The sequence below is a fragment of the Pipistrellus hanaki genome (assembly GCF_964339955.1).
Source record: "Pipistrellus hanaki genome assembly, chromosome: 9".
Lineage (NCBI taxonomy): Eukaryota > Metazoa > Chordata > Mammalia > Chiroptera > Vespertilionidae > Pipistrellus > Pipistrellus hanaki.
The window spans coordinates 65,519,736-65,648,351 of NC_140511.1; the positions used below are offsets into that span (position 1 = coordinate 65,519,736).

At 36.1% G+C, this 128,616-nt stretch overlaps 12 protein-coding genes and 3 pseudogenes across 15 annotated transcripts in view; 5 read left to right on the forward strand and 10 right to left on the reverse strand.

Moving 5' to 3' along the window:
* LOC311627584 (olfactory receptor 5G9-like) overlaps window positions 1-247 on the forward strand; it is a gene marked incomplete at both ends in the record, with an annotated part of 939 nt that extends 692 nt beyond the window's left edge. The window contains one exon of the mRNA XM_084894089.1: window positions 1-247. This exon is cut by the window's left edge and continues 692 nt beyond it. Within this exon, the coding sequence (XP_084750215.1) occupies window positions 1-247 (247 nt within the window).
* A 12,219-nt stretch (window positions 248-12,466) lies between these two features.
* On the forward strand, window positions 12,467-13,394 carry LOC311628069 (olfactory receptor 5AP2-like; the record flags this gene model as incomplete). The annotated part of the gene is given in 2 exon segments (XM_084894946.1): window positions 12,467-12,837; window positions 12,839-13,394. Coding segments are annotated over 2 exon segments (927 nt in total).
* Window positions 13,395-22,599: 9,205 nt separating this feature from the next.
* On the forward strand, window positions 22,600-23,538 carry LOC311627585 (olfactory receptor 5W2-like; the record flags this gene model as incomplete). The annotated part of the gene is made up of 1 exon (XM_084894090.1): window positions 22,600-23,538. One exon carries the CDS (start codon window positions 22,600-22,602, stop codon window positions 23,536-23,538), a length of 939 nt encoding a protein of 312 aa, XP_084750216.1.
* Window positions 23,539-25,451: 1,913 nt separating this feature from the next.
* Window positions 25,452-26,387, reverse strand: LOC311628061 (olfactory receptor 5I1-like; the record flags this gene model as incomplete). The annotated part of the gene is made up of 1 exon (XM_084894938.1): window positions 25,452-26,387. One exon carries the CDS (start codon window positions 26,385-26,387, stop codon window positions 25,452-25,454), a length of 936 nt encoding a protein of 311 aa, XP_084751064.1.
* Window positions 26,388-33,443: 7,056 nt separating this feature from the next.
* On the reverse strand, window positions 33,444-34,379 carry LOC311628060 (olfactory receptor 5L1-like; the record flags this gene model as incomplete). The annotated part of the gene is made up of 1 exon (XM_084894937.1): window positions 33,444-34,379. The coding sequence occupies one exon, from the start codon at window positions 34,377-34,379 to the stop codon at window positions 33,444-33,446; it is 936 nt and encodes a 311-aa protein (XP_084751063.1).
* Window positions 34,380-40,423: 6,044 nt separating this feature from the next.
* Window positions 40,424-41,374, reverse strand: LOC311627586 (olfactory receptor 5L1-like; the record flags this gene model as incomplete). The annotated part of the gene is made up of 1 exon (XM_084894091.1): window positions 40,424-41,374. One exon carries the CDS (start codon window positions 41,372-41,374, stop codon window positions 40,424-40,426), a length of 951 nt encoding a protein of 316 aa, XP_084750217.1.
* A 5,341-nt stretch (window positions 41,375-46,715) lies between these two features.
* LOC311628083 (olfactory receptor 5L1-like) lies at window positions 46,716-47,556 on the reverse strand (annotated as a pseudogene). Its single transcript has one exon. The product of its transcript is annotated as an olfactory receptor 5L1-like (transcript).
* Window positions 47,557-53,578: 6,022 nt separating this feature from the next.
* On the reverse strand, window positions 53,579-54,529 carry LOC311628029 (olfactory receptor 5L1-like; the record flags this gene model as incomplete). The annotated part of the gene is made up of 1 exon (XM_084894903.1): window positions 53,579-54,529. The coding sequence occupies one exon, from the start codon at window positions 54,527-54,529 to the stop codon at window positions 53,579-53,581; it is 951 nt and encodes a 316-aa protein (XP_084751029.1).
* Window positions 54,530-61,807: 7,278 nt separating this feature from the next.
* Window positions 61,808-62,648, reverse strand: LOC311628082 (olfactory receptor 5L1-like; annotated as a pseudogene). Its single transcript has one exon. The product of its transcript is annotated as an olfactory receptor 5L1-like (transcript).
* A 5,726-nt stretch (window positions 62,649-68,374) lies between these two features.
* Window positions 68,375-69,313, reverse strand: OR5D18 (olfactory receptor family 5 subfamily D member 18; the record flags this gene model as incomplete). Its single annotated transcript, XM_084894927.1, has 1 exon — window positions 68,375-69,313. The coding sequence occupies one exon, from the start codon at window positions 69,311-69,313 to the stop codon at window positions 68,375-68,377; it is 939 nt and encodes a 312-aa protein (XP_084751053.1).
* Window positions 69,314-76,112: 6,799 nt separating this feature from the next.
* Window positions 76,113-82,485, reverse strand: LOC311627587 (olfactory receptor 5D14-like; the record flags this gene model as incomplete). The annotated part of the gene is made up of 2 exons (XM_084894092.1): window positions 76,113-77,053; window positions 81,546-82,485. 2 exons carry the CDS (start codon window positions 82,483-82,485, stop codon window positions 76,113-76,115), a joined length of 1,881 nt encoding a protein of 626 aa, XP_084750218.1.
* A 4,913-nt stretch (window positions 82,486-87,398) lies between these two features.
* LOC311627588 (uncharacterized protein) lies at window positions 87,399-97,168 on the reverse strand (the record flags this gene model as incomplete). The annotated part of the gene is made up of 4 exons (XM_084894093.1): window positions 87,399-88,362; window positions 92,346-92,352; window positions 93,933-94,870; window positions 97,140-97,168. The coding sequence occupies 4 exons, from the start codon at window positions 97,166-97,168 to the stop codon at window positions 87,399-87,401; spliced, it is 1,938 nt and encodes a 645-aa protein (XP_084750219.1).
* Window positions 97,169-110,057: 12,889 nt separating this feature from the next.
* LOC311627589 (olfactory receptor 4P4-like) lies at window positions 110,058-110,996 on the reverse strand (the record flags this gene model as incomplete). The annotated part of the gene is made up of 1 exon (XM_084894094.1): window positions 110,058-110,996. One exon carries the CDS (start codon window positions 110,994-110,996, stop codon window positions 110,058-110,060), a length of 939 nt encoding a protein of 312 aa, XP_084750220.1.
* A 776-nt stretch (window positions 110,997-111,772) lies between these two features.
* Window positions 111,773-114,497, forward strand: LOC311627590 (interferon-inducible double-stranded RNA-dependent protein kinase activator A-like; annotated as a pseudogene). Its single transcript has 4 exons — window positions 111,773-111,778; window positions 113,289-113,653; window positions 113,794-113,991; window positions 114,360-114,497. The product of its transcript is annotated as an interferon-inducible double-stranded RNA-dependent protein kinase activator A-like (transcript).
* Window positions 114,498-122,684: 8,187 nt separating this feature from the next.
* Window positions 122,685-123,620, forward strand: LOC311628056 (olfactory receptor 4S2; the record flags this gene model as incomplete). The annotated part of the gene is made up of 1 exon (XM_084894933.1): window positions 122,685-123,620. The coding sequence occupies one exon, from the start codon at window positions 122,685-122,687 to the stop codon at window positions 123,618-123,620; it is 936 nt and encodes a 311-aa protein (XP_084751059.1).
* Window positions 123,621-128,616: the final 4,996 nt, after the last annotated feature.

Sequence of the window (128,616 nt, forward strand, 5' to 3'; positions counted from 1 at the left end):
AGAGGGCAAACGCAAAGCCTTCTCTACCTGTGCCTCTCATTTAACCACTGTGGGGATATTTTTTGGTACACTCTTTTTCATGTATTTCAGACCCAATTCCAGTTCCTCTACTGACACGGACAAGGTAGCTTCTGTTTTTTACACAGTTGTCATCCCCATGTTAAACCCACTGATCTACAGCTTAAGGAATAAGGATGTGAAAGGTGCCCTGAGGAAAGCAGTTGGCACTAAGTTATGTTCTAGATGAAAGCGTGTTCACCCAAAATTCTTATTTAGAGATGTTGAGAGCTCAAGTTATTTGACAGTGTCCTATAGACTCACCAGTACAATTCTGCCTATTTCTTTATCTATCTTTGTGTCTAAATTAAGTGTAAGTTACAGTGATTACCAATCTTAATCACTTCTTATTTAGGAAGAATATTAATAGGTTTACTCTACTGTTTTTGCAACAAGGGTCTTTTTATACCGCTCTCTCAATTCATGAGGTATCTCCCAGAGAAATATGTGCATAGTCTCATCTCTCTCCATGCCGATTAAATTTATTCTCCATAAAGCTCCATTTTTTCCCCAAAAACAATGAGTTTAATAAACTTGCTCAATCACGAGTGAGTTTTAGTAGTTTAAGTTAGGTGTTTAGTGTGTGTGTGTTGGGGGGGTTATCTTCTTCCTATGTCCTGGCATCATACTATAAATTTTACATCATAACACTTAGAAGTAATAAGTAGTAAATAAATTAATAATATAAATTTAAAAATTTTGCCCTAACCTGACTTGTTCACCATAATTTCTACTTTGCAATTTACAATGCTCGTTTTCAGCATGCTATTCAAAAACTTTCATTGCAACAATGTTTACAAATAGCCAAATTTGGAAGCAGCCCAAGTTTCCATCAGTAGGTGAGTAGATAAAAAAGCTGTGGTGCATTTACACAACGTAATACTACTCAGCCACAAACACACACACACACACACACACACACACACACACATACACCCTCACACACACACACAAACACACACAGGAAAGAAGATAATGTTGCCTTTTTAAACAGCATAGATGGACCTGGAGATTATTGTGCTAAGTGAAAAAGCCAATCAGAGAAAGGCAAATATCACATAATTTCACTTATATGTGGAATATAGTAAACCAACTAAGTGGAAACAGACTCATAAACACAAAACAAACAGCTGTCAAGGGGGATGAAGTTGGGGGTGGATGAGGAGGATGAGCAATTAAGCAAAGAAAAGAAGGAAAGACTCATGGACAGGAACTACAATATGGTGATTACCAGAGGATTGGGGTGAAGGGTGTAGGAGAGGATAAAAGAAGGATAAATGGGATGGAAGGAGACTTGACTTGGGGTGGTAAACACACAATACAATATATAGCAGATGTATTATAGAACTGCATACCTGAGACCTATATTTTATTAACCAATGTCAACCCAATAAATTTTTAAAAAAATGATTAAAGGAATGCATCTGTGTCCCCTGGAAGACTGATATAAAACAGAGCCTTTGGCACTAAATGGTTTGGCTCAGTGGATAGAGTATCAGCCCCTGGACTGAAAGGTCACATACATGGGTCAAGGGCACATACTTTGGCTGCAGGCTCCAGCCCTCGCCATGATCTCTGGTGTGAGTGTGGGAGGCAATCAACTGATGTGTCTCTCTCTCATAGTTGTTTCTCTTTGTCTCTCCTCCTCCCTTCCACTCTCTCTACAAATCAATGGGAAATATCCTCAAAATATAAAAATATATATTTTTAATTATTAACAATTTTATTAACAAAAAATAAAAATAAATAAAAGGAGCTTTTATCATTGAAGAAGAAAAAGAACTTTGTTTTATTTTATTCTAGTATGTTCATCTTCTCAAAATTCACCTGTACTTCTTCCTTTGGCCTAAGGTGAGTATGTATCAGATAAGGGATTATTTTATGTAAAAAACTTTCAGAATCCATTAATTCTGTTCATTCTGTATCAAGAATTGGCAGTTCTAGGTTTTAGATTATTTTAATTATTTTAATTGATTTTAGAGGGGGGTGAAGGAAGAAAGAGAGAGAGAGACCCATGTGAAAGCGATACATCAATCGGTTGCCTCCCATATGTGCCCTGACTAGGCGTGGAATCCTCAGTCTAGGTGTGTACCCTGACCAAGAATTGAACCTGTCACCATCTGGTACATGGGAGGACACTCCAACCAACTGAGCCACTTGGACAGGGCAGCAGTTCTAGATTTATATTGCACTTATTATTATTCACACCTTTCCCTTCTTGCCCTCACTCTGGAGAACGGATAAAGCTCTTGACAATTATACAGAAACTGCATGAAAGCAGTGGGTGGTAAAGGATTTTGACCTACTCTAATGGCTACTAGAAAATAAAAATTTATCTCACCTTACATTTTCATAGACTATACCAATGATCGGCAAACTCATTAGTCAACAGAGTCAAATATCAATAGTACAACAATGGAAATTTCTTTTGAGAGCCAAATTTTTTAAACTTAAATTATATATGTAGGTACATTGTTATTAACTTAATTAGGGTACTCCTAAGCTGGCCTTTGCTAAAAGCTTCAGGGGCCAAAGATCCACATGTGGCTCAAGAGCCGCAGTTTGCTGACCACTGGAATATACTAATTAATTAACAAAATAAAATGCCCACGGTTATTAACAAAATTTGTTAAGAAAACTGAAATGCCCTAGGTTATTAACAATAATTTATGTTCAATGAAATAAAACAAAGAACAAAATAATATTTACATTAGTATTCCACTTTCAATGAGTTAAAATGATTCTCTGGGTATCTGTGAAATAAACTGAAACTGTATTCTAAACACAATTCAATAGTTGTCATTGCTTTATGGTTGGATATTAAGCAATGCTAAAATCTATTTTAATAGCTCAAGGTAATTGTACATGGTGTTTGTACTATTATTGATTAGTTATTAATCCAGTTATGAAAACCATTATACAACTTCAGGTTTTCAGAGTATTCATTTATTTTTTCAGTTTTCCATTATGTAAGAAATATGGAGGTTCTATCTGCTTTCTGGAGAGTTATAGGTTATGCAAGGTTTTTCATTTAGGTCCTTGATCTTAGTATAATGTAAAAGCATACTTAATTTAATATACTTTAAAAAAACATAAGAATAAATTATACATTAAAACATGCTATTTTAAGCTGGTTATTTTACTTGCCTTATTTATTGAACACAGTTTTAAGACCAAAAAAAAATTTTACTATGTCTTAAGTATTTCCTTTAATAATCTCAAACATTTTATTTTTCACAGACTATATCACATATCAGAACCTCTTAATCACTGTTCAAATCTTTAGCCAACTTAATGTACTTTATTAAAAATATTAAATATGTTTATTTCTACAAAAATTAAACCAGTTCGCCAACTCTCCGAGAGGCCTGATGAGCTGCACTAACTCCAGGGCAGCACGGGCTTGAGCTGCTTTGAACTGGGCCTGATTTTATGTATATAATATGTATAACACATATATATATACATAGGCATATGCACCTATATATATATATATATGTGTGTGTGTGTATGTATATATGTATAACTTCTAATAACCCTAATCTTCTAATCATCAGAGCATGTAGAGTTATTGTGCTTCTAAAGCAAAACCCCTAAAATCATGAAACATACTGTGTAGGATTTGTGGGAGAGGTAGAAGAGGGTCAAGGAGAGATAAATGTTGATGGGAGGAGACTTGACTTGGGGTGATAAACAAACACAACACAATATACAGATGATGTGTTATAGAAGTGTATACCTGAAATCTGTATCATTTAATTAAGCAATGTCACCCCAATAAATTCAATTTAAAAATTAACGTAAAGATCTCATCATCATGCCATTAAAAACTATCTTTGACTGATTCCTGTGCAAACTTCCTACTTATAAAAAAAAGTCTTTATTGTTGAGAATATTACAGATGTCTCTCACTTTACCTTAATTACCCCCCTCCACCTAGCTTGCACCCCTCCCCCCCCCAGGTCTTCACTGCACCATTATCTGAATCCATGAGTTATGCATATATGCATATAAATTCTTTGGTTAATCTCATCCCAACCCCCTGATCCTCTTCCATCTGAGATTCATCATTCTGTTCCATACTTCCACATTTTTTTACTATATTTTATTTGTCAGTTTATTTTGTTCAATAGATTCCATAGATAAATGAGATCTTGTGAAATTTGTCCTTCTCTGACTGGCTTACTTAACTCAAAATAATAATATAAAGATCCATCCAGGCTGTCTCAAAGGGTAGAATACCTATTTTCCAGCTAATGAAAAGAAAATAGGATTCCACCAAGTCTCCTATCTACCTATTCCAGGACTTCTGTGAGGGTAAAATGAAATGAGGCATGGGAAAATGCTTCACAGACATTTGGTTAAAGTTTGATATGTTTGCACCTGGCTATAAAGTCATGTTCCTGGGCTGAAGAAACTGCATGGAGGCTAGTCATCACCAGGGAGAGGAAGCTGGGCGTTGCTATGTGATGTCATTACCTGGCGCCCACAGCGTCCATTTCTGGGCGGGGCTGGGCTGTGGGCCACATTTTACGCCATGGGATCTTGGTAGCATCAGCTGTGATTTAGTGGGCTGTTGCTCTGGGATGGTGGCAGGGCCTGTGTCCCACTTGAGGGAAGCTGAGTGTTGCTTTGTCAGCACCAGGTCTGTGGTGCCGGTTCTCTGTAAATGACCAGTGCAGTTGGACACTTAGCATATTAGCCTTTTATATCTATATAGATACTATTATGAACATGGAGTTACCAATATCTTCTCAAGTTAGTGTTGTTTTTTCCCAGTCATGTACCCACTCTTTTAAAATAAGCATTACTATTTATATGAAACTATAAGAAAAACTGGGATAGGGACCAAAAAACTTAACTAAATCTTCATGTTCTCATGATATATGCGATTTTATGTAAGTTTTTATATTTCCTAGGTTTTGACTTTCTTATCTCAGAAGTATATTTAGATAAATTAATGTATCATTCTATATTCAAAATAGTATTTCAAAAGACACCAACATTAGAGAGAAAAAGTAAGAGTAGCAACAGGTTCACTAGTACCATAACATAGCATTTTCTTATGTTTATCTGAGGGCAATTACTTAGGTGGTTTGAGATTTGCCTTAGCTATCTCTCCCGCAGAAGTACATTTGGTGCTTTGGTATTGGGATCACCACACACACAAAGGCAATACTTTATGAAAAGACATTAACACTGGTCACTGAGAACAATTTTTCAAAACTTGATTATACATTAATTTCACTGAATTTTACCTGAGATTATTCTACCATTCGAAGCTAGGGGTAACTCCATAACAACACACAAGGAAAACAAGTGAGCTAAAGTAACAGCAAACCTATGTCCCTGTTTACTCCAGGTGGGTTTCAATGGAAATATGAAATTTCCTGAACTACTGGAATGCACAAATCTACACGCATTATACATCTTATCTTTCTTCTTGTTTAAATAAGTTTTGCCTTTACAGGTCTCTAGCGATTAAGTTGCCTCTGATGATATTCAAGATGTATAACTAATGTATGTGGTTATTATACATTTTATAAATGACTAAAATTCTGTATTTCTTTTCCAGTCAACTTGTGTGTATGAAATATCAGACAATAAAACTCATTATTATATCTGTCACTTATTCTTGAAAGTCCATGTGTTCTGCACCCTGGAGCAGACTGAGATGTTGCTATAATCAAGCTCAGTCAGGAGGTAGAACTGGGCCCTCCTGCATTTAGAGCTGGATGCAAATTACTAATAATTTTCCCTTTATCTACTGGAAAACATGTTATAAAATCAAAGGTATGTATGAAATATTATACAAACTTAAAATTTCTTTCATCTATCAATTTCAAGTGCACATATGAATAGGTAAAGTGGAATACAAGAGACAGCAAGCATGGTTTGTGAAGGAGGCCAAATATTTTTTGCTTGTTTGTTTTTAATCTTTTACATACTCTTTAAAATCTTTATTTTTTAATTTAAATTCTTTATTGTATATACGTACGTCTCCGTTTTCCCCCATTGAACTCTCCCCTACGTTATGCTAATTGAAATTAGCCAGTGGGGAAAATATAAAATCTTCATTTTTAAGCGATCTAATTGTTTACAAAGATGTGCAATATATAAATGAGTTTATACCAAGAGATTGGACACCTGCATATTGATTACTAGACTATTATTCAGATTTTCCTTAGCTTTTTTTCATCTACCTTCAACTTCATTTGTATCTACACTCACAGAACAGAAGAGGACATGTTTTATATTATATGAAAGATAACAGATTTGGGTAAAATAAAACGGTGGGACATAAAAGTTATTGGGCTGGGAAAAAGCAACATTTTTAAAGCTGAGGGAAGCAAATTTCAGAGATATTCAGGGAAAATATGGATCCACAATAAATATATAAAACACATTTTAAGCCTAGCAAAATGAGATGGGACATGGTTCAGAAATATAAAAGTACTAAATACATGTATAAGAAAAAATTTGAAAGCTGCTCCAACTCATAATAAATAAATGCAAGTCCCTTTTCTGCCTTATTCACAATATTTCAACTTTGCTATTTATAATATTCAGCTCCCGCATGACATTTTAAAACATATGTTGAATAATGAATGACTGTTCCCTACAAAATTGTTGCATTTGAGCCTTGGTATATTCATCCCTCGAAAAAAAACTTTTTTATTTTATTTATTTGTTTTATTTTAGAGCTTTTGTTAATTTTTTAAAAAGCACACTATGTTTTATTTTATTCTAGTACATCATCTTACAGTGATTCATCTCTACTGCTTCGTTTGGCCTGAGCTGAGTATCAGGGGCAGGGATCATATCATGTCAAGAACTTCTCAGATCCTCTGTTTCTCTTCACTCTGCCCCAAATGTACCAGCAGACACCCCCAGGATCAGCAGCTCTAGATTTGCATTGCACTTCATAGTTTTCCCATCAGCCTGTGAATTTCCCTTCTTTCCCTCACTCTGGTGAACAGATATGGTCCTGCTGACAACTCTACAGAAGCTGCATAAACGAAGGTTGGGGGTGAAAGGAACAGGACATTCTCTAATGTCATAGGGAGAAAAGATCCATCTCTCTGGAGGTGTGCACAACATTGTATTAGTTAAAATTATAGAAATAAAACTAAAACACCCAATATATAAGCTTTAAGTTGTAAATAAAATGTATTAATAAAAGTATGTATTTAAAATAAAAAAGAACAAAGTAGTATTCACATTTGTATTCAATTTGCAACAATTTCTATTTGCTTTCTTATCACCAGAGTTGGGAATTTCAAGCCCAGAAAGTTGTATAAGTAAAACTTGTTACTTCTTCAGTCTCCCAACCCTAAACCCCTTTGTCTTGTTAATTCCCCAATTTTTTCACTCTTTTGCTGTTTTCCTGTCTAAAAGGTATATAAACTGTGTCCTTTGGTCATCTCTTTGAGTCTCACAATTGGTATGGGTCTCCTCTACATGCAAAATTCAATTTGTCTTTCTCCTGTTCATTTGTCTTATGACAATTTCCTATTGAGCCAGTGGTATATTCATGCCTCAAAAACAAACAAACAAACAAACAAACAAAAAACCTTTTATTTTATGTATTAAAAAAACAAAACAAAAAACTTTGCAATGAAGGCAGCTGATGTGTACTTGTGGGAAGGAACCCAACAATGACTAATGAAAATGGCAACATGTGAGATGACCATATTTCTAAATGAGAAGTGAAAGAGATGTTTCAGAGGTTGAAGAAAAAGGCTAAACAATGAAAATGAGATGAAAATCTAATTTCATTAGATATCTGATTTCACTGGAGGAGAACTTAGAACCATGGAGGCCAAGAAGCACAGCATTGAAATAAAGTCTGGTAAATGTCTGACACTGACCAATTTAGTCAAAAGAGTGAAGAATTAAAGTTGAGCCTTTGCTAAAGTTGTTGCAGCATTCACAGGAGAAAACTCAGAAGCGAAATCTAATTAATCATGTTCTCACAGCACAGAAGAGTGAAGGCAGAGTCTTCAGAGATTTGTCCCAACAGTCACTAGGTAGAAATAAAATGCAATCTGCCTATTGTTGGTGTACCAGAGATAAGAACAGAAAGACCTGCTCATTTCAGGTAGGTTTCTAAATGGCTTAATGTAAAGAATATAGGGCAAAGGAAAGCCTTACTTTTGGAAAAATGAAGAATCCAGATTTGGGAATTTGGTTAATGATTAATTTTATATCTGCTTACTCAGTCAAATAAATTTTTCATTCTGATGGCATATAATGATAATTCTTTGTTAGACCTGTGTGAATTTGTCTAACCACATTTATCATTAAATATCTGATTTACATTTTAATAAATGTTGATAAGTAAACTATTACTTTTTCGCACTCTACAATAGCATGTCATAAATGCAAGAAGTTTCATCAAAAGGTTTTTGGAACCTTGAGGATAGTCTGCTGGAAATGGCTAAGGGCGTTTTCCCACATCTAAAGATTTGTACCAATCTGACAATGGATTCTGTATACTAAACCTTGCCTTTGATAAGTACATCTACTTTTGCTTTAGGACAATTTGTGTTAATAAAAAGCAAGGGGTCCAGAGAGACAGGAGATCTTTGTTTCTTTAGTTAAGTCTTCTCTGGACCTCCAAAATGCCTTCCAAAATTATGTTTCATCTCTAGAATCTTTAATAATTTACAGCAGCCCTTCTCCAAATTCCTGAACCCCTTGCAGATGCTAAGAAAGACCCCCAGCATCACTGTACATATGAATTTAAGGTTTGCTCTTGTGTTTTGCAAATAATAATAGAGGTAATACATTTAAAAATATCAATGTTAATCCATATCATAGTTTATAAGTCTAGAAAAAATAAAAATTAGACCACTCACTACCCACATTCAAATTTTCATATATCAGCAGACACACATAAACATAGTGATTTTCATAGAAAAAAAAAGACAGAATCCTATATATCTCAAGAACATTTATTTTTCCTGTACTTATTTTTATTTAAATGGGAAAGGTCACTTTTAAATAAAGGATAGGTAAACTTCCACCTTTTATTTTGTTTTCACTTCTTTTTATCACATCTCTTTAGCCTGACAATGGCTTTGTTCTTTTGTCAAAGGTCAGTCATACAAATGGGTTCTAGTGCTTTTACAAACCAGGGAATATGAGTGATAGAATAATTCTGCTAAATATGTTTCAGGTTTCATTAAACAATAAGATGCAACTCACCAAAACAGCAGCATAAGAAGTTTCATTTAGGTGGGCAAAGGGGGGCGGGGAGTGAATGGAGATATCTGCAATATTGTCAACAATAATATAAAGTAATAAAGAAAAAGAAACACAATTTTTGTCATTTACTTATATATACAGTATCATTGTCAGTGATAAAATCAGTCTTTTCTTTAGTGAAAACACAAAACTATCTATCATATTGGCCACGTATTAAAGCTTTTGACTGTCTCTGAAATGTTGATGTTCTTTTATTAGTTCAGAGTTTAATGCAGGGCTGTTTTCATTCTGAAAATTCCTTTGCTTTAAAGAAAAAAAAAACACACAAAAAAAACATGATTATATTTCATACACAATTTTGGTACAACCAAAAATAAAACACCACAGTAAAATAATAACAAAAAAATGGTATTTTTATCTGCAATGACTAACAAATGGTTAACATATTTAGTTTTAAACAAGCTCTTAGAAACCAGTAACAGAGAGACTATACTCCAAGGAAACTGGAAAAAAAGGAAATGAAATAACACAAATGATGATCAAGGATTAAGCATTTATGATGATTGTGCTAAATAGTGACAGAATAATTTATCTGCAATATCACACTATCACAGAATAAAAACACTGACATCTGATGTTTTTCAATTTTGAATAGTGTTGTACAGTTTTAACTCTCATAACTGAACACTGGGAGACAGATTGATGAGGAGTATCTACAATTAGGGAGAAAGCTATTTTTTATCAAAATATAAATTTTTAATATCCTTTGCCTTGGCAATTCTTATTCATTGAAACTACTTGAGCAAATTCAAAGTGAGTTACATAAAAACATGTTTAATACAGAGAAAATATATGGCCAGTATATGCACTCTAAAACACTACCTACCTATCAATTTATTAACACAAAGGATTTGCATGAAATCCAATAGTAGATGGAGTGTATAGAGTACAGAAGAAAAAAAGTATATGACTTCAAAAAGTATAGATAAATAAATGTGTGTGTGTGTGTGTGTGTGTGTGTATACATTTAAGTGGTTTTATAAAAGAAAGAAGTATCTGCTATGAGATTATAGACAATTGCAGGAATTCATTTTTTTATTTTAAATCTTTAGCAATTTATTTTATACAATATGGTTTCAAGATATGGTTTGAAATTAGTAAAGCACACCATATTCACAGAATGTTCAATTAAATTATTATTTTTTATGTTGTTAGAACACTACATTGCTTATAGTACAGAGGTATTTTTGGCCACCTACAGTGCCTTCTTTTCCTGTTTCATGCAACAGGGACGCTGAACTAAACCTGATTTCCTTGTTATCACTGTCATGCACTTATATGATAATTGTCATCTCTCAGGATCAGATGACCATTTTCTGGAAGAAAGACTTTATAACTAGGCAGTTGTTCACTTAGTATTAGGCTTAAGGACACCAGTGATATCAGGAAAGCCATGTAGATACAGATATATTTTATTTATTTAATGTAAACACATGCATGTAGATATAATCACATGAAATGTCAGCATGTTTGGGAGGCTGTAGCTCATTTTTAATTATTTTAAAATTCTAACTTCTATTTTTGTAGATTTTCTGAAATAGATTTACTTCTACATGGATGACATTTCTTGATAATGTATCTAGAGAACTTGAGACCAAGATTTTGGAATCTTGCACATTGATCAATAGACCCTTATTTAGATTTTTTTTTCTCACATCATATACCCTCAATTCTATTTTATATTCTCACAAAACTTAAGGAGGTCACACATGATATTACTAGAGGCCCACTGCATGAATTTGTGCATAGGTGGGATCCCTCAGCCTGGCCAGCAATCAGGGCCAATCGGGGCACTCCAGATCTCACCCACTCCAGATCAGGACAATAGGGGCCAGCAGTTCAGGGAGGAACCAAGGAAGGTCTTCAGGGCATTTGTGGCACTCTTGTCCATTCTGGATTGGCGAGATCCCAGCAGCAAGCTAACCTACCCATCAGAGCCATCAGAGCCATCAGAGCCATCAGAGCGTCTGCCTCCTGGTGATCAGTGTGCATCATGGCAACTGGTCGAGTGGTCAACCAAAGGGTCAACCAATCCATCAGACACTTAGCATGTTATGCTTTAATTAGATAGCATAATTAATTGTGTAAAATATGGCAGTGGGACATAGAATTCCATTGGCCTCCCAAAAACCACAAACACACCAAAGGGAGGCCAATTTGGAGATCTTCCCATGAAATAAAAGTCAATGAAAACAATAAAACAAAATTATAATTTCCAGGGAATTGGCATGAGGTATAAGTTAGATATTAATCTTCCTAAAATAATGGGATTGTACACCAGTGAGTATTTTTAAATGTCTTAGAGATCTGATCTATTGGTGAATAATAGATTATGTGGATTTCAGTAAATTAGAGTTGAAAGGTTCACAAAGTGGTCCATACTCTTTTTCTTTTTTCTAGGTCACCTGTGCTGATAGTATCCAAAAACTTTTCATCATTTCCCCTGAGCAAGCAGCTGCTGTCAGAAGAGGCATGGTTAGCACTGGCATATTTCTGGTAGTGAGCCCTAACATAACATTGTCAGGGACCCTACCAAACTACTCCAGCAACCACACTCACTGCTCCACTGGGTCCTGGATCACAGACTATTTCTACCCCTTATTTGGTAAGGCTGGATAGGATCTGAGGGGCTGATGGGGTATTGGGAAAATGTTATATCTAGGAAACGTAATTACTCTGCCTGTTTCACAATTGGATTAATGAAGAAATAATTTAAAAGTACATTTATTACCTGAACCTCTCACTAACTACACTTCTCTATTAAGGATAGAATAGTCCTACAACACTAAAAAGAAAAACAATCTTGTCAGAATATGTGGGCTACTGGACCAAATAATTTTAAGAACTATTGCCTATACAGAACATTGAGGACATCAATAGTATAACATGAGATAGAAGTAGTAAAATTATAAGTATTACATAGGTTGGTGTGCAAATGACATGAGTGATTTTTAATAAAAGTGCCCTAAAAACCCTATACAGTGCTATCCAAATGTAGGCAATATTATTAGCATAATTGCTTCAACAATTTGTAATAAATTGGGTATATTTCTTTTTCTAATTACCAAAAACTAGTAATACGATGATAACCCCACTTCCACTTCCTTCTTTAACACCTGGGATTTTCAGATTTTCAGTGATGGCTGCTAAGAACTGCACTGTGTTTACTGACTTCATCCTCTTAGGACTTTCTGGCAGACAGGATGTGCAGCAGGGACTCTTTGTGCTCTTCCTGCTGGTTTATGGCATCACCGTGATCGCCAATCTAGGGATGATCCTGCTGATCAACATGGACCCCAGGTTCCACACGCCCATGTATTATTTCCTGAGCAACCTGTCTTTCTGTGACGTCTGCTACTCCTCCACTGTCACTCCCAAGATGTTGTTTGATTTCTTATCTGAGCTAAAGAGGATTCCATATAATGTATGTGTTGTTCAGATGTTTATTTTTGGGTTCTTTGCAGCTGCGGAATGTGTCATGTTGTCTGTCATGGCATATGACCGTTACGTAGCCACTGCTTTATACAACTACCATGTCCAGGAGTGTTTGCTTCCAGCTAGTGGCCACTGCCTACATTGCAGGTTTGATGGATATGACGATCTTCACCTATTGCACAACTCTGTTGTCATTCTGCAATTCCAACATCATCAATCACTTCTTCTGTGACTTCCCACCCTTACTCGCCCTCTCCTCCTCAGATACAACCATCATTGAGATAGCATTGACCATTTCCTGTGGCTGTGTTGTGGGATCCAGCATCGTCACTGTCCTCCTCTCCTACAGCTACATCCTAACTACCATCCTTAGAATGAACTCAGCAGAGGGCAGACGCAAAGCCTTCTCTACCTGTGCCTCCCACCTTACTGCTGTGGGGATATTTTTTGGTACACTCTTTTTCATGTATTTCAGACCCAGTTCCAGTTCCTCCACTGACACGGACAAGGTAGCTTCTGTTTTCTACACAGTTGTCATCCCCATGTTAAACCCACTGATCTACAGCTTAAGGAATAAGGATGTGAAAGGTGCCCTGAGGAAAGCAGCTGGCATTAAGTTATGTCCTGGTTGAAAGTGTGTTCACCCAAAGAGTTTTTATTTAGAGATGTTGAGAGCTCACATTCTGATACTCTTAACAAGTGTTCTGTGTAGTCTTGCCAGTACAATTCTGGATATTTTTTTTTACCTCTTTTTTCCTAAATTTAGGATACAGTGATTATTAATCTTATTCTATTCAAACTAAGGAAGAGTAGTAATATGTTTGCTCTACTGTTTAAAGAGGGTCTTTTTATGCCACTTTCTCTATTCATGCATATGTCCCAGAGAGATATGCATATAATAGCATCTACCTTCATGTCAATTAAATTTATTCCACCTAAAGCTCCATTTTTTCAATACAATGGATTTAATAGAAAAGAGTTTTAGTGTTTTGAATTAGATGTTATTGTTTTGGGGAGGTTTTTATCTTCTTCCTATCTGCTGGCATCTTACTATATATATATATTTTCCATCATAACACTTAGAAATAATGAGCAGTAAATAAATAAGACTAAATTTAAATTCTCCTGAGCTAACTCAATGTTCTATAAATTCAAGGTTCTTGACTGTCTTATTTCGAATTATTTCTACTTGGCTATTCGCAATGCTTATTTTCAGGATGCCATTCAAAAACATTCAGTGCAGCAATATTTACAAGATTTACAAGATTTGGAAGCAGCCCAAGTTCCTATCAGTAGATGACTGGATAAAAAAGCTGTGTTGCATGTATACAATGGAATAGTACTCTACCACACAAAAAGAAAGCAGACTTACCTTTTGCAACAGCATGGTTAGACCTGGAAATTATTATGCTGAAGTGAAATAAGCCAATCAGAGAAAGTCATGTACCATATGATTTCACTTATATGTGGAATCTAGTGAACAAAATAAAGTAACAAAATGAAGACATTCTCGTGGACACAGAGAACAGACTGACAGCTATCAGAGGGAGGGAGTTAGGGGCTAGATGAGAAAGGTGAGAGATCAAGCAAAGAAACAAAAGAAAGACTTCTAGATACAGACGACAATATGGTGATTGTCGAATCAGAGGGAAGGGTTTGGAGGGGGTAGGAGAAGGTAAAGGGAGGATAAATGGGATGGAAAGAGCCTTGACATCGGTTGGTAAATACACAATACAACATAATGATGATGCATTGTAGAATTGTGTACCTGGAACCTGTATAATATTGTCAACCCAATAAATTCAATAAAAAAATTGCTGAGTGAATGAATGTGTGTCCCCTGCAAGACTGATATAAAAAGGAGCTTTTGGCCCTAGCTTGTTTGGTTCAGTGGATAGAGCATAGGCGCTCACACTGAGGAGTCCTAGGTTCGATTCCAGTCAAAGGCATGTACCAAGGTGTCAGGCTCTGGTGTATGTGGGAGGCAATCAACTGATGTGTCTCTCTCACTGCAATGTTTCGCTTTCTGTATCTTTCCCCCTCCCTTCCACTCTCTCTAAAAATCAATGGGAAAATATCCTTAGGTGAGAATGAACAAAACAATAAATAAATAAATAAATAAATAAATAAATAAATAAAGCTTTTTTTCAATGAAAAGAAAAAACACATACTGTTCTTATTAATTTTATTCTAGTATGTTCATCTTCATAAAATCCCACTATACTTCTTGTTTTGGTCTAAACTGAGTAAGTATCAGATATAGGGATCATTTGATGAAGAGAACTTTTTGCATCCATTAATTCTGATCATTCTGTCCCAAAGATTAGCAGCTCTAGATTTAATATTTTTTTAAATTGATTTTAGAGAAAGGGAAAAGAAGAGAGAGAGAGAGGAGAGAGACGTGAGAGACATCAAGTTGTTGCCTCCCATACACGTTCTCGAGATGGAATCCTCAACCTATGTATGTGCCCTGACCAGAAATTGGACCTGTCACCATCTGGTACATGGGAGGACACTCCAACCAACTGAGCCACTTGGACAGGGCAGCAGTTCTACAATGACTTATACTGCACTTGTTATTCTTCACATCAGACTGTGTCTTTCCCTTCTTGCCCTCACTCTTGAGAACAGATATAGGCTTTTGACAACTGTACAGAAATTGCATGAATTATGTTGGGGATAAAGTACCTTGACCTTCTCTAATGGCTACTAAAAAAAAAAAGAACTTTATTTCTCTTTACATGTTCATAGCATTATACTAGTTAATTTTTTACAAAGGTAATGAAATGCAAGAATTATTGACAAAATTTGTTTAAAAACTTAAATTCCCAGAGTTAACAATAATTTATGTTAAAGGGGGGGAGAAAAACACAGACAACAAAATAGTATTTACATTAGAATTCCATTTGCAATGAGTTAAATTGGTTCTATGTGCATCTTGTGAAATAAACTGAAACTGTATCCTAACACAATTTCAATAGTTATCATTGCTAAATGGTTGGATATTAAGCAATGCTAAAATCTATTTTAATAACTTAAGGTAACTATAGATGCTGTTTGTACTGCTATAAATTAGCAATTAATCCAGTTATGAAAAACATTATACAATTTCAAGGATTTTGCAGTATTCATTTATTTCTCAGGTTTCTATTACATGTAAAAAGCATGGAGGTTCTCTTTTCTTCTTTCTAGAGGACAGGGTTACAGATTACACAAGGTTTTTCACTGAAGTCCTCTACCTTTATATACGTACTAGAGGCCCAGTGCATGAAATTTGTGCATGGGGGCAGAAGGGTTCCCCTCAACTGAGCCTGCACCCTCTCCAATCTGGGATCCCACTCACAATCATGGACCGTTAGCTCCTAATCACTCACAGGCCTGCCTGCCTGGTTACCTCTAACTGCCATCCCTGTCAGCCTGATTTACCCCTTACTGCCTCTGTGTGCTGTCCTGGTAGCCCCTAACTGCCCCCCTCTGCTGACCTGGTTGAACCCAACTGCACCCGGCCAGCCTAGTCACCCCTCATTGCCCTCCCTGCCAGCCTAATTGCCCCCAACTGCCCCCACTGCCATCTGAGTTGCCCCGCATAGCCCTCCCACCACCCTGGTTGCCCCACACAGCCTGCTGGTTCCATAGTTTAGTCATCCCTCAGGCCAGCCCTGGGCAGTTGAGCAGCCACCATCTGAGGCTTTCCTGTACCTCAGGCTGGCCCTTGGTGGCTGGGGGCTGAGGGGACTGTGGGAATCTGGAGGCAGGTGCACGGAATAGCCAGACCCACCTGGGCGTAGGCCCGGCTGTGCCACGTACCTGCTGCCCTGGCAGGGCTGAGGGGTCTGGCAGCCACCATCTTTGAGGGTGTGGCAGTCAGTTAGCATATTCCCTCCTTATTGGCTGTAGGCACCACCATCTTTGTAAGGGCGTGATGGTCAACTAGCATATTCCCTCTTTATTAGATAGAATATATAGGGATATATATATATATATATATATATATATATATATATATATGGTTTCAGAATAACAAATACAATTTACTGTCAGATTATTTACAACTGCAGGATTTCATCATTAATTTTTAAATCAAGAAGTTTCTTGTACACAATATACTTTCAAGACATAGGGTAATTGTGAACTTAATAAAGCATACGACTTTCATAGAATATTTTATTAAATGGTAGCCTATATTTACTAAAATACCGACTTGTTTATAGGACAGAGACATATTTAGCAACCCACAGTTCCTACATTTCCTGTTTCCTGCATCAGGAAGCTTCATTAAACCTCATTTTCATTGGTAGTATTGTCATGCACTGAACTTATATGATAATGGTCACTCCCTCAAGAACAGACAATCATTCTCTGGAAGAAGCTTATAAGTTGACAGTTAGCTATGCACTATTATGTTTGGAGGCAACAGTGATATAAAGAAAAGGAATATTTTTCACAATTGTTTGTGTCTGATATCTTAAATTATTTTGTAAATCTTCATCACCACCCCATAGTTAAAGAAAGCTATTCTGTTAGAACATAAATCCTTTGAGGAGAAATTTACATTCCCCGATTTTCAGGAATATATTACTACCCATGTAATGCATTTAATGGGAATTGGGAGTAAGACTACCTATCTGGAGGGGCTTCCCTGTTTTCAAAGATAGAATTTGGATTCTGCCTCAATGGAGTGCATCCTGCGGAAATTGACATCCCTGGAGAGGGAGTACCTGGGGGAAATATAAGTATGGAAGGGAATCAGAAGAAGATGTTCAAGAATGACTCTGCCTCCTCCAAATACTGTACATACCAGGGAAGCAGAGCATGGTAGTAAAACTCTCAACTACTATAAATATAGCATTTTCTTATGTTTGTCTGCTGGTACATTGCTAGCCATTGCTTAGGTGATTTGAGATTTGCCTTAGCAATATCTCCCAGAGGAGTACATTTGGTGTTTCAGCATGGGGATCATCACACATGCAAGAGCAATACATTGTGAAAAGACATTAAAACTAGTCTCTAAGAGCAATTTTACAAAATTAAAAATATATTAATTTCACTGAATTGTGCCGAGATTATTCAACCTTTAGAAGCTAGGAGTAACTACATAACAACACACAAGAAAAACAAGTGAGAGAAAAATAACGGCAAACCTATGTTCCTGTGCACTCCAGGTGAGGTTTCAGAAGAAACATGAAATTTCCTGAGCGATTGGCTTGCACAAACTCTATATGCCTTACACATCTTATGTTTCTTGTTGTTTAAACAAATTCTGCCTTTACAGATCTCTGGCAATTAAGTGAACTCTGGTAATATTCAAGATGTACAGCTAATGTAATGATGATTATACATTATGTAAATGATTCAAACTCAAACTAAAGTGTTACTCAACAAACGGACAATGCGAACATAATCCCCAAGGGCTGCCCAGCTGTACAACATAAAGAAACACGCCATAGTTTTCACATCAGCCTGTGGATTTCCCTTTTTCCCCTCATACTGGTAAACAGATATGGTCCTGCTGACGACTCTACAGAAGCTACTTAAGTAAAGGTTGGGGGTGAAAGGAATAGGACGTTCTCTAATGTCACTGGAGGAAAGGACTCCATCTCCCTAGAGGTGTTCACAGCATTGTATTAGTTAAAATTATAGAAAAAACTAAAATGCCAAACTTATAAAGTTTAAATTGTAAGGGACATTTACTAATGAAAGTATATATTTGAAATAAAAGAGAGCAAAGTAGTATTCACATTAGTATTCAATTTGTAACAATTTCTATTTGCTTTCTTATCACCAGAGTTGGGAATTTCAAGCCCAGAAGGCTACATAAACAAAACTTGTTACTTCTTCAGTCTCCCAACCCTAAACCCCTTTGTCTTGTCAATTCCTTGATTTTTTTCACACATTTGTTGTTCTCCTGTCTGAAAGATATATAAACTGTGGCTTTGGTCACCTCTTTAAGTCTCACATTTGGTATGGGTCTCCTCTACACATAAAATTCAATTTGTCTTTCTCCTGTTCATTTGTGTTATGACAATTTCCAATTAGGCCAGTCAAAGAAAACAGAAGAGAAGAAGGAAAACGTTTCCCACCCCTACACAGGCAAAAATAAACATTTGCAATTAAGGCAGCTGATGTGTACTTGTGGGAAGGAATATGACAATGACTAGTGAAAATGGCAATATGTGAGACGACCATATTTCTAAGTGAGAAGTGAAGGAGATGTTTCAGAGGTGGAAGAAAAAGGCTAAACAATGAAAACCTAATTTCATGAGACATCTGATTTCTCTGGAGGAGAATGTAGACCATGGAGGTCAAGAAGCACAGCATTGAAATAAAGTCTGGTAAATGTCTGACACTGACCAATTTAGTCAAGAGAGTGAAGAATTAAAGTTGAGCCTTTGCTAAAGTTGTTGCAGCATTCACAGGGGGAAACACAGAAGTGGAATCTAATTAATCATGTTCTCACAGCACAGAAGTGTGAAGGCAGAGTCTTCAGAGATTTGTCCCAACAGTTACGAGGTAGAAATAAAATGCAATCTGCCTATTGTTGGTGTACCAGAGATAAGGACAGAAAGACCTGCTCATTTCAGGTAGGTTTCTGTACCTGTTTTCATTTAAATGGGAAAGGCAGCTTAAAATAAAAAGATATGTCAATTTCCACACTTTATTTTGTTTTCACTTCTTTCTATCACATTTCTTTATCTTGAAAAGAGATTTGTCCTTTTGGCAAAGATCAGTCATACAACTAGGGAAGGTGAGGGATAGAATAGATCTGCAAAACATGTTTTGGGCTTCAGTAAACACTAAGATGCCACACACCAAAACAGAAGCATAAAAAGTTTCATTTAGGTGAGCAAAGGTTTGGGGGATGGAGACATCTGTATTACTGTCAACAATAAAAATAAACTAAAATATAATTATAAAATAATTTTTTTTCCATTTACTAACATACAGAAGCATTGTCAATGATGAAATCAAGTTTTTTCTTTAGTGAAAATACACAAAACTATCTATCATATTGGATGTCTTTAGTGTTAAAGCTCAAAGACTATCTCTGAAATTTTTAGTCAGTGTTTAATGTAAGGATCTTTCCATCCTGAAAAATTTTACAAGTATATAACTTCAATATATATATATACATATATATATATGTATATATGTATGTATATATATTCACATATTTAGTGTCTAAAAAATATATACACAAGCTCTTTGAATCATTGTTTACTACAATGAGTTAAATCTGAAAAGAAAAAAGAAACATTAATCCAGCTATCAGCTGTTAAAGTATGTATAGATTTTGGGGGGTACCTTGTATATATAACTTTATAAGGTTTTATAAAAATAAGGATTATGGACTATCAGATGGCAAATAACTGCAGGATTTCAATATTAATTTTAAAACTTTAGTAGCTTATTTTATAGTTTGGAGATAGGCTTGTGAAATTAGTAAGGCATACTACATTCAGAAAATATTTTAAATAAATAATTATTTTTTATTTTCCTAAAACACTACTTTGCTTATAGTATAGATATATTTGTAAAACATGCAGTGCCTTTCTTTCGTGTTTCGTGTAACAGGGAGACTTAACTACACCTGGTTTCCTTGATAGCACTGTCATGCATTTATGACACTGGCCATCTTTCAGGATCAGACAACCATTTTCTGGAAGAAAGACTTTGTAACTAGACAATTGTTCACTTAGTATTATGTTAAGGGGCACCAGTCATACCAGGAAAGTCATGTCCATACAGATTTTTAAAATTTATTTAATTTAAATACATGTGCTTAGCTATTAGTACAATAAAATGTAAGCATGGATTGGGGAGGTGGTAGATCATTTTTATTATTTTTAAGTTGTAACCTTTCCTTTTGTATATTTTATCAAGTATATTCATTTTTACATGAGGGACATTTTTAACATGATTTTATTGATTTCAGAGAGTGGAAGAAAAGGGGAGAGGGAGAAACATCAATGATGAGAGACATTCATTGATTGTCAGCCTCCTGCATGTCCCCACCAGGGATGGAGCTCGCTACCTGGGCATGTGTTCCGACCAGGTATCAATTCCTGACTTTCTGGTTTGTGGGTCAATGCTCAACCCTGGAGCCACTTCAGCTGGGTATAAAATATTTTTTGCTGATCTGTGTGTGTAGAGAAGTTTAGGCTAAGACCGTGATTGGCAAACTGCGGCTCGCGAGCCACATGCAGCTCTTTGGCCCCTTGGGTGTGGCTCTTCCACAAAGTACCATGGCCTGGGTGAGTCTATTTTGAAGAAGTGGCATTAGAAGAAGTTTAATTTTTAAAAATTTGGCTCTCAAAAGAAATTTCAATCGTTGTACTGACATTTGGCTCTATTGACTAATGAATTTGCCAACCACTGGGCTAAAGTTTTGGAAGGCTGAACATTAGTCACTAGATTATTATGTTCATATTCTTTTTTTTTTTCTTCCATCTATTCTCACCTCTACTCTCTTTCTATTCCCACAGAACTGAGATGGTCACAATAATATTATATACAGCAATTGATTGGGTAAAATACAACAGTGGGACATAGAATTCCATTGGCCTCCCAAAGACAACCAACACCATTGAAGAGAAGGAGAATTTGGAGATGTTCATGTTAAATAGAGATCAATGAAAACAGTATTACAATTTTGAGGGACGTGGAATGGGGATATAGTTTAGACATGAATCTTTCAGGGGTAATGGGACTGTGCACCAGTGAGTATTTTTAAAAAATATATTTTATTGATTTTTCACAGAGAGGAAGAGAGAGGGATAGAGAGCTAGAAACATCAATGAGAGAGAGTCATCGATCAGCTGCCTCTTGCACACCCCCCACCGGGGATGTGCCCGCAACCAAGGCACATGCCCTTGCCCGGAATCGAACCCGGGACCCTTCAGTCCACAGGCCGACGCTCTATCCACTGAGCCAAACTGGACCCGGCACAGTGAGTATTTTTAAATATGTCTTACAGACATGACCTGTTTGTGATTAGATAATGTGGATTATGATTAGAATTGAAGGGTTTACACAATAATCTGCACTCTCTTTGTTTCCTCTCAGTCATATATGTGAGCAGTGTCACAAAAACTTTTCATCATTTCCTCTGAGCTACAGCTGCTGTCAGAAGAGGCATGGTTAGTACTGGCTGTGAATCCTAACATAACATAATATTCTCAGGGACCAAAACTACTCCAGCAAGCACCAACCTCACTGCTCCACTGGGTCCTGGATCACAGACCATTTCTATTCCTTGGTTAAGGGTGAATAGGACCTGAGAAGTTGATGTGGTATTAGGTGAACGTTATATCTAGGAACCTATAATCACTCTGCCTGTTTCACAATTGGATTAAGGAAGAAATAAAAATGAAATACACTCATTACCTGAACATCCCACTAACTATACTTCTCTATTACAGGATAGAATAGGTTCTACAACATTAAAAAGAAAAACAATCTTGTCAGAATTTGTGGGTTATCTGGACCAAATAATTTTAAGAAATATTGCCTATACAGAACATTGAGGACATCAATTTCTTAAGATAGAAATAGTAAAAATTATCATAAGTTCTACATAGGTTGGTGTGAAAATAACGATTGACTTTGAATGAAAGTGCACTGCAAACTCTAGAAAGGGCTATACAAATGTAGACAATATTATTAGCATAATCACTTTATCAATTTACACTTCTTGGATATATCAAGGAGAGTCATTTTACCTAAAGCATACTTAGAAAAATGTTTATCTCTTTTTCTAGTTACTGAAAAAATAGTTGTATGATGTCAACCTCACTTCCACTTCCTTCTTTAACACAAAGGGGTTTCCAGACCTGAGTGATGGCTGCTGAGAACTGCACTGTGTTTACTGACTTCATCCTCTTAGGACTTTCTGGCAGACAGGCTGTGCAGCAGGTGCTCTTTGTGCTCTTCCTGCTGGTTTATGGCATCACCGTGATCGCCAATCTAGGGATGATCCTGCTGATCAACATGGACCCCAGGCTCCACACGCCCATGTATTATTTCCTGAGCAACCTATCTTTCTGTGACATCTGCTACTCCTCCACTGTCACTCCCAAGATGCTTGTTGATTTCTTATCTGAGCAAAAAAATATTCCATATAATTTATGTGCCATTCAGATGTATTTTTTTGGTGCTTTTGCAGATGTGGAATGTCTCATGTTGGCTGTCATGGCATATGACCGTTACATAGCCATTTGTAATCCACTTCTTTATACAACTGCCATGTCCAGAAGCATCTGCACCCAGCTTGTGACTATTGCTTACATCACAGGCTTGGTGGATTCGTCCATCCACACCTGTTGCACATTTCGATTATCATTCTGCAATTCCAACATCATCAATCACTTTTTCTGTGATATCCCACCCTTACTAGCTCTGTCCTCCTCAGATACAACCATTAACGAGATAGTTATGTTCACTTTCATTGGCTGTGTTGTGGGGTTCAGTATCGTCACTGTCCTCCTCTCCTACAGCTACATCCTAACTACCATCCTTAGAATGAACTCAGCAGAGGGCAGACACAAAGCCTTCTCTACCTGTGCCTCCCACCTAACCGCTGTGGCAGTATTTTTTGGTACACTCTTGTTCATGTATTTCCGACCCAGCACGAGTTACTCCATGGACACAGACAAAGTGGCTTCTGTTTTCTACACAGTTGTCATCCCCATGTTAAACCCACTAATCTATAGCTTAAGGAATAAGGATGTGAAAGGTGCCTTGAAAAAAGCAGTTGGCACTAAGTTATGTTCTGAGTGAAAGCATGTTTACCCAAAGGGATTTATTGAAAGATTCTGAGTACGAAGCTTCAAGTACTGAGACATAGGTTCCTGTAGTCTCCAGTACAAACTTCTGGATGTTTCCCATTTCTTACCTTTGCGCCTGAATTTCAAGTGAGGTGTATTAATTATTGCTTTTAGCTTTTCCTCCCAACTCAGGGCAAGTAATAATAGGTTCATTTCACTTCATCTTTTGCAAAGAGAATCTTTTACTTACATTCTCTGTTCATGAGTATGTCCCAGTGAGATATCATGCAAATAACAACTACTTCTCTCTTGTCATTCAACATGTTTTCCTTAAGATTCCTTATATATGGGGTTAATAAACTTGCTCAGTCAGAGGGAGGTTAAATGGCTTAAATTAGGTTTAGCACATAGGAAGTTTTGTCTCCTTCCTATGTACTAGGTACATCACCCTATAAATATTCTATCCTAACACTTAAAGGGATAAAAAATAGTAAGTAAATAAAAATAAATCAGAAATCTCTATATTCAAAGTTCCATAAAGGCACAACCCTTGCCTGCTTTGTTCACCATCATTTCTCCTTTGCTATTAATAATGCCCAGTTCCAGGACAGTTTTCAAAAGACTTGGTTAATATTAATGTGTAAGCTGAAATATGATGCAAAAATAAATTCTCTTATTCAATTTTATTCTGATATCTTCATCTTAGATGAAATCTATCTGAACTTCTTATCTTTTGGTGTTGAGTGTGATAAGAAATAGGGGGGAATTATTTGATGTAAAAATATTCTTGGATCCTCTATTTCTCATCATCCTGGCCCAGTTATATCAATAGACAAACCCCAAATCAGCAGCTCTAGATTTTTATTATACCTCACAGTCTTCATATCAGCCTGTGGATTTCCCTTCTTGCCTCATTCTGGAGAACAGACATGATGCTATGGACAACTGTACAGAAACTGCTTACATGGAAGTTGGGGATAAAGGACTGGGCCTTTTCCAAAGGCCAATGGACAAAAGGACTTCATTTCCCTTGTGTTCATAGCATTACACTAGTTAAAATAAATAGAAAAAGCAAGATTCCCAACTTATACAGTTTAAATTAAAAGATAAGATTTATTAACTTAATTATGGTTCAATGAAATAAAAACAAATAACAAGATAGTATTTATATTGATATTCCATTTGTACTTATTTATATTTATTTTCTGTATATCTGTAAAATAAACAATAACTGTATTTTAAACAAACTATTGATGAGTAGGTAAATATTAGTTAATTCTATAATATATTCTAAAAAATAGGTTTGTTACATATGTTGTTAGCTCATGATCAATTAAGAATTTATTGTTATGAAAAACAACACAATTTCCGATTCTCAAGAGTATTTATTTTAATTTAAGTGGCTGTCAAAAAAGAAACATGAAATAATGGGTTATTTAAATCCTCTTCCATAATTTTATATATACCTGTATTGAATAACATGAGCTATTATGTATTTCAAAATATCATGAGAATGAAACAACACAATAAAAATATTCAGTTTTCAGCAAGCTACTAGTCTTACATTACTCTTTGAACAGAGATTTAAGATAAATAAAAATATTTCAAATAAGTCTTTTAAATACTTTCTGAAGATTTTAATTGCCTTTACAGATGGTTAAGATACCAGGTTTTGGGGTTTGTTTTTTTATTTATATTCATTGTATGAAAATGATAATGATAGGAGAAGGTATAAGATAAAAACTAGACTTTGAAGTAAAGTTGACATGAGTTTATATCTGAGTTCATCATGCTCTATTCTGTGACTGAGGCTTTCTAACTCACAGATTTAGGGAACATCCATGTTAAACTAACTTCTAATAGTTTAGAACCAAATATAAAATATAGACAGTGTTGAAAACTTATCAGGCCCATTTTCATCCTTCCTTAAAGAGAAAGAATTTTTGAGCTAATCACTTTCCTAAAGGCATTCTTTACATCTTTGTTCCTTAAACTATAGATTAAGGGGTTCAACATAGGTATAATCAATGTATAGAACACAGAGGTCACTTTGTCAGTATCCAGTGAATGACCAGTGCTAGGTCGCAAATAAATAAAGATGAGGGTCCCATGGTAAATAGTGACCACAGTCAGATGGGAAGCACAAGTGGAGAACCCTTTTCTTCTTCCCTCGGCAGAACCTGCTTTAAGAATAGCTGCTATGATGCAGACATAAGAGAGAAGAACCGTTAGAAGACAGATAGCTTCCACCAAACTAGCAAAGACTACCAGGACAATGTCATGCTTGTAAGTGTCAGTGCAGGACAAAGAAAAGAGTGGGGAAATATCACAAAAAAAGTGGTTGATTTCTTTGGAGCAAAAAGACAGGTGGAAAGTATTAGTGGTGTGAATAACTGAGCTCATGGTGCCCCCCAAAAATGCTCCAATCACAAGCTGACAGCAGATCTTCTTAGACATAATCACAGTATATAGCAGAGGGTTGCAGATTGCTATATACCGGTCATAAGCCATGGCAGCCAAGAGGAAAGATTCTGTGTCGACCAAAGAGCAGAAAAAATATAACTGTGCAGCACAGCCATTGTAAGAAATGGTCTTCTTGTTGGAAACCAAGTCTACAAGTAATTTGGGGGCAATGACAGAAGAGTAGCATGCATCTATGAAGGACAGCATGCAGAGGAAAAAGTACATAGGGGTGTGCAAATGGGAACTGGTTGTGATTAACAAAACCATCCCAAGGTTCCCTGTCAGGGTAACAGAGTAGATGGAAAAAAACACAGCAAAAAGAACATTCTGCAGTTCCGGATGGTCACTAAATCCCAAGAGAAAGAACTCAGTCATCACAGTGCCATTCTCCAACTCCATTCTCTGAACTTCTGAACTTGAGGCAGAGCAATGATGGCAATAGTAATGATAAGTTCAACACTGATGAAAAATAGGGAAAAAATGGTCAAAATAAATAAAAGAGTAATTTTAGATCTATTGGGCATCCTGGCAACTCCTAGGCATTTCTACAGTAAATGTAGTATAATGCATAGATTTTCCTTTTTTTATTAAACTGATTAAGTTCACTTCTTTTTTTTCCATTAAATTTATTGGTGTGACATTGGTTAATAAAATTAAAGCTACTATTTCCCACATTAAATGGCACCACCATCAAACCAGCTGTAGAACTCTAAACCTGGGCTTCATTCTTTATTTTCTTCAACTCCCTCATCTTCCACCAATGTCAAGTAATACTAGTTAACCACTTTATTATATAGCAAACTCTGAATAAATAGCCTCTATTCCTATTTGTCTTGTTTTTATTTCCACAACAGATAAAGCATATTGTTTAATGTGAAGCCTTATGTAGGTAAAGGTATTTCTCATCTTGATACCTGGCTTCGCCTCTAAGGAACGAAGTAACTCCTTGGAGTTGTTTGAAATCCACTGGTAACAGAAAGAAGATTCTGAATTAGTTATAAAAGTTGCTCTGACTCCTACCTCTTTCACCTACTGGTTGTGAAACCTTAGGCCAATTAATCACTGAGTTTCAGTTTCATAACCTATAATAGGAGAACAACAGTACCTTTCTTATCAAATTATGTGTTAAATTCTCTTCTCCAGCCTCCATATCCTCAGCACCTGATTTCTCTGCTCTACGTTGGCAACATAGCAATACTAAGTCCATTCAGACATTTTATTTTATCTGGAATCTGGGCAATGGAAAATAGCTAGAGAAATCCCCATGCTTACAAATCCATTAAATTCAATCCAGGCAATATGATAATGATATCCAGAAATGTTTCTATATTGTCTGTAGTAAAAAATTGTAAAAAATGTTGAAAAGTCTTTCCTACCTACCTTTCTGAGTTATCTCTGCTTTTCCTTGTCTTTTCTCTAGTTTCCAAATCTGTAAGTTGTAGGTAATTGATAGCAATTCGTAATACTTGACTATAGACATACATATTTTGTCCAGTGTGGATAATTGATTTCCCTCCCCCACTGTATAAAAAGCTAATTTTGTATTTATTTGTAGAATACTTAATCTATAATTCTTTGAATTATCTTTTAAACCAATAAATTAAGTAAAATATTTGACAAATATTCATTTTATACTTGTATAAAATTCACCACATTTAGTTATATTTATGTGTGTGTATATATATGATTTATATTACATGTATTTATATATAATTGTTCTTTAACATTTCATATTATACACATTTGTTTCCCTCATATAATAATTATTCCAAACCTTCATATTTCTCTTTAGGTCTCATTCTATGACCTTTTTCTCACTACCAGAAAATGATTTCTATTTTGTGGAGAAAATATAGAATACCAAATAAGTTTATCCTCAACTATCCCATCTTATAATTGTATAAGCATTTGAATTCATCAGTAATTCCCTGTCTCCCTCCTTTCCTTTTCTGGGAAAATTTTGTCCCTCCTCTCTAGTTAATATATCCAACTTTGCACCACTGAATTATGACTGTTTATATCAATTAAGATACTTATTAATTATTGCTCTTAATCTTTACTATTATTATTAATAATCTTTCTCTCAAAAAATGTCAGCACATAGCAGCATTTAAGTCAATTTCATCCTCAAAAATGTTTCCCTGTACTTACTGTACTTTTATTTGTTTTCCTTTATTCACTTCAATGTTTCATTATATGCATCTGCTTTGGTTTCCACTTTCTGACTTTAGCTTATTAAGTGAGGTAGGATTTTTGTCTGAATATAGCAAATTTATTTTGGTCCACACCCAAATTACATCCTAATGTTAAATCTAATATTTTTCAATGTATAATAAACTTTATTTCTCTATTCTCTGTGATCACTTTGATGTCTCCTTTCTTCATTAAATCCCTTCCGATAATACTGAACATTGTTTTAGGAATATCACATGCACTTTTTTTGGTTGTTAGTCTATCGTTTTTGTTGAAAATACCTTGATGATTTAAAAGCTGTGTTATCCCAGGAGTTTTTCCTCAAAAAATCAGTTTCCTTTGTGTAAAGTGACTATAAGAAGATAAGCACCTAAAATCTCATAAAGTTCTTACATCCTAGGTTTAAGGTAAGAACACTTACCAGGTCATCTTTTTCACTCACCTATTACACTGTTGTCAGTATCAGTTCAGTTTTTATTGAAAAAATTGTGTGACTTAAAGATTAAAAATTGGCCATTGCCAAATTTGTTATAATCCATTTGGGTAGGCCTTCTGTGCTCATAGAAGAAAGTTGTGCCTCCCTTAGGAAGGCTATGGTTCCCTTAGATAATGCAACACCTTTTATACTTTGCTTTGAAGCTTTGAAATTAAGCTTTCTGAGCTCACATCAAATCCCAGAAACACACACTCTGATATCCAAATCCCAGTGGAAAAATTTATGTGAGCAATTAGTTCTACTGAGGAGCTGATTAAACAAAAATGAGATGATGTAATGTGTTTTTCTACACCTTGAGAGTGTCTCCAAAAATATTGGATCTCAAAATAGTAAACTGTTATACATAAAATTGGATTATGATATTTGCTATCTAGTTTGATTTAACCAGCTTAAGCCAATTTATGAAACAACAGAATATGCTATATGATAAGATGGTGAAAAAACTCAATAGCTAGCCATGAACACCTCACCAAATCCCATTTTGCTGGGAAAGAAATAAAAATGTATCTATCAGGTCGCTGAGATTTAGAGATCTTGAAAGTCAACATGTAAATTAAAAAACAATTATAAACAAAGTTAATGATTCTGGCATGTGTTATCTGTGCATCATGTGGAAATGGAATTCTGCCTATCCAAGGCCAGAATACACCCTAGAGTCTTCACTCAATAAATACATGTGCTCTGTGAATATGTTGTGTCAGGCAGTGTTCTACAGAGAAAAGAAGGATAATTTCAATGGAATAATCTCAGAAGAAAGAAATTCTTCTTTCCCAAAAATTCCTGGAAAACCCCACACTTAAATCACTAGTTCCCTAGTGTCCACTCAGAAAGCAATCACTGGGTCTTCAATGGCTAGCCATGAACACTTTACCAAATCCCATTGATGCAAAAACAAAGACTCACCAAGAATATGAGAAGCTGGGTGCCCATCAGAAAACTGAAATGCAATTAGTAAGGGGATGATAAATACTCTATCAATTCCTATAGTTTGCAAATAAGGGAGTAACCAGTTTATATATATAGTAAAGTAAAATCGCTTAAAGAAATGGAAAATTTTTATGTGCTTGCTTTTCAGACATGTCTGAGAAGCACTCAGTGTTTCTCGGTTATTCCTAGACAACTGGGAGTGTTACCCATAAAGAAACTTTGGGCAGAAAATAGAAATCTGACATTCCAAGATTTTGTGAAGCTGAATATAATGTGACTTCTTTTTTGCTAATAAAACAAAACAATCAGCTTTTAGGTACCAAAAGCATGCTTACATATTCAAAAGATATGGAGACCGATCATTATCCACGCTAAAGTAAGAATAACTCTGTGTCCCTAAAGCCCTACAATCAAAGATCTCTGAAAAAAAGACATGATAAATTCTGGAGAGAGATCAAATTAGTAACTGGCTAAAATTTGAGGGCCTGAGGAGTGGTAAATGGTTCTTAAATACAGAGAAGTTCAATACTGAAGGTTCTTCTGAGAGATCAAAGCTCAAGCATATTGATACACTCTAGGTTAGTAAATCCAGATCAGGATTTGCTCTCTAGGGGAGATTTAACAATATCTAGAGACATTTTTGCTTGTCACAAATGTGACGAAGGATGGATCAAGTATCTAATGCGTAGGGGCCACGGATGCTGTTAAATACCCCTAATGCACAGGAAAAACCCTATAGAACAGAATTGTCTGGCCCTAAATGTTACAAGTAGTAAGGTTGAAAAACCCTATTCTAATTAGAAAACCAAAGATAAACTATTTTCTCCTTTCATCTTAAAATGCAATTCTCATAGGTGATATGGGAAATCTCACTCCACTGAAAGTATTTGAGTGCTGTCTGGTGTTTCTCAGTGGTTAGAGTGTTGGCCCGCCAACCGAAGGGTCATGGGTTTGATTTCAGTCAAAGGTATTATCTGGGATGCAAGTTCCCTGCCCCCCTTGGGGCATGTGTGGGAGACAAACCAATTGATGTGGCTATCTCACATTGATGTTTCTCTCTTCTGTCCTCCTTCCCACCTCCCTTTTACTCCCTCTTATATATATATATATATATATATATATATATATATATATATATATATATATATATATCCTTTAGTGAGGATTAACAAAAAATAAAATGGTATTCAAAAACCAATACAGAACCATGACATTTTTTATCATTAAGTAGAACAAATCTTCACTCTTTTAGTACTTACTTAAACCCTGAGTAGCAGTCTTTGCCAGTAATAATGGAATATTTTAAATAACCCTTGCTCTCAAAATGTCCTTATTAAGAAACATTCATAAGAGTGTATTTTATGAGCCAGGTCCTTGCATTATGTTATACTTAAGTTCAACAATAACTCTTTGATTCTGACAGGTTATCCCCAGTTTATATTTGAGAGACCAAGATTAAATAAATTTGAGCATCTTCCTCAAAGACACTCATCAAGATCTAAATTGGCCCCCAGGTGTGTAATCTCAGGTCAAGTTCTCTTATTTATTATATTGCATTGAATAAGGGACCTTAATAAATACATGATCAATAACAAATACCAAAGGACATGTTAAGAAATAATAAAACAAATGAAACATTTTAGAAACATAGAAAAGGTAAATTATGATTTAGCCTTAAACAGATGGGTGTGGTAAGCTTTAAAATATACTCTCATATATTTCAGGTTCTAATCCCTAGAACCTGAAAGTGCCACCTCACTAAAAAAAAACGTTGTTTAGAAATGTGATTAGGTTAATGACACTGAGATGAGGAGGTTATTCTGCATTATAGAGTGCTCTCTAGATGCCATCACAGATGTCCTTAGAATATAAAAGCCAAAGGTTGTTTCATACACACACACACACATACACACACACACTCTTTCATGAGAAGATGTACCAAAACTGGAACATAGTATGATTTGAAGATGCTAGCCTTAAATATTAAAAATGATATGGTCACGGGGACTCTTTCCCTGTTCCCACATTGGAGTCTGTGCTGTGAGAATCTATTTCCCCATGTAGGAGTCTGTACTTGTTCTTCATTAAATATTTACCTTTGCTATACCACCCCTCAAAAAAGATATGGTTCATAAGTCAAGGATGTCTGCAGCCACCAGAAGCTGAAAGAGATAAAGGTTGCCCTCTAGCCCCAGAAAGAGTGCTGTTAGTCTTCTGATCCTTGATTTTGACCCAATGATATTGATTTCAAATTTATGAACTCCAGAACCACAAAAGAAGTAAGATCTATTATTTAATCAAATTTGCAGTAATTTTGTTCATTAGCCTTAGGAAACTAATACAATAGGTTTAGAATATAATAGATTTAGAAAGTATAGTGAATGCTTAAAATAATTTGAACCAAAGTGAATTTTTAAAAAATTAACAAAGATATAGAAACTTTAAAAAGGTATGGAATCAAAAGCATGATCTACTTGCTTAATCCAATTTTAAAGTAAGGGAGAGAACAAAAGGTAAAAGTAAAAACTAGCAAAAACAGTTGATAATGTATTAATCAGTTATACCATCTATTATGGTAAGAACTAAGATACAGCATTTAATTTTTATGAAAATGTTATTATATTAGAGTGTTATTATCTCTATTTTGCAAAAAAAAAGTTTTAAAAGTTTTAAAATTATAATCTTACAATAAAAAGGGTACTAAAAAAGAAAATAATTATAAATTACTGAAAACTAATACCCCAAATACATACAAACATATAGGAAATTCACTATAAATTTTCATGAGAAAACATAATATGAGACAAATGTATACTGATGTCTTGTTAAAAAATGAAGTCAGTTTAATAAAAATAGCTGTATTCATTAAGGATGATAAAGACATGTATTTATGTGCATTTTGCTAGAAATATATTGATATATATTTGAATATATTCAAAACAAAAAATTCATGTTAACAATAGCACATCCAAAACCCATTCAAAGCAACTAGATATTGGAGAATAGCAGCAAAGGTATCAGATACAGCTGAACTAGCCAATAAAAATAATAAGATATAGCTATAAACTGAAAGCAACAAATGAACAAATAAAAAAAATTAACAAAAACTAGTAGACAGCCAGATGACATGGTGGTTACCAAAGGGAGAGATGTGTGGTGTATTAAATGGTAAAGAGGGTCAAATATATGGTGATGGACAAGACTTAACTTAGGGTAGTGGGCAAAAGGATAATGTATCAGAATTGTACACTTGAAACCTATATAATTTTTTAAAAATATATTTTATTGATTTCAAAGAGGAGGGGAGAGGGAGACAGAGAGATAGAAACATCAATACTGAAAAAGAATAATTGACTGGCTGCCTCCTGCACACCCTCCACTGGAGATCAAGCCAGCAACCCAGGCATGTGCCCTTAACTGGAATCAAACCCTAGGGCGAAACCTATATAATTTTTATTAACCAACTAGAAGCCCAATGCACAAAATTTGTACAAGGGGGCTCATCCCTCACATCCCTGGCTGCCTCAGCTGGCCCTCACAGCCCCTCTCAGCCCCAGCCAGCCCTTGCAGCTCCAGCTTTGTCCAGAAGGTCATCCAGACAGTCATTCTGCTGTTTGGTCTAATTAGCATATTAGCTCCTTATTATATAGGATGTCACATCAATAAATTTCAATGAATTAATTGATCAAAAAATAATTACAGGCAAAAATGTTATTAAAATGTGGCTTTAATAAGACAGAAGCATGGATAGATCTCTAGGATATAAAATCCCTCCTTTTGCTTTTCTTTAATATCCACCCCAATAAGATCTCTTTAAACATCTCTGATGAAACCCTGAATTAGCTAAGAAAAGAGCTCCTCAAAACTTTCTTGAAAGCTTCTTTCACATCCTTGTTCCTCAAGCTGTAGATCAGGGGGTTCAGCATGGGAATCACTACAGTGTAGAACACTGACGCCACTTTGTCTGTATCCACACTGTTGCCAGAACTGGGCCGGCAATAAGAGAAAAGGAGTGTTCCCTGTAAGACAACAATGGCTGTGAGGTGGGAGGCACAGGTGGAAAAGGCTTTGTGTCTTCCCTCTGCAGAGCGCATCCTGAGGATGGTGATGAGAATAAACAAGTAGGAGATAAGGATGATGACAATGGTGATGATCTCATTGAAAGTAGCTACAATGTATAGGAGCAGTTCATTCATAAAGACATCAGTGCACGCAAGAGATAAGAGAGGGGGCAGATCACAAAAGAAATGATTAATCTCATTTGATTTGAAGGATGGGATCTCAAGAGCTAAACACAAGTGAATCAGAGAACACACAGTTCCAATGAGGTAGCAGCAAGACACCAGCTTCATGCAGACATTCTGGGACATGGTGACCATGTAGAGCAGTGGGTTACAGATGGCCACAAAGCGGTCATAGGCCATCACGGCCAGCAGGAAGACCTCAGTGATTCCATAAACACAAAATAAATAAAACTGCACCATGCATCCCAGGAAGGAGATGGTTTTATCCTTGTTTACCATGTTGAACAGCATCTTTGGAACGATGATTGTGGAGTAGCAAAAGTCCACAAAGGACAGGTGGCTCAGGAAAAAGTACATGGGAGTGTGAAGGCGAGAGCTGACCTGAATCAGCGCGATCATGCCCAGGTTGCCCAGAACCGTGACTCCATAGATCAGAAGGAACAGCAGGGAGAGAAAGATTCTCAGCTCAGGGACATCAGATAATCCAAGAAGAATGAACTCTGTCACAGTGGTGCAGTTCCCCTGCCCCATTTCCACATCTGTCAGGTTTAGAAAGCCAAATGATACGTTTTGTGTGTCTTCTGAAATAGAAATAATAAAGAAAACACAGATGTATGTTTAATTAATAAAAATATCACATTATTAGGATTAGGGTTAGTATAAAAATATAAAAAAAATAAAAATAAGAATATCACATTGATGTAAAACAGTGAAGAAAAATATCACATTTATGTCAAACTGTATATTTGAAATGCAATTATCAAATAATCATAAATGTTTGGTGTGTCAGATTTCACTTACCAAATTTAAAATATTAGCAGAAACCTTTATGATTCCCAACTGTTGTCTACCCTAAGAAATTGAGTTAATGAATTAACTTAGGTGTTTGATAGACTACATAGATCCAGGGATATACTTTGAAGCCACATGAGATCAAATCCCATTCCCTAAAAAAAAGTGTTGTAAATTCTGTTCAAGTAAGATAACAGTTATTGTGATTTTATATAACATACACTAATATTTTTGGTCAATTTATCGGTAGCAAAAGGTTTCATCAGGTGAGGTTTTGTACTATTTTTTTGTTGAGAAATCTGACAAATCCCTTTGAGATTAGTGGCTCAGGACTACTCCTGAAATTGGAAATTATGCAAAATGAAAAAAAAAGAGATTAAAATATATACTGAAAGTCATCATCATTTTTACTTGTCAATTTAACAAAGTGACTTAATTACATATAATGATAGAAATCAATATAAATATCCACTCAGAAAAGTATAACTATCAATTGATTTCTGGAAATCAACTAGGCAATATATATCCTTAACTCTGACAATAATAAAAGCTACATGATATATTGATGATTTTATTTTTAGTATGGAATTATAATACATGTACAATTATTAAAAACTATATCCAAAACTACATTGTAGCATTGTTTGTTATATTCACAACTACAGGCCCACCACATTAAATGGTGCGTGGGTAGAGTAACTAGGTCTAGCCTACAATCAGGTCCATCTTCTGCCCACTTGCCAGTCCCTAGTTCCACCCCATTGCCACTGCCAGCCAGCTGCTTTCCCTTGCCAGCCCCAGGTCCAGCCCCACTGCCACTGCCAGCCACCCCGTTCCCCTCGCTGGCCCCCCATCTCATAACGACTGGTCGAATGGTCATTCCGGTCATTACACTTATGATCACTGGCCTTTTATTATATAGGATGGGAAAAATTATTGTCAAAATAGAGCAATTGTTAATCTACAGTATATTGTATCTCAGGCTAAAAGTTATCAAGTTATTTGAATTGACCATGTGAAGATGGTTATTTAAAAATAACACCTAAAAATAAATAAATAACAGCCTAATTAACTTAGTGTATATATATATAGATAGATAGATTCAAATAAAATACATATGTTGAAGTATGAATACCTATGGTAGAATTATCATGTTATCACTTTGATTTGGCTACAACTTTAAAAGATATTTTACCCACACATAGACAGAGGTAAGTGAAAACTTCCCTAAATTCTCTGTAAATTAGGGGAAAGCATTACATTGTATATTTTATAAGTTTAGTTTACCTTTCAGACCTGTCCCTAAAGAAAAGTCATATGGAAGGTAAGAAATTTTATTCTCTACTTTCCTTCTGAGAGGAGTATACCCTTGGTGTCATGCATATATATGTAAAAAAAAAAAATTCAGTAAAGAGATTCTGGATTGAAAACATAACTTGTTTCATACTTTCTCCATATCTTGAACTAATTTTAAAGAAGTGAAAGCAAATTACCTTGCTAAAAGCAGGGTTTTCTCATTACATCACACACACACACACACACACACACACACACACACACACACACACCTGAATTATTTACATACTCCAGAGTTAAAATAGGAAAATCAACTTGGAAACTCTTCTTCCTAATGTTCTACACTGATAATAAGAAACTAGTTTATGGTAAACACAAAACAAATCTAAAAGAATTCACCTTATTTACTGAGCAGAGATAGTCTACACATTCTGATTCACTATGACTAACAAAGGAACACACTAATTCAACTCTTATGTTTAGGGTGACCATTAGGGAGCTTCTTTATGAAATCTTGATTCCATGAGAGTAATTGTTGTGTAGAAAGGTAAAAAGAGAATGAAAAAAAGGCGGGAGAGAGAGAGAGAGAGAGAGAGAGAGAGAGAGAGAGAGAGAGAGAGAGAGAGAGAGAGAGAGAGAGAGAGAGAGAGAGAGAGAGAGAGAGAGAGAGAGAGAGAGAGAGAGAGAGGGAGAATACCATTTGTTTCCTCTCTATTCTTTCACATGAATCATCAATGTTTGGTGTTCCAGATGAAATTGTTCTAATCTCACTATCAATGGTCTCTCAATACTAAAAGACAAACAAACATTTGAATCAGTAAGTGCACAGGAATAAGATCTGTGAAATCATTCTCTAAGTAGAAGCCAGATGAGTTAAATTTATCCTTCATATTTGTTTGCTGGGAAAATATATTCATTTCCACTATCAAGTAACCAGAGCTTACCTAGCTCTAGCTAACAAACCTGAGTGACAGACAGTTCCTCTATGTTGCTGGAGATGTTAGGATAAATGTAATACCCTATTAGAGACTTATATGTAATTTTAACAGTTAGAGACTGCTACTGTAATTTTAACCCCTGAGAAATGGATTCCTTTAGTTCTAATTACATCATTAGTCATTTATGTTATAAAAATAAATTAAAAGTCAACTAGTACTCCATGTGGTATGAGATTCATAATTAATCTCTAAGGACTATCATCAGGAACTTTTGTAAATGCCCTAATTTGTGAAATAATTGCTTGAAACTAAACAAGTCTCCTTCCAGATTTCATGGTGCTATATGATATTCCATCCTAGTGTCACATGTGTGGGTCACAGATCACATTGCCATAATAGAGTCACAGGAATGTCTCTCATTAATTCCATCTTTCTTATAATATTACAAAATCACCAAAATTCCAACAAGGTACAGAGATTAAGCCACAGAGATTCCCTTCTAATGTTAGGATGGAGATAACCTACTGCTCAGAAAACCATTACTAGTACTAGCTCACTTTTTTTGAGCTATTGTTATATAACATATTGCATAATGATCCCCAGTTAATCACTCCTCCCTGACTCACTACCCCCACCTTCTCTATGAAATACTTGTAGTCTGTCCCATGCTTCTATGTCTCTGGATCTATTTTGTTCACCAGTTCGTTTTGTTCATTAGATTCCACATATGAGTGAGATCCTGTGGTACATATCTTTCTCTGACTGGCTTATTTCACTTAGCATAATACTTTTCATGATACTGCAAGCTATTGCAAATGATAAGAGTTCTTTCTTTTTTACAGATGCATAGTATTCCATTGTATAAGTGTACCAAAGCGTTTTTTAACCACCCATCCCTGATGGTCATTTGGCTAGATCTCCAGTGTGGGGCATGCAATGTGGTCTGCAGGAGGGCAGACTAGATCTCTCTCATCATTGATGTCTCTCTCTCTCTCTCTCTCTCTCTCTCTCTCTCTCTCTCTCTCTCTCTCTCTCTCTCTCCTTTTCTCTTCCTCTCTAAAATCAATAAAAATATATTGAAAAATAATGTCAGCATAATGTTGAGAGGTTATCACTATTGTTCAATGATTAAAACTGAGGAATGAAGCTGGAACAGGTTTGGCTCAGTGGATAGAGCGTCAGTCTGTGGAATGGAAGGTCCCAGATTCCATTTCGGTCAAGGGCATGTACCTTGGTTGCGGGCACATCCCCAGTAAGGGTTGTGCAGGAGGTAGCCGATCAATGATTCTCTCTCATTGATGTTTCTAACTCTCTATCCCTCTCTCTTCCTCTCTGTAAAAAATCAATAATATATATATATATATATATATATATATATATATATATATATATTTTTTTTTTTTTTTAAAGATTGTTGCTAGAGTGTTGAGTTTGACACATGAATAGTAGCAAATTTCTCAGAGGAAATTAATGTGGCTAATGGAAATAAATGAATATTCTAGAAAAACTGATTGTACTGTACAAAAAGCTGTTTCTAAAGTGTTAAAAATTTTTATTGGCAGAGCACTCATGGTAAAATGCAAAACATGTTATGAACCTAAAGCAGTCATAGTGTAGAGCAAGTAATTAAAATGTAAAAGCTATCAAGACTACATTATAAAATTTCCAAAAGTTTCCTATTATTTAAATTTAAAAAGGGAGTGATAGTAGAAGAATATCATGTAAGGAAAAATATCCTGAGAATAATTTAATCTAAAAAATTTGTGCTTTAGAAAATTAACCTTCATTCAAAACGCTAACAGCAAGATACCCATGAAAATACACATGGTGTCAAAACAAGCCACAGGAAAATTATTTGGGGAGTTGGGGGGGGGGGAATGAAAAAGAATTCCAAGTCAAATTTATAGAAAATATCCCTTTATTAACTTTTGGTTGAGAATATGTTTGTATATTTTCAGAAAACAACTCCGAGACCATCTGGAATCCTGTAACAGAAAGAAATAGACAGAAGCGCTCCAGCCATGAAGACAGAATAGACACAATTCAGAGATGGAAGATGCTGATGACGCCTCACCATACCAGCAGACAGCAGCTGCGTACTGCTGAAGGATGCCCAGGGCCAAACAAGAGACTGTCGGACCTGCATCATCACCATTTGTCCACCAACCAGATCTGAAATATCATGGCTGACATATACACATAAGGAACTATTTGACATTGAAATTGGGACTCAAAAGAACTGTTGGCCCAGAAATGAACTTACTACAGACTGATTCATTTGCCTCTCAGCATAACCATTATGGCTTGTCACAGTTTAGGTTCTTACAAGGGTATTTCTGGGATCACATGATCTCACACATCTAGAGGAAATAATGAACAACATAAACTGATGAACAAAAACAGACCCAGAGAAAGAGAAGCAGCGATCAGACTCTCAAACCTCAGAGGGTGGGGGTAAGGGGAAGAGATCTAACAAAGGTCTTGTGTGCATGCATATAGTACTAGCCAGTGGCCATGGACAATAGGGGGTGGGGGCATATGTAGAAGGGGTTTGGGATGGGAATGGGGGGATGAGGACAATTATATGATACCATAATCAATAAAAAAAAAAGATGGCATATGATTCAACAGAAGAACAAAGACAGAAACAGAGAACTAATTAAGTGCCATAAATTTTCTTAAGTGCTTTGGACATGGCATGTAACTTAATTTCCCCAGATATTCTGAGAAATACTTGTTATTACTGTTTCTATTTTTTAAATATTAGTCTCTGAATTCCAAAGATATTAGACACTACAATGATAAACAACAAAAATATAAAAAAGGAAGCAAGCAGTGAACAGCAAACAGAATAGACACACATAGGGAATCTCACTCTGTGCATAAACTGGCAAAGGTGATTCTTCCTTGGAAAACGAGAGGAGTTCCATTTTGAAATGGATCATACTTTTAATCATAGGTCAGAAACTCTGTCTCTCAAGAGTTTTCCATTAATATCATGAAGGTTTTATATCAAACAAAATATGTGTGTCTTAACAGTCCAATACCAGAAACATTTTAAACATTTTATTTTTTAAAAAAACTTTATCATTGAAAGTATTACATATGTCCCTTTTTTCCCCCTCTTGATCTCTTCTAGCCAGTTCCATGCCCCCCTCTCCAGGTTTTCACTACCTATTGTCTGTTTCCCTGGGTGATTTATATCTGCATACAATTTCTTCGGTTGATCTCTTCCCATCCACCCTCCCCCACCTTCCCTCTGAGATTCCACAGTCTATTCCAGCACAATACCCTCCAGGTCCCTTCAGGCTGAATCAAAGGGAAAGAGATCCATCTTTTTTTATAGATGGAATTTATAGCTTGAATAAAAGCAAAGATCAAATTTTGAAATGTGTTCAAACAGACCCTAGTCAATTTCAGAGACATAGAAAATTGAATGTGAAAGACTCACTCATAAAAACCTGCCCCCTGGCGGTTCCCTCCACTCTATAACACAGCAGCCAACCAATTCACCCCTACACAGCCTCCATTATAGGACCATGAATTCTACTACAAAAATATTTTCCCGGAAAATATTTTGGAGCGCACCAGTTTTCTGAGAGCTTCTTTCACATCCTTGTTCCTCAAGCTGTAGATCAGGGGGTTCAGCATGGGAATCACTACGGTGTAAAACACTGACGCCACTTTCTCAGTATCCACACTGTTGCCAGAACTGGGCCGGCAATAAGAAAAAAGGAGTGTTCCCTGTAAGACAATGATGGTTGTGAGGTGGGAGGCACAGGTGGAAAAGGCTTTGTGTCTTCCCTCTGCAGAGCGCATCCTGAGGATGGTGATGAGAATAAACAAGTAGGAGGTGAAGATGATGACAATGGTGACGATCTCATTGAAAGTGGCTACAATGTATAGGAGCAGTTCATTCATAGAGACATCAGTACAGGCAAGAGCTAAGAGAGGGGGCAGATCACAAAAGAAATGGTTTATCACATTTGATCTAAAGGATGGGATCTCAAGAGCTAAACACAAGTGAATCAGAGAACACACTGTCCCACAGAGGTAGCAACAAGTCACCAGCTCCACACAGAGACAACGGGACATGGTGACCATGTAGAGCAGTGGGTTACAGATGGCCACAAAGCGATCATAGGCCATCACGGCCAGCAGGAAGACCTCAGTGATTGCATAAACACAAAATAAATAAAATTGCACCATGCACCCCAGGAAGGAGATGGTTTTATCCTTGTTGAGCATATTGAACAACATCTTGGGAACAATGATTGTGGAGTAGCAAAAGTCCACAAAGGACAGGTGGCTCAGGAAAAAGTACATGGGAGTGTGAAGTCCAGAGCTGACCTGAATCAGCGCGATCATGCCCAGGTTGCCCAGAACCGTGACTCCATAGATCAGAAGGAACAGTAGGGAGAGAAAGATTCTCAGCTCAGGGACATCAGATAATCCAAGAAGAATGAACTCTGTCACAGTGGTGCAGTTCCCCTGCCCCATTTCCACATCTGTCAGGTTTAGAAAACCAAATGATAAGTTTTGTGTGTCTTCTGAAATAGAAATAATAAAGAAAGCACACATTTATATTGAAGAAAAATACAAAACGATGTCAAACACAATGCATTTGAAATAGAACTGTCAAATAATTCAAAATGTTCAGGGTCAGGAGATATCCCTCAGATTGAAAGTATCAGCAGACACCTGTGTGGTTCCCTACTGTTATCTACCACAAGACATTGAGTTAATGAATTAACTCTGCTGTTTCTATGGTCTTTGAAATAGATCCAATGATAAACTTTGAAAAAAACATTAATCAACTTCTGTTACCCCAAAATGTAATTAATTCTGTTCCAGTAAGATTACAGCTACTATGATCTTAAGTAATTTACACTAACATTTTTAGGTCAGTCTTTCAGTAGCACAAGGTTTTAGCAGGTGAGGTCCTGTACAGTTTCCTTGTTGGGAAATGTGACAAATCTCTGACATTAGTGGCTCATCTGTACCCTAAATTTTTAGTCATGCAAAATGAAAGAAGAGACATTTAAAATATGTACTGAAACCCATCATCATTTTCACTTGTCAATTTAACAAAGTGACTTAATTAATTATAATGGTAGTAATCAATATCAATAATGACTCAGAAAAATATAACTTCTTGTATACATTTTTCTGGAAAGCAATTAGGCAACATATATCCTTATTTATGACAATAATAAAAGCTACATAATATATTTATGAGAGATTTTATTTTTACTATGATATTGTAAGACATCTCTAATTCCATTTACAAGTTATAAAAACTATACTTAAAACTACACTGTGGCATTATAATATTCACAATGTGGAAAAATAATTATCAAAATAGAACAATTTTTTAAACTATATTATATCAGAAAGTTATGTTATAGTATTTAAAATATTGTGGAGATGGTTATTCTTATAAAAAATAAACTAGTATGCTTGGTGTATATATGTAGATTTAAATAAAATGTATATATTGAGGTCTGAATATATATATATACATATATATATAAATAATTGACAGATGCTATTACTTTGATTTAGCTACAAGCCCTAAAAGATAAATCTTTTACCCACATTGAGAAAGAGGTAAGTGAAAACTTTCCACAATTCTCTCTAATAATTGGTTGGGAAAGTAGTTACTTTGTATGCTTTATAAGGTCCCATTTTCCCTTCAAACCTCTCCTTAAAGAAAAGTCATATGTGAAAATGATGGATCTTATTCTCTGCTGTGAGTATACCCATGAGTTCATACACATATCTGTAATGAAAACTGAGTGAAGAGATACTGGACTGAAAATGTAACCTGGTATTTTCTCCATATCTTAAACTAAAGAAGTGAAAACATAAGACCTTGCAGAAGTCACAGTTTTCTCATTACTTGACCTCCCCAAAAACCTGAATTATAACCCACTTCAGAATTCAAACAGAAAAGTCATCTTGGAAACACTTCTTCCTAATGTTTCAGGCTGATAATAAGAAACTAGTTTATGGTAAACACAAAACAAATCTAAAAGAATTCATTTCATTTACTGAGCAGGCATATTTTACATGTTCTTTTTTCCCAAATCAGGGGACACATAAATTCAACCCTCAGATTTAGAGTGACAATTAGGAAGCTCTCAATTCCATGACAGAAATTGTTGTGGAGAAAGACAAAAATGAGACAGAGAGAAAGTGAGGGGCGGGGGAGAATACCGTTTGTTTTCTCTGTATTCTTTCACATACATCATCAATGTTTGGTGTTCCAGATTAAATTATTCTAATTTCACATCAATGGTCTATCAATACTAAAAGACAAACAAACATTTGAATCAGTAAGTGCACCGGAATAAGATCTGTGAAATCATTCTCTAAGTAGAAGCCAGATGAGTTAAACTCATCCTACATATTTGTTTGCTGGGAAAATACATTCATTTCTACTATGAAGTAACCAGAGCCTACCTAGCTCTAGCTAACAAACCTGAGTGACAGATAGTTCTTCCGTGTTGCTGGAGATGTTGGGATAAATGTAATACCCTGTTAGAGACTTATATGTAATTTGAACAGTTAGAGACTGCTACTGTAATTTTAACCCCTGAGGAATGGTTCCCTATAGTTCCAATTCCATCATTAGTTATTTATGTTATAAAAATAAATTAAAATTCAACTAGTACTTCATGTGGTATCAGACACATAAATAATTAATCTCTAAGGAATATCATCAGGAACTTTTGTATATGCCGTAATTTGTGAAACAATTGTTTGAAACTAAACAAGTCTCCTTCCAGTTTTCATGGTGCTGTATGATATTCCATCCTAGTGTCACATGTGTGGGTCACAGATCACATTGCCATAATGAAGTCACAGGAATGTTTCTCGTTAATTTTAATCCCCGTTTCTTAAAATATTACAAGCTCTCCTAAATTCCATCAAGGTACAAAGACTAAAGCCACACAAATTTTAGGAAGGAGATAACCTCCTGGTCAGAAAATTATTAATAGCCACTTCTTGGGTTCTTGTTATATGTTAGAACCTATTGCATATGGGTTCCCCCGTTAATCACTCCTGCCTTCCCTATGAAATACATGAGCCTGTCCCAAGCTTCTATTTCTCCGGATCTATTTTGTTCATCAGTTCATTTTGTTCATTAGATTCCACATATGAATGAGGCCATGTGGTACATATCTTTCTCTGACTGGCTTATTTCGCTTATCATAATACTCTCCAGGTCCCTCCATGCCATTGCTAATGGTAAGAATTAGGGTTAGGGTTATGGTTAGGGTTAGGGTTTCTTTTTTACAGATGCATAGTATTACGTTGTATAAATGTACCACAGTCATTTTTAACCACTCATCCCCTGTTGGCCATTTCACTAGATCCCCAGTGTGGGGCATGCAGTGTGGGGCATGCAGGAAGGTGGGCTAGATCTCTCTCATCATTGATGTTTCTCTCTCTCTCTCCCTTTCCCTTTCTCTCTGAAATCAATAAAAATATATTTAAAATTAATAATTTCAGCCTAATGTTAAGAGGTTATCACTATTGTTCAATGATTAAATCTGAAGAATAAAAAAGTTTAAATTACTAGTCAAATTTTAAAATTCATGGTCAAGTCACAAATCTTTTTTTTATAAAATCAAACTTATTGTTTTTCTAACATTATGATAGACTAGAGGTTCTGTGCAAGGGATTTGTGCACTGGTGAGGGGTGTGGCCTGCAGGGATTGGCCCGCTGTGAGAGTGCTGCTCATCCTGGTCAGCTGAGTAGTTATGGACCCACCCTCTGAGCAGCTGTTCCCACTGCAGGAGTAGCTGCTCATCCTGGTCAGCCAAGTGGTGCTTCCACTGCAGGAGCACACTGACCACCAGGGGGCAGCTCCTGGGTTGAGCATTTACCCCCCTGGTGGTCAGTGCATGTCATAGAGACCAGTCTTTCCATCCTTTAGTCTATTTGCGAAGTAGGCTTTTATTATATAAGATACTAGAGGCCCAGTGCATGAATTCATACACAGGTGGTGTTCCTTGGCCTGGCCACCAATCGGGGCCCAGCAGGTAAGGGGTTGGGGCCCCTGGAGGTTAGCGGGTGGTTGGGGGTAAGGGACTGCAGGAGGTACATAAGATCAGGCACTATTCTATGCACTTTACTTTCATTGTCTTTTTGAATCCTTACATCATGAAATAGTATCATTATGATTATTACCATCCTCATTTTGTAGGTGGAAAAAACTAAGGCTTGAAAAGGAGCATGACTTTGCCTATGCTCACTGTGTCAATCAGTGCTGGATGCGTGCCATTCTGATTTTTTGTTCGTAAAGATCGCTTAGGCATATATATATATATATATATATATATATATATATATATAGAGAGAGAGAGAGAGAGAGAGAGAGAGAGAGAGAGAGAGAGAAGCTTCATTGACTAAGTAAAGATAATGTAGAAATTGACATAAACATACTAAAAGAATAAATTATCAGCAGTGCATATAAATCAGGATTGAGTGAAAAATTATAGTTTAGACCCATAAAGGAAGGATAAACAGAGGTCATTTATTTCACCAACAGTAAAAATAAAGAGCATAAAGTCTGATGTCCACCTCTAAGTCACAGTAAATGTTTGATCCACAAATTGTAAAATAAGCATGATGATAAGTCAAAAACAAAGTGATTAAAAAGGCCAAGGTCAGAAATGCTGCCCCTCATGACCATAGTTATTAAATGCATGTCTACATTTTATATATATATAAACAGTTAGAGACTGCTACTGTAATTTTGTATATGCCGTACAAATTTTGTATATGTATATACACATACACGTGCACACTGAGACAGATAGAGCAATAGAGATAGAAACAGGGAACTAATTAAGTGCCATAAATTGTTCTATGTGCTTTACACATAACATATAACTTAATTTCCCCAACATTTCTGAGGAATAATTATTGTTTCTATTTTTAAAATATTACTCTCTGAAGTTCCAAAGACATTAGACACTGCAATGACAAACAACAAAAATAATGAGGGAAGTAAGCAGTGAACAGCAAACAGAATAGACACATATGTGGGGATCTCACTCTGTGCATAAACTGACAAAGGTGATTCTTCCTTGGAAAATAAGAGGAGTTCCATTTTCAAATGAATCATACTTGCCATAATAGGTCAGAAACTCTATTTCTCAAGAGTTTTCCATTAATCTTATGCAGCTTTTACAGCAAGCAAAATGTGTGTATCTTAGCAGTCCAATACCCAAAAATATTTAAAACATTTTATTTCTTAAAATCTTTAATGTTGAAAGTATTACATGTTTCCTCTTTTCCCCCTTGATCTCTTCTAACCAGTTCCAGCCCACCTCCCTAGGTTTTCACCACCCTGTTGTCTGTTTTCCTGAGTGATTTATATCTGCATACAATTTCTTTGGTTGATCTCTTCCCACCCATCCTCCCCCACCTTCCCTCTGAGATTCCAGTCTATTCCAGTACAAGATTCTCTAGGTCCATCCAGGCTGGTTCAAAAGATAAGAGATCCATCTTTATTTTTAGATTAAATAAAAGCAAAGACCAAAGCTGCAAATTTTGAAATGTATTCCATCAGATCCCGGTCAATTGAGGAAATAAATAAAATTGAATGTAAAAGACACATGTAAAGACCTGACCCCCGGCTGTTCTCTCTACTCTATAACACAGCAGCCAACCAATTCACCCCACAATAGCCTCTATAATGGGACCCTGGGTCCTACTAAGAAACTATTCTCCAGGAAAACATTTTGGAGCTCACCACTTTTCTGAGAGCTTCTTTCACATCCTTGTTCCTCACACTATAGATCAGGGGGTTCAGCATGGGAATCACTACTGTGTAGAACACTGTGGCCACCTTGTCAGTATCCGCACTGGTGCCAGAACTAGGCCAGCAATAAGTGAAAAGGATTGTTCCCTGAAAGATACTGATGGCTGTGAGGTGGGAGGCACAGGTGGAAAAGGCTTTGTGCCTTCCCTCTGCAGAGCGCATCCTGAGGATGGTGATGAGAATAAACAAGTAGGAGGTGAGGATGATCACTATGGTGACGATCTCAATGCAAGTGACCACAATGAACACCATGAGTTCATTTATAGAGACATCATAGCAGGCAAGGTTCAAGATTGGGGGTAGGTCACAAAAGAAGTGGTTAATCACATTAGATTTGAAAGATGGGATCTCAAGAGCTAAACACAAGTGAATCAGAGAACACACAGTTCCAATGAGGTAGCAGCAAGACACCAGCTCCACGCAGAGATTCCGGGACATGGTGACCATGTAGAGCAGTGGGTTACAGATGGCCACAAAGCGGTCATAGGCCATCACGGCCAGCAGGAAGAACTCAGTGATTCCATAAGCACAAAATAAATAAAACTGCACCATGCACCCCAGGAAGGAGATGGTTTTATCCTTGTTTACCATGTTGAACAGCATCTTTGGAACGATGATTGTGGAGTAGCAAAAGTCCACAAAGGACAGGTGGCTCAGGAAAAAGTACATGGGAGTGTGAAGTCGAGAGCTTACCTGAATCAGTGCGATCATTCCCAAGTTGGCCAAAACCGTGACTCCATAGATCAGAAGGAACAGCAGGGAGAGAAAGACTCTCAGCTCAGGGACATCAGATAATCCAAGAAGAATGAACTCAGTCACAGTGGTGCAGTTCCCCTGCCCCATTTTCACCATCTGTCAGGTTTAGAAAACAAATAATAAGGTTTTTTTTATTGTTTTTTTAAATAATCTTTATTGTTGAAAATATTAATGCTATCTCCTTTTTTCCCTCCATTAACTCCCTCCACCTCTCTCCAACCCCTTTACCTCATTGTCATATTAGCTTAAGAAAAATATCACATTGATGTCAAACACAGTGAATAAAAATATCATATCAATGTCAGACACAGCATATTTGAAATATAATTAGTAGATAATTCTACATGTTCAGTGTGACAGCATATCTCCCTAATCAAATCTAAGGTATCAGCAAAAACCTGTATGATTCCCAATAGTTATCTACCACAAGAAATTGAGGTGATGAATTTACTTATGTGTTTGATGGACCATGACATAGATTCAATAATATACTTTGAAGCCACATGAGACCAACTCCTGTTTCTTGAAAAACATAATAATTTCTGTTTAAATAAGATTGCAGCTATCGTGACCCTACATAATATACTCTAATTTTTAAGGTGAGCTTGTCAGCAGCATAAGGTTTTAGCAGGTGAGGTGCTGCAGGGATTCCTTGTTGGAAAATGACAAATCTCTTTGAGATTAGTGACTTATAAGCACTCTTGAAATTTGGAATTTAGGAGAATGAAAAAAAAATTAATATATATAAAATTCATCATGACTTCTGCTTGTCAATTTAACAAAGTGACCTAATTTAATATAATTGTAGTGATTAATACCAATAATGTCTCAGAAAGATATCAACCTTATATAAATTTTTCTAGAAAGCTATTGGGTAGCATATAACCCTGGCATGATATATTTATAAGAAATTTCATTCTTAGTAAGCTAAGAAAAAATGTTTAATTTAGAAGAAATGTTTAATTACATGTACAAATTGTGAAAAACTGTATCCAAAACTTTATTGCAGCATTGTTTATTATTTTGACAATGGGAAAAAATATTGTCAAAATAGTGCAATTGTTAAACTATACTATATCATATCTAAGGCAGAAAGTTGTGTTATTTAAAATTATCTTGTGGAGATGGTTACTTTTTAAAAAATCTAGTACAGTTGGTGTGTATATTTAAATTTAAATGCAATGTATACTTTGGGGTATGGATACTTGTGGTAGATAGAATATGTTATCACTTTTATTTGGCTACAACCATAAAAGATAAATCCTTTACCCACATTGAGAAAGAGGTAAGTGAAAACTTTCCTAAATTCTCTCTAACAGTTGGTTGGGGGCATTATTTACAATATATGTTCTATGGGTCCGATCTACAATCAGACCAGTCCTTTAGCAATAAGTCATATGAAAGATGAAAAATTTTATTCTCTGCCCTCTTTCCTAGAGGAGTACCCATGGCTTCATATACATAAGTATAATGAAAACTGAGTGAGGAGATTCTGGACTGAGAGCATAATCTGGTATTTTCTCCATATCTTGAACTAATTTTTAAAAAATGAAAACAAAACATCTTGCTGAAATCATGATTTTCTCATTACTTGACCCACCCATTGCCCCCAAAATGAATCTGAATTATTAACCCACTTCAGAGTTAAAAATGAGAAAATCAAATTGGAAGTCCTTCTTCCTAATGTTCTAGGCTAATAGTAAGAAACTAGTTTATGGTAAAACAAAAACTAAAAAATAAACAAAAAAAACTAAAAGAATTTACCTCATTTACTGAGCGGAGAGAATCTACATGTCCTGATTCCCCCATGAACAACACAAGGACACATAAATTCAACCATCATATTTAGGGTGACAATTGGGAATCTCTCAATTCAATGAGAGAAACTAGTGTGAAGAAAGTAAAAAAGAGAATGAGAGAGGGAGAGGGAGAGGGAGAGAGAGAATACCATTTGTGTTCTTTCACATACATCAACGTTTGGTGTTCCAAAGGAAATTGTTCTAATTTCACCATCAATTATCTCTCAATACTAAAAGAGAAAAAAACATTTGAATCAGTAAGTGCACAGGTATATGGTCTGTGAAATCCTTCTCTAAATAGAAGACAGATGAGTTAAACTTACCTAGTTTATTTTCTGGAGAAATATTCAATATATCCATTTCCACTTTCAAGGAATCGAAGCCTAGATCTGGCTAGCAAATCTGAGTGACAGACAGTTCCTCTGTGGTGCTGGAGATGTTAGAATAAATGTAGAACACAGCAACTTATATTATAATTGCTACCCCTGAGGAATGGGCCCCTTAAGTTCCAAATCAATTACTAGTCTTTAGAGCTATAAAAATAAATTAAAATTCAACTAATACTTCATGTAGTATAAGACACATAATTAATCCCTATGGAATGGTATACAGAACATTTGTTAATGTCCTACTTTATTAAACAGTTGTTTAAAATCAAACATGTATCCTTGCAGATTTCATAATGTTGTATGACATTCCATCCTAGTGTCATATGTGTGGGTCACAGATCACATTGCCATAATGAAATCACAGGAATGTTTCTCATTAATTCCCATTTTTATACTTTTACAAAATTTCCTAAATTCAGCAAAGTACAATGACTGAAGCCACACCAGAATTCCTTTAAAATGCTAGGTAGAAGATAACCTACTGGTCAGAAAACTAAGTTTGCACTTCTTGGGCACTTGTTATATGTTAGAACCTATTCTAAATATTACACAATATTGACTCATTTCAGTCGAGAGAGTAATCTTGTTTCTAGGTCTCTATTCCAAAGGAGATGATGGAGCACAAGCACTGACTTGTAACTTGAATAAATTCTAAATACATCGCAGAAAAAGGTCCCATGCAACTCTGGTTTTTCCCCTTTGTGACAAGCCAAGACTGAGGCTGCATTTCCCGCCTAATGCATGTCCAACGCTGGGGCCATGAACTGGGACCCCTTCAGTGATCTGTTGTGCGTGTGCTCTTCTTCTCACTGTCTACTGTCGACGTTGGCCACTACTGGTCTGTATGTATACTGAGTGTACACGTAAACTTCTCAAAGAATGTATATAGTTAAAAGGTAATTTTAAGTAAATCAATTTTATATTCTAAAATATCATACAATATTCTCCTAAACTTGACGTGTCAGAGACAACGTCCTAGGCTGAGGAAAAATTCTGGTTCTCCATTCTCACATAATCTTTCACAATTAAAAAAAAAAACAACAACACCTCTCACCTGCCCATATTTCATGTGTTACCCCCATGAGCATATAGGTGTGGGTCAATATAGAAATAACTTGGGATGTTGTTGGTTTGAAGGATTTCTTCAAGTTTTCTGGGTTTTCTGCAACTGAGGCACCTTAAACCCATTCCTCTTCGGTGAAATGTCTTATGCAAATGTTTTGCCGGTTTGACTTTCTATGCTCTAGTTACAAGTGTTCTTCACATATTATAGGTATAAACCTCCCGTCAGATATGTAACTTGTGCCTTAGGTTCTCATTGTGTCTATGATCCATTTTTAGTTAGTGTTTGTAAATGGAATGAAGTATAGATTTCATTTCATCTTTTTACATAAGAATAGCCAATTACTCTTCATCATTTGTGGAAAGGAATAGCTCTGGTAGCTTTGTCCAAAAATACTTAAACATTCACCTGTTTAATTTTTAATTATCTGTGGTTTGACGTTGCTATATACATGTACCTTACACGAAGAAAAACACCGTGTTTTGTAATTTGGGTATTAATTACTGTTGTTTTATTAAACAGCCTGCATTTCACAGAATAGTATAGTAGGTCCTTGGGTTACGTCAGAGATCGGTTCCTACCCCCGCTATGTAACGCGATTTTCCGCCATAAGTCGGAACCCACCTACGTAAGCATCTACATCACTCACATGGAGCACATAACAGCAGTAATGAAGTGAAACAGTAAAAAAAAAAAAAATTAAATGAAGATAACAACTCCTGACCTTTACTTCTGGTAAATAAATAATAGAAAACATAAAGCACATATGTTCATATGTCAAAAAGATGGAACTTTTTTTAAATAAATAAGTGGGAGATGGCAACATAAACACAAAACAGCCTAAGGTCAATGGTGTTGAGGTTGAACAGACCCAGAGACCTGCTCATTATACATTTGACCTTGAACACCATGGACTTCAACAGTGCAGGTTCACTAATCCCCCCACATACACACACAAATGAAGGTCTCTGGATGCAGACAGCCAACTATATGCATTGATCTGTGCCACTTTATGCAGAAAACATGAGCATCTCTAGATTGTGGTATCCACAGGGGACCTTGAACCAACAGATACTGAGGATAATTAAATTTTGGGGGAGCCAAAGTGATATGCAAATTTTTCATTACATGGATATAAGCACCCTTAATCCCAAGTTGTTCAAAGGGCAACTGTACATTGGTTTTCTATCCAATTTTCTCTTTTACTTTCCTTTCCTCTGTGTGTGTATGTGTGTGTGATTTCTTTCTGCTTTGTGTTATCTGAGCTTCTTGAATCTGGGTTTGGTGTCTTTAGTTAATTTCAGAAAAACTTTAGCTATTATCTCTACAGATATTTCCTCTGCTGGGACCTTTTCTTTTATTTCTGAGTTTTTAATTATAGTTATTCTTACTATTTGATATTGTTACCAAGTTCTTAAGTGTTTATTTTTATTCCTTGTTTTATATCTGGGTAACTTTAGATTATTCATTTTATCTTTAATTTTACTAATTCTTTCTTCATATATGTTGAAGTTACTGTTGTACTCCTTAAAATATACTTTTTTAATTAATATTTATTGTTGGAAGTAATACATGTCCCCCCTCCTCCTGAGTGAGCATTAATAGAAAAGTGAATAAAAATAGTATCACATTTATATAATAAAATATTACTTGGGCATAAAAAGAATAAAATATTTCTGTTTTCTACAACATAAATAGGTGTAGATGGTATTGTGCTTAATGAAATTAGTCAGTCAGAGAAAAATAAACACCATATGACTTCACTTAGTATAATGTAGAAATTGACATAAACATAATGAAGGTACAAATAAATTATCAATGGTATATATAAATCAGGATTGAATGAAGAAATGTGTTTTAGACACATATAGGAAGGTTAAACAAACATCATTTCATCACAAGTAAAAATACAACAAAGAACTTAAACAGAGGCTACAAGTTCACATATAAGTGACAGTAAACATTTGATCCAGAAAATGTAAAATAAGCATGATGATAAGAAGTAGAAGATAGCCCTTGCCTGGTTTTGCTCAGTGGAAAAAGCACTGGCCTGTGAACTGAAGAGCCCTGAGTTCGATTCCAGTCAAGGGCACATGCCCAGATGGCTGGCACAATTCCTAGTTGGAGGTATGCATGCGAGAGCTGATCAATGATTCTCTCACATCACTGATGTTTCTATATCTTGTTCCCTCTCCCTTTCTCTCTGAAGTCAAGAAAATATATATTTTTTAAATATAAACTGATAAAAAGGCCAAAGTCAGAAATGCTGCCTTCATGACCATAGTTATTAAATGCTTGTATACATTTTCTAAACCTATAAATACATGCAAACAGAGACAGGTAGACAGAGCAACAGAAACAAAAACAGAGGATTAATTAAATGACATGAATCATCCTAAGCTTTTTACACATGACCTGTCACCTAACTTCCCTAAGATTTCTCTGACATAATTATTACTAGTTCTCCATTTTTTAAATATCCCTGAAGTTTCAAAAACATTAGAAACTGCAATTAAAACAACAAATATATAATAAAGGAAGCAAGCAGTGAACAATAACAAAGAGAATACATACATATGGAAATCTCACTCTGTGCATAAACTGGCAAAGATGTATTCCTCATTGTCAAATTAGAATAATTCAATTTTGAAATGAATAGTACTTTCAATAATGGATCAGAAGGTGTGATTTTACCACAAAATATCTTTAGGTGTTTTCACAGTCCAATACCTTTTAAAACATTTTATATTGAATAAAAGCAAATGTATAGGGTGTAAATTTTGAAATATGCTCAACCCTGCACTGGTTAAGTGCAGAGACACAAATGTGAATGAATGACAATGGAATCCTAGGTCCTGCTAAGAAAATATTCTCCAGGAAACTATTTTGGAACTCACAACTTTTTTGAGAGCTTCTTTCACATCCTTGTTCCTTAGACTATAGATCAGGGGGTTCAGCATGGGAATCACTACTGTGTAGAACACTGTGGCCACCTCGACATTACCTGTGCTATCGCCAGTACTGGGGCGGAAATAAGTGAAAAGGATTGTACCGTGGAAGACAACAATGGCTGTGAGGTGGGAGGCACAGGTGGAAAAGGCTTTGCGTCTTCCCTCTGCAGAACGCATCCTGAGGATGGTGATGAGAATAAACAAATAGGAGGTGAGGATGATCACGATGGTGGTGACCTCATTCAGTGAGGCCACAATGTATAGCAGCAGTTCATTCATTGAGACATCAGAGCAAGCAAGAGATAAGAGAGGGGGGAGATCACAAAAGAAATGGTTCATCACATTTGATCTGTAGGATGTGATCTCAAGAGCTAAACACAAGTGAATCAGAGAACTCACAGTCCCACCGAGGTAGCAGCAAGACACCAGCTTCACACAGAGATCCCGGGACATGGTGACCATGTAGAGCAGTGGGTTACAGATGGCCACAAAGCGGTCATAGGCCATCGCGGCCAGCAGGAAGACCTCACTGATTGCATAAACACAAAATAAGTAAAACTGCAACATGCATCCCAGGAAGGAGATGGCTTTGTCTTCATTTATAATATTAGCTAGCATCTTTGGCACAATGGTTGTGGAATAGCAATAATCTATAAAGGACAGGTGGCTGAGGAGAAAGTACATGGGAGTGGGGAGCCGAGAGCTGACCTGGATCAGAGCGATCATCCCCACATTTCCCAAAACTGTCACTCCATATATGAGAAGGAACACCATGGGAAGAAAGACTCTCAGCTCAGGGACATCTGTTAATCCAAGAAGAATGAACTCTGTCACAGTGGTGCAGTTCCCCTGCCCCATTTCCACCACATGTCAGGACGAAAAACCAAGTGATAAGTTTTGCATTGCTTCTAGAAAGAGAAGAAAGGAGACAAAAAGCAGGCACATAATTTTAGAAAATATAACAGTAATGTCTATGGAGCAGTGTATTTCTGAGATATAACAGAAACAATATTGCACAGAATAAAAAATATTTTCTGGGTGGTCCCGCTGATCAAAATTGACTTAAGTATTACCAGAACCGTTGAATGATTCCAACCTTTCTTGATTACAGTAGAGCAAGATGATGGATAAAAATTCAGTAGTTCCATGGATTTCAAAACAGATTCAATGGTACACTTCAAAGACACAAGACATTATCTCCTGTTATCTGACAAAATGTAAATTCTGTCAACCAAGTAATACTTAGTGTGGCTCTATAAAATATATACTTTTCTTTATTTAAATCTATCATGAATATAAATTTTAAGCAAAGTTCTTCACAATTCTATTTTTTAGGTTTGTGGCTCATAAAAAGCCTTTAAATTTTGAATTATGAAAAAAGAAAATTAAAATATACACTGAAAATTATCATTTTCATATCAATTTAGCAAAGTGGTTTAATCAATTATAATACCAATGACCAATGCTATTAAAGACACAAGAAGATGGAACTTGTCTTAAATTTTTCTGGACTATAATTAGGCTGCATATATTAGAAGACTTAACCCTAATAACAATAAAAACTATCTTATACTGTAATGGGAGATTTTAATAAGATATATTAATCTCATTGACAAAATTGTGAAAACCTACATCCAAAGCTACATTGCAGCATTGTTTATAATATTAACAATCAGAAAATGTAATTGTGAAAAAGAGCTATTGTTAAACTATGGAGCATCATCTCTAGGGTAGAAGGCTATTGTGCTATTTGAAATTATGTTTTGGAGATGGTTCATTTTTAAAAGATGGATACTAAAAAATATGGCGTATACAAGTAAACAGAAATGAAGATGTACCTGTCAAGGTATGAATACGTATGATAAATATTTTAAATGTTATCACTGTAATTAGACTATAATCGAAAGGTTAATTCTTTATACACATTTTAAAGAGGGTTAAGTGAAGAATTTTCCCAGGTTCTCTGAAGTACTTGGTTGTGAAAGTGGTTACATTTGTGTATTCTATATAAATTAGATCTACCTTTCAGACCTATTCTTAAAGGAAAGCCATAAGAAATTAAATAATTTTATTCTTATACCCATGATGTGATACACATAACTGTAATGAAAACTGAGTGAAGATATTCTGGACAGAAAACATAACCTGGTATTTTATCTATATCTTGAGTTAATTTTAAAATGAAAGCATATCACCTTCTGAAAGTCATGGTTTTCTCATTACTTGACAAAACAAACAAAAAAACCACCTGAATTATTTGCCCACTTAATGGTTAAATCAAGAAAATTAACTTGGAAAAAGATCTTCCTATGTTCTAGGCTGGTAATAAGAAACTATTTTATGGTAAACTGAAATAAATCTTAAAGACCTCATTTAATGAACAGCCATAATCGTCATGTCCTGACAATCTGTCCATGACCAACTCTCAGGCACATCAATCCAACCTTCAGAATATAGGGTGAGAAAAGGATGGTGGTTACCAGAGGGAAGGAGACGGGGGGCAGTAAAGGGTGAAGAGGGTCAAATATATGGTGACAGAAGATCTGACATTGGGTGGTGAGCACATGATGCAATATACAGATAGTGTATCACAGAAATGTACACTTGAAACCTATGTAATGCTATTAACCAAGGTCATCCAAATAAAGGTAATTAAAAATAATTAGAGCTGAAACCGGTTTGGCTCAGTGGATAGAGCCTCGGCCTGCAGAATGAAAGGTCCCAGATTTAATTCTGGTCAAGGGCATGTACCTTGGTTGCGGGGATGTGCAAGAGGCAACTGGGGATGTGCAAGAGGCAACTGATCGCTGTTTCTCTCTCATCTATGTTTCTAACTCTCTATTCCTCTCTCTTCCTCTCTGTAAAAAATCAATAAGATAAATTTTTTAAAAAATAACAATAATTAGAAAAGTCACTCTATTAATATAAAAAAAGAATAAGGGAGTTCCTCCATGGTGATATATTTTAGATTCCATGACAAAAATTGGTGTGAAACAAAGTAGAAAGGGAGTGAGAGAGAGAGATAGAGAGAGAGAGAGAGAGAGAGAGAGAGAGAGAGAGAGAGAGAGAGTCAGACTACCATTAGTTTACTCTGTATTCTTCATTCACATCAACATTTGGTGTTCCAGAGGAAATTATTCTCATTTCACCATCGACTGTCTCTCAATACTAAAAGACAAAAGCATTTGAAACAGTAAGTATACATGAATATGGTCTGTTAAATCATTCTCTAATTAGTAGACAAAAGAGTTAGATATATCTTTAAAATAATGTTTTCAGGGAAATCATGTCCATCTTCATTTTCAAGTAACCAGAGCCGAGCTGTAGCGAACAAACCTGAGTGCCAGACATTTCCTCCCTGGTGCTGGAGATGTTAGGACAAGTGTGGTACACTGTTAGAGACTTGTACGCAATTTAAGCTCCCTGGGAAGGGTCCCTCAAGTTGCAAATCAATTATTAATTTATATGGTACAACAAAATATGTAAAAATTAAACTAAGACAATGTATGGTCTAACATATAATAATTAATCTCTATGGAATGCCATCAAGAGATTTGTTTTTTAAATTATCCCCATTTGGGAAAAACCTATTTACAACCAAAGCGCCTCTTTCTAGATATTATGGTGCATTACACTCTTACACACTGGTGTCATATAGACGGGTCACAGCCTATTATTGCCATAACAACACAAATATTTCATATAAATTCTCCCTTTCTTATGACATTATAAAATCTCCTAAATTCCGTGGAGCACATTGACTAAAACTATAGTAGAATTCCTTAAATACCATAAAAGCAATGAACCTATTGGTCAGAAAACTATATAATAGTTTACATTTATTAAGCACTTGTTATGGGCTAGAAACTTTTCTAAGTATTACACAATATTCGTTCATTTCCTCGTGATGATAATCAATAAAAGGATGTATAAGAGGTTGAAGAATATTAGCTTGCTTTTTGAAATTGTGAAAGCAAAAGCAAAGAAAATATATTCATGTTCTCTTTTATGCTTCCTTTCTATCAACTACTGATCAGTATAAATATATTATCAATTCTTCTGGCCGCTTAACTAAGGGTATATCTGTTTTCTTCATTGGCACTATTATTTTTTTTCTTTTTTATGCTCAAGTGCCTGACAAAATTCGATTAAGGAAGCATCCATTTTGAAGAAGAATGAACACATCAACCACACAAATATATAAAGAGTCAGGCCACCTTGCCCCACTAGGCTCCTTTGTCTTAGAGATGTTAATTGATTTCAATAACTGACCATGAGAGCTACGTTTTCTTTCTCTTCCTGTGTTTTGCATACCCACTCTATGTTTTAAATTCAATATTAAATGTAAACCCACACACTTTACAAAGTGTTCTCTCCAATATTTCCAGTACCCAACTAGCACCATATAGTTATTGTGATATTATTGACTATATTCCCTATGTTGTCCTTTATATCCCTGTGACTATGTTTAACTACCAATATGTACATTTTCAATCCTCACTGGAGGATATGATTTTATTCATTTTAGAGACAGAGGAAGGAGAAAGAGAGAGAGAGAGAGAGAGAGAGAGAGAGAGAGAGAGAGAGAGAGAGAGAGAAACATTGATCAGTTGCCTCCCATAAATGTCCTGACTGGGACCTTTTGGTTGGATGGGATGGCTTTTCACCCAAATGAGCCACCCAGCCAGGGACATGGATTATTTTTTATAGTCATAACTAGAAGTGGGTGCTGTGGCATCTAGAGTCCATGGATGCTACTTAACATCCTACACAGCAACTGATACACTCCACAAGTAAATTATTATGTTGACTGCTGAAAATCATTTCTCCAAATGTAATGGTTCTTCAATTTCGTATTTACTGTTTTACTTAGTTTCCTTCTATGATGTGTGCGTGTGTGTGTGTGTGTGCACGTGTGCACGTGCCCCACTCATTCTGATTGGTGTTATCTGAGACTCTTGAACCTGTGGTTTGGTGTCTTTTATTAATTTTAGAAAACTCTTAGCCATTATCTCTGCATATACTTCCTCTGCCCTTACATCATTCTATTTTACTTCTGAGTTTTCAAATAGAGTTATTTAGACTGTTTGATAGTCATACAGCTTAAATACTTTCCCTTGTTTCTGCACTTTTTTTCCTCTACGTGTAATTTTGAATATTTTCTATTGATCAATCTGTATGTTCACTAATACTTTCCTTGAGTGTGTTAAGGCTACTACTGTGCCCATATTTATCTCTGGTGGTTTGTTTGTTTGTTTTTTATTTCTACCAAATTGAGTTTTCATGACTTAGTTGAAATTCCTTATTTATTTATACATGTTGATAACTTTCACTCTAGTACCCATAGAATTATATTAGATAGCATGTCTGATATCTCTAACATCTAAGTCATTTTCCAAATCTGAGTCTGCTAATGTCTTTGATTCCCTGTAACCAGTCATTTTCTCCTGCTCATTTGTGCTATGTCTATAGCTTTTAAATGCATATCATGTGAAGGTTAATAAAGACTCAAGTAAAATTAAATGGCATTTTGCCTGAAAATAATTTCTATATTTTGCTTAGCATCAAGTATAGTTTTGTTGATAATACAATTACCTCTGTGTTCCACAAACTTCAACTTCATCTATTACTACCTTATTTGATGGTGGGAGTTGGTTTGCCAGAGATTCTCAAAATGTAGCCCATCCTAAGGTTTAGGTCTTCTCTTTGCATATGGTCTTCTCCCTGGATTCTTTCCCCTCTCCTAGCAATAAATTCTGCTACTGGTAACTCTATTCTTTTGTTAGCTGGTTACCCAGTAAGCTCAACTATCTGATGGGTTTTCCATAAAGTTTTTAAGCTTACAGAATATCTAACTTTTTTCATGATAACATAAGAAGCAAATTTCTTTCTAACCTACTATCTTTTAAACTTCAGCTAAAAGTCTGATTACATTGGTGTAAACAACATTCAACTAAGTACAATTGCAATATGTTTTTTATTTGTCATTTAGAATAATACTAGAGATATTTTAAAACTTCTCTGAATCTGAGAAAGTAAATTTTTCTACTGACCACATATTAATTCCATTTTTAAATAAATATTACCAGAAATATGATTATATATATTAAATTATTAAAATGAACATTGTTAAAAAATGCTCATGAAAATGTATAATAAATTATGCTTTTCAAGTAGTCTACCACCAGTATATCCTCAAATATAGCAATATGATAATAGGAATGCATAATAAATACTAGTTCAAACTCTGTTACAATTCATATTATATTGGAAAGGACAGTTTTTAATTACAATTATTCTTACTGTTTCCACAGCCAGATCCTCCTATCACTGTCCATACCTATATAAAATATGAAAAGTACCTCAACATAATAAAGGCCATATATGACAAGCCTATAGCCAACATCATTCTCAGTGATGAAAACTGAAAGCATTTTCTATAAGATCAGGAAAAAAACCTGGATCTACTCTAGCCAATTCTACTCAACATAAGACTGAGAGTTCTAGCCAGGGCAAGGACAATAAATATAAAGAAAAATAAATACATGTCAATCTAATGCAACTCTGTAAAATAGTTAAAATTAAATATGACTCAAGGACAAAATATAATGTGAAATCTGATAATCCATGTATTTTAAATTAATCGTGATGGAAATAAAACCTATGGTATTCACTGAAAATAATAGGTTTTTCTTTTTTAAGTTAAATTTATGATGAATTTTTTATAAGTCAACTAAAACCTGAACCAACATATAGATTTCAAAATTTGATTCATTTAAGAGACACATGAGTAAAAAATTAAATAACGCCAATATAAATCATGTTCTGCAAGGCAGGTGTAAGAGGTGCCAAAGAAAATTCTAAATCTCAAATGACAGAATGGAATAAGATGAAATGTTACACTTGTGTTTATTAAAAAGTGTAGTGCTTCTGTGGTTGAAATCTCAATCAACTTTATTTTGTCACTCACTAACTCTAATACATTGGTCAGAGCACTTAAACTATACATTTTCATTTACTCAGAATAAAAGTTTATTTGTACCTCTAAATTTATGAAAATATAATCATCCTACACCAAGATAGAGAAAAATACATGAAAACGTTTTAAACATGAGTTTTTCATAGATTCCAATCAAGAGTAATATAATTTTTTTGCTATTTTTACATTATTGTTCCAGATAACTTAAAATTGAGTTAGTGACAATATACAAAGGAAGGTAGCTTATTTGGAAATATTTAAAATATTTTGGTTATCATTGTATATGTAAATATTTAGAAAATTTTGATAATATTTTAATTTATCATTGTACGTTTAAAATTATATAATCATACTTTCATGAACCCATATAAGACTGTTGTCTGGTTTTCATTTTACACACACAAATATAACCAGAATTTTTCCTCCCAATAAGTTTCTGAACAATTTTAAAATTTTATCCAAATACAAACAGTGCAGGACAAAAAAAAAAAAGAAGAAGAAAATATAAGGAATTCAAGTAAAATTGATGATGGAATTAAAAAAGATGTACATGGTTACAGAATTTTAAAAATTAGATACCTGTGTGTATGAGGGCATATTCAGTAAATATGATTACTACTAGAGAAAAGTGAATCCTCCCTAATATACACAATAATCTAGATTTGTTATTTCTTTGTTTAGATTGTCATTGAAATTGGCATTTAATTTAAAACAGCATTCCAACCCAAGGAAAGCAATTAGCTCTCAATAATTACAACAACAAATACACTCAATTATTTAATGAAGACTGCCTAGAGAGTCTGGATGGAAAGAACTGATATATACTTGTGGTCAAGCTGCTATGTACATTAATTATACATTTTGCTGGTTGTCAGGTAATCAAAAGTAAGTATAAAGAGAAGTGAACCAAAATGACTCACTCATAAAGACCTACTCCCTGGCTGTGAAGAGGAGAGCTGACCTGGATCAGTGCAATCATCCCCATATTTCCCAGCAGCCCACCGATTCATCCCTCTACCAGCCTCCCCTATGGAACCCTGAGTCCTGCTAAGAAAATATTCTCAGAGAAAATATTTTGGAGCGCACCATTTTTCTGAGAGCTTCTTTAACGTCTTTGTTCCTTACACTATAGATCAGAGGGTTCAGCATGGGAATCACTACTGTGTAGAACACTGTGGCCACCTTGTCAGTATCTGTGCTATCGCCAGTACGGGGCCGGCAATAAGTGAAAAGGATTGTACCATGGAAAACAACAATGGCTGTGAGGTGGGAGGCACAGGTGGAAAAGGCTTTGTGCCTTCCCTCTGCAGAGCGCATCCTGAGGATGGTGATGAGAATAAACAAATAGGAGGTGAGGATGATGACAATGGTTATTATCTCATTGAAAGTAGCTACAATGTACAGGAGCAGTTCATTCATAAAGACATCAGTGCACGCAAGAGATAAGAGAGGGGGCAGATCACAAAAGAAATGGTTTATCACATTTGATCTGTAGGATGGGATCTGAAGAGCTAAACACAAGTGAATCAGAGAACACACAGTCCCACCGAGGTAGCAGCAAGACACCAGCTCCACACAGAGATCCCGGGACATGGTGACCATGTAGAGCAGTGGGTTACAGATGGCCACAAAGCGGTCATAGGCCATCGCGGCCAGCAGGAAGACCTCAGTTACCACACACGTGCAAAACAAGTAGAATTGCACAGCACATCCCAGGAAGGACATGGCTTTGTCTTCGTTTACAATATTAGCTAGCATCTTTGGCACAATGATTGTGGAGTAACAGAAATCTACAAACGACAGGTGGCTGAGGAAAAAGTACATGGGAGTGTGAAGGCGAGAGCTGCCCTGAATCAGCGCGATCATGCCCAGGTTTCCCAAAACCGTGACTCCGTAGATCAGAAGGAACACCATGAAAAGAAAGACTGTCAGCTCAGGGACATCAGATAATCCAAGAAGAATGAACTCTGTCGCGATGGTACAGTTTTCCTTGCCCATGTCCCCACTTCTTTGGAGTTGGAGAAAAATATTAAGTTTTTCTCCATATCATGATCCCAAATTCAGTTTTGACTGTCTCCTAAAAAAAAGGACATGAGAATAACTAGGATAGTTAATTTTTTCTGCAAATGGGATATGTCTCTTGTGAAGTTTAGAAAATGCCCAAACATTGTATCATACAAATGCATAGAGCTCACAATTTCATTCACAGATCACACAAAAGCATTCATATCCATAGAGTCAGTGTGAGTCCTTACACTGGTCCCATATAATTTTGGGCCTGGACAGAAATCATTGTAAGACATCCAATATTATTTAATTAGCCATTTTGTTTTATAAAATTTCAATCCATTTTTCCTGCTGACTTTTTAGTCAATACTGGGAAAATTGGGATCCCAGAAATAATTTTTTAATTATTATACTGTTTACCACTGAAATGCTGAGAGGAATGCTTAATTAAAATTGCTAAACCACAAGTGTTTTTTTACCAATATGTTTTAGAAGGCAAAAGTAGCTTTTATGCATTTTTCTATGAAATTAGTATAGTGATATTGTTAATTAGATATTTAATGTCAGCCATTACTTAGTGAATTTGTACTCTTGGATTCAAACTTCCTGCAACTATGACTCTGAAGCCTTATAATGACCTATTTGACAAATGAATTCACTGCTTTAAATTTATTTGAAGAATTAATAAAAAATGTGAATATGAAATTATTAATAAGAATATTTGCTGCCACACTGCAGTATTATTGATGATAGTCAAATTTAGAAATAAAGTATCAAGTAGGATGGAAATGGTCAGAGTTATGGTACCTGTATATTATGGAAAAGTACAAAGCTATTAAAATTATATTTTTTAATAACTTTAATGACTTGTAAAATGACTATGCTAAAATGTTAAGTTATAAAATAATAAGCCATATTGCACAGATATATGTGTATACATAATTTTTGAATTGCATATTTAAGCCTCACAACATATATAAAATGTAAATATTTTATTCCAATTGTTATTATAAACACACAATATAGAAACTTACCTGAATTCTTATAAAATATGTTGTGAGATTGGCTCAAGAAGAATAGTGTGATTTTTTAAAAATATATTTTTGTTGATTTCAGAGAAAAAAAGGAGAGGGAAAGAGAGATAGAAACATCACTGATGAGAGAATCATTGATTAGCTGCCTCCTGCAAGCCCCACAATGAGTATTGAGCTCACAAGCTGAGCATATGTCCTGACATGGAATTGAATCATGACCTCCTAATTCCATGGTCTGCAAACTGCAGCTCGAGAGCCACATGCGGCTCTTTGACCCCTTGAGAGTGGCTCTTCCACAAAATACCATGGCTTGGGCAAGTCTATTTTGAAGAAGTGGCATTAGAAGAATTTAAGTTTAAAAATTTTGACTCTCAAAAGAAATTTCAATTGTTGTACTGTTGATATTTGGCTCTGTTGACTAATGAGTTTGCCGACCACTGTAAGTTCATAGGTTGATTCTCAACCACTAAGCCACACTGGCTGAGCAGAAAGGTATGATTTTTTACTAAGGGATGGATACATTCAAGGCCTTTGACATATAGAAGATGCCAACAGAGGGTGAGGACACCCTCATTTATTCTCTCCCTCCTGACCTTGGGGCGATACATGCATTCCTGTAGAGGCACCAGGTAATTACTCCTGGAGGAAAGAGAATCTAAACTGAAACCCAACACAACCAAGTATTGTTCTCATTCTTCAAATGACTTCTAAGAAATAAATTATATGTGCATTAAGAAATCCCAACTTAAAAACAAATAGTAATTCTGATAATATGGTTTTCTTTCTTCAGTGGCCAGTAAAAGTGAGTTGTCTTTTTCTGAGTTCAAAGTAGTACATAATTTTGAAAAACCTTTGGAAAATGTTTTCAAGTCTAAAGATGCTCAAGGCAAAACCCCAATGTGAAGACATTTTTCACCAAATATTTAATCACCAACTCCTGTATGATCATTTTTATTATAATTATACTTTTTTATTAGGCATCATCTAGGAATGTAGTATTCCACATAAGTGATTTATAAAAAGAAAAATCAGACTGCTGGTTACATATGGAACTGGTTACATATAGGTTCTTAATCAGCAGTGATTTGTATTCCCATGGGACATTTGTCAATGTCTGAAGTCATCATTTGCTGTCACAATAGGGAGGGTGCAATCTAGCAAGTAGAGACTAGAGATGTGGCTAAATAACCTATGATATACACAACTGCCTTCCCCACCCCACCCCCGCAACACTCACATACCAACAACACATGCAAATATCAAAATATTATCTGGCCCAAAATATGGAGAGACAATTCAAAGTGTTTGCACATGGCGAAAGTAATTCCTCCCCTTTGTGCTTTAGAGGGGGTTCAGCTGCCTGTGCCCCACCGTAAGCAGTCCTCAGGCCCCTTGCTGCCACTCAGCCTCAGAGGGACCATCAGGAGGGTCTCCATGCAATTTTTACCAGGTTTCCTGGATGGCGTTAGTGAGAGTAGGAGGATGAAAAGAGAAATCAAGCATTCTTTCCAATTTGTTTACACTCTCCCTTTTACACTAAAAGCTGTTACAAGATCTTTGGTTCTGCAATTTAAATTGTTCCCATTTCTTACTGAGATTATAATAGACCGAGAGAATATTTTCACAAAGGTGCTCAAAATATGACATTTCTTGAGACACTAATTAAGAAAGAGGTAAATGAAAGTTTTAAAAAATATTACTGCCCTCCTTTGCAATTCTTTCTTCTATTAAATGAGGCTTTAATAAGTTACCTCGAGGAGAAAATAGAAAGAAAAAGCTTCCAGATCCCAGAAAATAACATGTAAATCCACTACCAAAACATTGAGTGTATAGTCCAACCAACCAACCTGTGGGACAGGCATCGCTTGCCCTGTTTCTGAAGGTGTTATGATGGGAAATATTATAGGCTTTATGGTGTGTGTGTGTGTCCCTGGGGCCCATGTTCCTTAAGCTTCCCTAAACAATTGTTGATCTCTGTGGGACATCAACAAGTTATCAGGAAAACACCACCATCTTGGGACTCAAATCAGTAATAACATCCATGAGATATTAACAGGGGGAAAACTATCGCAAGTTGGTATATATTGCTATAGTCCAATATGATGCCTTGAGAGCTCAGGGTGAATTTTAGGGTGTTGTATGCTTCATCCAAGCATTGATCTAAAGAGCAAAATAAATAAAAACAGACTCACAGATATAGAGAACATTTTGATGATTGACAGATGAAAGGGAAACTGGGAAGTTGGGTGAAAAGTGTGAAGGGACTGAGAAGTACAGATAGGTAGATATAGAATAGTCACGGGAATGTAAAATACAGCATAGTACGTTATAATATTTAAATAATATTATAATATCATGTATCATGTCAGATGGGCACTAGATTTATCAGGGTCTTCACTTAGTAAGTTATATAAATGCTTTATCACTGGGTTGAACACCTGAAACTAATATAATAGTATGTATCAACTATAATTGAAAAATAAAATATATTATTCAAAAGACATTTTATTTTTATAAAAATAAGTGAGACTAGTACAGTTACACCTTTACAAATGAGGTGACTGAGGCAGGCGGGTGTAACTTGCCCGAAGTCACACATAGAATGGCTGATAGGATGAGGCCATATGCTATTTTTTGGGTTTGTGCCACCCATAAGACTGTGTGAGGAAGAGCAGAGCTACTGAATGGTGCTGGATGGCATACGCCTTACTCAATGCCAGAGGCCGCAAAATGGGATTGCCTCTGGTGGGTGAGTGGACTACACTCTGGTTTTTTGGAAATGGATATATATGATACTTTCTGGGATCTGGAAGCTTGTTCTTATTTTCTCTTGGGGGTAATTTATTATAGCCATGTGTAAGAGAAGGAAGAATTATATAGGAGGGCAGTAATATTAGAAATATTTTCTTAAATTTGTATTTAGCCCTCTCTTAGAGAGTGTCTTAAAAAATGTCATGTTTTGCCCAAGCCGGTTTGGCTCAGTGGTAGAGCGTTGGTCTGCGGACTGAAAGATCCCAAGTTTGATTCCTTTCAAAGGCATGTACATTGGTTGCGGGCACATCCCCGGTAGGGGGTGTGCAAGAGGCAGCTGGTTGATGTTTCTCTCTCATTGATGTTTCTAGCTCTCTATCTCTCTCCTTTCCTCTCTGTAAAAAAAATCAATAAAATATATTTTTTTAAAAAGTGGTGATGTTAACAACATCAAGTATTTTTAATTGGCCAGTTTGAACAGGTCTCAATGCTAACAATGCTCTGGTTTTTATTTTATCTCAAATAAGATTGTGTAGACAATTAGTTTTCAACAAGTTAGGGCAGTTCCAAGCACATTTTTTAAGATGGGAGTTCGGATTGAGGACTCAGAGATTATGCTAATGTTCAGACTAAAATAATAAAGAATTGATAATGTTTTTAATCTTTTCATAGGCAGAAAAATAGCTTGCAATACAGGTAGGGCAGGTGCTAAACGTGCTTACTTAGTGTTTCTAAGATTTTCTGAGATCAAATCTACCATTTGAATGGTTGGTGAATCTATCATATCTTATTATACTGCCACATTGGAGCTCCTTTGAAAACACATTCAGGATATAGACCATGTAGTTTCAATTTCCCAGTCATGCCAAGTTACCTGTATATACAATACAACTCATGCAGACAGACAGACAGACAGACAGACAGACACACACACACACACACACACACACACACACTATGTAGTATTCTCTCAATTAAAAATTTGTTGGGTCATTGACTCAGTATTACATTCTGAACTCCTTATTTTGTTAGGCTTTTGTCTACTGAATAAAAATCCTACCGTATTGAACCAAAGCTGGTTTGACTCAGTGATAAAGCGTCGGTCTGTGGACTGAAAGGTCCCGGGTTCGATTCCGGTCAAGGGCAAGTACATTGGTTGCGGGCACATCCCCAGTAGGGGATGTGCAAGAGGCAGCTGGTCGATGTTTCTCTCTCATCGACGTTTCTAGCTCTCTATCTCTCTCCCTTCCTCTCTGTAAAAATTAAATAAAATATATATTTTTTTAAAAATCCTACTGTATTGAAATGTGTCTCTTTAAACTGTCTATTCTGCTATCCAAGGCCAAGTGCAAACAATACCTATTTTATGAAGGCATATCTCCAAAGTCCCTAAATAGATTTGAGCTTTGTTTATCTCAAATCCTTTAAGATACTTATTTTCTATCATATACAATGGCCACTTTCTTCATTGCTCCACTGTCAACATTAGATGTTGCATTCCTTGAAAATGACGACTATGATGTCTTAACTGCTATTTGTATTTTTTATAAGAGAAATCCATCTGTTTATTGAAGACCTAGTCTATTTCCAGGCATGTAATATGAAAGAGGGATGAAATTAATGTTTATTGGGATTCTATAAGGTATTCCACGTGCTATCTATACTATCTTTTAATCTTTACAATCAGATTAGGAGCCAGCTTATGTTATCTCAAATTTGTAAATGAAAAAATAAAGTGAAAGAAACTGATGATTTTTCTTCAGTAAGAGACAGATTTAAGTTTGTTTGAATCAGTTTCTCTGAATCAAAATCCATGTCCTTTCCACTATAGAACATTAGCTCTTCAAGAATTTAAAAAGCATCTCTTTAAAATAAACCTTTAAGGACATACTTTATTTGCATGTAGGTACAAACTCTACTAAAACAATATGCTCAACAAGAAAAGACTTTAGTGTCCATTAGCTTGCTGACTGTATCCTTGATGTCTTTATTTCTCATACTGTAGATCAGGGGGTTCAGCATGGGGATGACCACCGTGTAAAACACAGAGGCCACTTTGACAGTATGCCTGGAGTTTTGGGAGTTGGGCACACAGTAGAGGAAGAGAATGGTCCCGTGGAAGATGGTGATGGCCGTCAGGTGGGAGGCGCAGGTGGAGAAGGCTTTGCGGCGACCGCCGGCTGAACGCATCTTGAGGATGGTGACGAGAATAAATACGTAGGACATGAGAATGATGAGGAGTGTGCTGACCTCATTAAAGGTGGCAAAAATAAAAAGCAGCAACTGGTTGACATAAGTATCAGAGCAAGAGAGGGAGAGCAGTGAGAACTCACAGAAGAAGTGGTTGATTGTGTTGAGCCCCTCGAATGATAGATTGATAGCAGAACATGTGAGTATCAAGGAGCACACTACTCCCCATGCATAGGATCCGACCACGAGCAATGCACAGAGTTTCTGGGACATGGCAACTGTGTAGAGCAGAGGGTTGCAGATGGCCACAAAGCGGTCATAAGCCATCACAGCCAATAAAAAGGATTCCGTTACCACAAAGGTACAAAAGAAAAAGAATTGTACTGCACACCCTACAAATGAAATGGTTCTGTCTTCTATGACTAGGTTCACCAGAGTCTTAGGGGCAACGATGGAGGAATAGCAGAAATCCACAAACGAGAGGTGGCTGAGGAAAAAGTACATGGGGGTGTGCAGCTTGGGGTTAATTTTGATGATGACAATAATCCCAATATTCCCTACAACAGTGACACTGTAAATGGCCAGAAAAATCAAGAAGAGGGGGACCTGCAGTTCTGGGTAATCTGAGAAGCCCAAGAGAATGAATGTGGTCCCACTTTTGTTTCTCTCTGACAGTATCATAGTTTCCGTTTCTCAGAATCTGAATGAGTCCTGAAAAGAAAAATATCAAACCAACTGAGGGTATAAAAAGCTGGATTAATATTCCTTATCAAACTTATAAATGGAGCAAAAATATCTTTTAGAATTTTTCTATGGGTTTATTATGCAAAATATGCTGAATGTATAATATTTTTAAGCATGATAACATTTTTAAAACTTTTCTGTACATAAAAAATACAATTATTGAATTATTTTTTAAAGTTTTCAATTGTACTGTTTAATATTTTAAAATAGTATGAGATCAAGGGATTTATGGTATTTTAAACCAAATCCACCCATAACACTTTCAGCTCTCCTTTTTTGATGACATAAAAGATAAGCCTAACATCACTGACTTTGTCAACCCTGCAATCAGCAAAAAAATGAGAAATTTCTAAAATTAACGTTTGCTTCATACATTCACACTGTAACATTAAGAATGAATACTCCTGCCGAAACCGGTTTGGCTCAGTGGTAGAGCGTCGGTCTGCGGACGAAAGGTCCCAGGTTCGATTCTGGTCAGGGGCATGTACCTTGGTTGCAGGCACATCCCCAGTGGGGGGCGTGCAGGAGGCAGCTGGTCGATGGTTCTCTCTCATCGACATTTCTAGCTCTCTGTCCCTCTCTCTTCCTTTCTGTAAAAAATCAATAAAATATATTTTTTTAAAAAAAGAATGAATACTCCTAACACTTTACATTTGTGCCTTGTTAATTTCATATAATACTTTAATCTTTTCCTTTTTTAAGATATATTTTTATTGATGTCAGAGAGGAAGGGAAAAGGAGAGAGAGATAGAAACATTAATGACAAGGCAAGGGAGAATTGTTGATCAGCTGCCTTCTGCATACCAGACACTGGGGATGGAGCCCACAGCTTGGGCTTGAGCCCTGACCAGGAATCAAACCGTGACTTCCTGGTTTATAGATTGATGCTCAATCACTGAGCTACACCAGCCAGGCTAATCTCTTCCTTTTTTGATCTAGTAAGTCTGATATAAAAATAAATCCTTCTTTTTTTCAGAAAGCATTGTCCTCACTGCTTGAGAAATAATAACATTAGGACAGATGAGTGATAATCTAGTCTGCTATCTTATTCTTGAGAATAATAAAACAGAAGCTGGAGAAACTTTGACTTTCCCAATGACGTGCAAATAAGGACCAATTTAAATGGCTATGACTAAACCCTAATTTCCAAACTCCCAGCAATATGTCCATATTTTATGCTGTACTCTGATTCATGTTCAAGGGCTAGATGCTGAGGTATTCCCTTTATTAATAGTCACAGGTTATAACAAACTGCAGACGTTATGTGCATGAGCAGTAGCCCAGCGACAGTGTAAATCTGAAAGCAGTAGCAATATGAACTGAGAAGGGGATTTATGGTGTTGGTTTTTTGTTTTTGTTTTTATCCCAGGAATAATAACTATAAATCTGACTTAGAGACTTCCCTTTCCTAGATTATCTCTCTCTCTCCCCCCTTCCTTCAACATCTGTAAAATATTCATTCTGTCACTATTATCATCTGTAAAGGAGAACTAAAAACTGCACTAGAAAGTCATTTTAAGAGACAAAATAGTAATACAGAATTACACAAGGCAAAAGTAGATTTGAATAGAAATTAATACAATACTTAATAAGTAATAATATAAGAAATAACTCTGGCCCTAACTGATTTGGCTCAGTGGATAGGGCCTCGGCCTTCGGACTAAAGGGTCCCAGGTTCAATTCCAGTCAAGGGCATGTACCTTGTTTGCAGGCACATCCCCAGTAGGGGGTGTGCAGGAGACAGCTGATTAATGTTTCTCTCTCATTGATGTTTCTAACTCTCTATCCCTCTCCCTTTTTCTCTGTAAAAAAAAATCAATAAAATATGTATTTTTTAAAAATAATAAACTGTGTTTTTCACACTCACAACTTTACAGGGCAAAAGCCTCCTGTTGCCTGACCATATATTCTCTAATTGCTGCCTAACACCTCTAAGATCCTCCCATACCAGGAAAACCTCTATCTATTATTTCTAGGAAGGTTATCCCTAGTCCCACAACCTATGAAATAGTTTCAGATGGCCCATCAGTGAAGGTGTCAGATCATATGTGAAACTGAGACACTCCAAGGTCCTATCTGCTCATATTCTCATAGGTTTGAGTATTAAAGACAACCCCAAAAGACAATCCATCACAAAGCCAGACATTCTCACTATCACACTTTTTCTTAATACAATTCTTAATTTATCTAAGTCCATTAAGAATTAATGCTAGGAACACATATGTAATACCTTAATCAATAAAAAAAAAAGTAATGCTACATTTAATGTAATGTCCCAAAAGCTATTATTAAACTACTCGTAAATTTTTCTACATATTTGAATCCAGGAAATATAATAGCTGAAATATTCTTTCTTATAATTTTCCTCCATTTTGTTGTAATTTTTGCTCTCAAGGGCAAATGTGTCCTGCTTTATAATCTTAAAGCTGGTATCTTTTTTTTTTTTTTCACTAGTCTATTTATTCTCTGCTTACTTCATTTTATTTAAATACAGTGTGATACTCCTCCAAGAAATTATAGAAGCAAGACAATGCACAGTTCCAAAATTCTCCAAGCTCTTCTTACCCCCACTCTAGATACCTGCTTTTCGTGGGGCTGCTACTGGGGAGCTCAGCTGAGCCAGGCCTTCTGATTGCAAAGCTCTGCAGGACAATGGCACATCCTCTTCCTGGTGTGTTCAGATATAGAACTTTTGCAGTGACTAAATATTTCTCAAGAGCTGCATAGATCTAAAGGGTAAATGTCCCCCTCTCACATTGTTTTCTAGATACCATACATTGAAATTGAATATCAATCTGTCTTTTGAATCTTAAAACAAACCTGCTGATGGCAAAAATAGGACCTCTCCTGGATGGAAGGGATACATATATTCTTATATCTATAATCACAACCTTTGGGATATGGACCCTCGAGACCCTCCATTGTCTCATGCTCTTGAGATCATGAAATAAACAATTAAAATTAATCACCTTCCTCTGATGTTATTCTTGTGTACCAGAAATCTAGAGCGGCATGAAGGGCATTTCATATGAAATTCATCTTTTAAAGTCAGTTCCCCCAGCTCTCTGATCACTCCTATACCTTCCTATAGATACCAAAATTACATAATTATAAAAGTGCTCATTATCAAATATTAACCAAGTGGCTACTATATGCCAGAAATAACCCTCTTCTTCCATTCCATCCACTCTGTGTTGGAGAAGTGTGAAATGCATCAGTTAGGTCATCCTGATTCATTGAAAGTTAAAGCAGAGACATTTACGAAGTTCAATATTCAATCAGTAAAATGATCTAGTCTCCTTCAAATCTCTTCTATTCTGTTATCTTTTCCCTCCTCCGTCTTCTCCAGCTAGTCAGACCTCCTTGCTACTTTTCAAAAACAAAACAAAACAAAACAAAACAAAACAAACAAACAAAACAAAAAACACACTCATTCCATATGGCCTTTTTTATTATTATCATCCCAGATAATTTCTATAGTGCTTCAGGGAATGTTTTCCCTGAAGTATTTGCTCAAATGCATGTTTATTTGTTTTTTAATTTATCTTTATTGTTCAAAGTATTTCAGATGTCCCCCTTTTTTTTCCATTGAACCCCTCCACCCTCCACCAGTCCCTCCCAGGCCTTCACCACACTATTGTCTGTATCCATGGGCTATGCATATATGCATATAAAGTTAATCAGTTAATCTCTCCCCACTCACCCACTCAGATCTTCTGAGATTCACATCTTTTCCATGCTTCTATGCCTCTGGATCTCTTTTGTTCATCAGTTTATTTTTTTCACTAGATTCTACATATGAGTGAGATCATGTGGAACTTATCTTTCTCTGATGGCTTATTTTGCTTAGTATAATACCAGGTCTCTGCATCTGTTTCAAATTGATTTTTAGTGAAACCTTCAATTACCATGCTATTATACTTCTGCGTTACCCTACTTCCCAATTTCGCATTTAAAGTACTTATCATGGTTCAAATATATATTTAATGCATATTTATTGGATTTATTGTATATTGTTTGTTCCCTCCTGCTAGAGCAAAAGCTCCAGAGAAACAGGGATTTTTTTATTGGCTTTTCTTTACTGATATAGTTCAATCTTCCAGATCAGTGACTATTACAAAGTACTATGAATATTTATTGAATGAAAAATACGAAAAAATCCATGGAACTGGGATAGAGGCAAAATGAGGAATTTGAATGCAGAGAAGAGATAGTTCATAAAGAATGTTTTTAGAAGACATTATTAAAACTTGGACAGTCAAAATAAAATAAATGTCCACTCTGTTGAATTTTTTATCTCTTGTCAGGTTTATTACAATAGAAATCTTAAATTTTCAAAATCAAATACAGCATGGTGAAATTGTCTACAAATGGGAAAAAGCATCTCAAATATTCTCCTTTAGATCATCTTAAACCAAAGTTTTATCCTGTCCGTTCATTCAGCAAACATTTTTGCATACCTATTAAATGCAAAACTATAATATTGATATAAGAATAATACAGATATGAATTATATTAAAACTTTTATCTCAAAGGATATATAATCTCTCTGTCGTAACAAGCAATACCATTGAACATAGACTGGTTGAAGGATGTATATTCACTGATCAGACTTAACAAAGTGACTGTTTTGCTAACTTTTCTTTCTGGTGCAGGAACCAGGGAAAGGAGATTTGAGCACATAATGAGAATATGTAACTACACATTCAATCATTCTTTTATTCATTCAAAAAACAAATATTTATTATAGACATATCCTGAGACATATACTATTTTTGGTATCAGGAGAAAAAGAAAGAATATCCCTTTATCAACAAATTTATACTTAATGGAGAATACAAAAACAAATAACTATGTAATCATTTTCTGGTAATAATTAATGCTGAAATATATATAATTGCAGGAATCATTTTTTATATTTTCTTCGTGGTACATTTATTTTTTTAATCTTTATTGTTAAAAGTATTACATATGTTCCCTCTTTGTCCCCATTGACCCCTTGTAGCCTGCCCAGCCACCCACCCCAGGCCTTCACCACAATATTGTCTGTGTTCATCGGTTACGCATATATGCATACAAGTTCCTTGGTTGATTTTTTAGGGAGGTTAGGCAAGACCACAATGAGGTGATATTTGAGCATAGACCATTATGAAGTTATTCAAGTAACTGGGGGAAGAGTGTTGAGTCTAGAGCAAAGAGTACAGCAAATACAACTCATTGTCAAATAGTCAGCTTTTTTATGTATCTCAATAATTCTGCAGTTTGTGTTGCTGTTCTATACTTTCTAAATACCTTTATCAAAAATATAACATGGATATTTCAGGATAACAATATCTATGGCAGAAAGAAAAAGAAGGAAGCCAATTTTGGTGTATCAATGGGTGTCCTTTAAGATGTATTTATATAATTAAGTTGGAATTCCTTAGAATACTAAAAAAAAAAAAATGGAATAATACTAGTAGAGTATTATTGCAGTGTTCTTTAATTTAAAAGTTACCATGAAATAATTCAGGTCTTCAGAAATTACTTGGGATGACAGAACCAGAAGTTTTATCAGTGTAATTTTATACCTTTTATGTGCTATAGGTAGTGCTTTTTATAATTTAATGTTTTTCTATTGTTTTTGCCAAGAAATTTTGTATATTTATGTAATCTAAATGTTAAACCTGTACTTAGAGTTCTAATGGCATGTGAAATAAAGACAATATCTAATTTTATCTTTTCCTCACATGGCCATCTATTTGTTTCAATATGACACTGTTTTAATAATAATGTCTATAATTTATTTTAAATTCTATAGGGTCAGACTTACTGCTATAATTTGCTCTGATTTTTAAGGTATTTGTTACTGGATATTTGTGCTTGTTTAACCATTCATAAAAACAGTAGAACAGAAATTTTGAAATATGAGTCCTTAATAGTTCCTGATATTTACATTCACTCTGATACATAGACTAGATAATGCTAAGACATCATTCCCAGATATGATAAGGCTGGGTATGCAGGCTTTTGAGAAATAATATCCAAGCACAGCTAGAAGTATTAAAGTGACTCTAGGAATTGCCATTCCAAATGACAAAATTAATTTTCATGACCTCTCACACCAATAGCTTAAAAGGTATAGTGAAAAGGGCACTAGTTTTGGAGTAAACAGTAAGTTCCTATCTTAAATCAATCATTTTAGTCATTTCTAGACTAGTTTCTTGATCTTCTGTGTCATCATCCACACAACAGGTTTAAGAATCCTTGCCTCAATGTACTTCTCAACACAAGCTGACTGTCCATTCATAGAATTCAGAGGAAGAAAGGTGTCAGAAAAGGCTTATTACCCCTTTTATCAAAAAGCATATCCACCTGTATCTCCAACAAAGACACAGTGCTTTAGTGACACACAACACAAGTACATTTAAAGGCAAGTTACCCATGGTCACTTGCAGTAACAAAGCAAAAAGGCCTTTTCTAAGTTGAGTAAAGATGATTCTCTCAGCTTTGTAGTATTTTTATTGTGTGGTTGTTTTTTATAGAATTTGAAGGAACAAATGTTTTACAGATCAAAATCCAATGGAATCCATCCCAAAATTAACTTTTCTGGCATCATCAAGGAATTTGAGCTAACCAATCAACAATATATTAACATCACAGCCACCTATAAAAACCTCATGCAAATATATGCTATCTTAGAGGTGTTATAAGCTCCTATTGTTCATTGGGATTGAAAACACCCTTTGAGGTTGGTTCAGTGGGATGAAACTTTTGTGTCTATGAATTTCCAGAAGGCATCCTTCACATCTCTATTCCTCAGGCTGTAGATCAGAGGGTTCAGCATGGGGTTGACCACTGTGTAAAAGACAGAGGCCACTTTGACCGTTTGCCGAGAGTTTTTGGAGTTGGGCACACAGTAGAGGGAAAGGATGGTCCCATGGAAGATGGTGATGGCTGTCAGGTGGGAGGCACAAGTGGAGAAGGCTTTGCGACGCCCGCTGGCAGAACGGATTTTCAGTACAGTCACAAAGATAAAAGCATATGAAGTGAGGATAATCAGCAGTGTGCTCACCTCATTGAAGGTAGCAAAACCAAAGAGCAGCAGGTGGGGGATGTGTGTATCAGAGCTCGAGACGGCAATGAGAGCAGTATATTCACAGAAAAAGTGGTTAATTACATTATATCCAAAAAAATTGAGTTGGAGAGCATAGCAAAGGAGTACCAAGGGGCCAAACATACCCCAGAGATATGACCCAGCCACCAGCAAGGCACAGAGCCTTAGTGACATGGCCACTGTATAGAGCAGAGGATTGCAGATGGCCACAAAGCGGTCATAGGCCATCACTGCCAACAAGAAGGACTCAGTCACCACAGCAGTACAGGACAGGAAGTACTGCAACATGCAGCTAGCATAGAAGATACTTTTATCAGCCATGACCAAGTTCTCAAGCAGTTTGGGAGTAACGATGGAAGAATAACAAAAATCAACAAAAGAAAGGTGACTAAGGAAAAAGTACATGGGGGTGTGAAATTTGGGGTTAATCTTGATGATTAGGATCATTCCAAGGTTGCCTACCACAGTGATGATGTACATGATCAGAAATACGAGGAAGAGGGGGATCTGGAGCTCTGGGTAATCTGTGAAACCCAAGAGGACAAAGACTGTGTCCACACTCCTATTTCTTGCAGCCATCACTGCAGAACATTTGAAGAGAGGGATGGGGGAAGAGAGTTGTTTCTGTCAAAAAAAAAAAAATACATGGCAGTAAGCAACAAACATACCATGAATTTCTATGGTAGACCAAAGAAAATGATTAAATAAATAAATAAATAAATAAAGGTTTTGGGTCCTACTTTATTCCACACAGAACATGTCCCATGCAGATTATTGCTACAGGTATAACAAACCAAGCTGAGTCGCTAAAACATCTTTGCACTTCCATGGCAATTTGTGTTTCCATAAGAAATGCTTAACAAATTACAGTATGACCACCCACACTACCTAGTAGCATAATATGCACACAGCTGATAAAAATGTTTGCACATAAATGGTGAGTCTGTGGGGAAAAAAGTGAAATGTTTGCCTCAAAAAAGAATATATAATACTACTATGTAATACTATTATATAAGAATATATAATACTATTTATGTATTATGCCTGTAAACATAAATCAACTAAAATCAAGAGAATATGTTTCTATTCTAAGGATAAAGTAAATATTAGAGAAATCTAGAAAAAAATAATATCAATCCCAACTTAGCACCTTTTGTTTAGAAAAGGCTACATCTTTCATTGAATACCTTAGCTATTGAGTGGTTGAGGAGGACAATGGCTCCTTTTGACCTCTGAGTATAATATACACTTTATTAGGATTTATAGCCTAAGTTTGTAGGCCCTAAGAGTTAGCTTCTACTACAAACCAGACATTATATAGATACATCTAGTAAGGATCTCAAGACTTATCATGTAGAGTTCTCTCAGAACCAGTTAATACTCCTTCTTGTGAAAATTTATATACCAATAGAAAGTGCATAAAAGGAGGCCATGAGTATATATCGATTTCCAGGTAGAATATTTACTCTGTTTTTGTGAAAAGGTTGTCAATGGACTTGAAACCAAATATTTTCATGAGTGTTAACTTCTTTCTTTAATGTAATCAGACTCAGGATTGGATAGCATTTCCAGTGACTTACTATCAAAAGAAAACCCTATCATCACATTTGGAAAGTATGTTCACTGTTTCATAGAAACCTGAATAAACTTACCTGCTACAGAGGAACAGGCCACCACCTCCTGTTCTCATAAGCTAAGTGTAATGGAGGCATCAAGGCCCTTACATCTAACTTGTAGCCCTGGGGACTCAAACCCTGGAGAATCCCTAGCAACTTATTTCTCACAAACATCAAAACAGATAATCAAGGCAAATGCCAAGTCCCTTGTGCCATTTTTAATGACTAGAATTTCTTTGAAATTGCATAGAAAAAATGCTGCTTGAAATGAACTACCAGCCTTTGTTTGCACACAACCATATGCCCTGTAGAATTCATAAAACTAAGGTAAATCCCTATTTCTCAAATTGTGCTTCCTCTACACCAAAATTCAGTAGGCCTCTTTTGATTTCGTGGATAGCATACACCCATTTTAGGCAAGTTACTCCAACTCATTTACAAAGTTACTCAAAATATCATCCATTTGTTGTGAATCCCAAAACAAGACAAATGCCAACAAGTCTAGTCTGCCATGCCAGCTTCTGTGTTATTTCAGACAAATGGCCTGATAATATGATTGTCCTTGAAGTGTATTCACAGATAAGGATTGTGCAGAACTTTGGATAAGCCCCTATAGTGAATTACAGATTAGACATATAGTAGAAACAGCTTCTGACTTTTTAATGGGCCCTAATAGGGACTAAATGAGTGACCATAGGCTACCACGTTACTGTGCAACCTACACTTCCTCAGCTGGGTGTTGTCTATCCCACCAGCCCATAACATCAGGCATACACAGCAGTCGATAGCATTCCTGTTCCTGAAGACACAAGCAATTTACATGAGTGAGTGGTTCAGGTGCCCATGATCAATGCTATTGTTGCTTTGTCCTTCAAAGATTGAACTTATAATGTATCCTCATGAGGAATTTTTTTAATGATAATCTGATTATGGAAGAAAGCATTGGGGCCTTATTTTTTGATGATTCTACAAAAATGGACAGCTGTAACATTACAGACCTATTCTAGGGTGTCCCTGAAAGACCATGGTGAAGAACGACTCTCCTAGTATTCAGTAATTCAAACAGTGTGCCTGGAATATTGGAACAGCCTTTCAAACCTCAGTTATGGGACAAGCTATGTTGGCAATAGAGGAATGGAGTAAAGGCCTACGAAATGTGTTATATGCTCTAAATCTGCAACCAGTACACAACTGCTATTTTTCCAATAATTTATGGGACCCAGAATTTATGGGTGAAGGTGGAAATGGGATTGGCTCTTCTACCTGTTAATCCATAATGATCCACCAGCTAGATCTCTGCTTCCATACGGTGAACCATAAGCTGTAGTCGCTTAGAGGAGAAATACTTCCACTAGGGAGCACAGGGATTGGTTCAGCAAACTGGAATTGTGACTTGTTTCAGCAAGAAAATGTGTTGGGAGTAGTGTTAAATAGATTCTGGAGCAGAGGCACCAAGGTGCCTCATAGCTTCTACTTCCAGTCTCTCCAAACACGGTGCAGAGGTTGCTGCAAAAGGCAGCCAGGGTATCCTGCTAGCAGATAGAGACTTCATGGGAGAATACTGAGGCACCCCAGCCAACAGCCAGCACCGTGTCACCTAACAAAACAGTGACATCATTATGGAAGTTTAGACCCAGAAGAGCTCCCAAATGATTGCAGCCATGTAATGAGGCCAGGTGAAGCATTTGGCCAGAAGGATGGCATACAGCTTCTGGGCCGTGGCAACTGTGTAAAGCAGAGACTTACAAAAGCCAAGAAATGGTTATAAATCAGCACTGTTGAGAATGACTTTTTTTTCTTTTCTTTTTTTTCTTTGAAATGCATGTGGTTTGGGAGGTAAGAGCGAACAGAAGAATGCATCTTTTGTGCATTATATATCCCCTTAAGTATGGATAGTATGATAAAGTTATGTGGAAACCCTGGTTTAAAACTGAAGAAAATTAAAAATAAAACGTGTTTACCTTATGTTTTACAATTGCCTACCTGTTCACACATGCGAGACAAGGCTTTGTGGTATATCTTTATAGTATAAAGTGAAGTCAAAATTTTATTCAAAATCAACACACTGGGTTAAGGCCAGCAGATAAATCATCAATGTAGAGGACATTTCAATCAAAACAGTGGCAATAATGCTGTACTTGTCTGACAGATATGCCATGCAGGTAAAATGATTAATTAATTAAAAGTTAACCTATAAGAACAAATCAAGATTATGCAAACTATTTCTGAAACATATTGTGATATCTTCTGTGTTAACAAATAGAATTACAAAATCAAGTTTAATACATCAGATTGCAAGATTAATAACTACATAGTTCTCATTTTTGGTAATACTTCTAGAAATTTCTATAAAATCAACATTATTACTTGATATTCAGAGTCATTATGTTTACCATCACTTCCTACACTATAGTAAAAGTACATGAGGCCCTGCAGAGAGCCCCAATAAGTTGACCAGATCTGAGAGATTATGTCTCTAGGCTCTCATTGCTAGTCTTCAATATTCACACTCCTAGGTACAACATTTCAGAATTCCTCTATAATCTCAACATTCCCACTGCTTAAATGAAATTAAAGAATGATTTAAAAAATAATTTACTTAGAGTTGAGAAATTTGGATTTTATGGTCTTATATTTACTGTTAAGTAAATTTCCTAGAGTTTCTACAGTGAATTGCCCCAAAGTTGGTTGTGTAAAACAATGGAAATTTGTTTTCTCATACTTCTGGAGACCAGAAGCCTGAAGTCAAGGCGCTGGCAGGGTATGCACCCTTTCAATATGCAAGAAGATAATCCTTTGCATTCAGGTAGTTCCTGAGTGCGTTGGCTGGTAGCAACAAAATGCCAATCTCTGCTTCCATCTTCACTAAGCCTTTCTCCTTGTGTGTCTCCTTGGGCTCTTTTCTCAATAAGAGCATGCTTATTTGGATTTGGGCCCACCCTATTCCAGTATACTTTCATCTCAATCTTTACCTTAATTACATCTTCAAAGAGCCTATTCTCAAATAGTGTTACATTCTGAATTTCTGAATAGACAAGGATATTTGGGAGGACATTATTCAACCTACAAAATTTATGTCACTTCATTTACAATTCACACTGAAATGAATAGAAATCAAATTATCACCCTAACTGGTTGGCTCAGTGGATAGAGTGTTGGCCTGCGGACTGAAAGGTCCCAGGTTCTATTCCAGTCAAGGACATGTACCTCGGCTGTGGATACATCCCCAGTAGGAGGTGTGCAGGAGGCGGCTGATCAATGTTTCTCTCTTGTCGATGTTTCTGACTCTCTGTCCCTCTCTCTTCCTCTCTGTAAAAAATATATAATAAAATATATATTTTTAAAATTATCACCTAAGTGGTTATTGCAAGAGATTTAAAACATCATCTCTACTAGAAGCACTGAACAATTCTCAATATAGTAAATCAAATTCCTCTTGGAAATATAAATCTTCAACACAATTGTTTTGAGTGATGAATTAACTTCCTGACACTCTCCTTCACAACTTTGTTTCTGAGGCTGTATATCAGAGGGTTCAGCATGGGAATTACCACCGTATAAAACACAGAACCTACTTTGATTATGAGCCTTGAGTTTTTGGAGTTGGGTACACAATAAAGGAACAGGAAAGTCCCATGAAAAATGGTGATGGTGGTCAGGTGGGAGGCACAAGTGGAGAAGGCTTTTTTGCGCCCACTAGCTAAAGGCATTTTTATGACAGTGACAACGATAAAAACATAAGTAGTGAGAATGATTACAAGGCTGATCACCTCATTTAATATGGCTATGGCAAAGCAAAGCACTTCGCTGATATAGGGATCAGAGCAGGAGACAGAAACAATGGCAGAGTGCTCACAGAAAATATTGTTTATGATATTAGACCCACAGAAGGATAATTCCTGAAGAAAAAAGGTGAGTGGCAGGGAAAATACTATTCCTAAGATGTAGGGGCCAGCTACTAGTGATGCACAGAGCTTTTGGGACATGACTACCGTGTACAGAAGAGGGCTACACACTGCCACAAATCGGTCATAGGCCATCACTGCCAACATGAATGTTTCTGCCACCGCAAACAAACAAGCCAAGGAGAACTGCATGATGCATTCTGGGAAAGAGATGGTTCTGTCCTCCACAACCAAGTTCTCCAGCAGCTTGGGTGTAATTGTAGAGGAATAACAGAAATCTACAAAGGACAAGTGGCTGAGAAAAAAGTACATGGGGGTGTGGAGTTGGGGACTGGTCCTGATGATCATGATCATACCCAGGTTGCCCAGCACAGTGACCATGTAGATGATCAGGAATACCAGGAACAGGGGCACCTGGAGACCCGGAAAATCTGAGAAGCCCAAGAGAGTGAATGTGGCTCCAGCACTCCGATTTCCTTCAGTTAACAACATGGTTGTTGCTGGAGAACATCTGAAACAGTGATAAAAATAACAACAATGATAATGATGACAGTACATTGATATACCAGTTACCATTTGGCAGGCACTATGCTAAAACATTAAGCTATTGTAGATTAACTTCCTTTTTATCTTTATTGTTAAAGGTATTACAGATGTTCCCTCTTTCCCCCCATTATTATGCTGAGCAAAATAAGCCAGTCAGAGGAAGATAAATATCGCATGGTCTCACTTCTATGTGGAATCTAAATAACAAAATAAACTATACTAATTTTCATCTCCAAACAGCATTGGAGGTGAAAATGGTTCTCTATTTAGAGATGGTTCTGTCTCCCACAGACCATGAGTTGAACCATAATGTCCAACCTGAGGATCAAAGAAAGGTAGCATCTGTGAGTCACCACAGAATTTTCAAGCTCTGAAAAAATAATGGATATTGAAGGAATATAATCCTGTATATCAGCAAACTCTTGATTAATCCATCCTGAAACTATAATAATTGCCTTAGTGCTCTACAATGTGGCAACCTGATAAAATAATGAGGTTATAGTTTTGACATGTTGTTCCCTCAAGCATCTGTTTTCTACATTAAGTGTTTTTCTCACTTACTGTCATTGATGCTATCCACATACTGATCTAGATTCCTTATTAACTTTTAAATGTCTATTATGTTTTATTTCATAATTTTATTGGGCAAATTAGAGCATTAAATGCTCATAGGATCTCTGAATTGGAGAGCAACTTCAGATATATTTTTGCTCAAGCCTTTCATATTCTCTAGAGGAAGCTAGAGAATGTGGTAATAGTTACCAATGGTTACATAATCACCCTCAAAATTTCCTGCCACTCTAAGTATTGTCTTGATTAAAGTTACATAAGTCATTATCTTATTTGGAGTCATACAATCTTTGTTATATTCTCATATGTGATTTTGAGAAAGCAAAAGCATCTTGTATTCACAGCAGTTCATAACTGCAGAAATATTCTTAATCATGTAACGATTTTTTTTTTGTTTTCTTTTGCAGTTTATTTTGGGTTCCCTTCCTTTGCAACTAAAGACTCATGATAAATCACGTTATTTCATTTAATCCTGCAACAAATTTTTGTTTTCCTTCTTTTTAAATATATTTGTATCATTGACAGTATTACAGATATCTCCCATTCCCCCCTCCCTTTACCATTAGCCAATAGCATGCACATGTCTGAAATGTTCAGATGAACATAAGACAATTAGTATGAATCTCATAAACAAAGATGACGTTTTAGTTTTGCCTAACCAGGTCAAGGTAGAAAGAAACTATTATACCCTTCATAGCTAAATGCCCCTTGTGACAACATTCCAAAACTTGTATTTCCTACGTGAGGAAAAGGGAATCAGCAGGCATGAAGAGCTAATGACAGGTAAGCATAATTTACAAAGCATGGTTTTGAAAACGTATATTTAAATTTATTTACTCTGTGATCTTTGGTGAATTACTTGAATTGTCTATGCCTCAACTTCTTTATCAATAATATTGACATGGTAATAGATATTTCATAGGTGTGTAAAAATTAAGTTTGGAAATGATATTAATATACTGAGCACAAAAGCTGGTAATCATGGAATCCAGGAGCTGTAGGTTTCTCTATCCTCACCCCTTTTTATTATTACTGCTATGGCTAATTGGTATTATTTTTACACCCTGATATTTTTTAATATAAGGATCAGATCAAGGATGGAAGTGGGCAGCAATGAGTATCTCGGTACAATCTGGAATGTCAAAGTCTAGCTCAGCTCTTTCCTGGATCTCCCCTTGGCCCTACTGTCTTAATTTACCAGTTACTCTGCTTCAACAAGTTGTCTGTCTTCCCCTTTGCTTTCTCATTATGTGACTCTTTCTTGTCCTCTGTTTCCAACTGCAGCTTGGTGCCTTTGAGAGGCTTAGCAAACTGCAATCATTACTCAGGTGAATTATGGTAGCTGAGTACTAGCCAGCTTCCCTGCTGCCAGACTGCACTATGAGAACATCCAGCATCAATTTCTTCTTCCCTTGATTACAGTGATTATCATCATAACAGGCTTTGCTCTGAAAACTTTGATTTCTTCCTAGAAGCTAATTTATCAAATCTAAATTCCTCTGCTCAGTTTTACCTAAAGCCTTATCCTAGCTATCCCCCTGTAGTCAGCCTTTATTCATGCCAAATAAATGAGAGGTAACACAAGATAGATCTCAGAGCCTGAAACCAACTCACCTGAAAAATGTCTTTGCTATTAACAGTCTTCAAGGAAGTTCCCACTCAGAACTCAAAATTATGTAAAATATAAAGAAGTTGGTAAATATGGGAGAAGTTTAAAATAAATTTTAATTGTTGCAATAGCAACATTTTTCCTTCTTATTGTCCAGAAAAACAAAGAGAGAAAGAGAAATTGAAATTGAAGCTGAATCTGACTCCCACAATTTATGTAGGGCTTATGTGTACTTCCATGACCTTGGGGATTTTGACCCTAGAGAATCTTTAATGAAGTTTTTTTTTTTATCATAAACTACAAATTAGATTGAATGATCTCCCATATGTCTTTTTTATAAGGAAGCAATTTCTTCTAAATCACTGGAGAGGATGCTTCATCAAGCCAAGCCTACCTTATCAATTATTTTTAAAATGTAATTATATAAAATATACAAATTGATGTAGAAAATATGATCACTAAAGTAAACTGCAAATGGAAAAAATAAATAAGCTAAAATGCAACTATTCAGAGATCATTGCTGTTAACATTTCCTGTGTGATTTTTCTATCTATTCTATGCATAATGTGTGTGTGTGTGTGTGTGTGTGTATAAATAATATAACTTTTATTATGCTTTTTTCATTTCACATAATCATTATTGTTCTTGGAAACATTAATGTACATTTTTTGAAACCAATGTGTTATCTTCCATATATGAACAATCTACCCTTTCAAACTTATATTAACCTAATGGAATAATATAATCTCTTTGTGTCTATACATCTTTAAAATGAAAAATATATATTTTAGAAGCATGTTTAGCTCTCTAAAGCTACTGGTTACCAAACAATCCATTGGTCTCACTATGCCCAAATACCTCCCAATTAGGCTCATGTAAATTCTCCCTGTGCCTTTAACAACCAATTCACCATTGCCACACACTCTAACAGAAACCCCTAACATAACAGAAGCAATTTTCTTGATTTATTTTTATGGTTTACACTATTATAAATATCCCCATCCCCCCTTTGACCACCTCCACCCAGCCCCCACTGTGCCTTCTCTCTGGCCATCATCACATTACTGTCTGTGTGTATGGGTTATGTTCTTCAGCTAAACTCATCACCTTCTTTCATCACACTCCCTTTCCATTCCCCCCTCCATGATTCCTCTCTCCTCTGAGATCAACAGAATCTATTTATCATGGGGAATAGAACTATTTGTTGTAATGGCATGGCCTTGCTCCAGAATCCTAGTGGGTCTGCATTGTTGCTCCCCCCATAGGATTGGCTTGAGTTCCACACTGTGTCTGTTTCTCATCACTGACACCTCTACACCCTGGACCAGCTATGGACCCACTTTCTGTACCAGAGTGACTCAAAGCTAGCAACTTTCTCTGTTACCTGGTATATGATCATTTTATGCTACCTGACAAATTACCATCTACTCAGTGGCTTAAACTATTGATAATACACATATTTTATATCACACTTTCTGTAGGGCAGCAGTCTGGGCATCACTTAACTGGTCTTTCTGGACTCCATAGGTTGTCATTAGGTTACAAATTAGGTGTCAGCTATACTTGTAATCTCATATGAAGATTAGCTAGAGAAAGTAGAACATTGTTTTATTTAATTATGTTTACCAGTCAGCAGAGGAGGGTGTGCACAGCCTATTTGGAGCAGGGATGTACTTCACATGCTCAGCTTGAGTGATAAGGGAGACTGTGCTACTGGATCCTATAGAACTACTACATTAGGCTACTCTACCAAACCTGAGAGGGATAGAAGCTCTACCTAATACATAAAAACAAACACAGGGAGGCTGCCAAGAGTGAGGAGACAAAGAAACGTGTCTCAAATGAAAGAAAAGAACAAAACTCCAGAAAGAATAACTAAACAAAATTGAGACATGCAATCTTCTAATTGCAGAATTCAAAACACTGGTTTTAAGGATGCCCAATGAACTTAGAAAGACCTCAACAGTATAAAAATAAATAAATAAATACCAACCAGAAATGAAGAATATATTAACTGAAATAAAGGACAATGGATCAACATTAGAGTAGATAGAGTTAAGTACCAAATCACTAATTTTTAATATAAGGAAGTGAAAAACACCCAATCAGAACAGGAAAAAGAAAAAAAGATTTAAAAAATGAGGCTAGCGTAAAAAGCATCTAGAATTATAACAAGTGTACCAACATTTTGCATCATAAGAATGCCAGAAGGAGAATAGAAGAGCAAGAAATTTAAAACATATTTTTTAAAAATAGTGACAATAAACTTCCCTAACCTGGTGAAGAAAATAGACACAAGTCGAGGAAGCACGGAGAGTCTCAATCTTTATCTTAATTACATCTTCAAAGAGCCTCTTCTCAAATAGTGTCACATTCTGGACTTCTGGATGGGCATGGATATTTGGGGGGACATTATTCAACCTACAACACTTATGTCACATCACTTATAATTCACACTGAAATGAACAGAAATCAAATTATCACATCAGTGGTTATTCCAAAAGATTTAAAATTCTGGTGAATTGACTAAGTCAGTGGTCGACAAACTGCAGTTTGCCTCTCTGTTGACTAACGAGTTTATGCCGACCACAGGACTAAGTAATTTAAATCATCATCTCTACTAGAAGCACTGAACAATTCTCAATATAGTAAATTAAATTCCTCTTGGAAATATAAATCTTCAACACAATTTTATTGAGTGATAAATTAACTTCCTGACACTCTCCTTCACAACTTTGTTTCTGAGGCTGTATATCAGAGGGTTCAGCATGGGAATTACCACTGTATAAAACACAGAACCTACTTTGATTATGAGCCTTGAGTTTTTGGAGTTGGGTACACAATAAAGGAACAGGAGAGTCCCGTGGAAAATGGTGATGGTGGTCAGGTGGGAGGCACATGTGGAGAAGGCTTTTTTGCGCCCACTAGCTAAAGGCATTTTTATGACAGTAACAACGATGAAAACATAAGTAGTGAGAATGATTACCAGGCTGCTCACCTCATTTAATAAGGCCATAGCAAAGCAAAGCACTTCGCTGATGTATGGATCAGAGCAGGAGACAGAAACAATGGCAGAGTGCTCACAGAAAAAATTATTTATGATGTTAGACCCACAGAAGGATAATGCCTGCAGAAAACAGGTGAGTGTCAGAGAAAATACTATACCCAGGGTGTAGGGGCCAGCTACTAGTGATGCACAGAGCTTTTGGGACATGACTACCGTGTACAGAAGAGGGCTACACACTGCCACAAATCGGTCATAGGCCATCACTGCCAACATGAATGTTTCTGCCACCGCAAACAAACAAGCCAAGAAGAACTGCATGATGCATTCTGGGAAAGAGATGGTTCTCTCTTCCACAACCAAGTTCTCCAGCAGCTTGGGTGTAATTGTAGAGGAATAACAGAAATCTACAAAGGACAAGTGGCTGAGAAAAAAGTACATGGGGGTGTGGAGTTGGGGACTGGTCCTGATGATCATGATCATGCCCAGGTTGCCCAGCACAGTGACCATGTAGATGATCAGGAATACAAGGAACAGGGGCACCTGGAGACCCAGAAAATCTGAGAAGCCCAAGAGAGTGAATGTGGCTCCAGCACTCCGATTTCCTTCCGTTAACAACATGGTTGTTGCTGGAGAACATCTGAAACAGTGATAAAAATAACAACAATGATAATGATGACAGTACATTGATATACCAGTTACCATTTGGCAGGCACTGTGCTAAAACATTAAGCTAGATTAACTTCTTCTTTATCTTTATTGTTGAAAATATTACAGATGTTCCCTCTTTCCCCCCATTATTATGCTGAGCAAATAAGCCAGTCAGAGGAAGATAAATATCACATCGTCTCACTTCTATGTGGAATCTAAAGAACAAAATAAACAATATTAATTTTCATCTCCAAACAGCATTGGAGGTGAACATGGTTCTCTATGAAGAGATGGTTCTGTCTCCCACAGACCATGAATTGAACCATAATGTCCAACCTGAGAATCACAAGAAAGGTAGCATCTGTGAGTCACCACAGAATTTTCAAGCTCTGAAAAAATAATGGATATTGAAAGAATATAATCCTGTATATTATCAAACTCTTGATTAATCCATCCTGAAACTATAATTGTCTTAGTAGCAACCTGATAAAATAATGAAGTTACATCTTTGACATCTTATTTCCTCACACATCTGTTTTCTTTCCTACATTACATGTTTTTCTCACATACTGTAATATTGATGCTATCCACATACTGATCTAGATTCCTTATTAATTTTTAAATGCCTATTATTTTTTATTTCATAATTTTATGCCCCTTGTGACAACATTCCAAAACTTGTATTTTCTACATGAGGAAAAGGGAATCAGCAGGCAAGAGGAACTAATGACAGGTCAGCATAATTTTAAAAGCATGGTTTTAAAAACGTATATTTAAATTCAGTTTCAGGCTTTGTCATTTACTGTGTGATCTTTGGTGAATTACTTGAATTGTCTATGTCTCAACTTCTTTATCAATAATATTGACATGGTAATAGATATTTCATAGGTGTGTAAAAATTAAGTTAGGAAATGATATTAATATACTGAGCACAAAAGCTGGTAATCATGGAATCCAGGAGCTGTAGGTTTCTCTATCCTCATCCATTTTTATCATTACTGCTATGGCTAATTGGTATTATTTTGAAACCCTGATTTTTTTAATCTAAGAAACAGATGAAGTATAGAAGTGGGCAGCAATGAGTATCTCGGTACAATTTGAAATGTCAAAGTCTAGCTCAGCTCTTTCCTGGATCTCTGCTTGGCCCTATTGTCTTAATTCACCAGTTACTCTGCTTCAACAGGTTGTCTCTGTTTTCCCCTTTGCTTTCTCCATATTATCTGAGGCTTTCTTGTCCTGTTTTCAACCCCAGTTTGGTGCCTTTGGGAGGCTTAGCAAACTACAATCATTACTCGGGTGAATTATGGTAGCTGAGTACCAGCCAGCTTCCCTGCTGCCAGACTGCTCTATGAGAGCATCAAGATCAATTTCTTCTTCCCTTGATTACAGTGATTATCATCATAACAGACTTTGCTCTGAAAACTTTGATTTCTTCCTAGAAGCTAATTTATCAAATCTAAATTCCTCTGCTCAGTTTTACCTAAAGCTTTATCCTAGTTATCCCCCTGTAGTCAGCCTTCTTTATTCATGCCAAATAAATGAGAGGTAACACAAGATAGATCTCAGAGCCTGAAACCAACTCACCTGAAGATTCTGGGTTTTGCTATTAATAGTCTCCAAGGAAGTTCCACTCAGAATTCAAAATTATATAAAATATAAAGAAGTTGGTAAATATGGGAGAAGTTTACAATAAATGTTGCAATGGCAACATTTTTCCTTCTTAATATCCAGAAAAACAGAGAGAGAGAAATTGAAATTGATTTGAAAACTGAATCTGACTCCCACAATTTATGTAGAGCTTATGTGTACTTCCATGACCTTGGGGATTTTGACTCTAGAGAATATTTAATGAACTATTTATTTTTTATATCACAAACTCACAAATTAGATTGAATGATCTCCCATATGTCTTTTTTATAAGAAAGCAATTTCTTCTAAATCACTGGAGAGGATGCTTCATCAAGCCAAGCCTACCTTATCAATTATTTTAAAAATGTAATTATATAAAATATACAAATTGATGTAGAAAATATGGTCACTAAAGTAAACTGCAAATGGAAAAATAAATAATAACCTAAAATGCAACTATTCATTGCTGTTAACATTTGCTGTGTGATTTTTCTATCCTTTATATTCATAATGTGTTTGTGTGTATGTGTGTGTGTGTGTGTGTGTGTGTATAAATAGTATAACTTTTATTATGGCTTTTTTCATTACACATAAAATAATCATTATTGTTCTTGGAAACATTGATTTACTTTTTTGAAACTAATGTGAGCAATCTACCCTTTCAAGCTTATATTAACCTAATTGAATAATACAATCTCTTTGTGTCTATACCATCTTATAAATGAAAAATATTTTTAGAAGCATGTTTAGCTCTCTAAAGCTACTGGGCACCAACCAATCCATTGGTCTCACTATGCCCAAATACCTCCCAATTAGACTCATATAAATTTTCCCTGGGATTTTGATAACCAATTCACCATTGCCACACTCTCTACCAGAAACCCCTAACACAACAGAAGCTATTTTCTTGATTTATTTTTATTGTTGACACTATTACAAATATCCCCATCCCCTTTTGCCCACCTCCACCCAGCCCCCACTCTGCCTTCTCTCTGGCCATCACTACATTATTGTCTGTGTCTATGGGTTATTATGTTCTTCAGCTAACCTCATCACCTTCTTTTATCAAGTCCCTTCCTCACCACAACACACCCCCAATTCCTCTCTCCTCTGAGATCAACAGAGGCTATTTGTCATGGGGAATAGAACTATTTGTTATAATGGCATGGCCTCGCTCCAGAATCCTAGTGGGTCTGCATTGTTACTCCCCCATAGGATTGGCTTGAGTTCCACACTGCATCTGTTCCTCATCACTGACACCTCTACACCCTGGACCAGCTCTGGACCCACTTTCTGCACCAGAGTGACTCAAAGCTAGCAACTTTCTCTGTTACCTGGTATATGATCGTTTTATGCTACCTGACAAATTACCATCTACTCAGTGGCTTAAAATACACATATTTTATAACACACTATATTAGGGCAGCAGTCTGGGCACCACTTGGCTGGTCTTTCTGGACCCCATAGAGAGTCAATAGGGTACAAATTAGGTGTCAGCTAGAGCTGTAGTCTCATAAGATTAGCTAGAGAAAGTGGAACACCATTTTACTTAATTATGTTTACCAGTCAGCAGAGGAGGGTGTGCACAGCCTATATGGGACAGGGCTGTACTTCACATGCTCAGCTTGTGTGAGAAGGGAGACTGCTACTAGATCCTAAAAACCACTACATTGGGCTACTCTACCTAACCTGAGAGGGATAGAAGCTCTACCTAATACATAAAAACAAACACAGGGAGGCTGCCAAAGTGAGGAGACAAAGAAACATGTGTCAAATGAAATAATAGAACAAAACTCCAGAAAAAATAACTAAACAAAATTGAGATATACAGTCTTCTAATTGCAGAAGTCAAAACACTGGTTATAAAGATGCTCAATGAACTTAATGAAACCTCAATTAGTATATATATATATATATATATATATATAGCCAGCCAGAAATGAAGGATACACTAACTAAAATAAATGACAATGAATCAACAGTAGAGTAGATCGAGTAAAGAACCAGATCAGTGATTTTTAATATAAGAAAGCAAAAAACATCCAATCAGAACAGCAAAAATAAAAATAAAAAGACTTAAAAAATGAGACTAGGATAAAAAGCATCTAGAATAATACCAAAAGTATACCAACATTTGCATCATGAGAATGCCAGAAGGAGAACAGAGAGAGCAAGAAATTTTAAACATATTTGAAAAAAATAATGATAGTAAACTTCCCTAACCTAGTGAAGAAAATAAACATACAAGACCAGAAAGCACAGAGAGTCTCATTCAAGATGAACTCAAAGGCCCACACCAAGCCAAGACACATCATAATTAAAACGCAAAGGTTAAAGACTAACAGAAAATCTTAAAAGCAGCAAGAGAAAAGAAGTTAGTAATCTACAAAGGAGGTTCCATAAGACTGTCAGATGATTCATCATCAGAAACTTTGCATGCCAGAAGAGATTGGCAAGAAATATTAAAAGTGATAAAATCAAAAACCTAAAACCAAGATTACCATACCCAGCAAAGCTACCATTTAGAATCAGGACTGAAAAGAGCTTCCCAGACAAGAAAATGCTAAAGGAGTTCAACACCAAACCAGTGTTATATGATATGTATATGGTGTACTTTAAGAGGGAGAAGAAAAATATATATCAAAAATATGAACAATAAAATGTCAACACACACACACACACACACCACACACACACACACACACACACACACACATATATATATATATGTATATATATTTGAATATACATATATATTTGAATATATATATATGAATCTAAAACAATAAACAAATAAGCAAAACAGAAACAGACTCATAGATGCAGAGAATATTTTGGTGGTGGCCAGATGAGAGAGAAGGAGGGAAGTTGAGGAGATGGGTGAAAGGTGAAGGAATGAAGAAGTACAAATTAGTTGTTACAGAATAGTTATGGGGATGTAAAGTACATCATAGGGAATATAGTCAATAATATTCTAATAACTATGTATTGTGTCAGATGAGTGCAAAATATATCAGGACGATCACTTAGCAAGTTATATAATGTTTAATCAGTGTGTTGTATACCAAAAGCTAATATAATCATGTCAATTGTATTTTAAAAATAAAAATTATTTTAAAACAAAATAAAATATTGACACATTAATCAAGTAATAGGAATTTCTATTATATGACATTTAAATTTATTTTCTCAGAAAAAAAAATGGTTCGCTATCAGAAAATTCAAAAAAAGTAAAGTGTCATATTAAAATGTTCAAGAGTTAAAATGAAGAAAAAGCAGCTTAGTTTAACACTCACCCAAAAATAAATAAATAAATAAATAAATAAATAAATAATGAAAAATTGTCAATCAGGGGGAAAAGGTTCCACAAACACATAGCAAGCAACATTTTAAATATAAAATATTCAATGCTTTTCTGTGACATCAGAAAGTCAAAGATGCACAGTTTTACTATTTGTTCAACATTACACTGAAGTTCACCAAAGCAAAAGGAAAACGTAAAAGAAATAATATAGGAAACAGAAAAATAAATACCTAGTCAGAGATTATATAGTGTGCATTTTGAACATCCAAAATAATCTATAAATTATAAAATTACTACATTATAGGCTGTCATGCTCACATCACCTCAAAAATCCCATACTTCAGATGGCTTAAATTGAACTGAAATTTGACCTGGACAATCACTTGGTCATGTATACTACCACAGAAAACTTTATACTCCAATTTTTTAATTAAAAACTTAGTTTAAGTAATCAGAGCTTTTGTCCATAATATAATTTGTCATGTTAAAGTTGTTTTACTAAATATTAGGGTGAACAGATGTTGGAATATCGATTGCAAGCTTACCATAGATTCATGTACTGATTTACTAAGGAATAACTCTTAACAATACTCTCAAAAAAGAAATAACTAATATTCTAGCTTTACATTTATCACAGGACAATTTGGTGTTGAATAACTTCTTGACTGTCTCCTTTACATCTCTGTTCCTGAGGCTGTATATCAGTGGATTCAGCATGGGGATGACCACCGTGTAAAAGACAGAGGCCACCTTGACCATGAGCCATGAATTTTTGGAGTTAGGAACACAGTAGAGAAAAAGAATGGTCCCATGGAAGATGGTGATGGCAGTCAGGTGGGAGGCACATGTGGAGAAGGCTTTGTGGCGCCCCCCAGTGGAAGGCATCTTCATGACTGTGATAAAGATGAAAACATATGACGTAAGAACGATCATCAGGCTGCTTACTTCATTGAATGTGGCGATAACTAAAATGATCTTCTGGCTAATGTAGGGGTCAGAACAAGACACAGAGACGATGGCAGCATGCTCACAGACAAAGTTATTTATGATATTATTTCCTCTGAAAGATAATTCCAATAGAAAGTAGGTAAGGGTCAGGGAACACACAATACCCCAGGAATATGATGCACCCACTAACAGGGAGCAAAGCTTGTGAGACATGACTGCCGGGTAGAGCAGAGGGTTACACACTGCCACAAATCTGTCATAGGCCATCACCGCTAACATGAATGTTTCTGTCACCACAAACATGCAGGCAAAGAAGAACTGTGTGATGCATCCTATGAAGGAGATGGTTCTGTCTTCCACAACCAAGTTTTCTAATAGTTTGGGTGTGACGACTGTAGAGTAACAGAAATCAACAAAAGACAAATGGCTGAGAAAGTAGTACATAGGGGTGTGGAGTTTGGGATTGATCTTGATAACCATGATCATGCCCAGGTTCCCCAGCACAGTGACCATGTAGATGGCTAAGAATAATAAGAACAGGGGCACTCGGAGTTCTGGATATTGTGAGAAACCCAAAAGGATGAAAATCACGTCAGCGCTCTGGTTTTCTTGGTTCCTGTGGACAAAACAAGAAAGTTGACTCAGAGAAATGAGAAACAAAATTTGGATAAGGCAGGTTAAAATAAACAAATGTGGAGAGATGTAAGTGAATATATAAAATGTTTTGGAAAATACTTTGCTTTCATTTGCTATATTATTTTAGAAGCTAGATTTGATTATATCACAGTTCTAGAGTGAATATGACATTTGCGCAGGTAAAATAATAAAGGAAGGTAGTTGAAAGAGGAAGAACAAAAATAGAGTTCTCTGTTATATTTTAAATGCTCAGACTCAGTATCCTCAGAGACAATTAGCATCATGAGAAGGATCAGTCTAGCTTTTTAACTGAATATGAGGAAATACATATCATAAGTTTCTATAATTTCTTCCCTGCCTAAGCAATTTAACAAGGAGAAGTTAGAACTCAAAAGAAAATTAATGATTTAACAAAATGATCATTACAATTTTTCTTTTTTTCTCACTGTTGTTGCTAGAGCTATTTCTAAATTTCCCTTTGGGATAAAAGCTTATAATAATACTAAAGAAGTTAGACTTGCCTATTAAATCAGGATCACTCTGTAAACTCACAATGCACAGAGATATATCTTGAGTCCTACAAAACAAGTTATCATAAAAACCCCATGGAACCTAATCTTCCTGAAGTAGCATAAAATAAGGACATTTAGAGGGGAAAAGGATACAGTGGATTTTTTTTAATGTCTTATGCTCTTCCAAAATGCTTCAACTGCCTTTTTCTGTCATTATAAGCAATTATTCTCAACACCATTTCCTGACTGCTGACTTAAACCTAACATGGAACTAAGCATAAAGGCAAAGTCATTCCATGTAGAATTCTACAAAATTCTAGGTCTTATTATGAGCTGAAATTAAATACCCCATAGTTTTCATTCAGTTTTCACACCTTTCTCCTCCATGATCATAGGCAGCACTGAAAGGTTTCCGGCATATATAATCGTACCATTCACATCTCCTTGTACCTTTCCTTCTTTAATTGTTTCTTTAAATTTCTTTTATTTAATCCTTGTGGTTTGATCTTCCATCACATTTATTATAATTTTCTGAATATATTTTTCAACATCACATAAAACTCATTGAATGCGAATCCATAACTGAGCACATTTTTGCTCACTTTTTACAAAATCTATATTTATTCTCTATGGTTGTTGTAAAAATGCCTGGACATCTCAAGGTTGACAAGGAAACAGTCATCATCAAAGATAAACATACCAAAGTGTTCTTCTATAGATGATTGGATAAAGACGTGTTGCATATATACAATGGGCTACTACTCAGCCATAAGAAAAGATTTAATACTGCCATTTGCAACAATATGGATGGTTCCTGACAATATTATGCTAAGCAACATAAGTCAGAAAAAGTTAAGAACCATATAATTTCACTCATATGTGGAATATAAAACTGAAAACAACAAATGAACAAACAAGAAAAATAAATAAAAACTCAGACAGAAGAGAGGGATTGAGGGGTAATAAAGAGTAAATGGGGATCAAATAAATGGTGACATAATATCTGACTTTGGGTGGTGGGCACACAGTGAAATATACATATGATGTTTCATAGAATTGTTTACTTGAAACCTATAAAATTTTATTAACCTATATCACCCCCAATAAATTTAAAGAAAGATAAATATAATTTCTGATATATATTCATCTCATTCCTATCCACATTATCTTTCCACGTGTGTAGCTTTTCATTCTACCTCCTGCCCTCTGTATTTACACTATCAGACTTGGGGCCAAAGTTCACAGTCCCTCATTTAGGCCCATGAAGTGTCAATATGCTCATTAACTGAAAGTGCTATGCACCCTCTTTGCCTTCTTTCCAGGGACATCTAACCTGGAGTGGCTTTCTCATTTTATAGGTACTCTGTGCTCAACACTGTTATAGGCATTTTAGAAAGCATGCATTATAAAATATGAATCTCACCCTCAAATCTGCCTTTTCTGAGAATTATCTTGAGGAATTATATATATATATATATATAATTACAAATGATAATAACACAACATGTAATTCTTCTTTGTCATTAAAATTAAACCTTATGCTTATAAACAGAAGGATAAGAATATTGTGATCAACAAAAACTGAAACGTTCCTAGTGATGTAGGTCAGTGAATATTCAAACACTTCCAGTTGGCTAAGTAGGTATCCTGGCAGTTAGATTGCCACACACACGTGTTTCCCTCCTGCAAAGATTACTTCTTTCAAAAGTGAAATAAACTAAGATTGAATAAACTCACCTGAGTGCAGAAGAATTTGACTTATTCATTTGCTAAAGCTGCTTTGCTAAAATTAATGAATTCCAGGAAAGTTCCTGCTGAGAATTCAACTTTTAAAAATATATATATGGCAACAAACCTGTGAAAATATTAACAGGGGTCTACAGTATGTTGTAATATTTAAAGGAAATTTTATTTCCTCTAATCTTTTGTAAATAAACTTAGAGATGACAGACAGAAAGGGAAATCAAAAAGCTGAACCCTAGCACCAAGCAGTGTGACACTTATATGCCACCCAGACCTTAGGGATGTTAGCCCTGGAGAATATCATTGGAGTATTGCCGTGGAGACCACAGAGCAGTTAGATGAAGTAATGTCTCATGTGATATTTTGGTTGCATATAATTTATTCTAAAGATTGGGGAACAATTTCATCATCAACTTTAACCTATTAATCTTTTAAAAATGTTAAACCAGAATTAAAACGTTTTGTCTTTAAAAACTATAAAATACAGAAACGTACAATAGAAAACTCAACTACTGGCCCAAAATTTAGAAAGAACTATTGTTAACCCTGCTTCTATTTCTGGTTTTACCTCTCTACATAAATACATATTTATTACTGTGTACCTTGATATAAAACTTACACAATAAGTATCATATTATTGTTATACTGCCTACTATCCTTTCCTTAACATTATACTGTGAGCTTCATTTTCCATAAAAACAATTTTCTTAAAATAGTACAGTTTGCATTACTCTTCTAAATATGAGCACAAAGATACTCACTGCTTATATTTATTATTGACGTTGAAAAATAACATTTATTGAATAAAGGACTTAAACCTTAAACGTCAGACAGGAAACCATAAAAATCTTAGGAGAAGCCATAGGCAGCAAAATAGCAGACATTTGTTGTAGCAATATCTTTAGCGATACAGCCCCTAGGGCAATGGAAACTAAGGACTAAATAACCAAATGGGACTACATCAAATTAAAAGGCTTTTGCACAGCAAAAGAAACCATCAACAAAACAACAAGAAAGCCCATTGCACAGGAGAACATATTTGCCGAAGTTATCCCCGATAAGGGTTTAATCTCCAAAATTTATAGGAACAAAAGAAAGATAAACAACCCAATCAAAACATGGGCAAAGGACCTAAATAGACACTTTCTCAAAGCAGACATACAGAAGACCTCTGCCAAGAGACATGAAAACATGCTCAAAGTCACTAACCATCTGAGAATGCAAATCAAAACAACCATGAGGTACCATCTCACACCTGTCAGAATGGTTGTCATCAACAAATCAACAAATGACATGTAAACACTCCACAATTGGATAATTATAGAGAAACACCTGGAGGTCCTGCTGCTTCTAATTGTCACTGTCCCATGGTAGCTGACAGCCATATGCAAAAACAAGAAGCAGTCATCACTCTGGATGATACTAACCACGGGGCCCTAAAGTAAAGGCATTGTATATGCACCCCTATGTTCATAGCAGCACAATCTACAATAGCCAGAATTTGGAAACAGCCTAGGTGCCCGTCAGCAGATGATTGGATCAAAAAACTATGGTACATCTACACAATGGAATACTATGCTGCCATAAAAAAGAAGGAATTCTCATCATTTGCAGCAACCTGGATGGAATTGGAGAACATCATGCTGAGTGAAATAAGCCAATCAATGAAAGAGAAACAGCACATGACCTCATTCATTTGTGGATAATAAAGATCATTATAAACTGATGAACCAAAAGATAGATATAGAGACAGTAAAGCAACAAGAAGATTGTCAAATTTCAGCGGGGAGGGGAGGAGGATCTGGGGGAGATAATACATCAACTGAAGGACTTGTATACATGCATATAAGTACAACCAATGGGCATAAAACTCTGGGAAGGGAGGGGATGTGTGGGAGGGAGGGAGGGGGGCAAAAAGAAAAAAATCAATAAAATATGTAAAAAATTAAAAAAAATAAAAAAATAAAAAAATAAAAATGTAAAAAAATAAAAATAAAAAGTAAATAAATAAATAAATAAATAAATAAATAAATAAATAAATAAATAAAGTAAAGGCATTGGAGTGCCCTCGGTGGTCATGGATCTGTCTCTCACTTCAGCAGTGTTTAGAAGGAACAGACCTAGGGGCTTCCTCCCCTTCTTCCAGCCTCCAGCCACTCTCCAGTGTCTCATCCAGTCACCACCTTCTGAAACCAGCCAACAAACAATTTTTCCTACCTTAACTCCTTATTGCCGAACAACCATGAGCTCCCAAATTTGTCAGGATTATTCTACTGAGATGGAGGCTGTAGTCAACCGCCTGGCCAACCTGCATCTGCGGGCCCCACACCTACCTCTCTCGGGGCTTCTATGGATGATGTGGCTCTGGAGGGTGTGGGCCACTTCCTCTGGGAGTTGGCGGAGAAGAAGCGAGAGGGCGCTGAGCATCTCTTAAAGCTGCAAATCCAGCGCCATGGTCGCATTCTCTTCCAGGACGTGCTGAGGCCTCCCAGGATGAGTGGGCAAAACTCAGGACACCAGGGAAGCCACTCTGGCCTTGGCGAGGAGCCTGAACCAGGCCCTACTGGAACTGTGAGCCGCCTGGGCTCTACCCGCTCAGACACTCAGCTCTGTGACTTCCGGGAGAACCACTTCCTGGGTGAGGAGGTGAAACTCATCAAGAAGATGGGCGACACCTGACACCTCTGCAGGCTGGCAGCCCTCAGGCTAGGCTGGGCTGGGCTGGGCGAGTAACTCTTGGAAAGGCTCACCCTCAACAGGACTAGGAGCCTTTGGAGCCCAGAGGCCTTTGCGGGGCCCCTCTGCCTCCCCTGGTGTCTGGCTTTTACCTGAGCCTCTTCCCGAAACTACTAGCCTTTCTTTTAACCACCCTGGACTCCACTTCCATACATTGAACCAAATGAAACAATAAAGGTTTTTGCAGCAAAAATGAAAAAGAAAGGGAAGGGAGGGGAGGGGAGGGGAGGGGAAGGGAGGGGAGGGGAGGGGAGGGGAGGGGAGGGGAGGGGAGGGGATAAGAAAGGCATTATTAGCATCTGCCCAGGGTGAGCTTTGGCCACCTCCTTTCTGGTATGGATAAAACTCATATTTGGTGCCTTCATTTATTATTCTTTAAATTTTGCTATTATAAAAATATGGAAATATGAACCGAGTGTATTTCATTTCAGAAATGTCTAATTGTATCAAAAGTCTTTTTTTAATCATTCAATCCATTTGAAATTTTAAAAGCAATAAAAATGTAAGTGGTTGAAGAAATAAAAAATTAATATTAAAAAAAGAAAAGGAACCTATATATTGTTTAAGAATCTGTCATATCTTAACATATAAATATCTCAATCTCCTTACTTGATTTAATAGAAAGGTGTCAGCAAACTTACTGTGAAGATTCATCTAGTAAATATTTTAGGCTTTGCAGGCCATACAGTCTCTATCTTAACTCTTTAATTCTATATGTCTTAGCATGCCTGCAGCCCTAGGCAATACATCAATAGGCATGGCTCTGTTCCAATAATATTTTATTTATAAAAAGACAGTAGACAAGATTTGATTTGTAACTAATAGTGTGTCAACCCATGCAAAGCAAATTGATTACTTGATTGTGCAAGGTCCAAAATTATTTGCAGTTCAGTAGGCAGATGTCCTTTGAGTAGTAATACAGAACCATGGCTTATAATGTGATCATTATAACGTAATTATAATATAGTGGGACAAACAATAATTTGCTTTAAATATATTTCACTTTTCTGCATTGTCACTATGCATAAATTGTTTTTACTTGTTTTAATTTTTTACTTAAACTATTATCAAGCATATTAAGAGTAGTTCTTTTTTTAGATCATTGAATAATGTCAAAGATTTTTCCTGTTTGGCAAAATCATAATATGACTGAATTTGAGGCCAGACTATACTAAGATAGATTAGCAGGGGTCCTCAAACTTTTTAAAGTGGGGGCCAGATCACGGTCCCTCAGAGAGCTGGAGGGCCGGACTATATGAACTACTAATTCCTACTATAACACCTTGGCTGCGCTCACTGCCCAAAAAACCTGGCGGGCCGGATCAGACTCCTCTGCGGGCCGTAGTTTGAAGACCCCTGGCAGGAACAAGGAAGAAAAACAAAAGACTTTTTTTTTTTTATTCTTGAGAGTATAACAGATGCACCCCTATTTTTCTCCCCCTTAGCTCTCACCATTTGATTCCCTCCCTGCCCCAGGCCTCCATCACCCTATTGTCTATGTTAATGGTCAATGCATATATATCAATACATATAAATTATTTTATGAAACTCTTCTTCCCCCACTTCCCTCTGAGATTCATCAGTCTGTTCCATGTTTCCATGCCTCTAGTTCTATTTTATTAATCAGTTTATTGTGTTCATTAGATTCCACATATAAGTTAGATTATGTGATATCAGTCTTTCTATTATACTGCTGGTTAGAATACAGACCTGTACAGCCACTATGGAAAACAATGTGGAATTTCTTCACAATTAAAAATGGAACTGCCATTTGACCCAATGATCCCACTTCTAGGAAAAGACTTTTTAAACAGAGAAGATAGTATGGACCAAAGTGGGAATTTGGATGTTCATATTTCTATCAATTAGAAGTAGGTTTTAAGCAGGTAGCAGTACAAGATAAGGTTGGAGGATCAGAGGAGCCAAAATTTTTAAGGAATGCAGTTGGGATTTGTGTTGGTTGTTGAACCCTATAATATGGTTTCGTGCCAAAAGGACAAGTACGGAATAATGAAGAGGTTGTGGTTGTAAAAGGTGTAGGTATTGGGAATGAAATTTGGTTCTAATATTATAATCACAGGATTTAATTTTTCTGCATAAATTGTTTATGCAGACAGAAGGAGGTAACTCCCATTCTCATTTTAGTTCAGAAGGGAGCATTTTATTCTTGATAGCCTTTCATCGCAGGTAAGCCAGTGGTTCCAATAACTAGTGATAATTATACAAGTGCCTTGCAATGTCAAGTAATCAACAGTGGTTTTACATATGAGAACTACAGCATCTAGCATCTCATAACCTAATCAAGGGCCTGAAGATGTCTCTAATACAGAAGAAAAACAGAAGGGAACTCTCAGTAATGTCCAAATATTTCAAGGCTAAAATGTGAAAGGCTGGCCTTGTTTTTTTTGTGTCTTCAAGAGAAAAAATTAATTCCCTTACTTTAAAAACCACAGAAAAGCCAATTTCAAAACAACAACAAAATGTAACTTTCTACAGTATCCAAAAACTCCTATAGCCCCTGGATTGCTCAGTTGCACTAATGGGACATAAGAAAGGGCTATTCGGATAGAAACGTCAATGTAGGTAAAAGGAAGGGGGTGGCTCTTGAGAAAGAAAACAGAAACAATAGAACTGCATTTCCCATCTCCTGTAACTACTAGTAATCCCCATGTTTGTATTATATCATGCTCTCAATAAGAGCACTTTGTTTTTGGTCTTCTCAAAACATCCTATTGTTTTTAAATTATCTTCATGCTTCTCAAAACCCAGAACGTGGCTACCGAAAATCATATTAACCCTCTGGAGGCCGCAGTTTACACTCGCCTGGCCCATGGGTAAGGTCCCCAAGTGGGTCCACGCAGTGACATGAAAGAAGGTGGGGGAGCGGGAGGGTCCCCTGCCCCAGCCCTACACCCATGAGATCCGAGGCACCTGTGCCTTGCTGAACCTCAGCGTGACCTACAACCCACCGCACTTGCACCAGTATTGTGGCTCCCGAGGCCACCTTTACCATGGCCAGAATCTGGGTTATCCCTTTAAGGATTTCTTACATCAGATGACCATGGATGTGCAATTCTTAAAAAATGGGCAGACCCTGGGTGAATCAGAAAACTCTGAAGCAGCTGTAGACAAACTGGCCAATACTCTGCTTTTTGCCGATGTGTATTACATTGTTGGTGGTCTGTTCCCAAGATCAGGAGCTGTCATCACAGGGAACAGAAGTGGCTGGCGGGCATTTGGCCTCTAGATCCTTTCAATGGAACGTGGTTCTGAGCTGAGACAAATCATGATCCCTGGAAGCCAACACCTGAGAAGGATGATGAAGAACACCTGCGCTCAAACCCTTCCTCCCACAGGCCAGGCAAACCTCTCCCAGGTTTTTCCAGTGTTTCCGATTGAGTGCTGACCACCCAGACAAGTGCATGACGAGGATCGGAAACCTGGTTAAAAGGAAGGAAGCAGAAGAGTGAACTCACCTGCTATGAAAGGTGTTTTTTTAAAAATGAAATTACTGAAGAGCTGTACTTTAAAAAATAAAACGAAGTGTAAGGACAGTATTATTTTGTGAACAATGCAGGCTCCTTCCTCATTAAACTTCTCAAGTGTGTGAGATGGGGGTGGAGCAGGGAGTTCCCTTTGGAGCTCCATTTGGTAAAGTGGGTAGCAGGCTCCATGCATTCCCTTCCCTTCACCATTTGCCTTGCCCTCCACACGCTTCCTCTATCCTGGCTGGAACCACTGCCTCAAAGACAATTGGTCTCAGAGGTCAACCCTATCCCAGCTTCTCGCCATTACACAGCAATTTGTCATACCTCAACTTACAAAGAAATAAGCTCTTTGTTCATTATGAAGTGTATGTAGAAGAGTCTGAGAGAGAATATTCTTCTCAAAGGAATGGGGAGTTCTCATTGGAACAGAGCCAGTTTGATGTTTGTTAGTCTAACCTTTGGCCACGTATTTCCAGGTGATGGGATTCTCATTTTGCATAATGTTGCTAACCCAATGTACCCCCTTTTTCTAAATAGCTACTTTCTTACTGCCTTTTGAAAGCAATATACAGCCAAATAATTTCAGATGACCACATCATTAGTTAATAAAATGCTGGGAAATAAAAATTTCCAAGATTAAAAAAAAAAAAAAAACAGCACAGAATGTACTCACATCTGACAGGTTGGTTGAACTGCCCATCCTATAAAAGTAATTATTATAGAATTATTATGTTAACTAGAGGCCGGTGCACAAAATTCTTACGGGGGGGGGGGGGGGGGGGAGGGGGGGGAGAGAAAGAAGTCCATCAACCCAGACTGCACCCTCTGCAATCCAGGACCCCTCAGGGGATATCCAACTGCCTCTCTCAATCTGGGACTGCTGGCTCCTAACCATTCACCTGCCTGCCTGCCTGATCATCCCTAACCCTTCTGCCTGCCTGCCTGATTGTCCCTAACTGCTCCCCTGCTGGCCTGATTGCCCCTAACCACCTCTGTCTCAGTCCGCACCAAGGACCCAGGATTCCCTCTGGCAGCCAGTCACAGGCACCCTGGACCCAGGCTTTCCTCCCTCTGGCTGGCCTCAGGCACCAAGGAGAACCCGGGCTGGCCTCGCCTGGGCTGGCTGGCTACAGCTGCAGGGAACTATGAGCAGGCAGCTTTGCCCAGGCCACAGCCCCAGGCACTGGCACGCGGGACCTCGGGGTGGGCAGCTTGTCCCTCTCTGGTCCTCAGGCACAGCTGCTGGTACCCAAGACTAGGGGCACGCAGCTTGTCCCTCTCCCAAGCCACAAGTGCAGGCACAGCCGCTGCCCCCCCACCCCCACCCTCACCCCCGCGACCATGGGGCGGGCAGCTTATTCCTCTCTCCAGCTGCAGCCTGGCTGGTCCTCATTTCTCTCTCCCAGTGTTGAGTGACTGAGCCTTATGGAGTGAGGACCATTTGCATATTAGCTCTTTATTATATAGGATTAAATAGGCATACTCTATCCTTGTTAACCAATAAGGATTTGGTTTAATTCAAGCTTTATTAATTCTTGTGTATAAATGAGGAGACCATTCTTGCAAACATATAGAAGTATAAAAATATAGCATACTATGAAAAATAAGAAATGCAATTCGAAATAGCCTTTCAAATCCAGATGATAATAGGTGACAGATGATAGATGATAGATAGATAGATAGATAGATAGTGTCAGAAAAGAGATAGATACAGAAATAAAGTTAGCAATATCTTTAAGAATGGAAAGTATAAAGTGTATACCCATGACTAGTGTTCTATATCTAGAATAACTCTAAGTTAAAGAGATTAGACAATTTCCTTTATCTTTCCATGATTTAAGTGGGTCTTTTGTATGGATTAAATAGTAAAGATAAACTTTATATGGATTTCTTAATTTCCATTTTAATATTATTTCAAGCAAGAAACAACTTTTTGTTTGTTTTCATTTATTTTAGTTTGACATAGTCAGAAAAAATGTTGGTATTAATTTCCCCCAGTACTGCAGCTTAAGCTCTCATCTATTTGTGGTATTATTCTCAACAGAATTACATAATAATTAGATTGTTCTTCAAATACTCCACTACAAAATCCCTCTGCAAAAATAGTAGCAGAAAGTCTGAATTTGTCTTTCCTTTGCAAACCATACAAATAACATATCCACTAGATGGCAGGGTGACACCATAATTTAAATCAAGACACAACTCAGCCTATGGATTGCTTTAAAGAGAGTCACAGAGAGACCAATGGAAAGCAAAATGTTCATAGTTTGAATATATTTATTCCACACTCCTTTCTTTCAAGGATAAGGGGACAAATGTTCAAAGATAGTGAATTACATTCAAGCGTAGATACCTTTAATGTTTATCTTTATTTTTCCATTTATTAATTTTGAACTACAAATAATGTGTAGCAGTGTTAGCTCTTGGTCACTTACACAGCCACATAGTTCAGGGAATAAAGATATTAACAGCTGACTTAAATTCACTTATAATAAATAAATGCACAAATAAAAAGTGGATTCAAAATATATACAGATATTAGTATAAAAATAAAAATCTCTTCAAAGATACAAGCCTTTCTAAAAGCAAAGAGCAAACTAACATTGAAAATTCATTTACCTATTTATACGACATACACATGTGTCATATATATGCATGCATTTATAAGATGTAAGGTGTCATGTATACAACATTAAATATTGCAGATTTGAAACAGAACATTTAATTACTAGATTTAATGACAAAGTTAAATCCAAACTGTCCTATATATATTTGAGAAAGTAGGAAACAAAGAGATTCCTCTCCCTTCCTCTCTGTGGAAAATCAATAAATTATTTTTTTTAAAGAAACAAACAAACACTATATTACAATAAGCTAGAATCCATAATGAAGTTATAGCAGTTATTAATATGTATATATCCAATGACAAAGTAAGAATTAGCCACTAAGCAGAAACTATAGGAGATGAGAAGAGACATACACAAAGATTTTTGATCAAGGTAAAAGAAAAAAATAACAAATACTTAGTAACTAGAGATACAATCCCAAGCAATATAACCACATATATCTCAAAGAACACCAATAATAAGGAATACCATTTTTTTTCAATTTTATATGAGCAGTTATAAAAATTGACTATATTTTAACCGATGAGTAAAGCATAATAATGTCAGCAAAATGATGAAAATGTAAGTAGCATTTTTGAACATTAATAATTCATCATATAAATTAAAATAAGAAATATAAGAAAAAAATTTCTTAGTGAAGTATCTTCAAGGATTTCATCAGTCAAAGAAGTTTCCTAAGAAGAAAAATTCCTCATATATGAGGAAAGACATTTGACAATCCTTAGAGACTCTTCTGGGAAGAAAATCATTTGTGCAATCCTTTGAAGGAATTTAATGCCATTAAGAGAATCTTTGGGGAATTCAATTCACTCACCCAAACATATGTTTTGCTTAAAAATGTTTTCCTTTATGCCGGGACCGGTTTGGCTCAGTGGATAGAGTGTCGGCCTGCGGACTGAAAGGTCCCGGGTTCGATTCCGGTCAAAGGCATGTACCTTGGTTGCGGGCACATCCCCTGTGCGGGGTGTGCAAGAGGCGGCTGGTCGATGTTTCTCTCTTATCGACATTTCTAACTCTCTGTCCCTCTCAATTCCTCTCTGTGTAAAATCAATAAAATATATTTTTTTAAAAATGTTTTCCTTTATTAATGTTTTATTTCTAAATTTTTTATTATTGAAAATATTACCTATGTCCCCCTTTTCCCCATTGACCTGCCCCCCTTATTTAAATTTTTAACCATTCTTTCTTGTATCTAATCGAAAAATCTCATCCAACTCTACTTTCTACCTTTTCTTCTATATCTGTTACTATAAAGAATAATATCTGGGATCTAGTTTTTATGAGGACTTTCTCCTTGGTAGCAAGCTTGAAATAAAACGTTGATAGTTTCATCAATTTATTTGAGATTTTTTTGTGGGTTTTTTCCCTGACTAATTTACTCTATAGGTTGTTTGATGAATAGATAAATTTTAATTCTCATAGTTTCAGCTTACTCGGTTGGTAAATAAAGCAGATAGTTAAATCATTACTTCAAAACTACAGTTCTTAAGCTTTTTAAGGAAAAAAAATTTCACAAATATCAAATGTTGATTGAAATCATATTTTATTACAATGTTACTTAAACATGCATGGATATAAGTCAGAAAAACCTTATACTTAAATTTCTAATATGATTAAAATATTTGAAATATAATATAAAATATTATGTTAAAATTCTCAGTTCAAATGTTTCACATATTTAATTTATACAAATTAAAATAAAGCAACAATAATAAAAGTATTTTCAGCAGATTTTATTTGAAGAGCAATACTCTTTTTCATTTATCCTCACAATTACCTTATGAGGTAATTACTATTATTTTTTATAGAAGAAGAAAGAAAAATTGCCTTACTAGGGCCCCTCAACTAGGATGATATTATTCATCTACATTTTAGTGTTCAGTTGTACCAACTTTATATTTTTTTATTTTGAGCATGATGAGAGAGCATTTGCCTATAATTGTCATCTCAGTTATTAGTTTAACTTTATAATTACTCAATAACTAATAATAAAATGTATTTTACTGAATGATAGATTTAAAGGTTTAATCAAAATAACGTATTAAAAATAAAACTCATTAATTTTTCATTGCTTCAAAGTATCTTTCAATAAACTAATGCAAATTGACATGTATCATGGTGTAGACTGCATAATAATTTCACTCTAAATTCAGTTATTAATGCTCTTTTTCTTGACTTTTTAATACATCTACAAACATGTTACTTTTAAGGACAAGTCTCCAATAATATTTCTCTATTTGAACTTCTCTACAATTTTTCATTATACACATGACATTATTTTATCATTTTATTTATATACTAGAGGCCCAGTGCACAAATTCATGCACAGTTGGGGTTCCTCTAAGTGGCCTGCAAGGATCAGGCTGAAACCCACAGTCCAAAGCTGCCTGCAGCTCCTACCTGCCATTCCTGCTCACCCCAGCCCCACTGTGCCTGCCACAGGCTTGTGCCCGATCAAGTTCTGATCAGGAGAGGCTCATGCTGCTGCTGCAGCAGCACTCACTAGTCATGAGCCCTGTGTTTGGTGCCCTCCCAAGGGAAATGGCCTGTGGGATCGGGTTGAAATCAGCTCTCCAACATCCCCAGAGGAGTCCTGGATCTTGAGAGGGTGCAGTCCAGGCTGAGGGACCCTACTGGTGCACGATCAGGTCCCTGAGAGGGACCACAGGAGGGCTACAGAGTATGTCTGTCCCATCTTACTCAGTCCCAGTTGGCCGAACCTCAGCAGCAAGCTAACCTACCGGTTGAAGTATCTGCCCCCTGGTGGTCAGTGAACATCATATCAACTGGTCAACCAGTTGACTATCTACCCACTGATGCTCAGTGAGTAGTTGAGCAGCTTTAGCATATCATTAGCATATTACACTTTGGTTGGTTGTTTAGTTGTTCTGCTGTTTGATCTATTTGCATATTACCCTTTTATTATATGGGGTTAATTTATATATTTATTCTATATCCATTTTTTTTCTCCCTCACTTGTGCAATATAATGTCTTACTCCACTCCACCATGTAATTTTAATGATGTTTAATGAGTCCTCTTTTATTAAATAGTTAACAAAATTGTTATTTAATCAATTATTTGAAACTTTCAAATATATAGAACTGTATAGCTATCTGAATGCATAGAAGTCCCCTAGAAACTGAAAGTTTTTCATTCTCATTTTGATGGTAATAGAAAAAAATTTAAGCATACTCTATATCAGGTAATTTCAATACCAGCATTTACATTTGATTTTACGATCCACTGGCTCAAAATATGTTTTCACTAGGATATCCATTCTTCTCAGATATTTAAAAGTAGCCAGACATCCTACTCTCCTGGCACAATCCCATTTGTATCTAATAATAACTAGACCCCTGTTATACACTCAAAAGTGGCTTAGTTTGGACAATAAATTATATGGCTACTTTATTTATAACCAATGCCACCATTTCATTACCACATAAAGAAGAGTTTTATAGCAAATTTTTTGTGGTTTTTAAAATGATTTTATTAAAATCACTTTAGAAAAACTTCCAATTTTCATATAACCACCATTTTTACATAAATAACATTTTTATTATTTAGTGCCCGCATGACTAATTTTTTACTTTTAAATTGTTACAATGAATGTGGAAATCATAAGCTAAGTGGAAAAAATGATTCTAAATTTCTGATGCTTCTTTTTGATGAGAATGCAGGGAGGGTAACAAAGTCATATAGACCCTCTGGATCTAGGATGATCAATATGAGTGTTGCTTGTGTTTATCTGGAGACTTATTCATGAACCAGAGTACAGGGAGATTCAAAAGTTTATTCACCAGTTAGCAAATTAAAGGAAAAAAATATAAAAGAAAAAGCATACCATAACTTAAATAAGGAAATGATGACTCAAATTATTTGAAGATGTAAATAAGAAATACAAATCAATAAATAAAGAAGAAAATATGTTATAGTAAATTACAATGTTAATAAAATGACAGCAGTGTCATTTTCTTACAGCATAGTTCCTGGTTTAATAAATTTAAGTGAAACAAGTCTCACTGGAACCTGGTATGTAATGAGGAGGGAAAGTGCCTTTCAGATGACCTGCCTTCCAATCAAACATGGTTTCTGGCACCACACTTTCCTCAAAGCATTCTTCATCTCCATGTTTCTGAGTGTGTAGATTAGAGGGTTGAACATGGGAGCAATGATGGTGTAGAAAAGAGCAAGCACTTTATCTTCTGGAAAAGTTGTGGCTGGTCTAATGTAAATGAAGAGAGCAGGCACAAAGAACAGGACCACCACTGTGATGTGAGAACTGCAAGTGGAAAGAGCTTTGGCACGCCCCTCTGCAGGGGAAGTCCTGATGGTGTACAATATCATAAAGTAAGATGCCATCAAAATCACGAAAGTCACCAAAGCGATCAGACCTGAATTAACAACTACCAGGAGACCAATTCCATAGGTGTCGGTGCAAGCCAATTCCAGCAAAGGATACGCATCACAGAAATAGTGATCTATCTCATTGGGGCCACAGAATGGTAAAAAGATGATGAGAAGAAACTGACTGGCAGAGTGGACAAATGCCCCAGTGCAACAAGCCATGATGATCCTGTAACACTTTTGCCTGCTCATGATGATGATGTAGTGCAGGGGCTTGCAGATGGCCACATAGCGGTCATAGGCCATCCCTGTGAGGATAAAGATCTCAATGCCTCCAAGGAAGTGAAGGACAAAAAGCTGTGTCATGCAGTTATTATAGGAAATGGTCTTCCTTTCTGCCAGTAAATCAGTCATCAGCTTAGGCACCACTGTTGATGTATAGCAAAGGTCAGAGAGAGAGAGGCAATTAAGGAAGAAATACATGGGTTGGTCAACCAGTGGGCTGCATGTGATAGAAATCATGATGAGCAAATTTCCCACCCAAATAACAATATAACAAAGTAAAAACAATACAAAATAAAGGATTTCAATGTTCTTGTTTTGAGATAGTCCCAGGAGAATAAACACAGTTACATTATTTCTATTGTCCATGGCCCAGTGCAGATAAAATGTATTAATAGTTCCCTGCAAAGAATGCATAAGTCATAAGTCAACGTTGGAAATGTTCATGGATAAGACTGATGATAATACTAATATCATGAAACTACTAGTATGTTTAAGGAAAGGAAATTCTCCCAGTGTTTCAGAAAATAAATATCTGATATTTAATATTTTTTATATTAGTCTCATGATGATATCCTTAAGTCAGTCATTTAGGACATTATGTTCAATGTTGATATTAATAAAAATGAATGCATTCAGTCCTGGCCAGTGTAGATCAGTTGTTTGGGCATCATCTGTGTACTGCTTTGATTCTCTGTCCAGGCAAATGCCCAGGTTGCAGGCTTGATCTCCAGTAGGGGGCATACAGGAGGCAGCTGATAGATGTCTCATTCTTACATCGATATTTCTCTACCTTTCTCTATCTCTAAAAATCAATTAAAATATTTTTTAAAAATAAGAATGCATTCAATCAATTTAAAATGTTTTACAATTATTAGTAATTAGGGGTTGCCAAATATTTTCCAATTCTAAAGTAATATATTTCTAAGCCCTTGGAAAGACATTACTCTGGATCTTTTCAAATTCATATTTGTTTAAGAGGCAAGTATTAGTCACACAAAGTTTTTGTTTAATGGTACAGAAGCAAAGATTCACATAGTGACATGTCTACATTTACATAGTGGAAGCCAAAAACTCTATAAGGGGCCCATGCAATTGGTTTGAATAACTTTTTGATTGCTTGTTTACTTTTATCTTACTGACTCATGAAGGTAAAATGCTGATATTGTATAATAGAAATGTAGCTTTTTCTATAGGGATATCAATAATAACCATATATTTAAAAGAACCACAAAATAAAACATATAGGCAATAGCTAAAATTTTAAAAGAGAAGCAGACATGCTCTCATCCCCCTGTTGGTAATACCTTAATCAATAAAGAAATCAAAATTAAAAAAGAAATGCATACAATGTGTTAGAGAGAGGAAGAGAGAGAGAGAGAAGCAGACAGCAGTCATCTCTTCATGATTTTGCTCTTGACTTGGTGTATCAAATTTAGCAAGTCAATTTCTTCTCAGTGGTTAGAATCAAAGTGTGAATTTGTTCTATATTTGTCCAATCAATGCCTTTTGCCAAAACCCATAAAGAATCTTGACACTGCATAATTCATTTTAAAAAAGTTTGTGGGAAAGTTTTATATGAAGACAAACAGATGGGACCTAGGGTCTATTACTAATTATAGCATTGTTAATTTGGGTACCACTCACTTTATTTCTTTGAATTTAAGTTAGCTCATTTGTGAAATGAGGACACATGCTTGAATTTTGCCACAAAAATGAAACTCAAACAAATCAATAAATGACCATTGATTTAGTAACCATAGCAGTATTCATTGCTGATTTTATCTCAATGTTTGTGTTACTAAGTCAGCAATCTGGTGACCACATGGTCCAATTCTCTTTACTATAAATTTTGACCCAAAATTGTATTATTAATACTCACTACCTTTTCTTAAAATGTTTGCTATACTTTCTGCCCTAATCTTATCAATTAAGTTTCAAGTTCTCTCCTCCTTACTATTTTATAGATTTAAGTTATTTTGTCACCTTTCAATTAAAAATACCTTTGTAATGGGTCTTTAAAATGAATTTATTTCTATGGTTCAATTTTAAGATTTAGAATTAGCTTATAGAGATGCCATTGAAAAATAGCGGTTCATGCCTCCAATTATAGTATATAAATACTTCCTTACTTACAAACAAATACTACTTTAAAATAATGTTTTAAAAGCTGGTCTAATTTTAACTCTTAAAGCAATTGCTTGTTCATATGAATGGACATAAATAAAACCATAATTTAAATCATGTGCATAGAAATAACCTAAATTATTCTCCCCTCTGATTCCCCCAGAAACTACCGCCTGTATTTCTGAGTTCTCAACTATTGAGTATGAGATCTCTAGTTTCTATTCTTGAGGCAGTCATCCATTTTAAGTGGGAGCTCCTATCTTTATATCCTTCAACACTTTTTGTTATCTAAAATGGAGAAAAATACTTTTTCCCCCTAAATAAACCAGAGAGCTATGAGCTTTTTACATAAAAATGTAGAAAAAGCAATAGAGTAAATTTATGTTAACAATACCACTTTTTCACCTAATTATTTCCTTTTTTCTAATTATTTTATGTAAAACCAGATAATGTCTAAAGTTATTGTCCTTGAACCATTTCAGGCATTCTAATTTTGATATGCAGATGACAAAATAAGATAATAAATTAATTCAGGAGGACCTTGGAACCTTTTGTTTGAGGAAGATGATTACAGCTAAACCAGATAAAACACCGATTCAGGTATTACATGAATATGGCATAAAGACCAAGAACTTCCTGGTGCATGAATGTGAAAGATCCGATACGCAAATCCACGAGCCCAGTTTCACCTTCAGAGTAACCACTGGTGACATAACCTGGTACAAGTAAGAAGCTGGCAAAACATAGGCTTCAGGGGCTGCCATAAACATTGTGAAAGCCAAAGTAAGTATTCCCTTTGCAGTGTCTGACCCCATAATGACTGACTCTTCCAAGCAATCAATGAATCAGCTTAATCCTATTGGTCAATTACAGGAATTGGCTATTCATCATGGCTATTCATCATTACTAAATATACAACGGGGGGGGGGGGCGGGGGGGCATACCTAGGGAGGGGTTTGGGATGGGAATGGGGGAATAAGGACAATTATGTGAGACCATAATTAATAAAAAATATAATAAATAAATAAATAAATAAATAAATAAATAAATATACCCTTCCCCAGGAAGAAGGACCTGCTCATAAGAAAGAATATACAACAATTTGCAGGCTAGAGTCATTTATGGGAACTAGGAAGGGACATTAAAAAAACAAGCCAAGAAAAATGCTGCTGAATTTTTTCTTAACAAATTCTGTAATATAATATTTATCCAGAGAATTACATTTTTTTTAGCAAATGTAGCAGGATATTCTTTTTTTTTTTTTAATATATTTTACTGATTTTGTACAGAGAGGAATGGAGAGAGACAGAGTTAGAAACATCGATGAGAGAGAGTCATCGATCAGCTGCCTCCTGCACACCCCCTACCGGGGATATGCCCGCAACCAAGGTACATGCCCTCGACCGGAATCGAACCCGGGACCCTTTAGTCCCCAAGCCAACGCTCTATCCACTGAGCCAAACCGGTCCCGGCAAGCAGGATATTCTTTAGGATGTACTTGGCATTCTTAAGAATTCTCTAGGTGAAAAGAACAATCTACTAAAAAGAAGCCTCCTCAATAGTCCAAATATAGATTACAACTAACTGCTTATTAAAATCACCAAGGAACAAGGTTTCGATATAACATATTTGGATATAGACGAACTGAGTGCCAATGGACAGTATCAATGTCTCACTGAACTCTCGCCCGGTCCCAGCATAGTCTGCCATGGCTCTGGGATGTCCTGTGGCTATGCACAGTGATGCCACCCACAATGCTTTACAATATTTAAAGATAATAGCAGAAAGTAAACTTGGAGCAACTTAGAAAACCCTTCAGCAGCACATAAAAAGTTCCTCTGTCAACCCCTTCTCAAGCAAAGCATTGACGGTAATGTTTGAGTTTGTGTGTCATTTCTGAATCTCATAGATTCCATCAGCAAGCTAGAGTCAATTATTGCCTAGTTGTTATTAAACTCTTTTTAATGGCTTCAACTTTGTATTGGTGTGTTGTATTTATAAATTTTGTACCATAGGCAGAGTGTAGCACCCATTGGACAATGCCATGTACATAGAAGGAAGAAACTGCATGCTTATTGATGATGAGGAAGATGATGAAATAACACTGCTAACAGGAGTCTTTCTTCCTGGTGCTTAGCCTCTCCTTTGTGCAAGACTTTGCAACAGGAACTCGAAGGAAGCCCCTTGGAATTACAGTGTTGAGGATGCACTAACAGGCTTTGACTAAATGTGATTGTTAAATATCAGGGAACATGATTGGTCTGCTGTGTACTAGTATTTGAATCCATGTAATAAAAAGATGCTGTTATAATGCGTTCTACTCATTAAAGTTATTGACTTGAAAAAAAATGAGCAAGCTAGTCTTGATGATTTATATGATATGTTTCAGTTAAGATTTCACATAACCCTTGGACTCCAAAATTGTTAAAAGTAAGGGTTTGAAAACCTTGAGAATGAGGAAATGAAATGAAAGTGCTTGGGTTTGTATTCTAGCTTTGTTATGAATAATCATATGGCCTTAGTACATTTTTTTTAACTACACTAACCGTAGGTCTAATAATTCTTATATTAGTTTACAATTTGAGCATTCCTGTGTGCCTAACACTCTCCTGAACATGTTATAGGCATAAACGTTTTAATCCTCATAATAACACTAAGAAATAAGTATTAATTGTAAACCTATTTCACAGAAGAGGAAAGTGAATTATAGAGATGTTAATTAGGCCAAGACCATTGACATAAGACATAATAGTATCAAGATCTAAAACCACATAAATCTCACTTAGCAATACACTTAGCAAAATGTTATGTACTTTGAACAGTTCCTGGTGCATAGCCCTTACTGAATGAATAGGTGATACTATTGGTATTTAAAACAGAGGGTCTCTGACCCCAATATGTCAATTTTTAATCTATGCTAAAGTGAACTATATACATCCTTAATTTGCAGGATCCTAAATTCCTGAAATACAGAGACTATCTTACATTCTGCTTTGAAATATTAAGAAGTACTTTCACAAATTTAATTTTGAATTTTAGCCACCTTTCCCTTATATGTATGATTTTTGGCAAGTACTATTTTTCCTCAGATCATCATATCGCTGATGAGGACATCGATCTCCCAACACCGTTGTGAGAATTAACTAGATAAAGTGTATGTCACCCACTTCATGGGAGAAGCTCAATAAACATTTCAATTATTTTACCTTTGTTCTTTACCTCATTTTCTTGGTAACCTGTAAACCACTTTTATTCTTAATCAATACTTTGTCATTGTTTACCAAAAGTTTTGATAATGATTTCTTCTTATTTGAAATTGGTTACCCAGCTAAGCATCAATTAACTGTCAGTGTCTTCCTGTCCCTTTACAACATCTTGACACATCCTCAATAGGGAACTTCTTGAATTTATTGCTTTCATATCTCAAAACATATTAGTCTATGAAATTCAGAAAAGATCTCTGTATTTACCTTTAACTGCACCCAATCTCCTATCTACACAATAAAGACAAAATATATTCCACTGGCATCACACATTCAGGCAGGATCATGGAAAGGAAGGAGAAAAATTCACCACCAGTGCTCTTCTGTTTCAGCTGTCATTTTATCTCTATTTCTTCCTCTCAGTGCTATCTCTCTTTCCTCTTTAAAATTCTGGTCATTCAACCGCTGCTCAGAATCTATCATGTCAGCTTCTTGAATTCGCATTTCGCTCAGCATAGTGAATTAGCCATTCATAGAGAGAGAAAAAAACTATATTATTTCAAAGATAATTGACACCTGTTAACCAACCGATATTCACATGAACAGTGAGAAGTCAGATATTCAGAGAAACAGTTTGAAGGCAAGGAATACTTTTAATATCCAAACAAGTCAAATCACAATCTATATTTCTAGCACTATATTATTCTTAGAGATATCCAGGTTCACATGATTAAATACTTAATAGAAAATACATTCTAAAACTGAATTTCTTTGAGCATTGACTATTCCTCGCAAGTTGTTTTTTACTTACCTAAGCTCACCAGGTGGATTTCCTTTAGGTCCAAGTTATCAGACCTGATGCTAGAAAAGAATCTGGTTTATATAGTATGCAAGTGCAATTTTCTCTGTAGAATTACATTATCTCTCTTCCTCTCCTTCTCCCTCCCCCACTCCCTTTCTTTCTCCTTATATCTAAACGTGTGTGTGTGTGTGTGTGTGTGTGTGTGTGTATGTGTGTGTCTAGGTTTTACTAAGGAAAACACTATTAAATGTTTCTATATCATTTCTTGAATGCTCAAAATATTTACTAGAAGATATTTTATAACTGAACTACCGGGTTCAAGGAATGTGAAGCACATTAAAGTAAATGGTATATGAGGAGGGTCATATAATGAACACAGAATGGGAATGTCATGATCCATATGATCCATCATAAGTTTATCTAGTCTACTTCTAACACAAGAATACACACACAGTAATTTGCATTTCAGATGAATAATTGAAGATAAGAGTTATAGGAAAAAAAGAAGTAGGCTAACATGGAAATGAAAGAATAATCAAGGTTGGGAAACAGGATTAGAAGAAGCTACAAGGAAAATAAAATCAGAAGGGTTAATATGATTTAAAAGTAGTTCTAGTCTAATTAAAACTGTGAAATGAAGAAAAGTTTTAAAAATTCTGGGATAGCTTCTGGTATGTGTCCAAGGCTTTTTTGTTGTTATCATATTGTGTCTCACAAAATAGTATGAAGTTATGTATTCCTATTGGAAATATGGGGAAGAAAAATCTGAGATCAGAGAAATAAACAAATGTCTTGAGGTTGTTCAGCGTAGAAGTACCAGAGGGAAGATTTTAAACCAGTTCTATGTGTCTCCCAAACGTCTTATTTTAAACATATTTGTAAATGGCCTAAAATAGGAAGCAGTAAGAAGTTGATGCAGTGATCATAAACTGCACTTATTTTAGCTTCAAGGTAGGTTATATATAATATGACCGTTAAGAGTATGACACCTGGAGGTGGACTGCCTGAAGCCAAATGATAGCTCTGCCACTTTTTTTAACAGCTTTAATGAGATATTTTTGACAAAAAAAAAAAAAAAAAAATTTAGGCCGGAACCGGTTTGGCTCAGTGGAAAGAGCATCAGCCTGCGGACTCAAGGGTTCCGGGTTCGATTCCAGTCAAGGGCATGTACCTTGGTTGCAGGCACATCCCCAGTAGGGGGTGTGCAAGAGGCAACTGATCAATGATTCTCTCTCATGGATGTTTCTAACTCTCTATCCCTCTCTCTTCCTCTCTGTAAAAAATCAATAAAATATATTTTTTAAAATATATTTTCATATATTTATGATGACAGAAGAAGATTTGACTTTGGGTGGTGGGCACACATACAGATGTATCATAGAATTGTACTTAAAACTTACATAATTTTATTAATCAATATCGATGCAATAAATTTAATTTTTAATTGCATATACTTAATGTGTACAGTGCAATGTTTTGACATAAGTATAATGTGAAATAATCACAATTAAACTATTTAAAATATCCATTGTCTCTACATAGTTGTGAGTGTGTTGAAAAGATTTAAGTTCTATCTTTGCAGTTTCAGATATACAATATGGTATTGCTAACTATAGTCACCTTGCTATATATTAGATCTCTGTAACTTATTCATTCCACATAACTGAAAGCCTGTACCCTTTTAACATCTTGCCATTTCCCACAACCCTTGGCCCTGGTAACCACCATTCAACTCTCTGCTTCTATATCATTTCCACATATAAGTGAGGTCATTCTGCATTTCCCATTCTGTGTCTTGCTTATTTCACTTAACCTAATGGCCCCAAGCTCCAACATGATGTTGTAAATAGCAGAATTTTCCTCTTTTTTGAGTCTGTGTATGTATCACATTTTCTATGTCCATTCATTAGTCAAGAACAATGGGATTGCATACCTTGTCTATTATGAATAATACTGCAATAAACTTAGGAGTGCAGGTATCCTTCAAGATCATAATTTCATATCCTTGGGATATATACCCAACAGTAGGACTAATGAATCATATAGTAGTTCCATTTTTTAGTTTTTGAGGAAACACCATACTCTTTTTCCATAATGATTTATTAATTTACATTTCTTTCAGAAGTGTACAAGGGTTCCCTTCACTCCACATCCTCACTAACACTTATCTTTTTTTTTAATTCTTTATTGTTTAAAGTATTGTATATAGTATTACATATGTCTCCTTTTCTTCCCATTGACCTCTCCCCACCCCCCAGCACATGCCCTCATCCCTCTAGTGTCTGTGTCCATTGGTTATGCTTATATGCATGCATACAAATCCTTCAGTTTATCTCTTTCCTCCACCCCACCCTCTCCTGCCTTCCCTCTGAAGTTTGACGGTCTATCTTGAATCTTTTCAATAATAGGAACCAGTACTCTGATAGGTGTGAGGTGTTATTTTTCGTCTAGCTTTATTGAGATATAACTAATATATAAATTGAAGATGTACAACCTGCTTATTTGATACATTTATATATTGCAAAATGATTGCCACCATAACATTAGCTACCACCTTTATCACATCACATAATGGCCATTTTCTTCTTGTGGTGCAACATTTGAGATCTACACTCTTAGCAGTTTTCAAGTACAATATATAACAGTAGTATTAATGATATTTCAAATATATTAATACACTATAGTTATCATGCTGTATATTAGATCTCCAGAGCTTATTTGTCTTATAACTGGAAGTTTGTACCCTTTAAATATAATCTCCCTATTTCCCCAGTCCCAATGGTAACTACCATTCTTCTTTGTTGTTATGAAGTTTGGCTATTTTATTTTTCACATATAAGTGATATTATTCAGTGGTTATTTTTCTCTGACTTATTTCACTTATCATAACCCCTTCAAAGTCTATTCATGATATTACAAGTGGCAGGATTTCCTTCTTTTTCATGGCTGAATAGCATTCCATTTTATATATACTTTTTCTTTATTTTTTGACAGAGACTTAGGTTGTTGCCATATCTTAACTATTTTGAGTAATGTTGCAATGAACATGGAACTGTAAAACTCTCTTTAAGATCTTGTTTGTAGTTCCATTGGATAAATACTGAGAAATGGAATTGCTGAATCATATGGTAGTTTTATTTTAAAAATTTTTAGGGACCTCCACACTGTTTTCCAGAGTGGATGCACTAATTTACACCCTCATCAACAATGCATGGGGGTTCTCATTTCTCCACAGCTTCACCAACACTTATCTCTTCTCTTTTTGATGATAGTCATTTAACAGGTGTGAGATGCCATCTCATTACAGTTTTGATTTGCATTTCCCTAATGATTATTTTGAGCACCTTTTCATGTACCTGTTGGCCATTTGAATGTCTTTGGGAAAATGTTATCTGTTTTTTGGTTACATTTTGGATAAAACCCCTTATCAGATAGATGGTTTTCAAATATCTTCTCCATTTGATAGTTTGACTTTTCATTTTATTGGTTGTTTCTTTTAATATGCTTTCAATTAGAGTTATAGGCCTAAATGCAAGAGTTGATTGGGTTTTTAAATTAATAAATAAAAGTAGCTTTAAATATTTTTCAACAAATCAGCCCTAACTGGTTGGCCTGCGGACTCAAGGGTCCCAGGTTCAATTCTAGTCAAGAGCATGTACCATGGTTGCAGGCACATTCCCAGTAGAGGATATGCCGGAAGCAGCTGATCAATGTTTCTCTCTCATCAATGTTTCTAACTCTCTATCCCTCTCCCTTCCTCTCTGTAAAAAAATCAATAAACTATATATTTAAATATTTTTCAACAAATCAAAAATGAGTCTGGAAATCAAAGCTCATTGGTAGTTCTCTGGTGTGGTACTGCTTCTGAGGGAGATGAGGGGAAAGGGGTTCCCCAAGGTCATTAGCATTTTGCTTCACTTTATATAGACTTTATAAAAGCAGAGAAAAGACTGTTTGTTGCCGAAGATACTGTGAAATGGCAGATTTCAGTAGGTGAGAGACAAAACCTGAGTAACAAAGACTTGACTTCTGTCAGCCTTTGGTTTTCAGGGGTCAGGAATTCTCTGGTAGTAATTATTCACAAAGCAATTCCTAAGGCTTCATTCTTGCATTATTTTGGACAGCTACACCAAAATTATCTCAGAAGACATAGGAAAATAAAGCAAGACTCAATCTCTGGATAATACTGGTAAGATATTCTTTCTTCTAAAACTAATCTAAAAAGTTTGTGGAAAGGGGGAATTCAATCAAATTGCTATATTTTGAAAACCTGTAATATAATTGCAAGAACCTTATTCTCATAAATAAGGGGAGAATAAAGTAATTGTGATAATGATAAGACAATAAAGTGCTTCTAGACATGTCTATGAGATAGGGTAGCATGGTTGTGAATAAGCAAATGGCAATAATTTCAAAGAAACATGAGGCATCATGATTGAAATGCTCAGAATGCGGAGGAAGGAATTCTTCTAGATGAGTCTTGATTTGAAGAGAAGGAAGGATTCTTCTAAAACCTTATGGTATGAACAGTGGGGGCACAATTCCCAAGCTTGTCTTTTCCCAGTAGAAAATATTCTTCTTTTTAAAAATTCAGCAAGAAAACCCACAGAAGAATGAACATATAAAAGCAGGGAGTAGTGTTTAAATATGAATTTGAATTTCTATTACTATTACTATTATTATTATCATTATCATTATCACTATCACTATTACTTTTACTAGAGAAGGCACATTTGTAATGACTGCTCTACCTACTCTTATACACAGATGTGAGGAAAGCCAGCCCTGTAGTTTCCCCAAAGCTGGACATGCCAAGTACAATTTTGCTGCAAAGGGGGAGCTGAGGGCACTGAACTTGACAGACCTTGGGATGGTATGTCCTCAGGTGGACAAAATTTCTAATGACTCCCTAAGATACTGTGTAATCCATCCTAACCAATAACTAACGGAGTCATTGCATGAATATCTTGCAAGCCCCCTGAAGTCAGAACTGGTACACATACCCCATCCCACACATATTCTAGCAACCTCACTAGAGTACTTGAAATTCCACCACTGAAGATTTATCTATTTAAAGTAAATATTGTCTTCTTCTTAAACCCCTTTGAAGTATATTTGAGTGAAGATCTCTTCCAGAAATACTTAATTCATATTTAACTTTATGGTAGAAATATAGATGATAGTGAAGTGAAAACCTTTGCATTTCACAAATGGGATAACTGAAGCCCCAGAAAGCTACGTGACTTACCTGGAATTACAGCACCATTACCTCAGAACCAGGTTTGTATAATCCTGGCCCTTTTTCTACTTGCACCACACCACTATTCACTAGAAGAACTTGATGTCAAATAGGGGACAATAAATTCATATACATAAAAATCAGCGTTTCACAAGAACAACAACCTGTAGAAGTCAACCTTTCTCAACTACTTGAAACACTCAAGGCTGTATTCAGGAGGGGAAATGTGGGCATATGTTTTTGTTTCTGTGTCAAAAATAAGACAAACTTTTTCAGATGTTTAATTGTTACCATATCTCCAAACACAAAATTAAGCTGACTGCCTTCTACAGTATAAGAAGTGAGTACATTTTTTAGAAACAAGCAGAAAAAAAAAAAAAAAACCTTAATAAAGAGTGAGGGAGGTAAGACCCTTGACTAGATGTGTGACTTAGAGGATTTGTATTATCTCCCTGGCATTTGTTTTCTGATCTGAAATGTGAAGGGATGGACTCTCACACTCAGGTAGGATTCTCACACTCGTTTCTTCATTTAGGCCTGCTACACAGCAGGGATGGCCATTTTTCTGTTTCCAACTACTGTGGTTATTTATTCAAGTTGGAAAGACTAACTCTGCTGGTCTCTTATGTTTTTTCTTTCAGATAATTGCATCGTCTCTCGGGACCTTGCTCTGCTAGACGAATTCAATGGGAAAAAGGAACAATGTGACTGAATTTGTTTTCTGGGGTCTTTCTCAAAACCTAGAGGTTGAAGAAGTTTGTTTTGTGGTGTTTTCTTTCTTCTACGCAGTCATTCTCCTGGGAAACCTCCTCATCATGCTGACGGTTTACAAGGGCAGCCTTTTCAAGTTGCCGATGTATTTCTTTCTCAGCTGCCTGTCTTTTGTGGACATTTGTTACTCTTCAGTCACCGCTCCTAAGATGATTGTTGACCTGTTAGCCAAGCGCAAAACTATCTCCTACGAAGGGTGCATGCTGCAACTCTTCGGGGTGCATTTCTTTGGTTGCACGGAGATCTTCATCCTCACGGTAATGGCCTACGATCGCTATGTGGCTATCTGTCAACCTCTACACTATATGACTATCATGAGCCAGGACAGATGCAGCAAAATGCTGCTGGGGGCCTGGCTAGGTGGGTTCCTACACTCCATTATCCAAGTGGCCCTGATAGTGCAACTACCCTTTTGTGGGCCCAATGAGATCGACCACTACTTTTGTGATGTCCACCCCATGCTGAAACTTGCCTGCACGGATACGTATGTGGTGAGTGTTGTTGTGACGGCCAACAGTGGTACCATTGCTCTGGGGAGCTTTGTTATCTTGCTAATCTCCTACACTGTCATCCTGGTGTCCCTGAGAAGACAGTCAGCGGATGGCAGGCGCAAAGCCCTCTCCACCTGTGGCTCCCACGTCGCCGTGGTCATCATCTTTTTTGGTCCCTGTACTTTCATGTATATGCGCCCTGATACTACCTTTTCAGAAGATAAGACGGTGGCTGTATTTTACAACATTATCACCCCCATGTTAAACCCACTGATTTATACGATGAGAAATGCAGAAGTAAAGAACGTAATGAAGAAACTATGGGGCAGGAAGGTTTTCTGGGAAGCCAACGATAAATAGTTGGAAGTAGCAATTTAAGCTGGATAATCTTAAACTTCATCATCTGTACAATAAAGACAATGATAACCTCATAGGGTTTGGGGGAGGAAAAAATAAGAGAATAACACATTCTATAAAAGTAAAGTATTGTGTATCATCATCATTATTATTATATTTGTTCTAATATTTCATAATCAGACAATTTTCTGAAATATTTAGACCAGAGAAATCTTATTTAAACTCAGAAGCTCACCATGATTATACTTAGCACCATTATTTTCTCCCCATTTTTGCCTTTTTGACACTTTCTTTAAAGAATTTATTGTGAAATTCTTAAGGGTGTTTTCTAGTGTTTAGAACTGTGATTGGTGCATACAAAGCACTCACTATGTATATGTTGTATGAATGACATGATACGTGAAAAATAACAGAGATCTAAACTAAAGCATATTTGTGTAAGTCTTCCCAAACAGAGTGAAAATTAAATCTAATAATAATAGAATGGAAGGGGATTTGTCTGCAGAATGTAAAAGAGATAAAACAAGGGCTTAAAAAATAGAATACTTGGGCCCTGATCAGGTAGCTCATTTGGCTAGACTCCCTCAGTGTTTCCCAAAGTGTGGTACGCGTACCCCCAGGGGTACAGGAAGAGTTTGGTGGGAGTACACATTGCACCAAAGTTTGGTGGGGATATGCACTGCACCGTGCTTAGCTGCGCCTAATTCTACCTTCTTGTGAGTACGAGGGGTACTCAGCGTTAAGAAAATTATAGAAGGGATACACATATGTCAAAAGTTTGGGAAACACAGGGCTAGAGGGTTGTCTCATTTGCCAAAGTTGCAATTCAGTCAGGGTCAGGACACATACAGGAAGCAGCCAATGAATGCATAAATAAATGGCAACAAATGAGTCTTTCTCTCCCCTTCCCCCCTCACTTCCTCCCTCCCCCTTCCTTTCTATCTCTAAAAAAAATCAATCCCAGCCTCTGGTCTTGGGGAAAAGCTTTTCCTTTCTCTAGGACTCATTTTCTTTACTCAAACAATACAAAAATTGGGGGGAGGGGGGAATTACCTCTAAGATCCCCCTTTTAGTAACATCCCATTAATTTGTTTCTTCTGATTCTAATTTTCACTTATACTCTGTCGCCTGCTGTCCCCATTAATGTAAAGTGACTAACAGGAAAAAAAATAAAGAAACTGAATAAAAATTATGCCATTTGTAAGAATAGGTGACTGTCACTTGACTGACAGGATAAACACAATTTGCTGAAATGCAAAATTGGGAACTGTGTTTTCTCCAAAGTTTGGACCAAATGGCTCTGTTATAACCTGATTTCGAGCTATGGATTCCAGAAAGACTCATTCTGGACAGACAAGCATGTTCTTCTTATGTGGACTGATACTTGCCCTAGTGATACATTGCTCCTTCACAGAATCAGAGCTTTATTTTTCTATAGCAAATGAACACCTCTGCAATTGTTTCATTGTATTTTCCACAAATCTGGTTATTGAAGTTACTGCCTCTAACTGGGTACATGTTTATGCCTGTGAAGTGTGTCTGTGTGTGTGCATGTGTGACCTTTATATAAAAGACTGTGAATAGTGCTTTAAAAAATTATCTCTGATGTCGATGCATTCATAAAATTAAATATTAAAAAAATCAAAAGGCAGTCAATCCCAATCAGAGGAGCCCAGAGTCTCTTCTTGGTTCCTTGGAAAGAGACGACCAAGAATTGTAAGAACTCAGACTCTGCACAGTTTCAGTGGGGTTGAGGCTGGTCGTCAACACCATTTTATTTCATAGAAACATGATCAGAGCATTGACTGCCAGCTTTGCAGTTTTAAAATCTTATTGATACAAAATGGAAGAAGTGACTTTCATTAGAGCCTTCACTGATGAAAATAAATGACCTTTCTCAGTTTCTAGATGAATAAATTAGCTTAAGCATAGTAGAAAAATTAAAGCTGTATTTCCCTGTATCTTTATGCACTGCTCAGTTTAATATGTAAAGAGAACTTTGATGGCATGTCCTCATATGGCATCTCTTTGCTCATTTAAACATATTCAGGAAGTTAAAACATTTATCACATGTCAGAGTCACCAGAATGTCACCATTTATATAGTATCTGAGAGGGAAAGCCTCATTTTTGACAATGTTCTGATCTGTCCAGCTCCTGCATGGGGACCAACTGTTTTTTGGATGTTTGTTTGTTTGTTTGTTTGTTTGTTTTGTGTACTGCCACCTCATCACTTTAATCAAATCTTCAAAACAGTCTTTATTCTACATTTTTAGTATTAAAAAAAATCTGTAAGTCGAGTACACAGCATAGAGAGATACAACACCGAACTTCCATAACAGTCAATGGTAATGGTATAGAACATGTACAAAACACAGAATCTAAAATAACACTTCTATTTTCCATGTGACAATAAGAGCCACGTGTAGTACATTGGAAACTACCCTACAGTCTGCAATTAAGCCTAATCAAGCCCAACCTACATCAGCTAAACCCCAGCTTCCCCAACGACACATGAGTAAAAATTAAATGCTTGTTGGATAAGCCAGAAGTTTTGAAATGGCTTGCTACATGGCATTATTGAGCTGGCTGATCCATGAATACAATCAAACTGTAGAAGTGGAAATTGGCACAAGTGGAATGAGACACATTCTTAAATTAGTAAAACCCCGAGTATATTTAGAATTGGATATTTTGAAAGGAGCAATAGAAAAAGCCAATGTAGAGGGAATGAACATGGAAGAGGGCACTTAACCCTGGATGTATATATAAAGCACAAATTCCAAATACCTTGCTACATAGCCAATCTCCATCCCACTATTTTGTCCATGGAGAACACATGGGAAAAGAAGACACAATATCAACCACCCTTGGATAGATTCCTGTTCACCGCTCCTTTGTTGATAAATTATAAGAAGAGAGTTAACAAAAGATTAATATGAGCCATGTTCAAAAGGTCTGTCTTCTTTGGGGAGAAACCAAATAGCTAATTTGTCAGAATAAGCCAACTTATAATTCATTATGTGGATGAAAAGGGGCCACATGCTAACCTGACTAGTTCAGGGAAGGTCTGTGTGGCAGCCTTGCAAACTCTAGAGACCTAAAGTAACCACAAAGGATGGTCTGAAATTAAAACTTTTTTAACTAAAAGCAGTTAATGGCAGGTAGACGTGTCCTAAACAACTAAACCTGTCTGTTGTCTTTTACATCTATGATAGCATATCATTGGAATGTCAGGGTAACTTGTAACTTTCCTTTTTCCAGACCCTCAGGGCACAACCAATGCACCAGGGCACCAGTAGTATAGAGACCACAAATTTCTTCCTTGTTATTGTTATCATGTTAATTGTTGACTGTTAACTATCCTGTACCTACCTATGTAAAAGAAATGTGTGTCTATCATTTTACTATTTATCCAATCCCAGAGGTTTCCCTGCTTGCTTTCTCCCATCTCCCTAATCTATCGAAAGTGGATTTCATGTAACCCACTTATGTCTCCTCCTTTGATTATAATATATAAAAATAGGTGAAAAAAAACATTCTACTGAACATTATCTCCATATGTTGGGATTCTGCTTCCAGCAATTATCGACAGTTTGGCTTAAATAAACTCAGAAAAATTCTTTACAGGTTTGAAAGTTTCTTATGTTAACAACTAGAGGCCCAGCGCACAAAATTCATGCATAAATTGAGTCCCTAAACCTGGCCAATGAATAGGGCCCATCAGGTTCCCCATCTCCCTGCCTACTCCTTCCCACGCTCCCTCAGTGCCCTGCTGCCGTGTCTGGTCAACCACCATGTTTCACGCCACCCCCTGATAGTCAGCACAAGTCATAGCAAGTGATCAAACTCCCAGTCTTCTGGTTGAACTCCTGAGGGGACACTTTGCATATTAGCCTTTTATATACATAGGTTACCATAGAATGTGGCCTAAATACACATCAATAATGGGCTTATTAAAATAAGCACCAGAATAAGACACCTGCCCATGCAGCTATCGACATTTCTGTTCATCTTCACCTTTCTAAATTGGATAATTCCACCAGGAGGTATTGGCCACAAGGTCAACATCAAAATTAAACCCTGACTTGATTTGCTTTTGTCTTTATCTCCTTCTCAATATACTCCATTATTTAATTATTTTTCTCCCTCCTCTTCGGCTCTAAGCTCCCTAATTTTTCAGGTAATATACATGTCAGGGTCCTTTTGGAAAAGAGAAACTATTGTTAAAATGTTCATCAAGCCATGGCAAACCTCTGCAAATGCAATCCTCACCTGAAAACTTGGATTCCTGTTGCACAGAGGAAAATAATACATTAAGTATATACAATACAATTAGTGGGGACTGTGGTGAAGAGGACAAGCATGAGAATATACAATGTCTGTGTCCCTCATATTTGAAATCTTAGTGCTCCCACCCTCTAGGCTCAGTTCCTCAGGTGTACATTGTCCTAATGGATGACCCTAATTAAAGTCAGAAGTTCATTCCAATTCACAAACCTGAAGGATTCTTGCATGAATTAAGGAACCACATTAATGTACAAAAAAATGATCTTGACCTTCTCCTGTTTTCAGTTGACTATACCTGCTTCTTAATTCGATCTTCTTTATTTCTTCCTAGTATCAGGGGCTGACTGAGTGGGAAAGAGACAGATTTGCATTGTTTTAGAAAACTTCAGCTTATTCTATTTTCATAAGGAGCACTGAGGATTAACAAAATGCACCCAGGAATGTTCATCCCTTTAGCATTGGGCCTTCTTAAGCTCTAGGCCTTACACAGGATGGAACATTTTCCATGTTGCTCATTTATAAAGAGCATCAATTTGTACACTCATGGAGAATTTTAAAAATGAGATAATAAATACAGTCATAGAATTACATCTTTAGGAGTGAAAAAAGATGTTCATCATCCCACTTGCAATTCCCGATCACAGGACTACACAGCTGATAGGGTACTAAGAGTTAATTACAATTACTTCTGTAAGTATAGTGCAAATAGT